Genomic DNA, 144179 nt, shown 5'->3' on the forward strand with positions numbered 1-144179 from the left:
CACTGCAGCATGATAGACAGCTTGACACTTCATGTGCTTAGAGTGATGCATCTCCAGGTAGCAGGCCACAAACATATACATGACAAAGAGCCAGGCATGATAAGAGCTAAAAGCATGTTCACCAATGCTACTTCACTTTCACTCTTATGGAAGCCTGGCCTTAACCTTCATCATCAAGATAAAGAAATTAAGGACTTGCCCCTACACATTCTATCCCACATCTGAGAGCACATCCTATGCAGCACAGCTGTGTTATTGTTGTGTACAACATACCCCTGCACTCATGCTGGAGACCCTTAGCTATCCTCACTAGATGTACCTGAACAGCAAGACCAGCGATAGGACCACCTGCAGCTACCCTAGTTCTCTTTGCAGCATGCTTAGAGGAATCCCCAGAATATGAGGGGGATCCTGATGAAGAGGATCCCAAACTTGCCCCCAAAGCAAACACATCTGCCAATGACTCAATGGAATGCTTGAAAATGAGAGGGCAGACATACTCCTGAACCTATTAAAAAGAAAAAACTGTACTGGATAGAAATTGACACAGTATAATAATGTATTGTAACAATAAAGATATTTTGCTACACAGTAAAAACAACTGACTAGTCACTGCAAAATTGTATCTGTGTTCAGTCTAGTATATACATAGAATCAGCACTTCTGATCACAAAAATAACTAGCATATAAAAATAATGACACATAAACCATACATACATGTACAACATAAATTATGATCCATAATAGTGAATAAAAGACCAGCTGGATATATATAAATGAGGCAGATGAAATGGATAAGGAGAAACAGAGGATCATGCAAAGTGTCAATGGACTGCTTAATGTCTGTGTATAACATATGAGAGTTCCTCTTAGTTTCATAGCACAAGCACTGGCTGCTTAAATAAATTCCTTCCAACACCAAAAGACTTTGGGCCTGATTCAGAGCCGCTCGTAAGCGGCCGCTCGTTCGTTCCGAGCGATGTTAGCCCAACTGCGCATGCGTACGGATCATTATACGCATGCGCTAACCAGTCAGTGCGGCCGAAATTCATGTGCTCGCAAAATAGCGAATGCCTGCTATTTTGAGTGACAGAAAGAGGCGTATGTGGGTGGTAACAGGGGAAGGTGCTTGAAAATGGGGAGTGGAAATCAGAACGCAGGCATGCTTAAAGGTCAAAACGGGCATTTTATGGGTGTGCATATTTAAAACAGCAGCGTCATGGACCACGTCACTGGGTTATTTTATAGTCAGAACTGCTCGCAAAATTGTGGTAGCAAACACCAACCCCAAGAATAGCGAGCAGTTCATACCCTTGTCGATGTACTCGATTAATCTAATAAATAGCGGACATGACGTAGGATGCGAGCGGCCAGGGGGCGTATTTTTCCAAAAAACGAACGCAAGTTTTGTTCGCTCGTTCAGACATAGAGGCGTGAACAGACCGCAAACAGCGAACGGTTCATTTGAATAGCCATCCCTAGTTTTAGAACGAACGACCGCAAATAGCGAGTGGCTCTGAATGAGGGCCTTTGTTAGTCATCCTGTGTTGTTGTAGCACTCTGCGGCAGCTCTCTGTGTTGGATCTGTCCCTGGCCTCAAATGATCTGTGGCTCACTCTCACCACTGGGTCCAACTGGCTTATAGTATTGGGACCAAGTGCTGTAGTAGTTAGCACTAGGGCATGCAGTGTGCCAGGATCAGCAAATACGCAGCGTATTAGTGAATTGCAAACCTTAATTCAGGGTGTTTGGTGGGAAGGAAAGCCTCTTGAGCTCAGACTGGATAAAATGAAGGTAAGCAAGGCAGCAACTAGTTTCCAACACTTTGGACTTTTTCAAGCTACTGTAGAAACTGCACCTCCCATAAGACTAGTGCAAGTTTCGATGGTGCATCCAATGGTGCACCGATGGTGTAAGACGCACCTAGTTGGATTTGCACCACCACAAGATGCTTTAAATAAATGTATCAGTAGTCTCAAAAACAGCCACAGAATTAACGTCTGTGTGCGACTAAGAATCAGTCCCTCTGTCTCCCACCCCAAACTAGTCCCAACAGTAACTCAATAGCAACCACAGTTAATAATTAGGCCTTCAGCAAAGTTCAACATTAAATTAACAGCATTTAAATTTAATAAAAAGGTTCCCAAATTAGCCTCAATTATATTCAGTAGCACCTATGTTTAATAAATAAGCCTCCTCCCCCCAAAACCAGCCTTGATATAAAATTGAAAAGCATTCAAAATTTTAGAAGATAGGCCTAAAGCCCTAACAATCATTTATTGCACATCCCGCTAATGACAGTGACTCAATATTGCATTCATATACTCTACATTATGTTAGTAGCCCACACTATCCCCACATTTCAATAATAGATTCATATTTAATAAATCACCACCTTATAACATTAATCCCCCCCATCACTCCTCAAATAACATTAATACTCCACCACATAATATTAATACCCACCATTGGCCTTCACATAACGTTAAAAGTAATACTTCCCCCACCAGTCCACTTCCACACTTACTGACTCTCCTGGAAATTCTGAGAAACTAAAATAATGAACGAAAATAATGGCCAATCTTCCAGACTCCCAAAAGTGTCTGGAAATCTCAATAATGTGAGTCTATAAATAGAAGCTTGGGCAGAAAACACTGCAATTTGCAGCATGACACCCATACACCATGGAGTAAAGGCATGATTTGTATCATTGTACTGCTTTCGTTTAGGTGGTATGAAACAAATTGTATCATCAAATGTCTCCTGATCCCAACTCCCCTGCATCTCCCAGAATTGAGCTCTGAAAAGTTGGTGAGTATGTATTGCGAATGACTTGTATTGGGGGAAACAGATTGCTGATCTCATGCACATCACAGGATCAGCAATCTGATCAAAACGTAGAGGCTAGATGAATCCTGCTCATTATATACTGCACAGTAAATATGAAGGTCTGAGCATTCAGGAAGTACAACAATGGTTGGATTAGTCCCCTTTGGGTCAGGGATGGCCTCAACAAGGAGAGCAGGGTATTTAGACCCCAAAAGCCTTTCACCAATCTATATGATCCCTGCATGAAGCATATTAAATGTTGCAGTCTCTGCACACTGGTTCATTAAAACCTTTTAATGAAATATTTAATATTTTTCAAAATACTTAGGGCCTCATTTACTAACGAGTTTTATCACCAAAACGAGTGATAAATTTCACTGTGTATGATAATGGTGCTCCAGCCAATCAACTCCCAACTGTCAACTGTTAGAAAAATGACAGTTGGGAGATGATTGGCTGGAGCACCATTTATCATACACAGTGACATTTATCACTCATTTTGGTGATAAAACTCGCTAGTAAATGGGGGACCCAATATTTAATATTTTTTTAAATACTTTCCTCCAATAAATATTAATTTATAGAATCCAGAAATTAAGAAAAGATAATATTCCATCCGATATATACGGTACATGATATATTAAATTGGACCATGCAAGTGGCCAGGATTGAAAAACCAGGATTTTCTCCAGGAACATATCTTTAAAATCAACAAAAACAAAATTAGATACAGTTGACAACTGTTAATAAGCAATGTTAAAAAAAAATTACAGATAAAAGTAGATGAGCAAACAATAACCAAACACTGCATATATAACATATATATTTATATTTTAAGAACGTTTTGCATGTGTTGCATAAAATGTTTTATTCCAGGTGATGTGACGTTACAGTGAACCTTTGCCTCCTGCACACGATCTCAATTTAATATTTATTCATAAGTGATCCGTGTCTGATATATTTGCTTTACCTTTTACTAATTTGTTCCTGTAACCACAGAGGCTGATTTTATGCCAAAGTAAACAGCATGGGGCTTAGTAACACCCTGATCTGAGCCAACACTTCCCCAGGGAAAACTCTACCTGCACATGGGGAATGGATAAATCAGCTACCGGCAGCATGTTTAGTCATACTACAGATGACATGGCAGGCAGGGAAGACAATAACAGTGTATAACTGTTTATCAAACATAAATATACTAATATAGAATAGGAAAGCTTTAACTCAAATGCAAATAGTTTCTAATACATAGAACAAGTATCCTCTGATCAGTAGAGCCATATTAGGGTAACAGTGGGCAATAGAGAAAAAATGCTCTCGTTAAAGAAAACATTATTTCCATTCAAACCTATAATACATCTTTTTTCATTTTTTTATTATCATTTTTTTCTATTTATTATGTTTGCAGTATTTGCAATTGAAGCCCAAGATCAGGCTTCCAGTACTGTGAGCAAATGTGAGCCAAGTCATGAGTGTGCAGAAGGACCCTGATTGGCTGGCAAGGAGGTAATTCTAGCCTTACCATTGCCTGGTTATATGAATAGGGATCTGAGCATTACTCAGTTGACCTGGTGACATTTTAATGATATCGGCAATATAAAATTACTTCTAACACTGCTTTTTGTTAAATAGACCCATTCCACCAGCCCTCCATTTGTATAACTACGGAGATCTCCGGCTATAGTTGTTGGGAAAGTTCTTGGATATTAGAAGGAGTTCTATACTCTGGGCATGCCTGCCACATATACTGCTAACTGAGGCAGCAGTTGACATAGGTCCTTTCTCACTCCATACACAAACTATTAACCAGGGTCTTTACTAGGTATATGTGAGCGGTTGCATTGCACAGGGCGCAGGGCCCTGCAGGCAGCACCATTGCTAACCCGTGGCACCTGCATGTGATTTGCATTGCGCCTCGATTGGCACACTGTAACCAGTAGAACTGCTGCAGAGGTGCCTGGAGTGTCCAAGGTATGCTGTGCACAGGCACCCTGCAGCTTGTAAAGCTGCCTGGAGTGTCCTAAGGATGCTTCGGGCAGTGCCCTGCATCATATAGCTGGCAGCCCTGGACCTATGTGTGATATCATGATGTCACAGGTTTAGGGGTAGGGCAGGCACAGGGCAGCATAGAGCAACGTTCTGGCCCTGTTACTAATGCAACTTAAAATAAAAATATTGCAAATTGTTTAATTGATTTAGCATTTGTTGATGAGCGAATTGTTTCTGCAACCCCCCTACTACTCCCCATTCCATCTCATTCCAACTCCCCACCTCCTCAACCCGTAATGAAATCATCACAAGGAGTGTGTTCATATTACTGGTGGTAAGTTGTGTGTGATGACATATTTATGGAATACTTACCATTTGCGGGGATAGTCCAAAAATGTCTGTTTTGGGGGGATTTCCTGCAAAATATCTATAATAAAGAAATATACCCCTTAATATGCCCTGGTATATTTTAACTAGGGGTGTGCACCAGCCACTTTTCGTGTTTTGTGTTTTGGTTTTGGATCTGGATCTTTCTTCGTGTTTTGGATCTGGATTGGTTTTGCCAAAACCACCCTTCCGTGTTTTGGGTTCTGGGTTTTGTGTTTTGGATCTGTATTTTTTTTTAAAAAAGCATAAAAACAGCTAAAATCACAGAATGTGTGGGTTTTTCTGCTCCTATGCTATTATTAACCTCAATAACCTAAATTTCCACTCATTTCCTGTCTATTCTGAACACCTCACAATAGTGTTTTTATGTCCAAAAGGTTGCACCGAGGTAGCTGGATGACTATGCTAAGCGACACGAGTGGGTGGCACAAACACGTGGCCCATCTAGGAGTGACACTGCAGTGGCAGACAGGATGGCAGTTTGAAAAACTAGGCCCCAGACAGTACATACTGCAAAGAAAAAAAAGAGGTGCAAGATCTAATTGTCCTTGGGCCCTCCCACCCACCCTTATGTTGTATAAATAGGACATGCACACTTTAACAAACCAATCATTTCAGCACCAGGGTCTGCCACATGACTGTGGCTGAAATGATTGGTTCGTTTGGGCCCCCACAAAACAAGCTGGCAATTAATCTGTCCCTGCACAAACTGGCTCTACGGAGGCAAGATGTCGTCCTCATCCTCCTCATCCTCCTCATCCACCGATTCCTCACCCTCTTCAGTGTTCATCCACCCTCATCCTCACAGAGTATTAATTCGTCCCCGCTGGAATCCACAACCACAGGTCCCTCTGTACGTTCAGGAGGCTGGTCTCCCTGGAAGAGTTGATAATTCATTTTATGAACATCATCTTCTCCACATTTTGTGGAAGCAACCTCCTACGCCTTTCGCTGACAAGGTTCACGGCTGCACTAAACACTCTTTCGGAGTACACACTAGAGGGGGGGCAACTCAGGTAAAATAGAGCCAGTTTGTACAGGGACCTCCAAATTGCTTCTTTTTCCTGCCAGTACAGGTACGGACTGTCTGACATGCCTACTTGGATGTTGTCACCGATGTAATCCTTTAACAGACAGACGCACGCTTGTCGCTGCTGCTTTAAGGATGCAGGTGCGGCTACAGCCCACACATTTCACAAAGACAGAAAAAAAAATAAGAATTTTTTTATTGTTTGTGGAGCGCACTTTGAGGGTTACACCACCCTTTAACAGACAGACGCACGCTTGTCACTGCTGCTTTGAGGATGCAGGTGGAATCTAGACTGGATTTGGAACCGGGGACACACTACCTCCATCAATTGTCTAAATCCCACTGCCCTAATGGCAGATACCGGACCCACGGCTAACACCAACATAGCAGTCAAGGCCTCAGTTATACGTTTTGCTTCAGGATGACTGCTGTCGTACTTCATCCTCATCGCTAGGGACTGTTGGAGGGTCAATTGTTTAGTAAAAGTAGTGGTGTTCCTACTTCCTCTCTGGGATGATGAACAACTCCCAGCAGCAGCAACAGCACTAGGAGGAAGTGGTTCTTGATCTTTCCCTATTTTATTTTTATCAGAGAAAGTTTGGTCCTCCATTTATGTTATATTGATATATACGTGCGGCTAAAGCGCACACAAACACAGAAAATATTTTTTTATTTTTGCTGGAGAGTAGTGCACTTTGTGGGTTACACCACCCTTTAAGAAATGAGCCAGCCGGCTCTTTACTTATGGGAGACAGGCGCACGCTTGGCGCTGCTCCTTTGTTGATGCACGTGCAGCCACAGTGCACACAATTCACAAACACAGAAAATATTTTTTTATTTGGTTTGGAGTGTACTTTGGGGGTTACAGCACCCTTTAACGGTCAAGCCAGCCGGCCCTTTACTTATGACACAGGCGCACGCTTGGCACTACTTTGTTGATGCACGTGCGGCTACTGCGCACACAATTCACAAACATAGAAAATATTTTTTTATTTGGTTTGGACTGGAGTGTACTTTGGGGGTTACAGCACTCTTTAACGGTCAAGCCAGCCGGCCCTTTACTTATGACACAGGCGCACGCTTGGCACTACGTTGTTGATGCACGTGCGGCTACTGCGCACACAATTCACAAACACAGAAAATATTTTTTTATTTGGTTTGGACTGGAGTGTACTTTGGGGGTTACAGCACCCTTTAACGGTCAAGCCAGCCGGCCCTTTACTTATGACACAGGCGCACGCTTGGCACTACTTTGTTGATGCACGTGCGGCTACTGCGCACACAATTCACAAACACAGAAAATATTTTTTTATTTGGTTTGGAGTGTACTTTGGGGGTTACAGCACCCTTTAACAGTCAAGCCAGCCGGCCCTTTACTTATGACACAGGCGCACGCTTGGCACTACTTTGTTGATGCACGTGCGGCTACTGCGCACACAATTCACAAACACAGAAAAAATATTATTATTTTTTTAGCACTTGGGGGGAGCACCCCTGACGGACAGAGCACCCCCTGGACAACACTACAGCACCCCTTTAGGACTGGGACACTGCACAGGACTTTGGAGTGGACACAGCCCCTATGGACAACTGACTGCACAACACAGTCCAGCCAGCCCCTATGGACTTTGAAGTAGTGGACACAGCCCCTATTGACAACAGCAGCACAGCACAACGCAGCCAGCCCCTATGGACTTTGAAGTAGCGGACACAGCCCCTATGGACAACAGCAGCACAGCGCAGCACAGCACAACACTACTCTGCACTACACTACACTACACAGCCCAGCCAGCCCTAACTCCCACCCTCCCTCTTCACTGTCCACAGCCGAGTGAGAAAATGGCGCCGACGCGGGTACCTTATATAGGATCCAAAACCCGCGAGACCCGGAAGGCGGGATGATGACGTTTTGCCTCGATTTCAGATCTGAGTCAGGCGGGAAAAGTCGAGCCTGACTCGGATCGGCCTCGGATCTGGGGGGCTCGGGGGGTTCGGATTTCAGAAATCCGAACCCGCTCACCCCTAATTTTAACAGCATTCTTATATTGACTAACAGATTATATTCCAGTCCTTTATACACTTGCAACACGGAAATTGTCATTTCTATAGTCATTGTTTAGTTTGCTGCTTCCTAGAACTCGCTATATGATACGATTGCCGCAGGCTGCCAAAAGATATATAGGAGAAGTTAATAATTACGTGTTAATGATGATCATTTCTTCACAGTGGAACATGATTCATATTCTCAGTGACAGAGCCGAAACTAGACTTTTTGGTGCCCTGTGCCTAAGAGAGCATTGGTGCCCCCTTCCCAATTTTTAACTAGGGACATAAGATAGTGCACCTAAAAAAGTGCCATGGTCTCATGGGGTAGGACCAGGAAAGAGATAGGGGAGGCCAGGAGATGCTGGGGATAAAAGAAGAGGAAGCTACTATAATAAACAGGAAAATTGACAGGCCCAAACAGCGCCCCCTGCCCTGCGGTGCCCTGTGCCATGGCAGAGATCACACTACCCTAGTTATGGCCCTGCTCAGAGACCTACTGTGCACACATTCATGCAATTGTAATTTCCCCTCTCAACTAAAAGCGGCACCTGAGATGAGAGCAGAGGCCAGTATGGGCAGCTACATTCTAGAAATATAAATATTCAAATGACTTAAGGTCTTATTAACCTGAGGATAGTAACTGAGGGCCTGATTCAGAGCCGGACGCTATTTGCGGACGCTCGTTCAGAAAAAGGGGCTGGCTATTTAAATTGAGCGCTCTCTCTTTGCGGTCTGTTGACACCTCTATGTCTGAGCGAGCGAACGAAACATGCGCTCGCTATTTTGTAAAGACGCCTCCTGGCCGCTCGCATCATACGTCATCTCCGCTATTTATTAGATTAATCGAGTACATCAAAAGGCGTTTTCCTACCGCAATCATGCAAGCAGTTCAGGCCATCGACCATGACAACCAAGTGACATGGTCGATGACGCTGCTTTGTTAATTATGCACACCCTTAAAACGCCCGTTTTGACCGTTTGGCACGCCTGCGTTTGGATCTCCACTCCCCATTTTCAAGCACCTTCCCCTGTTACCACCCACAAATGCCTCATTCTGTCACTCAAATTAGCAGGCATTCGCTATTTTGCGGGCACACGATTTACGACCGCACTGACTGGGTGGCGCATGCGCATTATGACCCATACGCATGCGCAGATGTGTGAACATCGCTCGGAGCGAACGAGCGGCCGCTTACGAGCGGCTCTGAATCAGGCCCTCAGCTCCTAACTGTCATCTCACAGGCTGTGTTTGAAAAATGACAGTGGGGAACTGAGACGTCATGGGCTTTTTTATTCGTAATTTTATATTTTTTGTTGGTGAAGTTGCTAATGGTGTTTGGTTTGAACTTTAGCTGAGAGGATTAATAGGTAGGAACCTTGGAAAAATGGTAGTGATTGTCCAAAAGGATGGTTAGAGGATGGGCTGAAGTTTAATCTGTGCAGTTGCAGTTATCCCACTCACCCATCCCTGGTGTTTTAATCATATGCAGAGGATGCATGTGGTGCAGGTGGTTGTTGCAGAGAACTAACTGGGGGTGTCTAGCGTCACAACACTAGAGGGAGGACCTAGCAAGAGATATTGGTGCTGTAGTGGCGCTATCTCTGGCTGCGGCTGAATGCTGTCATGTGAATGTGCAGCTGATAGATGGAAGCTTTTGTTACCATGTGCCCCATTACCGGCTGATTGGGCAGCACAACAATACCCTCCACCCGGTGGTAAATAAAGCCGTCATCAGCCTCCCCAGTGTATACAGATATTCAAGAACATCTATTTAGAATTTATCCAACACAATTTTCTTAAAATTTTTTTTTTTTTTAAACATAACATTAATATCGATTTTGTTAAATTACAGTTATCGACAAGCAATACATTGGAATATTGATCATCGGGGCATCACGTCATTGTGACTTTACATTTCAAAGGCAGCTGCAGAGAGGAGCAACTGCTGTTGATCGCGATGCCCTGATGATTCATAATTCTATATATTGCTGGTTGATAAATTTAATTTAAAAAATGTATATTACATATTTCAAAAAAATCGTGTTGGATAAGTTATAAATAGATGTTCTCCACCTAATTAATTTATATAAAGAAATCCAACAGTTGCTGAGCACTTTTTGGAAAAAATATTAATATTAAGTTAAGTGGTTATGACTAACATTCTGACTCCATGGATATTACAGCAGCTAGATTTGATAACTGCTGTTGCTGGCATCCTGTTCATGGGTACAGACCGTGGCATTTCTACTGTATGCAATGACACAGAGTTTACCTAGGAGGTGGAGTGAGAATCATGACGTTCTTGTTTGACCTTTTAACATCTCAAAAACAGATTCATTATTAATTAATTTTAAGATAAAAAATCTAGAAGAAAATTTTTTTTTTTTTTTGTATAAGCAGCAGAGTTATTGGGATGAGCGTTACAGACATCAGTGTACATATGTTAAATTTTGATACTGGGCAGAATGTCTGACTCAGTGGCGTATCTATAATGGGTGCAGTGTGTGCGGGGCACACGGGCCCCCGGGTCCAGGGGAGCCCCGCACCGCACACACTACACCCATATTTTTTTTAAACTTACCTGTCCGAGGTCCCTCGTCGGGTGTCACTGCTGCTCAGAACACCGGAAAAATGGCTCCCGCTGCCATTTTCCGTTGTTCTACGCATGTGCAGTAGTCTACTAATGCTGTCAGCTACCAAGGAGAGCGGAGGGGGCCCCGCACGAGGAGTGCACACTGGCCCCCTCCTCTCTTAAAATGCCCCTGGTCTGACTAGTAACCAGTGGCGGCTCCAGAGGTGGGGCTGCAGCTCAGTCCAAAATTCAAATAGGGGAGCCACACAAACTGTCATTCCAAAAGCTGCCAAACATAGCCGGCTGGGACTTACTGTCAAGTGGCCTGGTGTTACAAAGTTGCAGTCATGACTTGTCTCCCTCCAGAAGTTTACCTGTGCATGACGCTGTTGTTCCGGTCTCCTCAGGTGCTAGGCGATTGGCACACCTCAGAAGGTCACGTGCTATCCATAGCACAATCTGATTGGGTGATTGTACACACCGGACCTTTGCTGCCTTGCCGACTATAGAGTTCCTGTTGGTTATCACGGCTCAGCTGCACGAGCAGTGTCCTGTTTCATCTGCTGGATAGGAACTCTGGCCCTCATTCAGAGCCGCTCGCTAGCGGCAGTACGCTCGTTCCGAGCGATGTTCGCACATCTGCGCATGCGTACGGTTTTTAGTACGCATGCGCGAACCAGTCAGTGCGGCCGAAAATCGTTTGTACGCAATATAGCGAGTGCCTGCATTTTGAGTGACAGAATGAGGCGTATGTGGGTGGTAACAGGGGAAGGTGCTTGAAAACGGGGAGTGGAGATCAGAACACAGGCGTGCTTAAAGGTCAAAACGGGCGTTTTATGGGTGTGCATAATTAATATAGCAGCGTCAATGACCACGTCATTTGTTTTTTTTTAACTCAGAACTGCTCGCAAAATAGCGGTTGAAAAAACCAACCACAAGAATAGCGAACAGTTCATATCCTGTTCGATGTACTCGATTAATCTAATAAATAGCGGACATGACGTATGGTGCGAGCGGCCAGGGGGCGTTTTTAAGAAATAAAAGAGCGTATGTTTTGCTCGCTCGTTCAGACATAGAGGCGTGAACAGACCCCAAACAGCGAATGGTTCATTTGAATAGCCACCCCTTGTTTTAGAACGAACGACCGCAAATAGCGAGTGGCTCTGAATGAGGGCCTCTCTCTCCTTGGTGATATCTCCTGGCTGTCTCTGGTTCTTTATGCCTCTCCTATGGATCCCTAGCCACACCTAAAACTCCCGTGCTGTTCTCTGGCTTCCTAATCTCTGCAACCACTTTGTATCTGCACTGGCAGTGATGGCCCACCAAGCCGAATCAGCATACGCGGCAGGTCAGTGGACGCTAACTTGTACACTAATTTGTACACTAACTTGTACTCAAACCAATGTACTATTTGTCAGGACTTTGGCCCTCATTCAGAGCCGTACGCTCTGAGCAGAGCGCACGCTCTGAGCAGAGTGCACGCTCTGAATGAGGGCCGGGCTCCATTTTCATGGAGCGTCCTCCTGGACGCTCGTATAGCTGTGGGTCACCACCCACAGGCTATACGAGCGTGCATTTTGATGGCCGCTATGGTCGAGACCATCGCGACCATCGAAATTGCGAGCCGGAGCCTGCGGTTGAGGTTTTCAACCACAAGCTCCGGAGTGATTTTGGCTCTATCAGAGCCAAAATCACTCCCACTGACATCACTAGTGATGTCAGTGGGCCGGCTTCTGACGGGAGGCGGGAACGCCCCCGTCAGGGAGGCACGCCCCCGGCACGCCCACCAAAGGGGGCGTGCTGTCAATCAACATTGACAGCACGCCCCCTTTGATCGGACACAACGAGCGAAGGACTTTCCTTCGCTCGTCGCGTCTGACGCATGCGCACGACGGAGCTCCCTCCATCGTGCGCATGCTCAGTGCATAACATCGACCCACTTGCGAGCGGACAGCCGCTCGCGAGTGGGTCTGAATCAGGCCCTTTGTACGCAATTTAGTACACAAACTGGTACTACTGGTACTATGTACTACTTGTCAAGACTTTGGGCCTGATTCAGACCCACTCGCGAGCGGCTGTACGCTCGCAAGTGGGTCGATGGTCTGCACTGAGCATGCGCACGACGGAGGGAGCTCCGTCGTGCGCATGCGCCAGACACGACGAGCGAAGGAAAGTCCTTCGCTCGTTGTGTCCGATCAAAGGGGGCGTGCTGTCAATGTTGATTGACAGCACGCCCCCTTTGGTGGGCGTGCCGGGGGCGTGCCTCCCTGATGGGGGCGTTCCCACGGGAACGCCTCCCGTCAGAAGCCGGCCCACTGACATCACTAGTGATGTCAGTGGGAGTGATTTTGGCTCTGATAGAGCCAAAATCACTCCGGAGCTTGCGGTTGAAAACCTCAACCGCAGGCTCCGGCTCGCAATTTCGATGGTCGCGATGGTCACGACCATCGCGGCCATCAAAATGCACGCTCGTATAGCCTGTGGGTGGTGACCCACAGCTATACGAGCGTCCAGGAGGACGCTCCATGAAAAAGGAGCCCGGCCCTCATGCAGAGCGTGCGCTCTGCTCAGAGCGTACGGCTCTGAATGAGGGCCTTTGTACGCTAACTAGTACACAATCTGGTACACTAACTTGTACTCAAACCTATGAACTGTTTGTCAGGACTTGGCACACAAATTTGTACTCAAACTGGTACACTAACTAGTACTCAAATTTTTAAGGAATCCAAAACTGAACAAAAACTAAATCTGAACCAAAACACTTGAGGGTGGTTTTACCAAAACCATAACATGGTGATGAATTAGAACCAAAACCAAAACACGGGTCTGCACACATCTTTCTCTCCGTCTCTCTCTCTCTCTCTCTCTCTCTCTCTCTCTCTCTCTCTCTCTCTCTCTCTCTCTCTCTATATATATATACATATATGTAATTGCAAAACGTAAGGCCTTTTACATTTTCAGTATTCAAATAAATCGTACACAGGCCGAGCAGAGATATAAGATCCATATTATATGGGATCAGCACTGCTCACTCATGCATCCAGCATCCTAAACTTCAACTGCTGCATTGAAACTTAATGGTCAGGGAACATCTCTAATTATAATGTGTGAACATCATTATATAATCTTTAAATTATTAAACATTGGCATTAGCAGCAACTGCACTAGAGGGTAGTTTCACCAGTAGGTGTGTCATCAGGGGCGGATTGGGCTGCCAGGATGCCGGGCCAGTTTCTGCTGGGCCTCTCTCTATGGTGGCCACGGCCGCCCAGCCTGCCCTTCATTGATTGACCCCCCTCCCCCCGGACCTCCGATCCTCCATCCCACTGCCGCGATCAGAGCTCAGCTACGTAGAGATGGCTAGTGAGTGAATGTCTTGACACAATGACTCGATTCATTTAGATGTGTGAATGATTCAAGTCACTCAAAGTTTGATGTGCCAAGACACCCACCTCACTCAGTCACACAGTCAGAGGGAGCCGGGAGGCAGATGTTACTGTGTCAGTGTCAATAGTGACTGTAGTCTGCGATAGCTTCTTTAGTTAGGACTCAGAAGAGTCATCATTGAAGTGATCCTTAACATTACTACAGTCAGGGCCCAAGGTGCGTCAGAAGTGCAGGGCTGCAGGGGGCGGAGCTATGAGCTGCTCACTCTGAGCCTGTGAGTCTCGCCTCTACCTCCAGGTTTTGGGCTGTGAGCACTGACTTGGGAGAGTCAGTGCAGATGAATCATCAACAGTGCAGGGCTGCGGGGGGTGGAACTGTGAGAGGCTTACTCTGAGCTTGTGTGTCTCGCCTCTACCACCAGGTTCCGGCCCCAGGCTATAAGCACAGATTCAGATGAATCATCAACAGTGCGGGGCTGCGTGGGGGGCAGAGTTGTCAGCGACAGCAACTCCCTTGGAGTCGGAGGCGCTGCTGCTCACCTGCTGAATCTGTCTCGAGACAGTTTAATGAATCAGTCTGCCCATGCCTACAGCTCTGATTGGGCAGCTGCGCTGCTTCTGCTCAAGCAGCGCAGCTGCCCGATCAGAGCTGTAGGCATGGGCATAGCACTGTCAGTAGTGACCCTCCTGCTCTATTAGAGCAGGAAGTTCACTGGGGCTTGCGGTGGACGAGACCCTACCACAAGGGTTTCATCGCAAACCCGATGGTCACGATAATCGCGACCATCGCCAGGCCGCCCGCAGGTCACCCACAGCTATGCAAGCGGCCTGGAGGCAGATTTTTTTTAAAGAAAATCCGCCCTGATTCAGAGCGAGCGCTTGCAAATAGTGAGCACCTCTGAATCAGGACCTAAGTTGCACCTAACATGCGTCTCGATGGTGTTTGCACAGACTTGCAGTACAGATTTAGACGTACGCACCAAGAAGTGTATTAGAAATGTGTTGGGTGTTCCTAGGCGATTGCAGGGGGCTGGATAATCAAACACAGATATAGCGTAGTATGGGCAGGTTATTGGAGTGACATAGGCGCTGAATGCTCTCATTCGAGGCCATACTCAGACGTATGATTTGCACCTAGCATTGGGCAGGTGAAAGTTTCAATGGTATGACCGACGGTGGCATCTAAAGATGCACAAATCATGATTGCAGCATCTGTAGAAACTGACAGTGGGTGTCTCAGTCCTTGTACGCATGGATGTACGCCAGGGAAGGGCATTGTAGTGGTATTAGCATAAAGTTGCCAAAGCAACAGCAGCAAAAGATGCAAGGAAGGCCGCAACTGTGTCCAACTTAGAATCAGGCTCCTGAGCGATCCAGCCCCCTTCAACAGACCACACCCTCTCAACAGACTCCGCCCCCATTAGGACTGCTTCCATGAAATTTCCCCAGGCTGGTTTTCCATCCCAATCCGCCCCTGTGTGTCATAATAATGTTTATAATAATACACACATGTTTGAGCTATGCTCTATTTAATATTGATGTCAATGTACAGTAGAGCACAACCAAATGGGCATTACATGGAAATCAGGATGAAGCATACTTGTCTACTTTTAAAAACTAGTTTCAGGGAGATTATGGTTGGCAGTAAAATGCAGTTGAGGGGGCGTGTCATGCTCTGCCCAAACGGTGTCTAGCTCCACATATGGGTACACTTATTGCCACTCAGGGGTGTGTCCTACAGTGTCATTTCCCCCTGAGCCCCCACTCTCCATGTCTCTGCCTTCCCATCCCCCCACAGCAGTGTCATCTCCCCTTCAGTCCCCACTCTCCATGTCTCTTCCTACCCCTCCCCCAATAGCAGTGTTATCTCCCCTTCAGTCCCCACTCTCCATGTCTCTTCCTACCCCTCCCCCCATAGCAGTGTCATCTTCCCCTCAGCCCCCACTCTCCATGTCTCTGCCTTCCCCTCCCCCAACAGCTCTGTCATCTCCCCCTGAGCCCCCACTCTCCATGTCTCTTCCTACCCCTCCCCATAGCAGTGTCATCTCCCCCTCAGCCCCCACTCTCCATTTCTCTGCCTACCCTTCCCCCAATAGCTCTGTAATCTCTACCTCAGCCTCCACTCTCCATGTCTCTGCCTACCCCTCCTCCAATAGATCTGTCATCTCGCCCTAAGCCCCCAATCTCCATGTCTCTGCCTCCCCCTCCCACAATAGCTTTGTCATCTCCCCCTGAGCCCCACTCTCCATGTCTTTGGCTCCCCTCCCCCAGTAACAGTGTCGTCTCCTCATAAGCGCCCACTCTCTATGTCTCTTCCTCCCATTCCCCATACCAGTTACATCTCCCCCTAAGCCCCTACTCTCCATGTCTCTGCATCCACCTCTCCCCTTAGCAGCATAACCAGCCCCATGAACCCCCCGCTTTCCATGTCTCTGCATCCCCCTATAGCAGTGTCATCAGTTCCTGATCCTTCAGTCTCCATGTCTGTCTTTTCCTTTCCACCCATAGCAGTATTATCTCCCCCTAAGCCCTCCACCCTCATCCATCTCTTACATATTTGCTGTGTCCCATGCTGTAAGTGTGCGGCTGGGGCAGATTACCTGCTGCTGCTCCATGTGCTCTGTCTGGCTCTGGAAGCTCAGCCACAGGCAGGAAGTGAAATTAAACACACTTCCTGTGTGTTCTGAGTCTAAGAAAAACATACCGTACATGGTGCGGTGTGAGGCTGCCTCCATCCTGAACCTCCTCGGATTGCTCCTCCACTGCTTCCAGGTGATATCTTCTCATCCAGGCCCCATCCGTATCACTTCCATATTTGTGCATGTGCAGTCTGGATTCCAAATGGGGTAATAGGGAATTTGGGAGTTTTGTTTAAATTTGTTGGGCATTTGGAGACTCCACAGTGAAACGGGATGCAAAATGGTATTGCCGATATTGAAATGAACCTCTATATACCCCTGCCTGTACCTTATAAATTCCTACCTATAAACCTCTAAGGATAACGCCAATTTGCATACTCAGTCATACAGTAAATAAAAGACTCCAGACTTGGAATGTGTGGTTCCGAAGCACAAAGTATTATTCAAGTAAAAAGTACAGTCAGTTACACGCTATTGATCCAGACACAATTAGACGCAAAGGAATTATACAGACCCCAAGTACAGTATACATATGCAGCGCTTTCTGTTCCAGATGTAGGCATCAGCAAGAAACCCCGTCGTCATTCAGCATTCAGCCAGAAGACTAAAGACCCAGTGTTTGAGCACACATATTTATACCCCCCCAGAATAGACAAGACAATAGAGAAGTTTGTTGCTGATGCTATTGGTTCCCATGGAGGAAGCATCTGTTACAGAGCGTTTAACAGGCTGGTTCAAATAGACTCAACCCAGCCTCCAACAACTGGGGGTCTCTGCCCTCCTGCCCCATGCAATCATCCTAACAGTTGTTCATATAATATACATTTTGTTGCTTGAAGTCTCTACGGTCCATAAGTTGAGAATGCATGATGCGATCTCCACACCGATAATACCGGAATTCTGTTGAAAGAGTACGCATCAATACGAAACCAAGCATGGCTTTCTTAGCATGTATAAAACCTTAGTTATCAAATATCTTTATTTCACAGCATTTATACTAACTGACTCAACTTAAATCTTATACTTTAAAGCTTATTAAACCTTATGTGTGAATATGTAATGTGTGAGTATGCGGGGTGTGATGTAAAGACGCTAGTTAACTTGGGGCAGATGCGTGCACATGAAGCTAATAAAACAGTGTTTTCATACAGGATTTTATGCATTCCTTAATATGCAATTAGTTACCAGCGCGTATTAATGTGTGTATGAGGAATGGTGCACTTAAATCTCACTTACTAAGTGAACATCTAGCAGTGTGAAATGCTGAGCCTGATAGTTCCACATGCCCCCTCTGACAGCAGCCCCCCCCCACCTTTCCCAGGCTCAAAAGAAAAAGTCCTTGGTTTTTACAGACTCTTGTGTGGATGCAAATTAACCCAGCTACAAGACACAAACCTAAGATAACACTCTAGGCTTTGAAGTTATTTCATTGCAGGAAGCTTGCTAATGTAAGGTGTGTATTCTAGCCGGGCCACCTGGAGTGAGAGCAGACGTTATCCAGGAAGCTTATCTACACAAGCTAGTTGTCACTTGGCCATTTGCTCTGTTCAGCTAATGCAATCCAATTTTGACATACTGTAAAGCCATTTCTGAAATATATCCTTTATAATACGTAAAGTCATGAAATGGGCTTTTGGTGAATCGCCGTAACTTATGGCGATGGTCACAGATGCATTCGCATGATGCTAATAGTATTATCGCCACATGTACTAAAGTGTGAGTTTATCTAAAATGGCGCTTAGGCGGCCATTTCACAAAATGGCGTCTTGCGGCCAGTCGCAAGATGGTTTCGCTGCGATTCAATTTTAAACTGATCTTGTCTCAGCCAATAATCCAGTTTCGACAGTATTCAACTATGTGATGAAGCATGCATAAAATAATAAATAGGGTAACAAATATCTGTCTATTCTCCATCCAAGCAAAATGCATACAGTGTATGTTTTTTTCAGTTAGAGGAGAACTTAAGGTAGTTGCAAACATTGCTATACACAGGGAACCTCATTTTCCTTTTATCATACAATACTGCATGCTCAGTTAAGTTAAAAAGAAAAATAATGTATAGGCTAGAAAAAAAACAAGGCAAATAATTGTGTTAAGGCACTGACAAAAACAGGTATTACTAAAAGAGTATAACCAATGTAACTAAAATAACCACTTAATTTATTGAAAGTAAATGTACAATATAATAATTCTCGGGAGTCAAAACATATACTGTAAATAACACTATTAAACACCACAGTCTGGTGACATTTCGGTTTTGAGTCTGGATTCATCTATGTGTTTTGGTTTTGCAAAACCACCCTCAAGTGTTTTGGTTTTGGATCTGTTTTTTTTTTTTTTTAAACTAATAAAAATTTTTAAAAAACAGCTAAAATCATGTAATTTATGTAATCCAAAACCCAAAATTCGGATTTAAAAACTGAATTCCGAACTGCGAAAAGGCGAGAACAGCAACTCAGATTTATCCAGATCTCCTCAGGAGATCAGAATTGAGACATGGATTTACAGTATCCGGATTAATGAAATTCAGGTGGACACGGATTTCTGGAGAACCGCAAATCTCTAGTTATAATGGAGACATAGTAAAAACTTTATTCAACATATCAGAAAATATATTTAAAGAGAACCAAGAGTTTCCCTCTACTTTTAAGACGTTAAACAAAGAAAATGTGGTTACATAGAAACAACACATATAGTATTTAAATATACTCTGCATAAAGGAAGAATTGCTTTTCAGAAAGGTAATGGATCCCAATGGGGGCACCCTGCAGCTATAATATTTGGGAGCAAGGGGATTGGGACAGTGTTTTAAGGAAACTGCCGTTCTCTTTTAAGTTGCGCCTACTATGTGCATATAATCAAACATCTTTGTTGATCTTAGATAGGTTTGTTTGATCTACATGTGACACATTCTTCCTGATGTAAGACAGCATTCTCTTGTGTTTGTTATGCATATATGCATGCTTTATATTTGTATGAATTTCCACAATGTTTCTTGTGGCATGAGAAACTGTCTTGTTTGCCTAACATGAATAACTCTGTGGAATAAAACATTGGTTCAAATAACATAATTAGCTGTTTTATAGAAATATAATTACTGTTATGACATTGTCGGCATTGACCACATTAAAGTTCAATTCTGTAGTATACCAGTAAATGTCTGTACATTTGTTAGTGGATTGCATTTTTTTATGTATTTTCTTTATATTTGGTATACTATGAGCAGTCACGGCCATTACTAAACAAAATGTCATGAGATACGATATGTTACCAGCTATTAGATATATTTTTAATTTTACTATTATCTCTGTTATTCTTTGGCCTTTTTTTCTGGGCTGCTGAATTGGCCACATTTAGTTTGATGTATTAGTACTGGTGCTAGGTGTTTTAGTGTGATGGGTTTATATAATAATAATAATAATAATAATAATAATAATAATTTTATTTATGTAGTGCTTTTCTCCAAAAGGACTCAAAACACTTTATAGGAATCATGAATATAATACAGAGGTTAGATTAGCAGAAAATACAGAAACCGGAACATAATACAAACTTGAGATAGCCATTTTTGGCTAACAATTTCAAGGATTGTTTATCCTGCCCACAAAGGTACCAGATGAGATAGCCATCTTGGGTGCAGTACATTTTTACACTAGATGGAATAGGCAATGCCTGGATGAGCCCACATAATGGAAAAGCTACAGAATAATAAAGATAGATTCACGATCCTTAAAAATCATCAGATCCATGCATTGCTTACCCTAGAGTGCATGTATACAGGGCCATCTTAACAGCATTGTAGGCCCTGGGCAAAGCAATGCACTGGGACCTCTACCCACTCATTCACAGGAATAAAAATGTAAGCGTTCAATAAAATAAACCTTTACATTTATTGGTACTTTCAATAATATAAATGTTTAAACATAAAAAAACATGATGTAAAGAGAGGATTACAGGTTCCACATTACTCTTCTCCAGCTTGCAGTGCAATTCCTGCTCTTCACTGCAGCTGTGATTAAAGTATTGTGGGCCCCCTGAGAGAGAGGGGGTTTAGAGGGATGTGCCTTCTTCTTCTCCTTAATCCAGCTCTGTGGCTGCAGGCTGGGTGGATGGTAGTTAAAGATAGCTGCTTGGCTGCTCTGATGGTATGTAATTCACAATCAGCATCTTTCTCTGCCTGCCTTTTTGCTGGCTGCCCTTTACATCGAGCGAGCAGCCGCTCACTCCGTGTAGATGCCCCTGGCTCAGCCCACTCCTGCTCAAAGGCCCCTATAATTGTGGAGCTCTAGGCAACTGCTCAGTGTGCCTATAAGTTAAGATGGCCCTGGATGTATACATCGGAACTTTGCTTGTTACTTACTGTACTTCCTGTTTATTGAGTGTATCTGTGCTGTTCAAATAGTTGCATTATTGCTGCATTCTGTTGAAAAAAGAAAATCTTTGGTACATGACCTGTGACCCTGGAAAGCATCTGTGATGACATTAGTTCCTCATGAATCTGTAAGTTGCATTATTATGAATAACGGTTCAGCCAGCAAAATATCTGGATATGTTATGTATAGGTAACATATACTCTGTCATTGGTGCTTTTACAGTCCCTTCCAGATGGTTCATGGTTGAGACCCTCTCACATCTGCCTAATGATGTGATTCTATCAAGTATTACAACATTTCTTATATGTTAATGAAAGGAGAGCATAAGAGACTAATATGTTTTAATTATCAGATACATTCCTTTTGGACCTTTTGCTTTGACCTTTAGAAATAGAGATTACATTTACAGCATTACTCTGAAGTCTGCACACTTTCCAATGCATTAATTGCTTCTCTTCTTCCTATGACATCTCCTCACAAAAATGTTGAAGTTAATTGGAGTTGCACTTGGATTACAATTATATTCTTTCCATCTTGAGTGTAATTGTGACCAGAAAGCTATAAGGTATCCTATTGGCAACAAAACATTAACAATAATGATATAAAGACATAGCAGAGGAAGACAGAAGTAAGAAAAACCAATGGTCCTGATTCCTGCAACTCCATTAGTGTCTGAGATTCCATACATAGCGGTTCTGCTAAACTATGGTAATGATTTAGCTATGTTATGCTTAGAGACGCTCACCTCCAGCATCTCACATCCGCCGCTTGTGTGCAAACGATGAAACTTTGAAACATTGGTCGCACATCTGGGCAAATCCCATGCTGTCTCTGTTGCTCATCGTACCTAAGGGGCTGTGGCCTCTGCAGCTGCGTATAAATCAGCAGAAGTTTACTAGGGCACCCCTCAAAATAGTCCCGAAAAACCTGCATTTTTGCAGCCACCCCTGAAATGCTGACTACCAGTCACTCACTTTGCAAAAACATCCTCGGTGCAGCCACTGTCTCAAACCCATTGATGCGCTGGTGCAGTGCGGCTTTGGCACATGCACAGTAGTGAAAAATCGCTCCACTCTGTCCGACATTGACACTGCGTCCATATCTGAATCATGTCCAATGTACTTAGCAACAGTTGCAAAAAAGTTGCAATGAGTTAAAGCAACATGAAGGTGGAGTCCCATCACTCGAACAGTAGCTGGTACTTTCCTATTTAAAAACACACTCAGTTATTTTAAATTTGAAGGAATGTGAACTTTCAGCCTGGGAACAAGATGGCAAAACAATTAGAATCGCATCAAGGTGAAAATATGCGGCTTTCATTGTATGTCTGCTACCACAGTGGTTCTTATCCTCAACCCTCAAGTTTTCAGGTCATGTTTGAGGATTTCTGTCTGTGGAATCAGGTGGGATAATCACTGATTCAGCAAAACTGATTAACACCTGTACATGATTAAAGAAATCCACAAAATATGATCTGTATGTAGTCTTGAGGACTGAATTTAAGAACCACTTGAAACATTGTTCTGCTACCCCAGTGGTTCTCAAACTCAGGGGGAGATTCAACCCGGACACTAAGCCACGATCGCACGCTATGGCCAATAGTCGCCAGTCTGCACATGCATATGTGTCGCAGTGCGCGTGCGCAAGCCAGTCACAGCGATCGGGAATCGTGCGCTCGTAGCACAAAGACTGAGCGCTACTATGAGTGACAGATAGCGCCGTTTGTGGGTGGTAACAGGGGAAGGTGCTTGTGAATGGGGGAGTGGTGCTATGAATGCAGGCGTGTCTGGGCATCAAAACGGCGTTTAATGGGTTTCCATAATTAGCATGGAGGCGTCATTGTACACGTCACTTGGTTGTATTTCAGCCTGCAGTGATCGCAGTGCTTGCGGTGGGGTAGGGTCTACCTCAAGTGCTGCGTGCAGTTCCGATGGCTCTCGATGTTACTGATTAATCATACACTTCCTGGAGATGACCTGTGCTAAGAAAGAAATGTGGGCGTCTTTACACCGGCGTGCGCTCATCAGCTGTCGCTCTCTAAGGCATTGAGGGCGTCCTTACGCCAAACAGTGCGATCACGGAATTTGCATACCCGGCCCCTTTTGGATACCAGTGATTGTGGTTTAGTGTCTGGGTCTGAATTGGCCCCTCAGTCCTCAGGACCCCACACAGTTCACATTTTCCAGGTCTCCTGGCAGGTGCACAGGTGTATTTGTTTCTCACTGACACATTTTAAAAGATCGACAGGTGGTGCTAATTATTTCACTAGTGATTCTGTGAGGAGACCTGGAAAACATGCAGTGTTTGGGGTCCTGAGGGCCAAGTTTGAGAACCTGTGTGCTATCCTAATTGTCCGGAAATTTATGGATAGGACAGAAAACCTGCATAAAAAAGTATTCTCAGCTTCAAAAGAAGTATTTGCTTTAGTGATGGGTGTGGTACACAGAAATACTGTAAGTCTGAAACGCATATATTGACTAGTGGTGGGAGAGCTAGTTTACTTGTTATACATTAATGGAAAACTAATTACATATGAAGGAGTACAGCAGCAATTACACTATTTATGTATAGTAAGCTAATTTCTTTAGTTCAGGTCACATCTTCAGTGGGCAAATATTGATTTGTTCATGTAAGCCAGTTATTTCGGCTTGAATTACTATTGGTTGTATTAATGGCTACCGCTCACTTTAGCAATAGTTTTGCCTATTCAAGGAAACAAAACTCGTATTTCAGTTTAAGGGAGCAATTTTGGCATAGAAGTTATGTAAATGTGATGTTAGTATGTAGTTTGTTAAAATGAACTTATAAATGTTACTAATGTCTAGTTGAGAAGATACCAGAAAACCACCAGGGGGTATATTTACTAAAGTGCAGGTTTTTTAGAAGTGGAGATGTTGCCCATAGCAACCATTCAGATTCCACTTAACATTTATCTTGCACCTTCTAGTAGATAATAGCTAGAATCTGATTGGCTGCTATGGGCAACATTTCCACTTCTAAAAACCTGCACTTTAGTAAACATACCCCACGGAGGAGAAACAGTAAAGATACAATTTTGCCAAATTTATTTTATAAAAAGAGGGGGGCGGGGGGGGGGGGTACAGCGCTCAAGGTTAATCTGTCAGTGTCCTCAGCATACAGAGATATCCCTGCCTCTTTTTATACAAAATGATATGAGTGAACATAACATGGTGCACTCTGGGGCACTTAATGTTATCTGATGGTTTAACTATGTGAGGTATCTTTAATTCATTTATCAGTGTGTAAAGGTGTTAAGGTCCCATATACAGTATATCCACAAATTAACCGCATGAATTCCAGAAATTGTGTGTAGTACATAATTAGTCCTGAAATGTCCTCAAATTTCTGTAGATAGGGTCTTCATATAAAGTTCCAGAACAAACTGATGTCACTTTTGTCTTTGGTTCATGAGGTCTGTTGGAACGGTGTTCTAATTAAGTCTCAATCCTCTTCACCTTTCCCCTCCACCTCGTATGAGGATACAATTTTGCCAAATTTATTTGCCTAACTTTTTCTTGTACCTTCTATTGGATCAACTACCGAAGGATTTTGGAAGTTCAAGGGTAGAACTTGATGGACACTTGTTGTGTAAATAAATATTATCTAAGCAACGCAACTAAAATATAACATTTATCTTTGCCAACTGGAGGCTCAATAATTTTGTAGAAAATCCAGCATTAGTCCGTGCACACAAGCAGATCATATGCTCAATGTTTACTCAACTCAAGCACAAAGTTTAATTATCTATGAGTAGATTATGTAAATACAGGGGTGGCACATGAAGGCAAATTTAGGAATGCATCTGAACATCTGTTTTGTTCTAGTGTTATTATGTTTAAGCTTGTTGCTTTACTTGTTGCCTTTATTGTTGACCTTGTTATCCCAAAAAAATTCAACAGCAAGTTCAGTAAATAAGACTTAGTAGAAATCTTAATAATTCTGCATTGTTGGTTTAGTAATTTTTTTGAGGAATAAATTAGCCATTTGGGTTCCTTCTTTAAATGTGGTTATTAATGCTGAAACAAGCCCACTTCCAAAGGTGAAAGCAAACCATATATAGGGTATGATTCTAAGTTGCATGTGTATCTGAGCAGGGCCGTAACTAGGGTAGTGCGACCAGTGCCCTGGCACAGGGCTCCGGAGGGCAAGGGCCTATCAGTTTTCCTGTTTATTATCATTTTCACTTGTAGCTTCCTCTTCTTTTATCCCCAGCATCTCCTGGCCTCCCCTAGCTCTTCCCTGGCCCTTCTCCATGAGGCCATGGCCCTTTTTTAGGTGCACTATCTTATGTCCCTATTTTATAAAATGAGGAGTGGGGGTGCCAATGCTGTCTCTGGCACAGGGCACCAAAAAGTCTAGTTACGGCTCTGTATCTGAGTGTAACCCAGTATAGCGAGTTCTAGCAAACAATAGCATATATGTGCTGCAGCAAATATACGTGCGCATCTTTCCATATCTCCAGGTGATCCTGCATCGTAAGCATCTCGGACGGTTTTCTCCATCTGAAAAATCAGCTTTTCTTGGTGTCAAATTGGCATATGCACAGAAAAGAATAGTATTATGGGAATATCATGTTTAGCCAGTGTTGCTCCATAATAAGTTGTGCATATGCCGAGCTCACATTTCTTGCACCTAGCATGAGGTACGTGTAACTGCCAATAATAGTGATGATGGCAGCAGTAGCGGACAGAAATAGTGGGGAGGTGTGAACCTTACGCTTTACGTATAGTCGCATTAGCATTCCTTTTTTAATACATCTGCATTTAGAATGTGGCCACATTTGGACCAGCAATTGACTCAGATTCAGGCCCATAAATCAGACGTAAGGCCTTTTAGGACTAAGGGCTCTATTTACTAAGCCTAGTATGAAAGTAAAGTGAACGTGAATAAAGTACCAGCCAATCAGCTCCTAACTGCCATGTCACAGGCAGTGTTTGAAAAATGACAGTTAGGAGGTTGTTGGTTGGTACTTTATCTCTGTCCACTTTATCTCTATCCAAGGCTTAGTAAATAGACCCTGTTGGCAGATAAACTTCATGGCTTGGAATTTTTCTAGATTGGCAGTGGCATCAGAAGTTATGATCTGGTTATATTATGGTGTTCTATGGTCATTAAGGAGTTACATATTTAGGAGAAGGAGAAGTGTGAGCCAATGATTGTTTGAGATATAATGTATGGTGAGTGCCTGCTCAGGGCACTTCCATTTGCTTCCTGTGAGCGATCCTTTCAAGCCCACTCGTCTTTTCCTTTTGTGTTTTCTTTTGTGAGTAGTTGTTTGTTTGTCTGCAGAAAAGCATAATCGGATCCATGTGCCGCAAGAGTTAACCAAATATTTGGCAGAGGTTTGGTTTATGTCAAAACCCTAGTGGAAGGACCAACAAGTGGAGATATTGCATGCACAAGTCTGGCTGCGACATGTTTTGAGATCACTGGATGGTGCAGCTAACGGGAGAATGCTTTTGTTGTCACCTTATACTGATCATCTAAATTCCAATTATTTCAATAATTGGGACAAATTAATCGCCAAACATGACTCTCAGTGTCATTATTTTATTATTGTACTGTACTGTATATGTTAAATGTTACTGGTTTAGGTTGAATTAGTCTTAAGAGAAAAGCATTTTGCCAAGGTACAGAAATTCTCAGCCGATAGATGACTTATGAGAGTACAATATTTAGTAACATCGGGTATATGCAAGCCAAATACTGTAACTGGCTAAAAAGAACCCAATTGTTTTTTTCACAGGTGCATTTCTTGATTTTACACTAAGGGCTGTATTCAATTTGGAGCTAAAAGCCTCTTTCTGCAAAACTTCATTTTCGTCAATTCCATTTTTCCCCATATTCAATTTGGCCAACTTTTCGCCGGTGCGAAAAGTCAATGCATCAGACCCGTCGAAAAAGTATCACCTAGGAATAGGTGACGAGAAAAAGTGCAGAATTGTGGTTTTGGAGTACTAATGAAAAAAAAACACCCAGCACCCATGGGAAAGCCCTCCTAAGGATAATTGCATCAAAAAAATTTAAAAAAAGACTTCAGTACACCCCAAAAAAGTAATTTCGTTTTTGGGGCTAAAAAAAAAACAAAGTTGGGGGACAAACTTAAAAACTAGCGAAATAGACTCCACTTCTCAACTGGATGCAGGTAGTCCCAGCACCTGCCTACAGTAAATTAATGATGGTGAGCAATGGCCTGATCATACATGTCTACATTTCTTTTGTTCCACCCAGGAGGGTGATACAGATGGCCTCTGTGGGGAAGCAGAATGCCATGATGTCAAATGGAAGGGCAGGTCTGTGAAGACGCCTGACATTTTCCCGACGCCGGGAGACAGGCGCCCGGTATCCCGATCGAAGGGATGCCGGGCGCCGCGAGCAGACAGCCGCAGGGGGGAGGGTTAGGTTTAGGGCACCCGGGGGGACTTAGGGCTAGGCACCCCCTCGGGAGGGTTAGGGTTAGGCTAGGGGGAGGGAGGGTTAGGGTTAGGCACACCTGGGGGAGACTTAGGGTTAGGTAACCCCCCGGGGGATCTAGGATTAGGCAGCGGGGAAGGGGGGGTTAGGGTTAGGCACTTGGGGGGGAGGTTAGGGTTAGGCACCCCTAAGGAGGGTTAGGGTTAGGGGGTTAGGTTAGTTTAGTTTATACTTACCTTAGCGACGATCGGGATTTTCAGCGCTGTCGGGCTTCTGCTGCCGGGAACTCTCCTTTTGTCGGCCAGGCGCTGCCGGGAATCGGCCGGCGGTATTTCATACCGATTCTGTGAAGACAGTGTGAATTGCATCATCACGTGCACTGTCCAGCCCCTTCTCCTAGGAATTTGGTGGTATGCAGGAGTGCAAATTGTTCTCCCAGGTTGGGAAGTACTTTTACAGTAGTCATCTAGTTTCCATTCAGACTGTATGGAGTTGAAGACAATAATATGTATAAACAACCCGTGGCTTCCCTACCTCATGGTGCAGGGAGTATTGATGGGTGGGTTTGTAGTTCAGAGGAGCAGTGGATGTGGCCTCACAGAATGGGTGTGGCCTCTCAGAAGGGGTGTGGCCTCACGGTATGAACTCAGGTTTTGTCACACTGGGGTGTGCCGGAGGTTTGGGCTGTTTTCGGGGACCAGCCTGTCTGAAGTGCCGGCTCCTTCACTGTATCAGGAGCCGAGTGCCGCACGTAATTCTACAGTGCAGCACCCAGCTCCTGTCACTGAGGGGGAATCTGCACCTTGGTGTCACCCCTCGACGGGTGACACCCGGGTGTGACACCTCTGCAAGCAACTAGTTGCATGGTGCGCCTAATCCATACTATAGGAATACTTTCACTGTGACCAATTCTCCCCTCGACTCATGCAAACCTAAACTCCTCTGCAAATATTTCCATCTTGCTTCCTTAACCTATGTGCTTTGGTGGTAATCTGGGCAAACTTGCTCATATCAGTGCTCATGGTGGGTCCAAATCTGGCTTTCTGCTTTTGTAAATCACTTTTTCTTGTACTGTACTCATCTTGCCAAAACCAAAGATAACAAGACTCTTCAGTGCCACCATCTGATGTTACATAGAACTGTAGTAACTATACTATTTGAGCGGCATCTGTATATTAATAGCAGAAGGACAACTTTTAAAAGAGTGACATATTTCTATGATGCCTTTTCCTGAGCAGGGCACATATATCAAATTAAAGGTCTTGGTCCGTATATTTGCAGAAAAATATTGGCACTGTAAGTGGTTGCTTAATTTTGGAGTTCTGTGGCAAAACGTCTGCCCGCAATTTACAATGCATCACCATTGTGCTCTGGAAAATGTGACAGTTGGTGAACGCTCCCTGTGCACCTGCTGGGTGACCTGGAACATGTGACCTGCTGAGTGGTTTGGAAACTATGTCAATTACTGGACTCTCCTTGTGCACCTGCTGGGTGACCTGGAACATGTGACCTGAGCGGCGGCTTTTGATAGCTGCTACTCTGCCGCCTGTTTAACGTGGAAATTTCAAATGATATTAAAAGAAAAGCATACTGTGGTATTAGTACCATTTTAAATTTACGAGTTATATGTGCTGAGAGGCAGTGGATGACTAAAACCTCCACCACATCCCATACACTGTGTATAGCATAGAAAACAGATGATTCCTGAGCATACATAAGAAAAGTGATAACAGATGTAACACAGGAAAGCCCCTATATTTTTCCTGCCCCACTCCTATGTAGCCTCACAAAATTATAGACCTGTCGATGTTATATAATAGGGATACATTGTAACATGGGACTATAATGTAAACACAATTACCTACTGTAGTGGCATCGGAAAGACATAGAAATACAGTACCAGTGCCTCTTTTTGTCTGGCACCATCTAGAGAAACAATCTCTGCTATTTTCATATATTAAATAGCTTGATCCTGTGTGCTTTGGATTTATTATATAACATTAAGTCATTGGCACATGTCCATTGTTTGTACTGTGCAAAACACTGTCATATTAATTTGCTTGTTCATTGATCATTAGGATTTTAGAACAGTTATATATTTTAGACGTAAACTCTTCTCATCACCATCACTCTCTATTACTGTATTTGTGCCACTTTGTTAATGCAAGTTTACATGGTTATGTTGCTTATGCTCTCAGTTCTAAGGTTTCTGCAATATATAATCTATAGCAAAGCAAAATTGCAAGGGAAGAATCTATATATCTTTTTAGTTACAAAAGATTCCCCATTTTACTTAATATGTCTTTCGTAAGTTAATCAAACCAACTCCCAAAAGGCAAACATCCTTAGAGAGTTCCTCTGCCCTAATTATCCAGAATACAAAAGAACATCACATACATTGGCAGTGCCAGTATCTTCCCCGATAGCTCCACCCCTTCATTGTACATAGGAACCACTGCCCACCTCCCAAGCTTACTCTATAAAAGGGTCATATAAGAGTCTGAACATCTGTTCCTCCTATAATCCCCAGTTCGGTGTCCAGTAACCGAACTACAGACAATATGGGGACACGTAGGAGGCTATTGATATGTATTGGAAGCCTCCTGGTATTTCTTACCTGTATCCAGGCACAAGGTAAGTTGGACATTGTAAATAATGACCTGGATCCAGTTTATTAATACTGCATATGTGTGTCATTAACATGACATAATGTTAATGACACACTGACACAATGTCAACTGTATCACTTTCAGGGGTGCAGGGGATATTCGATTGGAAAAATATGGCTATGCACCTTACAGTAATTTGGTTGAATGCCTTTATGAGGCTTTTATGTGGATCAGCAAACCACATAATGTACAATTAATACGCCTAAACACAAATCGGAAATACACTGTTTTGTATTAATTTTGGTGTGCTTTTATTTTGAAAACATCAAGCACAAGGGAACATGAGAGCTTCTTAATTTTTCCGACATGTAGCATAATTTAATTCATGTTCGCACAATATAGTTTAGCTGAATAGTAGAATAGCAACGGTTTGCACAACCTGACAAAAAGGAAAAAAAATATTAAACTAGAAAGGTGCAGTAGTATTTTTAGTTAAGGCCATTTTCCGTGTAAAAATCAAACTAGTGGCGGATGTGGTTTGTGTAGGGATGCTATGGTACATTCATGGAACCCACTTAGAGATCTACAGTGATCTGATAAAGAAAACCATAGTTAACTTCTGGGCATCAATTACAATTTAAAAGTTCAGTGTGATTTACCTATCAAATTTATTTATCTATATATTTCAATTCTTATTTACGTGGTTGTGCAAGTGGTTTCAGAGTAAAGAATTCCTAGTTAAATTGCTGTAAACAAAATTCTTATTTATTGTGAGTTTGTCTGAAAAAAATTAAGGAAAGTTAAATTAAATTAAAAAAAACTATAATGATGTAAATTCTTAATAGAAATACCTTATTACAGGCAACAAAATCATTTTTTAAATCACCATAGTCCAACTAACAGAAGTAATCTTAAATATATGTTAAGCTCAATAGATAAACTTGGATAAATGTGTAGATTAATTATATTAATATTTCCTATGCATATTATACTAATTCTAAATTCATAATTTGCAATGGGTGAACCAGCTTGTAATAAACGCAGTCACTGTTTGACTGTGATCAACTGTAGACAAATATGAAAAGAGTGGGTCACTCTGGGTGAAAGAGTGCGGCATGTGAACAGCTAACCATGTCTCCCATCCAATCATGTGTCTCTCTTTTCTGTTTCCAAGCTTCTCCATTTACTGAGAAAGTGTTCATTTCCTAGATTAATACAGGGAAAAATACTGTCTAGGGCTAAAAATATGGTGAAAGAATTGTATGGCAGAATTAACTATGCTAGTCACATATTACAATATTGTTCATAAATCTAGTACAAATAATGAATGAAAGCAAATATCTGATTGGTAATTATGAGGTACAGCACAACTATGCTGTTTGAATCAATCTTTAATGACTTGCCTGGCATAGTTGATCCCCAGCAACCCCCCTCACCAGAGCCGTAACTAGACTTATTGGTGCCCTGTGCCAGAAAGAGCATTGGCACCCCGGCTCCCCCTTTTTCAAATAGGGACATAAGATCGTGCTCCCGAAAAAGGGCCATGGCTTCATGGGGAGGGGCCAGGGAAGAGATAGGGGAGGCCAGGAGATGCTGGGGATAAAAGAAGAGGAAGCTACAAGTGAGAATGATAATAAACAGGAAAATTGACAGACCCAAACAGCACCCCCTGCCCTCCGGTGCCCTGTGCCATGGCACAGGTCGCACTACCCTAGTTACCCTCACCCCTATTTACCCCCTCACACCCCCATAGTGTCTGCCATGCTGCTGATCACTTCTGATTGTGCAGCATGACAAAATATCATCTGATGGCTGCAGAGAGGAACAGCCACCGGGGAAATGTAAACAAACCAGCCCGGTGTATTCCCGGCAGCTGCGCAGAGGAGCAGCCTTCAGAGAAATGCAAAGTTGCAGTGACCCGATCATCACTGGTCTAATATATCGTTGACCTATATTTTAAAAAATCAATATTAATGTTTTAAAAAGCATAAAATTAATAAAATTGTGTTAGATAAGTTATACATAGATTTTCTTGAAGTAATTTAATCATAAAAAATAGTCACGACAATTTCTGAGCATTTTTGGAAAAAATATTAGCCAGTTAAGTTGTCTCGTATTCTGGGTTCACACTTAACAATGTGCCGTGCGGTGAGTCGCGACGGGGGTGCCGGCATCAGCAAGTGCGTAATGCTTGCCAACACTGGGAGTGACAGCGCTGCATTTGGCAGCATGGCCTCCGCTGAAGATATCGCCTGTCAGTCCTGCATGCAGGTCCGACGGGCGATGTCACTGACAACACGTGAGAGCGCTCATCATCGGCGACATAGCAGTGTACGATGTGGACGATATCATCTAGTGTGTACCCGCCTTAAGAGTTGTATAGTTGTTCCTACTGTCAACAAATGGTAAAATAGATAAAACAAAAGATTTCTTTTTATAACATAAAAGAGCTTAATATGCTCAACTCAGTGTAAAGGTTTCCATATGTGGGCAGATATGACAACTAGACCAGGGCTCTGAATGGCCAGATCAATATTTATGTAATCATCATTTGGTAATATTTTCCACCCTGATAATAATCTGTCATTTTGGGCACTCACAATGCAGATTTAAGTCAACTAGGTTTAAAGCAACTAAAATCAAACAACCTAAAAAATATTGGTAATCATAATGCAATCATATATGATGATGGGTTAAAGCATATTTACACTATTTGACTCATCTTATAAAATGATCCATTAAATGTATACAGACTGCGGGCCTGATTCAGACCCACTCGCAAGCGCACAGCGGGTCGATGGTCCCCCACTGCGCATGCGCCACCTCTGGTGCGCGCATACACGAGACCCGTCCTGCAACTGCAGCTCAGTCACTACGGGTCTCGCTACAAGATGGGGCGGCTGTCGATGGTGAGTGACAGCTCACCCCGTTTTGTAGGCGGGGAAGGGGGTGACTTAGGAACGCCTGGCATTTGTGGGCGGCCCTCCTGACATCACTCTATTAGAGCAGGAAGTCCACTTGGGCTTGCGTGAGCCGAGACCCTACTACAGGGTCTTGTCGCAAGCCCGATGGTCTCAATAATCGAGACGGACTCCAGGCCGCTCGCACAAGCTGTGGGTGGTCACCCACAGTTTTGCGAGCGGGCTGGAGAAAAAAAATACACGCCCTGATTCATATGTTGCAGGCATTAATCTATGAGCAGGGTTTTCAGCTAGTCCAAGCTCTGGGTAATTCCAGCGGATACATTTGTTTTAATTCTTAAATAAACATTGGCTCTTAACCCAGAATGGCAATCGGTGGATTGAACAGAGATGTTCCATAGTACTAAATAAATATGCTATGGCATTAAGCTGACAATAAAGCAAACAACTCATTCTAAGGTTTTAATCAGCAAACATATTATTTACTTAAATTTTAATCTATAACATTTTAAAGATAATAAATTATCCAGTCTATAATACATTCATCTAATTTCTTTGTCTGGTGTAACATTGTTGACTGAAAAACTAATTTGAAATGAAGAATACTGGAGACATCTTGAAGAACATACTGCTTTAGATATTTTTTCCTTTTACATTTTTAAAACTTTATTTAGATTTTCTAACCAGTATTTCCTCTAACTAGACTGATAATATGACAACACTGTAGAGTATTTTTACATTTCACATGCCTTACAGTATGTACATTTAGCAACTTAAATGAAGCTCATAGGTCAAAGACATTTCAGTGCCAGATACAGTGCATTGAGTTTGCAGTTCTCCAAATTGACCCCATCTGGGTTTATGAGAATTGTCTCCTGCTGACCCTAGTAACGAGGCCTGTCTAAGTTATGAGCATGGTACACGACAATGCAAGGGACTTCCAAAGCCCATACTATCCTCACTCCTGCTGGCAGAGTGTTGTCAATGAATACCAATCTTTCTGTATAAATAAAAGGCTGCCTTGGCCGTCTCTAGTCCATGGCAGACATGTAGAGAGACCTGACAGATTTGAAGGAACATCAGACTCTAGGTAAGAATTCTTCTACACTAAGATATGGACATTAGGGGTCCATTTACTAAGCCTTGGATTGAGATGAAGTAAACTGAGATAAAGTACCAACCAACCAGCTCCTAACTGCTATGTTGTGGGCTGCGTTTGAGAAATGACAGTTAGGAGCTGGTTGGCTGGTACTTTATCTCCATCCACTTTATCTCCACCCAAGGTTTAGTAAATAGACCCCTTAGTCACATAAATCCCCCCAACATCCCCCCAACATTCCAGTTTGGTTGGATATATTCTTCATCCTGTAATGCTGCTTTTTCTATATTATTATCCTATCAAGTGAATATATATTTGTATTATTTTTACAGCAGCAGGACAACAGCAGCAGCAGCAGACTACAGGTGAGACTGATTATTTTTCAGCTACTGAAGCACACACACTGCATGTGCCAGCCCTGGATGAGGCCATCGGCTTCTTATCGGGACACTCCCTGAGAGGGATCTGATCCCTCCCAGCTCTCCCCAAGGCATGCACATCCTTCTGTGCATGCACAGAAGGAATCCAGCAGGACTTCAGGGTCATAAAACCTGAAGTCCCCCTTTCGCAAAGCACAGTTTTTACCAGGAGAGCTGTTCTTTGTGATTTTCTAGGTACATACCGGCTGTACCCGATAATGGGTGGTATGTATGGCATTGCGGATGCAATGCTTAATACATCTCACCAAGAGCGAGGCAGAAAGAGAGAGAGAGTAAGAGAGAAGAAGAGAAGAAGAGGGGAGCGGGAATAAGAGGTGAGAAAACGGAGAGAGCACAAGAGGGAGATGGGGGTTTAGAAAAGAGATGAAAGAATATAGAAAGAAAGATGGAGAGAGGCAGAAGATAAGGTACATTATATAAAGTGCCTAATTCAAAAATAATGAGAAATGTATATAATAAAATGTTGCATTGGACTTAATCATGTTAATTCTAAAGAACAATCTATAACTCAAATATTTACCAGAACCTTAATGCTATATAATTTGGTCCTTATGTTTTTTTAGATGAGGATTGGGATTCTGTTCACCAAAATTATGAAGCATTCGATTTAAATAACATTGACACAGGTTTGTACAATTAAAGGAGACTTCAAATGTCCCAATTGAATGATTTACAATGTAAAAATTTTTATTATTGAGACTAGTGTCTATTTAATGGATAAACTTTCATTCTCTTATTATTATGCAGCATGTGTGGTTTAAATGTCCATGAGAAGCCTGCTTTCCTATGTAATTCACAATGATTATTCTGTCCTTTCAAAAGATGGGTTTTATTTTTATTTGTCTGCAGCCAATTAATCTAACAGCGTACCCTTGGAGTGTGGCAGGAAACCAGAGCACTGGAAACCCTACAGTAGCTAACATGAGTACATTCAAACTCTAAGCAAACAGATCTGGTTAGGATCAAATCCATAACCCCAGCAATACTAATCACTGTGCCACTGTCCTAAGACTACATGTTAGTCCAGTCATAAAACTATGTGCTATTGTAATTTGAAGTATAAAACCATATATTTTTCTTGCATTTTCATTGATTTAGCCAACTTTAATCAAGGTTTTCTTGACCACTGTGCTTTATATATAGCATTAATGTAGACTTGTATAAGATTGATGTTTTTTTGATTTGTGAGTATACAATCAATTACTAATCAACTAAACATTTAGCATTGACTTGATGACAGAGCCGGCCCTAACCAATTAGGTGCCCTAGGCAAGACTTTGGCTGGTGCCCGCAGCAGATAATCCCAGGTTCTCTCCTCACAGCACCCCTCTCCCCTTACAGCACACTGCTATAACTAAAGAAAAAGGGACAGGTGTTAGGGGAAATTTCCTTATACCCCCACTGGCATTCTATAGGGCACATTCTCCCCTCACTGCACAGCACCCGCCACCCAACACAGTACCTCTAACAGCACAGATTACAGCACAGCACCCCTCACCCATCTCAGCACCCTTTACCCAGCACAGTACCCCTCACAGTTCAGATTGCAGCACATCACCTGTCACCCAGCACAGTACCCCTCACAGTACAGATTACAGCACCCCTCGCCCAGCACCCATCTCAGTACCCCTCACAGCACCCATCACAGTACCCCTCACAGTGCAGAGTACAGCACCCCTCACCTGGCATAGCACTCGTCGCCCAGCACAGTACCCCCATAGTTCAGATTGCAGCACATCACCTGTCACCCAGCACAGTACCCCTTACAGAACAGATTACAGCACCCCTCACCCAGCACAGCATCTATCACCCATCACAGTACCCCTCACAGTACAGATTACAGCACCCCTCACCTGGCACAGCACCCATCAACCAGCAAAGTAAACACACTTCCTGCCTGTCTGAGACTGAGTTCCGGCTCTGTGTTCAGCTGCTGCAGCCTCCTGACTTCTCCTCCTGGCTGGCTCGGATCACTGAGATAGCAATCAGCACCCAAGTTAGCTCAAAGACAAAAAATTCTACCGTAGGCTCTAAGCTTGGGATGCCCCTAGGTATTCCAGGTGCACCTAGGTATTTTCTTGAAATGCCTATGCCTAGGGCCGGCCCTGCTTGGTGATACTTGATAGTTGCCAAGATGTTATGACCCACACAATAATAATACAGGAAGTAAGCTATCACTTAGCAAAGTCATTTCTTGTGATAATATATATTGCTGGAAACAAACCTGTAACAGTTACTCGAATATTGATGCCTGTTCATTTTGAAACTACTTGTTTATTGTCTATTTAATGTTTTGCATCTTTATATTTGTCTTCACAGAAGTACAGCAGGATACGGAAGAGTATGAAGAAGATGAAGAGCAACAGTCAGGTGAGAAGAAAATATATACACTACAGTAAGCTAAGGCACACAAATGATGGTGGTATGGTACTTTTCCATGAAAATTATTACACTGGGGCTTTTTTTGGAACAGGTAGAACAGGTACAGGAATAATGTTATATAAAAATGTTTCAACTTTATTAAGCTGCCCCTGTGGTTGGGTTAATAAACTTTTATTGACAAGCAGTGGAGGCTCCAGAGGTGGGGCTGCAGTGCAGTCCATAATTCAAATAGGGGAGCCACACCAACTGCCACCCCAAATGCTTCCAAACATCACCGGCCAGGGCTCACTGGCAGTTGGCGTAACTCCCCTATTTGAATATTGGACTGAGCTGCAGCCCCACCTTTGGAGCTGCCACTGTATTCAGATAATTACAGTATCTGAGGACTAAATAAATTGTTTTAGTAGCACACAAGCATCTGCTAATATGAATTTGGAATGGAACCATGTATGCATATGGAACCATTTTTGGCCCACAGTGGCAAACCAAGTAACTAGACATTGAAATATTTTTTTAATGGTGGTGGTGTGTACAGTATGTGTTTGTGTTTGGGGGTGTGGGAGTTAGATTTGCGTTCTATGACTCTACCTAAGTCTTTTTGGATTCAAAACTGTTTTTCTCACTCTTGAAAATGAAAGTGTAACTGTATGTTCAAATTACAGATGCAGGTTCTCCAAAAGTGAAAATAATCACAACACCTGCTCCTGTCTATAGAAGTAAGTACAGAGTGATGTAGACATAGGTATAATAAGAGTTCAGTTTGCTTGACTGTACTATTAGTTTATTTTGTCAAGCGGTGTACGTACAGAAGGAAAAGTGTGCAATGACACAGCTGGGCAGGGGGCATAGGCACAAATAGAGAAGGGGAAAGGACACAAAGGGCAGAGGAACAGATTTGGATGGGGTCAGAGACACAGCTGGGGAAAGTGTCAGGGGCACAGCTAATAAAAGATCAGACATGGGCATGGGGCAGAGGCACACACTGGGCGGCAGAGACACTAATAGGAAGGGTGGGTGCACAGAGGCACACAGATAAATGGTGTGTCTCTGGGAGGCACTCATAGAAATAGAGGCAGGCAGAGGCACAGCTGAGGAATGACTGAGCACCTTTATTACCATGGTACCAGGAGAAGTGTTTCTATTACAATGGAAGCAAGGAAATGAGAAGAAGAGTGGAGAGCTTGCAGAAACAATGATGTATAAGTGGTTAATATTTATGCCCCCAGAGAGAGGGGGATCTTAGGCACACAATCTCTATGAACCCATCTAAATCCAGCTCTGCCAGCATCGATAATCCCAGTCTGACAGAGGAGGTGTATCCTCTACCAATGATCTCGGCCACCCATTTCTAAGTAACAGTTTACAGTTGGCATCATCAGTCGGTGTGTGATTTGTATATTAGTTGCAATACAGTATAGCAGCAATATAAACAAACAAACCAGTCTAACTTCCCTATGCGCATGTGTGATCCAGGTTCTAACGTTTTTTATTTATCACAATCCAAAGATGGCAACAGTAGTCAGAGGACACTGGTGGTAAGAGTAATGCAACAGTCCTTGGGAAATTGGCATTATGCAAAGAGAAACTCGATGATACTTGGTGATAGCTGACACTGGCAATAACCTATGATAAATGGTTACAGGCCCTAATACCAGCAAAAACAGCCATTTTCACTGGAGTTACAGCTTTTCTGTGCATGATAAATAGGTCTGTGAAAACAACAAAACAAACTAAACAATCAATACAGTGTATTTTCTTATAAAATATGTTTGACTACCTGATTTGATAAAGGAACTTACAGCATAGAATAATTTCTATAAGAAGCAAGATTTAGCCAAAATAACCAAGCAATAGTAAGTGGGTAAATCGTCAACGCCATCCATAAGCCATGTATAGTAAAGTAAAGAGAGCAACTGTCAAAAAGAAAATAAATCATTTACAAACCTCTTCAATCCTGCAGGTCAGAATCCTTATCATAACTCAATGGTTTGCACCACCTTTGGCAACTCTCATTTCAAAACCTTCGATGGAGACATCTACCATTTCCCTGGACAATGTAACTATCACTTTGTACGTCACTGCAAGAGCAATTATGAGGACTTTAATATCCAAATTAGACGTGCTGTTAGGGAGACGCTTCCTGTCATCTCCGTCATCAGCATGAAAGTTGAAGGTGTTGACATTATTGTAGATGAAAAAAGTGTCACTGTGAACGATGAAAAGTAAGTTATAGTATCACAATTTTTATCATTTTGTCTCACAATGTAATAATTATTATTACTTATTCCTTCCATCTACTCAAAATCTGACATGATGCTTATATGTTATATATATATATATATATATATATATATATATATATATATATATATATAGTTCAATCCAAGCAGGCACACAACCAGACTAAATCACATTCGACTGATGCAGATTCAATTTGTATAGTAATAATGCAGACTCACCCCCTCCTTCCAGAGAAGATTCCAGGACTTGCACTCTACCACAATAAAATGGGTTTAATCCAATATAGAGGTTACACATATATACATATGTATATATATATATATATATATATATATATATATATATATATATACATAGTTGATCAGTAATAACATCACTGTATTTTTCTATAGGTGTTACATAGAATACAACACACACTTAATTCAATAAAATATCTTTGCCACACAGTTGCCTGTACAACACTCTCCTTAAGTATTCACCAACTACAATCTCTACTGCCACCATTAAACAGAGTACAGCAAGGGGGTGTGAAAGTTGTATCAACTGATGCAAATACACATAGTTGATAATTATGATACTAGCTAACTGCATCTGATTGCCTGAATGTACATTATTCTCTGAAACAGATAGAAGCGTTCTTCATTGCAAATGAATATATAAAATTTTCGGGATCATTCAGTGTTTAAACAATTCAGTATTTATATTTTTTTTCATACATCAGATGTACCTGCTGTATTCGAGAATTTATTTACATTTTAAATAAAACTAAGAGCACATATATATTTTGCAAGCAAAACACATGGTTAAAGACATGGAAGTATTGTAAGTGTAGGCAATGTCTGTCTGATGTTAACTTTTTGCGAATGTTACAGGTGCAGCTCTGCATATGTGAAAAAATATGCAATTTTTCTTTTTTTCTGTGTTTTTGTTTCTTTTGTGTTTTTTTTAGAATATATTATGGAACATATGTGCCCAAAACAGCATAAGGGCCAGTGTGTGTAACCATTGTTAAAGCTAAAATTATTTGAAATGTTTTTAACTTAGTTTGATTCTTTAGACTTGATAATTCTGAAAATGTTTAACAGTGTACTGTGACCAACATGGCAGCCACAGTCACATGGCACATGATGAAGTAAGCATAGAGACTTTGGAATGCCAATCTGAGCTCTGTATTCACAGTGACATCTTTCCCCCTCATTATCCCTTTATTAGCCTTTGTCTATGTAGCAAACTTATTGTGTCGGGCAGATACTGTATACTCAGTTTTCATCCAGAGAGAATTTAAAAAAGTAAAAAAAGATTTGCATGCTCAAAGGAACTTAAAATATATCTTCTATTTAAGATTGCTTCTGTAGCTTGCAGTTTTAGCAGCATTGTGTTGACAATTTGGACAAATTCACATAAAAAATGTTTTGATCTTTTTTAATGTAATCGTAAACATTTATAACCAGATTCACAAATGCTATCGTTTTGAGAATTTGGTGATAATAACTCCTTATTTATTTAACACTAATAATTTAAAGACTCATCTATTTCGCTGAACCCGCAAATTGCAGAGATAAATCTGGTGTTACTTTTAGCCATCCACAATTTTAAGATAATTTTGTGCTGCTTTTAAATAGAGATGTGTGGTCGGTTCTCCAGAAATCCGAATCCACCCGAATTTCGTGAATCTGGGCAGATGCGAGTTGCGGTTTTAATCTCTTAAAGTGATCAGGATAAACCCAACATGCGGTTCTGATCTTCCAGCAGTTCACAATTTGGATTTTAAATCTGAATTTTGTGTTTTGGATTGCAAATATTAAATGAATTTAGCTGTTTTTAAAAACATTTTAGCATTTGTAAAAAAAATCCAGATCCTAAACCAAAACACTTGAGGGTAATTTTGCAAAACCAAAACATGATGAATCCAGATCCAAAACTAAAACACGAGGGTCAGTGGACATTTCTACTTTTAAAGTATTACTCTCAAAAAAATGGGAGATTAATTAAACATTCTAAATTAATAGACTGTGCTAGAAGCTGATTGGATGCTTTTGGCAACTTCTCCATAACTTCCACAAAAAATCTTTAGATGTTTGTGCATACTGTACAGTAAATCTGTACCATACATGGTTTCCTTTCTTCTCATGACACAAGCAATTCAAACTGTTTTGTGTAAACTGTTTCACCAGTATTCACACTGTTCTTAATTTATACCTGAAACTGTCTTTAAAGAATGTTGATTTTTTTTTATTGATATACAGATATGGGCTTTGCTATCTGAAGAGCTTGGTACTTAGGGCCTGATTCAGACCTGGTTGCAAGGCTGCATTCGCACGTAGCCAGCCGATGTTTGCAATCTGCGCATGTGTACCAGGCACAGTGCGCGTACGCAAACCAGTCACTGCGATTGGGAAGCGATCGCAGCCAGTACACAGATACTTTGCAAGCATGAGTGACATGACCTGCCATTTGTGGGTGGTGACAGGGGGTGGTCGATGGTAACGGGGGTGTGGTAGTGTGAAGGCAGGCTTATCTGTGCTTTGGAACGCCATTTCAAGGGAGTGCATAATTAAGATGCATCATCAGCATACATGTCACATGGCTGAATTAAACACCGTAGCACTCGCAATGCTTGCGGCAGGGTATGGTCAACCACATGTGGTGCGTATGGTTCTGATGTCAGCCAATGTTACCGATTGTTTAATGCACTTCCTGGAGATGACGTATGTTACTAGGGGAAAGTGGGCGTCTTGTGTCTGGCTGGTGGGCATCTAATTTCATACCGCGATCGCATGGCAAAACATAATGGGCGTGCTAAAGTCTTGCTAGCGATTGCAGGATTTACATACTTTGACTGTGGACGGCTGCGTGCGAACGCAGCCTTGCGACCAGGTCTGAATCAGGCCCTTAGAGCTTTCTTAATGTTTTACCTACAAAATATGCAAAATTATATATAGTGACTATAGCAGAAAGTTCTAGCTGATTATATCCTTCTTAGGGTATTATAACCAAGCAACATTATTTCCCTTTGCAATTTTGGTATTGAAAATTTCTAGTTTCTAGATAAAATATTGCACATATATTTTAAATATGTAGAAAGTGTCAAATACATGTTTGAATGTATAGCTAAAATATTTCTAGATTGCTAATACATAAAATTTTCTCACAGCGTACAAAAATTGCCATTCAGTGTTGGTGGAATCCAAATTTCCAAGAGTGGTGGCTCTCTCAGAATTTATTCTAAAATTGGTCTTGAAATGATATGGAAAGATGACTCCATCCTGGTAAGTTAAAAACTGGTTTCACCAATGTTCCTACAGTATAATTCCTGTTTGCTATTGTATTCTATTGTTTATGTTTCAAAAATGCTTTTGACATTTTAAAGCAAAACAGTGTAATTTATCTCTGTTCATTGATATTTTAATTAGAGATTTTTTCAGAATCTTCCTTATTCACTAATCTGTTTTTAATATTTGTTTGTTATCATACAAGGTAACCATATTATACGTAATGTCTAGTACTTTGAACTATGGTAAATTAGTCTGTATTAGTTCCATCCTTATTTATACCTGTTTGTCTTTTTAAGTTGGAATTGAGTGAAAAATATGCCAACCAGACTTGTGGTCTCTGCGGTGACTACAATGGGATTCCAATTTACAACGAGTTTATTGTTAACAGTAAGCACAGATCAGTTTTGTTGTATACGAATATATTCCCATGAGTGCCCCTTGCTAAAGTTAACCCTTTTTCTTTTAAGATGTAACTACAATAATTTTAGTTTTTGAGATGAACCCTCAAGGGAATTATTTTTGTGGGAGATATAACTAAATACTGAAATATTATTTTAATAAATGAATAAATAAAATAAATATATCAATACATTTATGTATTAACAAAGTAGATAATTTGCTTTTTTTGAACCAATACAATTAATCCCACTGTGGATTGTGTGCATTTCTATGACAAGTTTTGATGTACTTAGTATAACCATCTAAAATTACATTATTTATCTAGATGCCCAATTAAGTAATATTCAGTTTGGAAATCTTCACAAAATCAATGGGCCAGAAGAAAGATGTGAGGACACTAAAGAGGAAGTAGACAAGAAATGTGATACAAACGTAAGTTTCTATAGTTACCAGTAAGTTGCAATTTTATAAAAAATATAGGAGCAAGTTCTATAATAATCTGCTAGAAAGTAATTATGCAATATATTTATAGCAACAAATCAGATTCAGATTTTGAGTAGTTTACATTTATTAAATCAGACTATATTTGATCAATCCCTCCTGTAGATTGTAAATTTGTAAGCAGGGCCCTCTTACCTCTTTGTCTGTCTTTTATTATCTACTTATTTTATTACTGTTTTGTTCCGAATTATAATGTGCAGCATAATATACTAGTGCTATTTAACTAAATGTTAATAAATAAATAAATAAAAATGTTATATTACTGCCCATTTAACATACCGTATCTTTTATTTAGATCTCAAAGATTTGTGGTTTAGGTACCAAGGGAAAATATATTAAAAAGAGGAACTGATGGGTGGAATGTTTAGTATCTCACTATTTATATTTTTATTGCAATATTATCTAATTTTTTAAATCACTTTCCACCAATACCTTGCTTCTCATTGCAATTATTTATTATTATTTTAGGTCAATCAGAAACAATTGTGTGCAAATGTTCTGAATGGTAATGGTCTAAAGGACTGCCATGGAGTTGTGGATGTTCAAAAATACATCGAACTTTGTGAGCAGGATTTCTGCAACTGCCAAGGAAATTTAACTGGGTTCTGTGTTTGCAACATCATTACTGAATATTCCAGACAGTGCACTCATGCTGGGGGAAAGCCAAAGAATTGGAGATCTGCTAGCATCTGCCGTGAGTCACAGTTTATTTAAATAGACATTGTAGGAATTCAAATAGAAAATGGACAGATAGAGACATTGTCATTTATCAATAAAGCAATAAAAATAAAGAGGATAATGCACCTTAATATAACACTTCAAGCTTAGTATTTGATATTATCCACTCCATGATTAGATTTAATTATTTTATTATATTAATAAAAAAATAACATGGATTTACCTTGTGTATATTCCATACTACATAATAAACTGGCACTATCTATCTATCTATCTATCTATCTATCTATCTATCTATCTATATATATACTGTATATATTGTGTATATATTTAATATATATATATATATATTACTGTACATACACACAGACTGTGCATAAAGCAGACTAATATAGAATATTCAAAGTACTGTAGATGATTTAAAGACAATTTCAATGCATTTAATTTTGGAGGATTGAGCATCTGCATTTTGGTTTATTTTATTTTACCTTGGTATATTCCTTTATTACCGCTCTCCCTTCCTGCTCCATTACATTAACAACCTTATTTATTGTGCCATTTATAATAAGCTGCTTTAGCAACTACCCCCTCCACAACATTTACCCCTGTACTTATTGATCATATGCACCCCTGGTTATCTATATTATCCCTTCTCATCCCACCTACCCACTCACCAGATACTTACCCAAATCTTAACTACCTTAGGTACATCTCACAATATGTTTTGCCCATCCTACCTCATTAATTCCTGGGATTGGGGTGTCTCGACCATAAATATATGATTTAGATCCCCCTTATCATCCAAAATGTGTTTAAAATTGCTGGTATTATAATTTTCTTTAGCATGAATTTTACGTCCACTGGCAATTTTTTCATTTTGCCAGATCAGGTTCCATACACTGCTATTCCGGTGTAAGCATGAAGTTGCATATCTTTAATGGGTGCAGGGTGTGCACACAGGTCCCTGATTCAAGTTGGACCAAACCACTCACTCGCACCGATTGACTATAGTTAAATTTTCACCACCACTGCAGAAATCATAGGGATGTGTCAGCGTGAAGAGAGGGGGGTGGCACATGTAGACTGTAACTGGGTCCCTCCTCTGATAAGGCAGCTATGGAAACATGTATTTTGTTTATGTATCATTAGTTGTATGCCTTCTAGATGTTGCATCTTTATGCAGGCTACATTTGTTGTACTTAGCTGCATCCGTATTTAGCAGATATACTGGAACCACACACAGCAGGGTGCCTATAAGAGAACTTAAGAATGGGGGGACATGGCAGCCCCTGATAAGTTGATAAGTACGCTTTAAAAAAACACAGACACAAGACGGAGGTGTCTACGTCTCCTGGACAGAGCCGACACTAGATTTACGGCTCTGGATGGGCTTGTCGCAAAGCAGTGACGGTTTGACCATTAGTGAATTGTGAACTCTCCACTGACTTTGCATCCTCAGCACCTCACTACCTCTCCTGAATGCTGGTAGTATCTCTCCCAATCCTGGGCCAAATATTTCATGCCAAATCTTATCCATCAGCAATTCTGTGAATCTTGTACACATCTCAACTTCTAAACTTCTAGAACCCTCTCTTTCCTATGCCGCTTTGAAATCCACACTATTAATTTAATCCATTTTCACGTTGCACTCAGATACAGTATTATCCATTATATCCTGTCTCCAAATGTATTGCTGTCTTTACTGTCTGGCATTCCCACTTATCATCTGACCATCTCTTCCTCATCCTGGGAGATCATTTCCCACCCATTGTAGCAGTAAATCCATGTTTCTCATCTCTTCCAATTTCAGTGCTTACTCTGAGTTTTCTAATGACTCTTCTTGCTGCTTTCTTCTATCTCTAATTGCCTCTTGCATACTGTATCTTCCACCATGTAAATTTAAATACACAAAGTGTTATCCAGATGTCCTTGGCCCTGACATCTTTTGTTCCTCACTTCTTTTTCCTATCACCATAATGTCCCAGTCTGTATATCTTTATTACTGCACACTCACCTCAGCCCCAGGTGCTCCAGCCACCATTCACAGAACCCAGTGACCTAAACTCTAACCATGACACCTTGAGCAGTGTCATTAGCTGTAAAAATTCTGCAGAGCTTCTGGAGGAAATTTTGCTCTAACGCTGATTCTTTTTACTTTTTTATACAGCTTTAAAATGTTCCTACAACCTCCAGTTTAAAGAGTGTGGCACTGCCTGCCCGGACACTTGTACTAACCCTGAACGATCACTGGTCTGTGATGAGCACTGTACAGATGGCTGCTTCTGCCCTGCAGGTAACTATAATACATACTGCAGATATCTTCATGAATATATATATATATATATATATAGTTATATACTGTATATATATATATATTTATATATGTATGTACATATATACTGGATCTTTCATATGTATCATATCTTTCATTCTCGTTCTTAAGGGACGGTGTTTGATGATATCACTAGAACTGGCTGTATTGCAAAGGAGAAATGTGCCTGCACATACAATGGAGATGTTTACCCAACAGGAACAGGATATTCTGAGAAATGTCAAGAATGGTAAATACTGTCACAGTTTTTTCTGAATGTTCGACATTAATACAGAAAACAAATCTCACCATTATATATTTTTACATATTTATTTATTTTACTTTGCTATTCTTGTGATTTTGTTATCATCATTACCCTGACTCAGGCCTGGGGTGATTCAGGCTATTGTGCAAAGTTTTCTAACTACGTTTCAGCATGAAGACCCCATAGCTAACAGCCAATAATTCCTCAAAGTTTGGGGCTTAATTCAGAGCCGCATGTAATGCCGATGTTCACGTAGTTAAGCGATTATTTGCAACTGTGCATGACAGTAAATTTCAGAAAAAGCCCTTATGACACGTGCGTTACACAGAGTGCTGTTGTGACTTGCAATCAATTCAGACAGTATCAGAAAGGTGATGGAAAAGTGATGCCCATTCCTGGGTGGTGACTGGGAGGCAGCTACCACCACTGTAGTGCACGGAATAAGAAGACTGCTCAGTGGGCGTGTCAAAGCAAGTGGCTGCATTCACAGATGCACAGGTGCAAACATAGGAGGTCGTGGTCAGACGGAGAATATCTGCAACTGCCATAGGACTAGTGCATATTTTGATGGTGCAACCGACTTTGGGGTATAAATATGCACCAATCGGTATTACAGCATGCATGGGATGTACTAGTGGGTGTCTCAGTCCTTGCACAATAGACCACATGTATGTACACCAGGGAAGGAGTCTGTAGGCCATTTGCATGAACTTGCAGAAAGACGAGCGCCAATAGATGATGCTGCTTGCGCTCTTGTCTGCTGCTCAGAATCAGCCCCTTGGTGTCCATTGAACTACTGTAACCCTGTATACAAAATTTAAATGAATAATATTGATTTGTTATAAATAAATATAATTATTTTGCCTCTAACAATAACATATCTCTTCAGCACCTGTCAAGGAGGGAAATGGGCCTGCGTTAAAAAGGCATGCTTTGGCACTTGTTCATTTGAGGGAGGTTCACACATCACAACCTTTGACCTTACCCGCTATAACTTCCATGGAGACTGTGTCTATACATTATCCAAGGTAAACAGAGAAAGACCTGCTCCCCATGAAAATCACTATTGCATGGGTGCTAGACCATCATTTCAGTAGGATCTAGTGACTTCGCTAAGGTGGGCTTAGTTAAACTAATGGCGTGCAAAATTAATATCGCATATCATGCAAATGTGAAGACTGAAAGTTATTATGGTAAAAAGTTTAACATGAAATACCTGATATTTGAATAAAATCAATGCTCCCCTTATGTGTACAGATTGTATAGAGTCAAATGAGCAATCAAACTTAGAAACCAATACAATGGTGGTTATATGGTAGTAGTACAAATAGGACACAGTTATACGGCAGTTAAAGAACTGTTTAGACGGACATGATAATGTGAACATCTACAGCACCATTCAAGACCTTATTTTTTTATCATAAACATATACATTATTGAATCCTCAAGTAGAATGGTTACAATCCAGTGCACTAATATCAACATCTCATTTCGAGGTATTGGCTCTAAGTTTGGAGCACAGTTGCGAATAGATGTTAGAGGAATTCACCACTTTACCGATCATCGCAAACAATAATTTACCCATGTTGTGAAGATATTTTACAGAAGTGTAGGTATCATGTTCTCATTGTATGAATGTAACTATACTCTCAATTCATCTGTTCTCTATTTAGTTATGTGACTCTAGCTTGTTCACTGTGTTGGCTGAAATTCATAAGTGTGGACATACAGACACAGAAACTTGCCTCAAGAGTATATCCCTCAGTTTGAATGGAGGAAGAGAGGTATGTACAGAAACAGAGGGTATATTAACTGATAACTATGTATAAAAAATAACAAAACTGTAAATAAAATTATTGCTATTCTACAAGATTTACATTTTTGTAGCTGTAGGAGAGCATATTGGAACCATTACTAAGTTATAGTATTTATATTATAGAAGTGTTTGTTATAACCTGATAACCAAGACTCTCCTCTCCACCACATTTGGGTTTATTTACAATGTTAATTATTTATATTTTATATTTCTCCAGTTTATCCTTGTGAAGAAATGTGGCAGCGTATATATAAATTCCATCTACACCCAGCTGCCAATGTCATCAGGTTAGTATAACACATGGACATGCTGACAAATCTAATATAAAATTATAAATATGACATGTTGGTTATTACTAGACTTGTCTAGTTCATTAGTTCCCATATGTCAAGTATAATATATGTTTCAATATGCAATTTACAATTGACTTAATAAATAGTTACTAAGTTCTAAAAGCAATATCTGTAGAAATCATAATTGGTAATAATAATATGTCTTATATACAGTAGCCCTAACATTTATATTTAAGTTCATGGTGCTTTGTCTTTGGCTATATATGAAGCTAGGGATGTGGTCCAACCTTACACCTATTACTGCTTAACAACCTACCTCTCAAATGTATTATGACAAATGCTCTGTTCAGTAATGTTAATATCCTTCTATCCACAGCCACCATCACCATGTATAAGCCTACATCCTTCTACATCATTTTACAGGCTGTATTTGGTCTACAGATTAAAATTCAGCTGGTGCCCACCATGCAAGTCTACGTTATAGTTGACCCAAAATTTATGAACCAAACTTGCGGTAAGAAATTTTTGTTATAATTCGCTTTGATGTTCAAATGATCCTGATCAAGAGCACAGCAACATGTCACATCTTATAATTAAAAAACAAAACAAAACATTTACAGAAAAACTGAGAGGTTGGAGTTGGCATAGCAATTAAGCTAAGCATTGTAGAATATATTTTTATGTTAGCTCGTTCGATTCTTAAGAGTCCTGTATTCTTGGGATCTTTATTCATGAATATATAAATATCAACAAAATTAACTTTACTCTGCATGTCCTATTTTATAGTATTACAGTCCCAGTTTATCCTACGTGTGGAGCTAATACTATATATTACATCACATGTTCCAATCTGAAGTATATACTTTATAAATAACTGACGTAAAATAACTGGGACTTTATTTAACATGGATTCATATGCTGCTCACATTTGTTTAAAATCTACTTTAAGCTGCTCAAATACAAAATGTTCTCTCCAGGTCTCTGTGGAAACTTCAACAATATCCAGGCTGATGACTTCAAATCTCCTTCTGGAGTAATAGAAGGCAGTGGCTCATCTTTTGGCAACTTGTGGAAAAATCAGCTTGACTGTCCCAATGTCAAAAACAACTTTGAAGATCCTTGTGCCATCATTGGTGAAACTGGTGAGCATTTTCTAATACATCTTCAGAATGGGATGTAGTAAAATATTGACAGCCGGGATGCCGTCTGTTGAAATCCCGGTGTCGGAATCACGACCCAGGATTTAACATAGGCAGCTAAATCCCGATGCCAGCTCACAGACCGACACTGGAATCCCAAAAGACATCCCGACTGCCGGGATTTCATACCCAACCCCTTTAGAATGGGTCAGCATCGTAATGAAAACAAGTATTGGCACATCCTAGGTGTGAGAGTAACAACACATATCTTTAGTGAGTTTTGGCTGCATTGCGTTTACATAGCATCTATATGAAAGAAATATGATAATTTTATTTACTTCCAAGGCTTTTTTGTTCACAAGACATGCAATACGCTTATGTTGTCTTGAGAAAGGGACTTTTGTAAAAAGCAATTGAAAGTGGTAGTAGTAAATGCAAAAAATTGCAATACACAGTTTGTTCACAATTTATAGTCCATGTCTGGACAGTGCTATCATTAATTAATATAGTCACATTTAACGTGTAAAATAAAAGTATAACAAGACACAAAGATAAAATGAAAGCACTATTAAGTTTAAATAGATGCACTCATCCGTTGTTATCTCCTTTAAAAGATCAAATAGAAATGTGGTTTATCATTGCAGCCCGGTTGCCAATATCACTGTAATAAGCAGAACAGATTGTGTACTAAAATGAGTGAGAGACTTTCAGGCACATACAGCTATTAGAAGCTGCCATCTATTGTCATCATCACCAGCGTGCTTATTTCACAATGGGCCTAAAACTAAATAATCCACGTTCAGGTGCATATGCATTGTACAGTCAGCATGCGGTGCACTAAAACACCTTGTCCATGTTACACACCCCCTCCAACCACACAGTTCCATCTCTCTAAGTTTAAGGACTCGCAAGCTCAAAATGCATTGTAGTTGCCATAGGGACTGATGTAGTGGAAGTTTTAGTGCGCAGTAAAAAGAAGAAAAAAAAAAAGAGCAATTTGCAGAATAATGCTCACACTGCTTTTGTGTCCAACATGACCCACATAATGAGTCATGTTTCTCCTTTTTACATTACAAGTTAGGGGAAAGCAGGGGATCTGAATCCATATGTAATGGTGATATGTCATTTTGATATGTTTTGTTTTTAGAAAAATATGCATCTCATTGGTGTGACATGATGTTGGCCTCTGATGGACCATTTGCCAGCTGTCATAAAACTGTTAACCCTGATGACTTCCATAAGGTAAAACTAAAATACAATGAATAAAAAGTCAATCAAACGTAAGATCTTGTAAAAGTAAATTATACATACAGCATACTTAGGTATTTACTGTCTAGTGGTCTATGTGACACTGTAAATACTGTATTAATGCAGTGGAAGATTTTCTATTTGCCTTTTAAGTCCACCACACTAGAAAGTTTTCCATTTTTATGGAACATTGACATCTATAAGGACTAATTATAAATGTTAATGATCATTGACCTTTTTTTTGCCCGTGAAGTACATATCCCATGTTCCTTACTCAACAAATTGCTTCATTACCTCAGATCACTAACAGTTGTCAGTATTATCTCTATGGAAAAATGGTGGATATCCATGTATTGAAATTGCTAGTAATTTATTTTGTGTCCCTGCAGAACTGTATGTTTGATTCTTGCAATTCTGAGAACAAAGAACACAGTATGTGTGCTGCGCTGTCATCATATGTTTACGCCTGCTCTAGAGATGGAGTTGACTTACGGGGATGGAGGACAAATGTTTGCCGTAAGTTTCACCAACTAACAATGGTTGAGAATTCAAGTCCTCCGATGGGTTTCTTGATGACAAGCACATAACCGTCACTGCCAAAATCAATCCTCTGTCTGAAAAATATTGGGTCAGCAAGGAAAAGAAAGGTCCACTCAAAGATGCTGTGCTATCCTTGCATCCTGCAACCCAGTTATTTTTCTATACAGTGTATATAGTTACCAATGCATGAAGGAGCGAGTGGAACAGTGACAGGTACAGTACAAGCAGGATGTCAGGGAACCTGGCAGATAGCCTAAACACAAATACCCAGATAAGTAGCCTGGTTTCACTTATAATGTACCACCAGAAGAATGAGTTTTCAGTTATGGGTGGAATTATAACTTAATTTTTACATTATGCCAAGCAAGGCCATTTAGGCCACCTTTAATGAAGACCATGGCAGGTTGTAGAATATAGTTGATTGATTAAATTTTTCTCATCCACTTGTAATATGTTGTTTGTATGTTTTATCCTTAGACTCATATACTACTACCTGCAGTCCCGGTTTTGTATACCGTTACACAGTCAATACTTGCCCACTCACCTGCAAATCCCTGAGCGAGTCGGATAAAATCTGTGGGATTGACTTTGCGCCCATTGATGGTTGCACTTGTGCAGATGGAACCTATTTAGATGAGAGTGGAAACTGTGTTCTCCCAGCTCTCTGCTCTTGTTATTACAAGGGAACCACAGTGTCACCCGGAGAAGTGATTCATGACAGTGGAACAATTTGGTAAGTTGTTCTACAAACTGTGCTTTCTCATTGCAACCAGAACAGTTTGATTTTTGACCAACAGTAGGCAAAATGTGAACCCTTCTATATTTGTGTGCATGCACCAATTTATCCACTAAGTGCAATTCAAGGTCTCCACCCACTTTCCAGTCTTTGGAAATGGCCCAATAAAGGGGTAATGTTCAAAGTTTTGTGGAATTACTGAGATATATGAAAATCTACACGGTGGTACAAGTTAAAACATAACTTCAAACCCAAAGAACCTACCATAATTTTACAGGCACTTTGTTAATTAATTTTAACAATTACATTTTTCTGCATATCCATGAACTTATTAGTAAACAAAAGGGCAGTATTTGCTGAAAGTAGGCACAAGACATCACAAATCAAGATAGGTCCTTAAAAATGAGAACATCTGTTTTTCCCATAGCCCTCTGATCCATCTACAACAGAAATTCTACCAAATATGTAAAACTTCTGTAACTGAAATATTAATTTTCCATGAACAATATACATAGATGTTTTTTCAAATATTCTAGCACCTGTACAAATGGAAGAATGGAATGTATTGGCGTAAATCCTGTGGAAGAAAAAGGTAACTATACATGCCGACCAAATCCATAATTCGACCAGATCACATAATCGCTCTGCCCCATAGAACATTTTGTGTGGGCTCTTTAAGGTCCCCGCATTGCTCTTCTGAGTATGCTTGGGAGGTGCAAAATATGTGGAGGGTCCCAATCGCTCTGCACCATAGCACAAATTTGTGTGGGCTCTTCAAGGTCCCCACTCTGCTCTTCTTAGTATGTTTGGGAGGCGTCACATATGTGGAGGTCTTGGACAAGCATTGCCAGACATCATATCAGCCACGTGGTATTCCGCCACTGGCCATAATTATCTGGAAGCTGTATCCAGTCTGTCTAAATTATGCTAATCTGAAGATAGCAAATACATACATGTTTTTAATAAAGAAATCCAAGACGTTACCTGGGTTCTGTACCTCATAATATTGTTCTTCCAACAGTATGTGAACAGCCAATGGTCTACTTTGATTGTGAAAGTGCCACTGCAGAGGCTAAACAAACTGTGTGTCAGAAAAGCTGTGCAACCATTGACACTGAATGTGTAAGAAAACATAATTCGTTATATTTGTATCCTATACTACAATGGTCTTTCTTTACTTAGCAAATTGTTCGGTGGAAAAAATATCATAAATATTTTTCAGCTGTCCCTGGTGATTAAATGGGTTTTATTGTTCAGGTGAGAAACATCTTTCACTAACTATAATCAGTAACTGTACACATTGAAACAGCAACACACTTTGATTTATGTAAATTCATACATTGTTGATTTACTATGATTTAGTAAGGGCGTTTAAGACATTTTAGCACAGTACTTAATGAAAACAGAATTGTAAACCTTAATTAGTTTATAATGAAGCATTTTAGCATTTGGTTTGTGCTCAGGGGTATATTAACTAGAAAAAAAACTCTACACAGCATCCATTTTGTGGTGACAGACATTTTTTTGTTGGGGGGGAGTAAACACCAGGGATGTGTGGTCAGGGTAGGCAGAGCCTCCCCTATCATACTCCCTCCCCTATCATACTACCTGTCATGCTTCGGAGTTTTGATATAAAAACTGTTTTTATACATGTGTGCCTCCCCAGCCATTGACCTCGCTGCATGTCACTGGTAAACACATTTGTTATTGTCACTCAAGAAAAACATATTTTACTTTACAATCTATCATTGAAATAAGTGAACTCCATGCAGAGTTTTGGGACATTATAAAATGAGAATGAGAATACTTCCTTCAGCGTTATAAAACAAATGAGTAAAGACAAAATGTGATCTTTTATTTAGATTTGACTTCCTGGGTTATTATAAAGTCTTTTTCCTAATTTTAATTTAAATGTATCTTACAGTACAGCTCACAATGTGTTTCTGGCTGTGTATGCCCCGACGGATTGGTGTATGATGATAGGAAGGAAGCATGTATTCCTGAAGAACAATGCCCTTGCACACTCAATGATGACATCTACTCAGCAGGAGAAACAGCTCAAGTCAAATGCAATACCTGGTAAGATGATGGGATTCATGATACCCAATAACTACCTTACATTGAGTGTCTCCTGTGGGGATTAGGTTACGGCGGATATACTTGTAAGATGACCTCTGTTTTCCCTCATTGTGTAGTACCTGTAAAAATAGAAAGTGGGAATGTACCACAAACACATGTCTGGGCACCTGTGCTACTTATGGAGATGGTCACTACCTCACCTTTGACAACAGAAGATACCGCTTCAATGGAAATTGTTGGTACACCTTGGCTCAGGTAAAAGTCATTTTCAAGTTCATTATAAATGTGTTTGCGACTTTCTTTGAGAAGGACTGTTTTCCTGTATACTGTAGCCTTTTTGTGTGGACTATTTACAGTAGGTCTAACAAGTAAACTTTAACATGTGTATAACAAGCTGAGTTAAATAGGCAAGTTGAATGGCAGTAATGATGAGAGGTCAGTTACCAATAAAATAGGTGGAAGCAGAAAGATAAAGATACTGGTATTTTTTTTTATGGAGATCAGTATGGGATTGAAGATGTAATTAAAAGATGCTTTTGGGAGTATTTAGCTCTGGTTTCTATTTATACTGTATTGTGCTGTGTGGTATCATGCCACCTAATTTTAAATGGTTCAAGATTAGTTACAATCATTTTGATTTGCTTTCAGTCTGAGTTTAATAATTTTATTAATTCAAAATATGAATAATATGTCCCCAAATGTTTACTTTGTCAATTCACTTCTTCTTTGATCCCTAGGATTATTGTACCGATGAGGCTACAGATAGTAAGCCTACAGATGGTAAGGCTACAAATGGGACATTCCGAATCGTCACAGAAAATGTACCCTGTGGTAGTAAAGGTGTTACCTGTTCCAAATCTATCAGACTCTACCTAGGGGTGAGTGTCTAATGTTAAGAAGTTCACCACAAATCTCAAATAATGTAATTTGCTATTTTGGTATTACTGTATCCGTCCAGGATCCCAAAAGGAAACATTGGGACAGGTAGTTCACTCACATCCACCCACTCCTTACCAGGCCCAATTTACCATGTCCCAATTTAGCTGTGGCCATGTTCCTAGTCTGTGTCCATTGAAATATGGAACCATAACAATGAGCAATGATATTCTGTAACCAGAGCAACCAATATTTAACATTATATTACTGCACATTACCTGTGCCCAATGCCAACAGGCCATGGATATTTTGTGAGTCTTTTGCAACCTATTTGTCTTTTCATCATTTACACCAAAAAAATTAGGGCAAATTTGTAAAGTCCCACCAAAGTGAATAGTTTTTCCTTGTGATTTCAGGTACACACAAATCAAATAATATTGCAAAGATAACATCATTTTGAATAAAGACAACTTCTTAATGCTGGATTTTAATGCAAATAGACTCTCAGTATATTTCTGTAATTTCTGCTGGTTTTCCACAGTTTTTTTATTCTCTTATTTTTCTAGAACTATGAGTTGATCCTTAAAGAGCAGAAGTTTGAAGTGATCAAGAAGGATTACGGACAATATGTTTTTTTCAAAGTTCGGCAGATGGGTCTCTATCTTGTGGTTGAAGCGGAAAATGGTTTGGCTTTAGTGTGGGATAAGAAAAACACTATACTCATGAAGCTGGATCCAAAATATGAGGTGAATTAACTTTGTATTCTGAATAATTACAAATATAAATGGCAAACAGTATAATATTGCCATATAATTGTATTACGTTTCTTCCTAGTACTGTAAATGGCAGCAAAATATCTTCAGTACCAAAATTACTTAGTAAAAAGCTTTCCGAAATCCAAACATGGATAATGAAGAGAATTAGATAAGATAGGCAGTTCGGGTGGGGAACGCCCGGCTTACCTACGTTCGGTATGTCGGGTATCGGGATAGGCGTCTGTATTTAGATGCCTATCTTTAGTCCCATGCCGGGCTTTCGGTGTCGGGATTCTGGTGGTTGGCATTCTGGCCGCCGGCATTATGACTACATATCTAAATGATAAGACTATACAACTACTGTTAGGATAATGACTTCCATGTTTTTTGGCGCACTTCCACAATAAGGAGTATTGAAAGACTAGAATAATAGGTGTCTCTTCAGCCTTCAGTTCAGACTGATAGATTTCACCCTCTAGGGGATTTTGAAACTTCACATTTTAACAATGCAAATGTGTTTTCTTTTTTAAAGAATTCAACTTTTTAGATTATAGGATTTTATCTGCTACTCAAAATAGTTAAGGAGTAACTATGAAGTGAACTGTACTTTGCCCTCTGTTTTATATTGTTTTCAATTTAAAATTGTCTATATGAAAATACAAACCTAAATTGTTGATATTTATAATTTAGTATGTGACTGTAGAGCAAGGACATTTTCTGCTGTACCAAAATTTGTATGATTGGTCTGATGCTATTTTTACTGGTATATCAATAAACAGGACAAATGTCAGCATTTTACAATTTTTCCTTGACTTAACACTATATAGTTTTCAATGACTGCTTTATGTAACAAGTTAACATGTCTAACAATCAATAAGCATTTTGTCAACAGCCCGCTGACTTTGCACTTTCGTAAAATATTTTCTTCTTGCATCCAAAAAGATTCTAAACATGGTTTTATTCCATTGCAGGGCAAAATCTGTGGTCTTTGTGGTAACTACGATGGCAACGCTGCCAATGATTATATCACCAGAAGTCAATCTGTGGTTGGAGATGTTCTTGAGTTTGGCAACAGTTGGAAACTTTCTCAGAGATGTCCAAATGCAGTGGACATACAGGATACCTGTGATTCCAATCCTTATAGAAAAGCATGGTCCCAAAAACAGTGTAGCCTTATCACTAGTGGTACATTTGCATCCTGTCATGCTCTGGTGAGAAAACAAGTGTTATTTAAATAAAATGAAAAATATTTGAGTTTATTTTATTTTTTTTCTGCTGTAGTTAAATACTGTACTATCCTCTTAAGAGACATCATGAATATAAAACAGACTTGTGAAGTTGTTTTTCATAATTACTGGTTACTTTTTACAAACAGGTGAATCCGGTTAAGTATTATGAAGCCTGTGTTAACGATGCCTGTGCTTGTGACACTGGTGGAGACTGTGACTGCCTTTGTACTGCTGTAGGCGCTTATGCTCAAGCCTGCAGTGAGGCTGGACAGTGTATAAGCTGGAGATCCCCAAATATCTGCCGTGAGTATGAGCGTATTGGAGCAGCAAATAAATATATATTAACCAACATTAATTGTAGATATCAAGTATAATTAACAGAAGTGTCAATTCAGCTACAATTTTTTGTACTTTGTACCTTGTAACAATCAATTTTTATGGCCACAACAATATATTTTGTACGATTTGATGAAACTTATTCACAAAACTATACTCCTAACATTAAATTGCCTTTTAGCATTAACTTATTGATGTGCTAAATAAACTGTGTGGTTCATAATTTACTATAAGAAACATTAACATTATTTTAACAGTTTGAAAATGTAAATAATTTCACCTATTTTGAAAAAGTTTCTCAAATTGCGATACTAACCATAAAGTGACTGTTCCTAAATGAAACAGACATAAGAATGCTATTTAGTAATATCTCCAGTAATCATGTTGTTAAAATGTACAGTACTGTACTTTCAAATGTGGAAAAAAATAGTATTTTAAAGCTGAAGACAACAATAACTATTAATGAAGAATTACAAGACACGGTTTAACTTTTTTGCCTGATTTTTCTCAACAGCTGTATTTTGTGATTTCTATAACCAACAAGGACATTGTGAGTGGCACTACAAAGCATGTGGAGCTCCCTGTATGAAGACCTGTATGAATCCTACTGGTGTGTGCTTGAACAACTTGATTGGTTTAGAAGGTAAGTGCATCTTTTTTTCAAAAACAAGAGTCATTGTCTCCATCCCTTACTGTAGGATGGTGTATATATTAGAAATGAGCAGTTTTGTTTTCCTGAAAACTGAACAAAACAGAACTTTTGGGTTCCGAGTCAAACTGAGACTCAGCTCAGATCAGTTTGGGGTTCCAAGTACCACCGAGTCCCAACTAGTATCTTCTTGCCATGTTGGAAACTCGAATCTAAAACCTGGATCTTGCATATTTTGGATTGCATATAAGTCCATCCCTCATGATTTAATTTGCTGTGAGGTGGTCAAAGTTGACTGGCAATGACTGGAAATAAATGGTATTGATGTTAATAATACTATAGGAACAAAAACCAAAGCAAGGGGGTCCATGCACATCTCTAGTATATGAGCATCATTTAACAATGAGACATAACCCCATTAGCATTTACTAAAGGGGTTATGTCCTCCTTTCAGTATTTGTAATCAACATTGCCAATGAGAAGATGGAAACATGTGTCTTAGTATAGTGCTGCCAAGATGAAGGCATACAGTATGCTTTTCAACATTTTGTTGTAGCAACACTTTAATTTCTTTACCCCAGGTTGCTACCCTAATTGTCCAGTAGACAGACCATACTTCGATGAGGAATCTATGCAGTGTGTTGCATCATGTAATTGTTATGATAAATATGGAGAGGAATATAAACCAGGAGAGAAGATGCCAAGTGAAAGCAGATGTTCTGTTTGGTAAGGAAATGATCACATATGTTTATAAAAGGTAGATTACACTGAAAGTTTCCCTGAGGGTTTATAAACACACAGAGCTTTAACTAGACTTTTTGCTGCCCTGAGCCAGAAAGAGCATTTGTGCCCCCCTCATTTTTCAAAGGGATATAATTCACCCTAAAAAGGGCCATGGCTTTATGGGGAAGGGCCAGGGAAGAGATAGGAGAGGCCAGGAGATGCTGGGGATGAAATAAGATGAAGCTACAAGCAAGAATGACAATAAACATAAATTTGACAGACCCAAACAGCGCCCCCTGACCTGTGGTGCCATGTGTGATGGCACCGGCCGCACTACCCTAGCTACGGCCCTGTAAACACACAATAGTTGTAGATGGAAGCAGGCAACAATAAAGAAACAGAAGAAGACAGCTCTGTCACATGATACAATAAGACAGATTAATAGCACAGAAAATGTAAAGAAAAGCAATGCGGTTGGTTAAAGTTGCAAATGCTGAAATTCACACCAGGAATTACTGTAAAGTCCCTTGTAGGTGAAACAGTCCTTTTAAAGAGCAGTCAGAAACACTAGGCAGAGTGAAAAATGAAGTATTGCACTTGTTGTTATATTGGAGAATACTTTGTTGACGTGGATTCAGTTTATTACAAATCATAGAAAAATTACTAACATCCATGCATTTTGTTAATACATTAGTAGTTATCTGAGCTATAATAATATATTGTTTTTAATTACTTCTAGTGAATGTAAGGAAAATGGCAAAGAATGCACTGAAGCAAAAGGTATGGCTTCAAATATAACATTGCTATAGGTTAATCATGCTGTACAGTATAGCATCATGCAAAATATACAGGATAAGTGATATATCACAGGCTTGTGAAGCTGCAGGAACTAATAAAAAAAATGGCAGCTTTTTAGGTATAATTAGCATAAAAATAGATTTATTAAATTTTAAAGTATAGTAGGGGAAATTCGGTAAGCAGAGATAAGTTAGAGAAAACAATGCACACGTTATTAAACAGAACTTAGTTATCAAATCTTTTGACTGTAAATACACTTACCTTTAATCTAATAAATGTTCAATATAGCTCTTTAGTTTGTAAAATTCTAAATTAATAATATGAAATTAAAGTTTTTGTTGTTAGGACTCCTGTTAAAGATACTCAAATGGCATCAGTGGCTCCTTTTTGATCTAAGTAATAATTTACCCAGCAATCTGTAATGGATTCTTTCTAATCAGCCAATTTCCTGAAATCACAGTGAATTATACTAAAGATGTTTATAGGATGAGATCAATGTAATGTTGATACCTTAGACTTATTTTGGTTGACCTTCTGCGCACTTAAGACTCTTGGAAATTTATGTCTAAAAAGGGAATCTGCTGACTAGTATAACAAAGAATAACAAAAGAACAGTATTAAAGTAAATGAAAACAAGGAGGCTTGAAAAGAAACATTTGACAGTAATACATTTAAGGACAAAAGTGGTGATTCAGCCCCAGACATAGGGTCTCATTCAGACCCGCTCGTAAGCGCCGATGTGCTCGCAAGCGGGTCGATGTAAAGGTCCTGCGCACGCGCAGCGGCCGCACTGCGCGTACGCAAGCCCCGGAGCGAGAGAGAAATTCTCTCGTTCCAGGGCTTACAACAAAAGGGGCGGCTGTCGATGTTGATCGACAGCTCCCACCGTTTTGTAGGCGGGGCGGGGGGGTGGCTTGCCAAACGGAGCGTTCCCGATGGAATGCCTGCCGTTTGGGGGCGGCCCCACTGACATCACTCGTGATAGAGCCGAAAGCTCCCTGGGGCTTTCGGTAGATGAGACCCTACCACAAGGGTCTCGTCGCAAGCCCCGATGGTCGCAATGGTCGAGATGGTCTTGACCATCAACCTGGCTGCTCGCTAAAGCTGTGGGTGGTCACCCACAGTCTAGCGAGCGGCCAGGAGGCCGGCTCAGAAAATAGATGCGGCTGCCCTCATTCAGAGCGACCGCTCGCATTTTGCGAGTGCCTCTGAATGAGGTCCATAGTCTGAATCGGTCACTATAGACTGATGTTTTCAGGACTGTACATACGCTGAAGCCGCAGTGTGCATGTGCCACAATGCTAATGCATCTCCAGTCGGAGTGTTGGGGAAACCGTAGCCTGATTGACAATGTGCAACCTTTTGGGGGTAGGGGAGGGTTTCAGAAAATGGAGGTGTTGTGTCGTCGGATGCATCGGTCCGATGGTCCGACCGATAATCGTTATGGGGATCCGATGCTGCATCTTCGGATGATGGCAGTGGATCTGAGAAGCTGGCAGTGGGCTTCTTGCGGCCACAGATCCACTGGGCAGTGGGCTTTTTTCGGCCGCAGATCCACTGCTGCTGAAGACGCAGTACCGATCACTCCTGTGTCCATCTCTGAATCAGGCCCAAAGTCTAAACATATTTACAATAATTTAGTAGGAAGTTAAAAAAGTGCATTTGAATGAAAAGGCATGCTGATGATTTGACAAAAATTAAAACTTTAAGTAAACTGGGAAAAGAACTGTAATATTTTAAAAACAAGAATAAAATAATAAATATGTAGAAAAGTGCCATTAATTGAATAATTATGATTGATTTGGCATAAAAATTAAGAAAATGAAAATTAAGAATTAGGCAACATGTCAAAGCAATAAAACTAGATTTAACATAAAAAAATGCCTTTGATTACAAGGAATAAAGATTCATATAACATTCTTTCCTAAACAGTGTGGGTCAAAAGATGTGACCTTCTACAATTTAGATGTTACAGAAAATATAAAAAATATGAAAGAGCAGTTATTTAATTAAAATTTCCAAATTTTTAACAATTATCTGTGATTTTACTAAATTATTTACATATTGTATGTGTTTTTCTATGTAACCTGAAGCATGCTGCCACTATGAAGGAAAAGAATTTCTACCAGGGGATATAGTCTACCACACAGCTGATGGAACAGGAGGCTGCATTTATGCCACTTGTTCAGATAATTCAACATTAGAAAGAAAGATTGACCATTGCCCAACAACTACTAGTCCACCCACAACATTTGATTTCACAACTCCACCACTCTCATCTGAATGGCATCCAGGAACTACAGTTTCAGTTGGTCCCTCAACATCCTCCACACCAACCAAAGCCACTTCCATTGATAGCTCAAGCTCAGAAAGACCAAGTAGTTCAACTTCTGGTACAGTTACTCCAGGTCCTTCCGTTGGTCATACAAGTACTCCAGCAGGTACTCCTACTGTTTATATTATGGCATTACTATGTTTGTGTTGTGCTGTTATCTTCCTTTTAATACTGTATATCAAAGGATTTTATTTACTTTTCCACTTGCTGTCTGGTACTGTGTGCTGCTATTCAACTTTCTGTCAAATACGATACCTAAATCCTTTTCAAGCTAAGCTTTCCCTAGTTGTATTCATTTTAAAATATAAGTAGCATAGCTATTACCATGTCCTGTAGTATTTATGTACCATACTCCCAACTGTTCTGATATAGGTGGCACAATCCTAATTTCTACCATCCCATCAAGACATACAGTAGCTATACCCCCTCTCCCAAATCACAGCTCATCAAAGTTGTGAAGTATGATGTACATTGAACTTCCTATTAAGTTCCACTTTGTCACTTGTCTAAATATTTAAGTAGCAAGTTACTGTAATGAACAATATATTTATTACCAAGATTGACAAGAACATGTACCAACACCAATTCTTATGGTATATCATTATTCAATTCAGCCCAGTCTGAATATTTTCATGTGTAACCACCGCTGGTCTTCCATTCTTCAACCAGTTCTCTACCCACATATATTTTTGTTCATGTAGGCCTTGTATTGTCATCTTTTCTGGTACAGTATGAAATACTTTATCAAATACCAATTATTTTGCATCATTTGCACTACTAAGTTTGATACCTGCAATTGAAAAAGAAAACCATTTTTGTTAGGTAAAAGCAGTCCAGCATGAAAAGTTGACAACACTGTTATTTCTCTTTTTTTCTAATATTTTGCAGAATTGTGTACCCTCAAATATTTTGCTAACAACAGAAGTCAAGCTCTAAGTCTAGAATGTTTTGCGCCAATTGTTTTTGTAACTAAGTCTGGCCTAGACCAGGTCAATCTCTCAGTTGTTATAAGACATAAATTCACCTCCTCCTGCCAAGTTAGATTTACAGATGTCAGCTGGCCTCTCCAGAAGCCATATTACACACCTTACTAACACTTTTGTGAACCTGTTTCAATTCTTTAGGTGTAAGGGGCCACAAGTTAGGACAAATTTTTGTAAGAGATGCAATTAGTAAGTCCACAAAGCTTGACATATGTATATGATGCTAATGATCTATTCTAATACACATTTAGCAGCTCTCCCCATTAATCTGGAATTCTGTATAGTTAAAATCACCCATCAGGATGGTAATTTTTTTTCTTTGCTATCCTTTCCATTAATAAAAATTTAAGTTCAGTACAATCACTTATGCTATATGTCTTATTTAAAAAAAAAAGATCAGTAATTTATTCTTTTTTTCTCAATGTACAATGACTCTACATTGTCAACATCATTTTCACAGAAATCCTCCTACTTGGTAGGTTTTACACAGGTTTTTCCATATACAAAACTCCCTACCTTCCTCTTTTCTATCCTTCATAAATATGCCACATTCTTCTAAATTCACTGCCCTTTTGTAATTTTTATTAGCCATGTCTCAGTTGTAGCCAATACAACAGAGTTTTCTCTAACCTTATTCATTGTAGTCCAGCCATTTTGTTTCAGATTCCTAATATTTGTTATTTTAACTGTTACTTTCAGTGGCGGCTTCAGAGGTAGGGCTACAGTGTTGTCTAGAATTTAAATAGAGGAGCCACACCAACTGCCAGTGAGTCTCGGCTGGCAATGAATGGCAGCATTTGAGTGGCAGTTGGTGTGGCTTCCATATTTGAATTTTGGAATGCACTGCAGCCACACCTCTGGAGCCGCCACTGGTCACTTTTCATTTTACACACTTCCTTTTCACCTGTTTCAAACATACTCCTTACTCCTGACATTTCATAATTTATATAGTTCTCCTGCATTCCCTAGTCTCTAGTTCTAAAACTGATCCAAATATGTTTTCCCCAGTCCAAAGGAGCCTCTTCAATGAGAGTCCTTTCTTTAGAGTCTGTAATTACTAAGTTCCTGCAGACTCAAAACTAAATCATATGGCACAAGTCCTTGCTGTAACTTAAGTTTTGGATATTCACCAAGCTAACTTCAACTTTTTCATTAGTATTAATATGTTCCGTGACTGTTTTGTCCTCCAGAGCCCTTCTCAACAATCCATTTTCCCAAACCATGATATGCAGAATCCAAAAATCTGGGAGACACAAAATTGTTTAGTATTAATGGCCTGGTAACATTGTGCCCTATGTGTTCTTCTAATAATTGAATTCCCTACCACTTGCATCAGTTTGACCTTTACTACTATGTTCCCATGTGTACTGAATCAGTTATTAACCTGATATCTAGTAGGGTAATATTGCTACAACTAACATACACAATATTTGGTCTCTTTATTAGAGTGAATCACATCAAGACTTCCCTCCCTCTTCCCTCTACTCCTTCTAGCTATGTTACATAAATATACTATTATATTGTTTGCCCCTCTACTGTCTCCTGGTTGTCATTTGCCAATATCTGTGTTTATATTCTTGCTACATTTTCCAAATACTAATATATAGATATTTTAATCATAATTACTTTATTATTTTTCAGTTTCACCAACAATTTGTGTTGAAGCTTATGATTGCACTTGGTCAGAATGGTATGATGTGAGCAGACCAGAAAATGGTGATGGTGATATGGAGCGGTTTGAGGATATTGAAGCCCAAGGTCACAAAGTATGCAAAAACCCTAAAGATGTGGAATGCAAAGCAAAAGAATATCCTTATCAATCTCTCAAAGATTTAGGACAAGATGTTACATGCAGCAGAAAAAGTGGCCTTGTTTGCCTAAATAGCAAGAACTCACCTATGTGTCACAATTATCAAATTAGAATTGAATGTTGTAACTACAGAGAATGCACAACCATTTCTTCAACAAGTGGTGAAGAATCAACTCCACCACCAGAAACAAGTTCTCCTGAAATTATAACACAGTCCCCTACATCTAAAGAACAACCATCATCTTTGCCTAGTCAGTCAACTTCAGAACCAGGAACTTCAAAATCCCCATCATCATCACCACCTTCTATAAGCACATCCCCCAACACATCTTCCCCACCTGGCATTGTGACAGAAAGCAGCGGTAAAACCCCAGCATCATCTGAAGATATACCTAAAACTACTCCAGCCTCCCCAACAACAACCTGTGTGTATAAGATGGAATGTCGTTGGACACCATGGTATGATAACAATAAACCTGATACAAAAAGTGATGGAGGAGAAAGTGAAAGTGTTAAAGACATTACATCTAAAGGATATGATGTTTGCAGAGGCCAAGAAGTTGAAAACAAAATTGAATGTGAAGCTGTAGATGATAAAGGCATAACTATTGCTGATAACAGTCAAAAAGTTAGTTGTGATTTAAATGATGGATTGAATTGCAGAAATAGAGAACAAATTAACAAGGAAAAATGTTACAATTATAGAATAAGGATTGAATGCTGTGCACAGCGTTGTGAACCTATACCAACACCCAACATACACACAACAGAAACCACTAAACAATCAACCACAAGTGGTGAATTTACAACAAAGGGAACAACAACTGGTTCACCATCAGAATCATTACAACCAGATTCTACAAAATCTCCATCATCAACTCCCTCAACTAGCACATTATCTACTAAAAGTCCTGTACCTGATACATCCATCCCCTCAATATCATCTGAGGTTACACCTTCACAAACAACAGTGTGCGTGAATAAGATGAAATGTCGATGGACACCTTGGTATGACAATAATGAGCCAAGTTTAAAAAGTGATGGAGGAGACACTGAAAATGTTGGAGACATAAAATCAATGGGTACTGAGGTTTGTACAGATCGGGAAGTTGAAGACAAAATAGAATGTGAAGCAATTAATGACAAAGGAGAAAGTATTGATGATAACAATCAAAAGGTTAGTTGTGACGTGAAAAATGGATTGAGTTGTAAAAACAGAGACCAAAGCAACAAGGAGAAATGCTACAATTATAAGATAAGAATTTTATGTTGTGAAGAGTATTGTGAACCTCTACCAACATCCAAAATAACAACTACTGAAACCTCCGAGCCAAAAACCACTGTTGGTGAAACCACATTAACCACATCAACACCAGAAACAGGGCCCACAAAACATCCTTCTACAGGTATACAAACAACTAAAACACCTGGCCCTGAAACATCTTATCCATCTGAAAACACATCCCCACCATCAACATCATCATCATCATCTGAAGTTACAACTTCTGTTTCACCAACAACATGTGTACATAAAATGGAATGCCGTTGGACTCCCTGGTATGATATTAACAGGCCAACACTGCAAAATGATGGTGGAGACAGTGAGAGTCCAGAAGATATCAAATCAAAAGGCTATGAAATATGCACAGATCGAGAAGTTGAACACAAAATAGAATGTGAAGCAATTGATCAAGAAGGAGCAACAATAGCAAATAACCAACAAATTCTTACTTGTGTGCTGGGGAATGGATTGACATGCAGGAACAGAGATCAGAAGAAACAAGAAAACTGTCATAATTATAGAATAAGGGTTGAATGTTGTGCATCATACTGTGCACCAGAATTGACCACACCTACTACTCTTCCTACTCAATCATCAGTACCTTCATCAGCCTTTACAGTACCTACAACATCCTCAGTTACAGAACCCAGCTCAACGTCTGAAGACTGTGAGAAAGTTAGAGCATCAGAATGTCACTGGACTGAATGGTTTAATGAAAATAAACCAACTGAAGATATAGATGGTGAAGACAATGAGAATTCAGATAATTTGAGAGCTAAAGGAATAGAGGTTTGCAAGCAGGGTGAAATTGAAAACCAAATTCAGTGTAAAGCTGAACAATATTCAGAATTGACTTCTGAAAATACTGCACAAAAAGCCACATGTAATGTAAAGGAAGGATTGATTTGTAAAAATAAGGATCAGCCAGAAGAAAAATGTCATGACTACAGTGTAAGAATTGAGTGCTGTTCTGAAAAGTTTGTAAAATTCTGTGGCAAACCCACCACACCTTCATCTAGTGAAATGACAAGTATCACAACAACAACATCTATTACAAAACCTTCATCGCCAGAATCTGAGACACCTCCACAATCCACCCTCACTACTGGCACTAAAACTCCTGGTGTAGCAACTGAAAGCACTTCAGGCACTGAAACTCCACGTACATCTTCACCATCAAGTAAATCCTCAACTGAAATTACATCAGCACCAGCAACAGTGTGTGAAAAGAAGATGGCATGTCATTGGACTCCATGGTATGATAATAATACTCCTAATCCAAAAAGTAATGGTGGAGACATTGAAAAATATGAAGATATAACATCTAAAGGAATTGCAGTATGTAAAGATGGAGAAGTTGAAAATAATATTGAGTGTGAAGCCATTGATAAAAATGGTGTAACAATATCAGATAATCATCAAAAAATGACCTGTGATTTGAAAAATGGATTGACTTGCTTCAACAAGGAACAGAAGAATAAAGAAAAATGTTACAATTATAGAATACGGTTTGAATGTTGTGCAGAACACTGTGAGAAATTAGAAACAGACACTACAGTTGGTACATCTACAACTGCATCAACAACCACTTTAAGTGAACATACATCAACGGGAAAGCCTCAGACATCAACTTCCTTACCAACTTCTACACAAAGCTCAACTACAACCTCAGTAACTGAGCCTGGATCTCCAACTCCTGAAGATTGTGATAATTTTAGAAAAGCAGAGTGTTACTGGACAGACTGGTTTAATAAAGAAACACCTACCTCTGATATTAATGGAGGAGACAGTGAAAATACTTCTAAACTAAAAGCTGCTGGAATAGAAGTTTGTATAAATGATCAAATTGAAAATCAAATTGAGTGTAAAGCTGAAAAATATTCTGATTTAGCATATGGAAATATAGACCAAAAATTTACATGTAATGTAAAAGAAGGTTTGATTTGCAAAAATAAAGATCAGCCAGGAGAAAAATGCAATGACTACAGTATAAGAATTGAGTGCTGTTCAAAAAAGTTTGTTAAATTCTGTGGAGAGTCTACCACACCTTCTGCTATATCCTCAAGTACTGAAGTCACCAGCATCCCAACAACAACAAGTGTGTCATCAACAGGGTCATCAACTCCTGGCAGGCCATCATCTTCTACTGATGAAACATATACAAAAACACCCACACATACTAGCAGTATCACATCCTTTCCAACTTCTACATCTTCCACAACAAAGACTGAAAGTACTTCCTCCCCACATTCTACTACAACAAGTTGTGAGAAATTCAGACAAAATGAATGTCGCTGGACAGAGTGGCTTAACACACAAACACCTTCATCAGATATAAATGGTGAAGACAAAGAAAACTTACATGAACTGAAATCTAAGGGCATAGAAATTTGTAAAAATGAGGAAGTTGAAAATGAAATTGAGTGCAAAGCTGACAAATATTCAGATTTATCCTATAAAGATACTAACCAAGTAGTAACATGCAATTTGATAGATGGATTAATTTGTAAGAACAAAGAGCAAAAAGATGAACCTAAACAGTGTCTTGACTATGAAGTCAGAATTGAATGTTGTTCTAAAAGATTTATTGAATCCTGTGCAAAATCAACCCCATCTCCTACTTCACCTTCATCTAGTGAAGTGACAAAAAGCCCCATGACATTATCAGTATCAGAACCATCCACACCAGGTTCAACATCTATGACTGATGAAAACTCTACTCCTGGTACACAAACAAGTGGAGAAACATCAATCCCTAGTAAATCAACAAGTGGTGGAACTTCTACTCCAGGTAGTCCAACAGGTGGTGAAACCCCCACCCCTGGTAGAACAACTAGTAGTGAAACCTCTACACCATCTTCCACTGGTAGACAAACAAGTGGTGAAACATCAACCCCTGGTGAAACCACTACATCTGGTAGTCCACAAACTAGCAAAACACCTTCACCAATTGGAAAATCATCTACAGAGTCTCCCAGCAGCCCATCAACTGGTGAATCATCTATCCCTGACACACAAACAAGTGGTGAAACCTCTACCCCAGGTATACAAACAAGTGGTGAAACCTCTACCACTGGTACACCAACAAGTGGTGGAACATCTACTCCTGGAAGACCAACAGGTGGTGAAAACTCTACCCCTGAAAGCACAAGAAGTGGTGAAACTTCTACCCCTGGTAGACCAACAGGTGGTGAAACATCTACACCCTCAACCTCCGGTAGACCAACAAGTGCTGAAACCTCTACCCCAGGTAAACAAACAAGTGGTGAAAACTCTACCCCTGGTATACAAACAAGTAGTGAAACATCAACCACTGGTAGCCCAACAAGTGGTGCAACTTCTACTCCTGGTGGACCAACAGGTGGTGAAACATCTACCTCTGGAAGACCAACAAGTGGTGAAACTTCTACCCCTGGTAGACAAACAAATGGTGAAACATCTACCACTGGTAGACCAACAAGTGGTGGAACATCTACTCCCGGAAGACCAACAGGTGGAGAAAATTCTACCCCTGAAAGCACAACAAGTGGTGAAACTTCTACCCCTGGTAGACCAACAGGAGGTGAAACCTCTACACCCTCAACCTCCGGTAGACCAACAAGTGCTGAAACCTCTACCCCTGGTAAACAAACAAGCAGTGAAAACTCTACCCCTGGTATACAAACAAGTGGTGAAACATCAACCACTGGTAGCCCAACAAGTGGTGAAACTTCTACTCCTGGTGGACCAACAGGTGGTGAAACATCTACCTCTGAAAGACCAACAAGTGGTGAAACTTCAAACCCTGGTAGACAAACAAATGGTGAAACATCTACCACTGGTAGACCAACAAGTGGTGGAACATCTACTCCCGGAAGACCAACAGGTGGAGAAAATTCTACCCCTGAAAGCACAACAAGTGGTGAAACTTCTACCCCTGGTAGACCAACAGGTGGTGAAACCTCTACACCCTCAACCTCCAGTAAACCAACAAGTGCTGAAATCTCTACCCCTGGTAAACAAACAAGCAGTGAAAACTCTACCCCTGGTATACAAACAAGTGGTGAAACATCAACCACTGGTAGACCAACAAGTGGTGAAACTTCTACTCCTGGTGGACCAACAGGTGGTGAAACATCTACCTCTGAAAGACCAACAAGTGGTGAAACTTCAACCCCTGGTAGACAAACAAGTGGTGAAACCTCTACCACTGGTAGACCAACAAGTGGTGGAACATCTACTCCCGGAAGACCAACAGGTGGAGAAAACTCTACCCCTGAAAGCACAAGAGGTGAAACTTCTACCCCTGGTAGACCGACAGGTGGTGAAACCTCTACACCCTCAACCTCCAGTAAACCAACAAGTGCTGAAATCTCTACCCCTGGTAGACAAACAAGTGGTGAAAACTCTACCCCTGGTATACAAACAAGTGGTGAAACATCAACCACTGGTAGACCAACAAGTGGTGTCACTTCTACTCCTGGTGGACCAACAGGTGGTGAAACATCTACCTCTGGAAGACCAACAAGTGGTGAAACGTCTACCCCTAGTAGACAAACAAGTGGTGAAACCTCTACCCCTGGTAGACCAACAAGTGGAGAAAACTCTACCCCTGGTATACAAACAAGTGGTGAAACATCTACCACTGGTAGACCAACAAGTGGTGGAACATCTACTCCCGGAAGACCAACAGGTGGTGAAAACTCTACCCCTGAAAGCAAAACAAGTGGTGAAACTTCTACCCCTGGTAGACCAACAGGTGGTGAAACCTCTACACCCTCAACGTCCGGTAGACCAACAAGTGCTGAAACCTCTACCCCTGGTAAACAAACAAGTGGTGACAACTCTACACCTGGTATACAAACAAGTGGTGAAACATCAACCACTGGTAGACCAACAAGTGGTGTAACTTCTACTCCTGGTGGACCAACAGGTGGTGAAACATCTACCTCTGGAAGACCAACAAGTGGTGAATCTTCTACCCCTGGTAGACAAACAAGTGGAGAAAACTCTACCCCTGGTATACAAACAAGTGGTGAAACATCTACCACTGGTAGACCAACAAGTGGTGGAACATCTACTCCCGGAAGACCAACAGGTGGTGAAAACTCTACCCCGGAAAGTAAAACAAGTGGTGAAACTTCTACCCCTGGTAGACCAACAGGTGGTGAAACCTCTACACCCTCAACCTCCGGTAGACCAACAAGTGCTGAAACCTCTACCCCTGGTAAACAAACAAGTGGTGAAAACTCTACCCCTGGTATACAAACAAGTGGTGAAACATCAACCACTGGTAGACCAACAAGTGGTGTAACTACTACTCCTGGTGGACCAACAGGTGGTGAAACATCTACCTCTGGAAGACCAACAAGTGGTGAAACTTCTACCCCTGGAAGACAAACAAGTGGTGAAACCTCTACCCCTGGTAAACTAACAACTGGTGAAAACTCTACCCCTGGTATTAAAACAAGTGGTGAAACATCTACCACTGGTAGACCAACAAGTGGTGGAACATCTACTCCCGGAAGACCAACAGGTGGAGAAAACTCTACACCTGAAAGCACAAGAAGTGGTGAAACTTCTACCCCTGGTAGACCAACAGGTGGTGAAACCTCTACACCCTCAACCTCCGGTAGACCAACAAGTGCTGAAACCTCTACCCCTGGTAAACAAACAAGTGGTGAAAACTCTACCCCTGGTATACAAACAAGTGGTGAAACATCAACCACTGGTAGACCAACAAGTGATGTAACTTCTACTCCTGGTGGACCAACAGGTGGTGAAACATCTACCTCTGGAAGACCAACAAGTGGTGAAACTTCTACCCCTGGTAGACAAACAATTGGTGAAACCTCTACCCCTGGTAGACTAACAAGTGGAGAAAACTCTACCCCTGGTATACAAACAAGTGGTGAAACATCTACCACTGGTAGACCAACAAGTGGTGGAACATCTACTCCCGGAAGACCAACAGGTGGTGACAACTCTACTCCTGAAAGAACAACAAGTGGTGAAACTTCTACCCCTGGTAGACCAACAGGTGGTGAAACCTCTACACCCTCAAACTCCGATAGACCAACAAGTGCTGAAACCTCTACCCCTGGTAAACAAACAAGTGGTGAAACAACCACTGGTAGACCAACAAGTGGTGTAACTTCTACTCCTGGTGGACCAACAGGTGGTGAAACATCTACCTCTGGAAGACCAACGAGTGGTGAAACTTCTACCCCTGGTAGACAAACAAGTGGTGAAATCTCTACCCCTGGTAGACCAACAAGTGGTGAAACCTCTACCCCTGGGAGACAAACAAGTGGTGAAACCTCTACCACTGGTAGACCAACAAGTGGTGGAACTTCTACTCCTAGTGGACCAACAGGAGGTGAAACATCTACCTCTGGAAGACCAACAAGTGGTGAAACTTCTACCCCTGGTAAACCAACAGGTGGTGAAAACTCTACCCCTGGCATACAAACAAGTGGTGAAACCTCTACCCCTGGTAGACAAACAGGTGGTGAAACCTCTACACCCTCAACCTCTGGTAGACCAACAAGTGGTGAAACCTCTACATCTGGTAGACCAACAAGTGGTGAAACCTTTACCACTGGTATACCAACAAGTGGTGAAACTTCTTCTCCAGGTGGACCAACAGGTGGTGAATCATCTACCACTGGAAGACCAACAAGTGGTGAAACTTCTACCACTGGCAGACCAACAGGTGGTGAAACCTCTACCCCTGGTAGACAAACAAGTGGTGAAACATCTACCACTGGTAGACCAACAAGTGGTGAAACTTCAACCCCTGGTAGACAAACAGGTGGTGAAACCTCTACACCCTCAACCTCTGGTAGACCAACAAGTGGTGAAACCTCTACCCCTGGTACACAAACAAGTGGTGAAACCTCTACCCCTGGTAGACAAACGAGTGGTGAAACCTCTACCACTGGTAGACCAACAAGTGCTGGAACTTCTACTCCTGGTGGACCAACAAGTGGTGAAACATCTACCTCTGGAAGACCAACAAGTGGTGAAACTTCTACCCCTGGTAAACCAACAGGTGGTGAAACTTCTACACCATCAACCTCCGGTAGACCAACCAGTGGTGAAACCTCTACCCCTGGTAGACAAACAAATGGTGAATACTCTACCCCTGGTCTACAAACAAGTGGTGAAACATCTACCACTGGTAGACCAACAAGTGGTGAAACATCTACCCCTGGTAGACAAACAGGTGGTGAAACCTCTACACCCTCAACCTCTGGTAGACCAACAAGTGGTGAAACCTCTACCCCTGGTAGACAAACAAGTGGTGAAACCTCTACCCCTGGTAAACAAACAAGTGGTGAAACCTCTACCACTGGTAGACCAACAAGTGGTGGAACTTCTACTCCTGGTGGACCAACAGGTGATGAAACATCTACCTCTGGAAGACCAACAAGTGGTGAAATTTCTACTCCTGGTAAACCAACAGGTGGTGAAACCTCTACACCCTCAACCTCCGGTAGTCCAACAAGTGGTGAAACCTCTACCCCTGGTAGACAAACAAGTGGTGAAACATATACCACTGGTAGACCAACAAGTGGTGAAACTTCTACCCCTGGTAGGCAAACAGGTGGTGAAACCTCTACACCCTCAACCTCTGGTAGACCAACAAGTGGTGAAACCTCTACCCCTGGTAGACAAACAAGTGGTGAAACCTCTACAACTGGTAGACCAACAAGTGGTGGAACTTCTACTCCTGGTGGACCAACAGGTGGTGAAACATCTACCTCTGGAAGACCAACAAGTGGTGAAACTTCTATCCCTGGTAAACCAACAGGTGGTGAAACCTCTACACCATCAACCTCTGGGAGACCAACAAGTGGTGAAACCTCTACTCCTGGTAGACAAACAAGTGGTGAAACCTCTACCTCAGGAAGACCAACAAGTGGTGAAACTTCTACACCTGGTAAACCAACAGGTGGTGAAACTTCTACACCGTCAACCTCCGGTAGACAAACAAGTGGTGAAACCTCTACCACTGGTAGACCGACAAGTGGTGGAACTTCTACACCTAGTGGACCAACATTTGGTGAAACATCTACCTCTGGAAGACCAACAAGTGGTGAAACTTCTACCCCTGGTAGACCAACAGGTGGTGAAAACTCTACCCCAGGTAGACAAACAAGTGGTGAAACATCTACCACTGGTAGACCAACAAGTGGTGAAACATCTACCACCGGTAGACCAACAAGTGGTGAAACTTCTACCCCTGGTAGACCAACAGGTGGTGAAACCTCTACACCCTCAACCTCTGGTAGACCAACAAGTGGTGAAACATCTACCCCTAATAGACAAACAAGTGGAGAAACCTCAACTACTGGTAGACCAACAAATGGTGAAACTTCTACTCCTGGTGGACTAACAGGTGGTGAAACATCTACCTCTGGAAAACCAACAAGTGGCGAAACTTCTACCCCTGGTAGACCAACAGGTGGTGAAACCTCTACACCCTCAACCTCTGGTAGACCAACAAGTGGTGAAACATCTACCCCTAATAGACAAACAAGTGGAGAAACCTCAACTACTGGTAGACCAACAAATGGTGAAACTTCTACTCCTGGTGGACTAACAGGTGGTGAAACATCTACCTCTGGAAAACCAACAAGTGGCGAAACTTCTACCCCTGGTAAACCAACAACTGGTGAAAACTCTACCCCTGATAGACAAACAAGTGGTGAAACCTCTACCACTGGTAGACCTGCAAGTGGTGGAACTCCTACCCCTGGTGGACCAACAGATGGTGAAACATCTACCTCTGGAAGACCAACAAGTGGTGAAACTTCTACCCCTGATAGAACAACAGGTGGTGAAACTTCTACCCCTGGTACACCAACAAGTGGTGAAACCTCTACTCCTGGACAATCAACAAGTGGTGAAAATTCTACCCCTGGTAGACCAACAGGTGGTGAAACCTCTACACCATCAATCTCTGGTAGACCAACAAGTGGTGAAACCTCTACCCCTGGTAGAACAACAAGTGGTGAAACCTCTACCATTGGTACACCAACAAATGGTGAAGAAACTACATCATCAACCTCTGGCAGTTCAGTACCTACCCAATCTCCTGGTAGTCCATCAATTAGTGAAATCTCAACACCCATTACCCACTCATCTGGTGAAACATCTACCACTGTTAGTCCATCATCTTCTACATCTTCTAGCTGTAAAATATTGAGAGAAAGTGAATGTCATTGGACAATATGGCATAACACAAATAAACCTTCCTCAGATATCAATGGTGAAGAAAAGGAAAATTCAGGTCAACTGAGATCTAGTGGAATAGAAGTTTGTAAAAATGAGGAAGTAGAAAATGAAATTGAGTGCAAAGCTGAGAAATATTCAGATATATCTTATAAAGATGCTGACCAAATAGTAACATGCAATGTAAAAGATGGATTGATTTGTAAGAACAAAGAACAAACAGTTGAACCCAAACAGTGTCTTGACTATACCATAAGAATTGAATGTTGTACTAAACGATTTATTGAATCCTGTGGTGAATTAAGTACATCTACTACATCAACCTCATCTTCAGAGGTGACTCCTGGATCCACACCAGCTGAAATATCTCCTGGAGTGACAACTGGAACTACTGGATCTCCCCCTCTTATAACCTCATCTTCTATTTCGGGTACCACCACACACACTGTAACTGTGACCTCAACATCTGGTACAACAGCTTCACCAATAAATTCTTCTACTCACACCACATCTTCCACATCAGTTACAAGTAGCACTGCAATACTAGCAACAACCAGTGGACCTGAAACAGCTACACCATCACCTTCTCAATCTCCAACAGTACCTCCATCTGCCATCACAGTATCTTGTTTCTGCAAAGTAAAAGATGAAATATATTCTCCAGGTAAGAGTCAATGTACTCTTTTTTATTTTTCTTATAGTTCCCATGTAGTTTAATAAATATTTGTAGTAAATTAAATATTCTGTACATGCATTGCTTTAAAGGCAAGTTCTATACTTTAAATCTGCATTATAGAACTTTGATGTAGGGTTAGCTCTGTTTATTGGTGTTAGAATCCTAAATATTATGACAACTTACATTTTAATTTTGATAACCCCTCCATTGATAAATCTGAGGAAGGCTAAAACAGGTAAGTTACATAATCATTTTGAGCTCAAAAATCAGCTTTTTTTCTAGTGCTTCAGTAACAAATGTGTTATCATACCATACTGTACCATAGTGGAGATACAACCTATATTCCATTTGCATTTTTATAACAGTCACACCTCTTCATTGTGGCATTTTTAATACTAGAAAAAAAATATTTGATTCAATTTTTTGTAGCCCTTTCAAGTTACTTCATATTCTGTGCAGGTTGCTTTTGCAAATTCATGTTGTCATACCGTGACTTATTGTACCACATAGTGCACAGGGAGGTGAATTTCCTCCTTTTCTGAATTTACATGATCAGCAAATACCTGGGGGGGAAGAGTTATCGCGCCATCTAAAAAGGACACATGGAGGTGTCACGACAACCAATTAGATTCTAGCTATCATGTAATAGACTGTACTAGATAAATGATAGCTACAATCAAGTTGGTTGCTATGGGAAACTCCTCCACTTGTCCTCTTTATGAGGTTTGCTAAATATTCCCCTTGATGAAAAAACATCTGGTTATATGGCCCACCAAAAAGTTGGTTATTACCCCTTTTCTTCCCCCCCCCCAAAGAAAAAAACTGATTCATTGTATAATATGCACAGTGCAACTGAAAGGTGACTGCTATCTGCCTGTGTGTGTGGACATCTCCCATGAGGTCCAATCAGTGGCGGATTTTACCTAGGGGCTGCAGGACTGCAGCCCCCAGTAAAAACTGCTACTTCAGTGAGCCAGTTGCAGTCCTTGACTATACTGGCTTGTCTGTGACTGGAGGTGGCTTCCCATTGGAAGTGCCACCTGCCAGTCATGCAAAGAACAGGCAGCCCCAAGGGAAGGTGTATCCTCCCCCCGGGGACTGCCAGTCCAGGCTGCGATTAGCAGAGAGTGGCTTCCAGTGGAAGCTGTTGCTCTGCCTTTCTGGCAGCCCTACATTGCTTCTGCATCCCCCAGAAGCCAGTGTTATGCGCATGTGTGGCGCCACTGCCAATTATGCACATGTGCCGGTCCCGGCGCTTGCCAGATTCATTGCACAGGCATCAGGACCCAACTGGCCACAGCCAGACCAGCAGCAGCTGCAGCTCCCCTCATGTAAGAGGGCAGGAACCACTGCTGGGTCCAATGCAAATTACTTGAACTGCCTGAGTGTAGAGATACCAGATCTGTCATATTGGGAAAGAAACAAGGAACCTCCATATTCATGCAGCACTCAGACTGAGCAACTAGATTAACTCTGGGGAATCAGACATATCCTCTAAAATTGCCATAATGTCATCTGATAATAATTTCTTGTTTAAATGTTGTATGCATTTTTTTAAATTAATTTCTCTAAAAAGGCTATGTACTGTAATTAATAATTACTTTCTATTTCACCCAAATCAGGTGATATTATCTACCACAAAGAAGACAAAGATGGGTGTGTTTTTTACGCCATTTGTAGCAAAAAATGTGAAATAGAACGGCATGTAGGAGAATGTTCAACACCCGGAACTACACCAGAAGTAACAACTCTTACCAGTACAGAGCTTACCTACATACTGGATGTTACCAGTGGTAAACCAACATTGAACAGACCAAGCAAAAGACCTCCAACCAAACCTGGTACAGGTACAACTGGTGAACCCGATACAGGTACATCTGGTGAACCCGGAACCTCAACAGAACCCAGTAAGTATAAATAACTATGCATCTAAGTGTTTTTTTATTTTATTTTATTTTATCAAATGGTATTTACAGGGTATCAATGCAAATGCACATGTCATATTAATTCAAGCTTTTCATTCATGAAAATAATTATTTAATCAATACGGAAAGATATGAGCACACCTGCTGATATTTTTAATTATTTGATTCTTTATAATTATGGCATAATTAGGCAGCTCAAGCTTTGGTCATGATTTAGGTCATTACCATTTATTTATTTTGGTACAAAAAGATAAATTAAGTAAATAAAAATATCCATTTGTGTTCTACAGTATCTTTCTCCTGTGGTCTGCCTGCAGACATAGTAATCAATTTAAAAAAAATGTATTTCAGGTAAGCTTAATGCTGAGTCAATGTATGTAAGCACATAACATGTGATACTGTCTCAGTAGACCGTGAAGCACTACAATTTACAGCATGTCATGTTTACTTTACAGAACTTGATTTTTTCTGAATGCGGTTTCTAAAAACAAAAGTGGAATAAGGACTTTTCATGCATTTCAGTTAAAGCTAAAAAAATTACTGAAATCTGATTGGCAGTTACTGTCCTCTGTAAGACTTGGGGACCTTCCATCCTCTCCTGAGGGCTTTCACAATCTCCCTTTAGTTACTTTCCATTAAATCCCCTTCCACCACTGCTACCCACTCTTCTAAAAACCTGATGAGCTTTCTATATTATAGGAACAACACACCTGTTTCCTGTTCCATCATCATCATTAATCACATCACCAAGGCTCAAGGAGGATCTCAGGGTAACGCTAAGATATACCCCAAACAGTATTGGGTCACACTAAGCTTTGCTGCTACTGCAATAAGTAGTGGAAGTGAAAAACTAAGTATATGCACTACTTGTGTAGTAGAGAGGCACATCAAATAAATATTGGATAACAGGCATTCCTTCCAGGGATGAGTATGGAAGGTCCACTGATACAGAGGAACCCTTACTCTACTGATCACAAAGTATAATAATACAGTTGGTGGATGGAGCAGTATGTAAAAATAAAAGAAACATTTTTTAAAATAAAAGTTATGCACACATTGATGAGCAGGATAATGGAATAATATCCATTAATATCCACTATATTTCCTTATGCATGGTCTCCTAACATACTCCTCTATCACTTAACACCTTTCCAGTTCCCTGGAACACTTTCCAATGACTGCATCTTTTATCTAAACTGACAACTTTTCACCTGAGGTCCTCTTCTATGTCTGCTTGTCACTTCCACCATGTCCTCTCCCTTGTTTAAAATGAATAAAAAAAACCCATAAACATTAAATACAGTATTTGTGTCAGTTATGTATGCTTTATTCTTTCATTGCCATTGAAAAACAGCAATTTTCTGCCTATTTAAAAAATAAACAGAAATAAAATACAGTAAACCTTAAACCAAAGTTATAATAAACATTATTTATTGTTCATACTTATCAAGTATTTACTTACAAGGACTAGAGAATAGTAACAGTTTTTAAGAATAATTACTAACATGTAGACAAAGAACATTTTATTGTGCAGTTGGTCAATACTGACATATAGGAACATATGCAGGGACAAAAAATGGCCAATGGCTAATTTTTAAAACTGGAAACTGTCCTTGGAAATGAGGACCTCATTCAGAGCCGCTCGCAAAATGCGAGCGCTCGCTCTGAATGAGGGCGACCGATTCTATGTTCAGAGCCGGCCTCCTGGCCGCTCGCTAGGCTGTGGGTGACCACCCACAACTTTAGCGAGCTGCCAGTGGTCGCGATGGTCAAGGCTATCGCGACCATCGGGGCTTGCGACGAGACCCTTGTGGTAGGGTCTCGTCTACCGCAAGCCACAGTTAGCTTTCGGCTCTATTAGAGCCGGAAGCTCACCACTGACATCACGGGTGATGTCAATGGGTCCGCCCCCAAACGGCAGGCATTCCGTCGGGAACACCTCCGTTTGGCCAGCCACCGCCCCCACCCCGCCTACAAAACAGTGCGAGCTGTCGATCACCATCGACAGCCACCCCTTTTGTAGTGAGCCCCGGAGCGAGAGAATTTCTCTCTCGCTCCAAAGCTTGCGTACACGCAGTGCCCCACCATCGACCCACTTGCGAGTGCATAGGCGCTTGCGAGCGGGTCTGAATGAGACCCTGAGAGTGTGGTATTGTATGTGTGTGATCTGAAGCCAAAACATAATTACAAATAATTGAAATGTACAGTACCTGTATGGCTTACTCTGAGATGTGGGTCAGATACGAAGCTACTGTAATTCTGACCACAGTGATATCACAATAGAAAATGCTTTACTTATGAACTATGCTTTTAGTCTGGAGCAAGAACTCTTTTACGGCATATTCACCTCACTTTTTCTACTAATAATTTGATTACTCAGATATTAACATATATCTAGAGATCTGCAGAACACTGCTGTAATCCATCTTGACAAATACATCTGGGATAATGTACTTCTAACTATTAATACAAGGTTTTGCATAGACGTGTTTGCACGTTAACATCTCTTGTGCACTTTTTATTGGTTTAGTCAGAGTAAATTATAAGGATATTAACAGTCACCAAAGTGTATAGAATTCCGAGTTAACTTTTAGAAATCATGTTTCTTTGCAAAGTTAATTAGGGAAAAAAAAAAATTTCAGGTTGAATGATATTACATCACTACTTCACATGTAACATGGCATTGGGGCATGTTTAAAACTGCCACATATTGTGATGTTTTACTATCATGTCTTATGTAATTATATAGCAGATTCTGCAGATCTGCACAATGGGTTTGTAGACAAAATGCCACTTGACCACCAGCCGAAACAAGATGTGCTGAGATCATACAATCTAGAGGGATTAGGGGGCATACATGAAATAGAAGGTCATTTGGAAGATGAAGATACTAGGATTACTCCCCACTATGATACCTGCATTTCTGGTGCTTTCTAACAAACTGCAGGCACATCTGGGTGGTGGTATAGTGTTCTGTACTACTCTGGCAGATTAGCATATAAGTAGCAAGTCATGGTATCTCAACATTCCACAGGAAATGTGCATGGCGGATGGGGCCAACCATATAGTGAGTGCATATAGGGTTGTCAAAGAAAACAGAGAACTAAGATAATCACTAGATGTGATCTATGGGCCTGATTCAGAGCTGAACGCTCTGACCAGAGCGCTCGCTCTGAATCAGGGCCCTCCTACCTTAAAATGGAGCGGCCTCCTGGCCGCTCGCATAGCTGTGGGTGACCGCCCACAGCATATGCGAGCGGCCAAAAAGATGGTCGCGATGGTCTTGACCATCGCGACCATCGGACTTGCGACGGAGACCCTGCGGTAGGGTCTCCCTGCCACAAGTCCTGGAGTAATTTTGGCTCTATCAGAGCCAAAATCACTCCCATTGACATCACTAGTGATGTCAGTGGGGCCGGCTTCAGACGGTAGGCGTTCCCATGGGAACGCCTCCGTCTGGCCGGCACACCCCCTGCAAGCCCACCAAAGGGGGCGTGCTGTCAATCAACATCGACAGCACGTCCCCTTTGGTGCGAGACCCCGAGCTATGGAAAACCCATCGCTCGCCGGGTCTCGCGCATGCGCACGACGGAGCTCCCTCCGTCGTGCGCATGCGCAGTGGGGAACATCGACCCGCTTGCGAGCGTACTGCCGCTTGTGAGCGGGTCTGAATGACCCCCTATGAGCGATCGTAGTTGCCATACTATATCAGCTAGGCAGGGCTCTCCATACCGAAAAAAGCTATTTGGTCACAAAAGGTGATTATATTCTTTAATAACTGTTGATTTTAAAATAACATGTGTACTAATCAGATAAACTATATACTGTAGTAGTCTTTATGCATTTTTAAGCTTATATATTCACTATTTTGTAGACTGTGGACCTTGCGAGTGTTTGATGCCAACCTGTGGAACAGGATATCGTGTAGTTTCCCATATGCCTCCTGGTGCCTGCTGCGCTAAAGTCACATGTGGTATGTCCATTGGCTAATTACATCTTTTTTACATCCAAATATTTCTTTAACTAATGGTGGTCTCTTTGCTTTTTGTGAAATAGCTACTTTGTCACAATGTTCAGATGAAAAATAATGAGGGGGGAAAAGATTAAAAATGATCTTCAGGCAACAGTGATAAGTGTGCAATTAGTTGATAAATAAGAACTTTCTCATACTTGCATACTCCCCCCAAAACAGGTGGGAGGCTCTGGAAAATTAGGTAGCACTCCCAGCTGCCTGGCAGAGTGGGCAGGTCTCCTAGAGCTGGCTGCCACCTGCCCACAGCCACCCCCTTATCGAATGAAAGTGGTGGGGTCTGGGCGACCAATGACACGTTTTTCGCTAAATTGCATCATTGTTGCCCAGCTCCCGCTTCACAATGTCAGTGATTGCGGCATTGTCTAAGTATTATTTGTATTGCCCAGCAAGTGTCTTTACCGTTTTATCTTTTTTTTTGCATCTTTTGGATGATTGGAATTGGACTTCCTTATCTTGCCTCATCTGTCCTTTTGAGGTAGCTGATATAGGAGGTGTACCTTAGATGTTAAAATATAAATAGAAAGTATAAGAAACCCTCAATAGATTTTGTGTAGATAAACAGAATCATCTAGATAAATAGATTTAGAATGAATAACTAGATCTCCATTTTTACATGTCCAATCACACTTTGTGGGCCAACTGAAAATGATCATGAACTTTTCTTGTCCATAGGGCTAATATGACTGGTTTCAGTTTTTTGCACTATTATATACAAGTTACTTGAGGTAAATCGGTCAATGCATTAGCCTCTAGAGGAAGAGGGCCCAATTCCTCAAATTCTTTTGACAGGATGAAATACAAGTATATATTTAGGGACAAACATATCGTAATCTTCTAGGATGTAACATACATGAATTAACGGGTGTAGTAGGTATTACCGCTGGCCATATGGCCGGTGGTTCAAAACCCGACAACGGCAGCCCAGCAAGAGTGAAGATCCCGATTGTCCGTAAGGTAAGTATTGCTAACCTATTCTACCCCCTGACCCTAACCCTCCCTTAGGGTTGCCTAACCCTAATCCCCCTTCAAAGTGCCTAGACCTAATCCCCCCTTCCCCGCTGCCTAAACCTAAGTCCCCCAGGGGGCTGCCTAACCCTAACCTTCCCCCAGGGGTGCCTAACCCTAACCCCCCTTCCCCTAGCCTAAACCTAACCCTCCCGGGGGAGGGTACCTGACTCTAAGTCCCCCCGGGAACCCTAAAACTAACCCTCCCCTCCCCGCGGCTGTCCGCACCCGGCTTACCTTCATTCAGTATGCCGGGCGTCAGCCTTTGGGCGTATGGTCAATGATAGGGGGCGAGTTTTTGATGCCTGTCATTAGTACTGTACCACGTCAGGATTAGAGAGTCTGGAAGCCGGCAGTCGGCATTTAGACCGTCAGCTTCCAGACTACATCCCAAATTAACCTCTAGCAGGGTCTTAAAGTCTGTATTTAATAACCAGTCGAAATCTGATGGAGAGTTTAATGTTCTCAAACATTTTTTTTTCTTAACAGTACCCGACTCTGTCTGTGTTGTGGACAACACCATATACCAGGTAAATACAATATTTTAGTAGTTTAATAGTAACACCAAATCAGGGTAGATAAAACATACCCTGTTATGTATAATGGTTAATGATTGTTGCTTTACTTTTTCCCCAGAGTGGATCTACCATCCCACAACCTAAGGGTGTATGTCAGAATTGCGAGTGCTCTAAGGATGAACAGGATGAATCGGGTTTCTATGCAGTAAAATGCCAACAGCTTCAGTGTGATAAGACATGTGAAGAGGTTAGGAAAACATTCCCTATTTACTTATTAGATAAAAAGCATTTTCTAAAATCATAGGGGATGATCTTGTATTCATGCACTAGTTAGACAAGTGCTAAATATCTATTATCCAGTGACTGATAAAAAAAATTACTCTTCAGTTTTATGCAAGGTTGGTGAACATACTTTGGGAAGAACCTTACCGTATATCCAGAAGTTCAAATAGATCAGATAGATCTCATCAAATGAGCAAGACACAAAAAGTCAAGGACATTGGTTAACTCACATAAGGGTCATCAAATGCTGCTTCAATAATGTCCCTTATCCTAGTGAATTGAGTTGCATTCTTAAAAGTTCAATAGCTGCTACCACTGTGTTCAGAACCTACATTGATTAATTTAGTGCCCTAGGCTATATTTTATCTGGTACCCCCCAGTTCACAGGAGAGTGTCAAAAGTGTGCTTGCTGGGCACCCCTTCACCTGGACTATTGGCACCCTAAATAGCTGCCTATGCCAAGAGTCAGCTCTGTTTGTACGTAGATCATATTTTGAATTTACACCTCATTACATATAATGTTCTCAAATTGTTTTTTATTTGTGTTTTAAATTGGAGATTGACTTGTTTCTTAGTGTGACAGTTCTCTGTTCCATTGGTTTTCCCTCTAGGGCTATGCATATGCTGAGAAAGAAGGAGAATGCTGTGGTGAATGTGTACCCAAGCAATGTATCATCAAAGGAGAGAAAGGAGAAAAGGGAGAACAAGGAGAGGACAATAAACCAGTTAAGATCAAGGTAAATGCAAATGCATTAGTTTTAATTGACACTTCTCAACTGAAATTAAAATTGTGTAGATCATTATTCTTCAGTGTGTTAGACACAGTGGGGCTTGGATACAGTTGCCCCAAATCTCAGATGTAAAATGTGTTCACTATTAAAGTGCAAAAATTGAACATCTAAAAAGTGCTATTTTCTCTACTAAGTTGCAATTATCACAATGTTTGATTTGCTTGCAACTCTCCATCTTGTATATGAAAACATAAATCAATTGCTAAGACACACACACAGAAACGTAATGGGGGGCGATTCAGAGTTGTATGCAACTTACTGTATCAGCAATTGCAATCACATTGCGTCCACAGAACTACATGCAGATATTCTCTGGTATGAAGAGTTGCATGAAACTATGTGGCTGCACTGCAGCTATCAATGCACTTATTTAAATCATATCTGCATAAAAAACGGTTTGGACTGGAGCCTAAGGGGTCTATGTACCAAGCAATGAAAAGTGTGGAGAAATGAACCAGTGTAGAAGTTGCCCATCGCATCCAATCAGCTTTGAAGTAGCATTTATCAAGTACAGTCTATAAAATAATAATAAGTAGGAGCTGATTGGTTGCTATGGGCAACTTCTCCACTGGTCCACTTCTCCACTCTTTTCACTGCTTGATACATAAACCCCTATGCGTCTATGTGTCTATAAGCCCAACCTTGCGATACTCGCCTTACACTAGTCCGCCCCTATCCACCCTCATCCTATCTCTCCAGATGCAAACTGGTGTAAGTGTCTGCAAGTCTGCAAACTATTTTCTAAATATAGGAGGGTGATTTTATGTATTTTACATAGAGATGAGCATTTTGTTTTGTTTTTTGCTAAAAACCTAACATACCCAAACGTCTAACAACTGGATTTTGCATATTTTGGATTGCCTTCAAGTCCCTACCTTGTGATTTCAGGTGCTGTGAGGTGGTCACAATTGACTGGAAATGACTGGAAATTAATGTTATTAAAGCTAATAATACATAGGAACAAAAACAGGTCCAAATGACATGATTTTTATTGTTTGTATCAATTTTTAAAGACATCCAAAACCAAAACGGTAACAGAACCAAAACACTTGCACATCTCTAATGTGCATGCAATCTGTGCTATGCAATCTGGCCCCTAGTACTCACTCTATGGGGTATATTTACTAAAGTGCAGGTTATTAGAAGTGGAGTTGTTGCCCATAGCAACCAATCAGATTCTACTAAGCATTTATTTAGCACCTCCTAGAAGATAAAAGCTAGAATCTGATTGGTTGCTATGGGCAACATCTCCACTTCTAAACACCTGCACTTTAGTAAATATAATCCTAGGTCAGCCTTAATATAAAACTCAGCAAAGCAGTTCATTAAACATCACTTTAGTCAGGGACAGCTGAGCTAGCAGTAAGCTATGGAGGAGGTCCTAATGGAGACCAACTGATATTACCAGACATTTTTTAATTAGACAACTGAAATATACCTAATTTACTACCAATCAATTCCTGTGCCTGTCTCATCTGAAAGCTTCACCCTTTGCCGATTTATAGATTGGAGACTCTTATCATCCTGAGGGCAGCACTTGCAGCTACTATGAATGTGATGAGGAAGATGACAAACCCATGTTGACCAAGGTGAAGAAGGTTTGCCAAGAATTGGACATCTCCAAATGCGAAGAGGTACATTTTTACTTAATTCACATTAACTTATGTTCTCTTTAACCTGGGACTGTTCTGGCTTTGGATTGGTGTGGCCAGTCCAACTTTCTGTCAATGAATTCATTTTTATTGCATTCTATGCATCTATGCCAATTGCTTACAATTAATACAATTATTACATACAGTGTCTAAAAAAAACAGCCTGTTTGTTATATTCTTAGAGCTGCAACATAAGTAAAATATTTTTATTATTCTATTCTGATTGTGAATTATGGTCGAACCAAAGACAAAGAGCATATATTTCTCCTTCAAAAATACGTTGCTTTTCATGGAATTGCTTTGGATTTACAGTATTATGCACTCTAGTAAATTTCCATGTATATTTACTAAGCTGAAAAAAGTAAAGGCTATACTACACTGTAGATGTCTTGTAAAACACTATTAATAAACGTAATCAATTTCTTCCTTTAAGGATACAGTTAAATATGATGAAGATGGCTGCTGTCAGACGTGCACTCTAAAGACAGGTAAGTGCAAATACAAATACTCACTTCAGTCATTAAGGAAAAATATATCTTACTAGTATTTTGGCCCTGACATACGCTGGGTCATCTCAGCCCTTCCTCCATACTGCTGCTATACGTCACCTTTGCCAGCACTGCAGGGTTCTCCCTGGCCACAAACTTGTCTGGTCCCCATTGTGGTGTAGTGGAAGATGTGGGAGGTGGAGGATGTGGTGCTGCTGGCTCCCATTATGCATGTGTGAGATGGAACAGACATTTTAAGATTATTATATAGATTTATAAACAACCTTTTTTCTCACATGGATCAGAAAAACATCCATTTATAGAGTAATATATACTTTGTGAGACATGTTGGGCTATAAAAGTAATAACCGTGACCAGGGTACTATGGGCCTGATTCATCAATGATCGCTATTGCGATCGCAGCTCCGTAATCACACGCAGGTCTGCTGTGAAAATATGCTAATGATTGCTATTGCAATGCCATCGCACTGCTAGCATAGAGACACCCACTGCCTCCCACTACTGCTATCTCACATCCGTAATACCTTGCAATATTCCATAAACATCAGTAACATTGGGTACTATCGCTCCCTCACACAGAATTACAGCAGCCCTGACCTTACTTAAAAATTGCTAACTTCGTTGCATGCAGTGATAGCTCAAGCTGCATATGTAATCACAATGGCTAATTTATGCATGCCCACGCAGCGGCGTTCAAATGGACAGACACGCCTACGTTTCTCCAACCACTCCTTCGTCACCACCCCCCAATGCTCACTACCCGTCAATCTCTCTGCGATGGCTCTGCATGGCCACCGTGATCGCAGTGCGTTTCCAGTGTTGCTTTCGCGCATGCACACTGCGATACATGCGCAGTGCGCAATAATCGCCCACCTGCGTGCATAATCACAATAGCGAACTGTAATGAATCAGATCCTATGTCTGTTATAGCGCTACCTGTTTGCAGTATTGTCAGTGAAGGTCAGGAAAAACAAGACGTGACATTCCTTTCTCTCCATAGACAGCACTAGATAAATAAAACAAAAAAGAAGTAAGGTTAATGTAAAACAGTTGTATGCTGTCCTTGGAGCAAACTAATTTGTCAGTAAAATAAATGAAGGCATAGTTAGAGCTGCACCCCAAAACCAATGGCTGGAGAGCTTCCCACAGCTTCACCTCTCAAAGCCCATTGATACAAGTATGTTATTGATTGACAAGGTGGTCAGTGAACTAAGTTATGGGGCTTGCGGTACAGAATTTTCTAATGAATAAAAGAGATTTATGTTAAGAAGTGACCAGTATGGCATATTATTGAAATAGAGATGCAAGAAGTTTGATAAAAACTTCAGTAGAAGTTGAACACAATCCAAGGCCAGTGATAGCTGTACAATATAGAAAGATACTAGCTATTATAGTAGCTAGTATACTCGCCTAATACTCATAATGTCTGCAAGACCCCAAAATTTTGGGGAATTCTTCAGGCTCCCGAGAGAGTTGACCATCCTCCAGGATCTGTTATCTTCCTCAAAGAATTGGCTACCTTAAAGGCAGCACTGTACAGTGGGGTTTCGATGATGCAAGTCAGTGCGCCCCACACCTCCCATCTGGGTTTTCCCATCATCTCAGGGGCAAAGTGGGCAAATAAGAATTAAAGTAAATTAGTTTTTACAAGGCTTGTTTTGTCATCCATAATCAAATTGAAAATAACAATATATTTTCGTTTGCAGAGGTAAAAGTTATAGAGAAACCAGTTCTTGAAAACTGCAACTCTCACAAGAACCTGACCGTTCTTGAAGAGGGTGACTGCAAGATTGAGGTCGAGGTCACATACTGCCGAGGCCCCTGCATGGGAAATTCCACGTAAGTCATATGTTTCATGAATTTATAGTTACCAGCTATTAGAAGCTGAAACCATAGGAAATTATTATATACCAGCAGTATTTTTATGAAATGACATAATGAATGAAGTCAATAGCAGTAGGGCTCCTCCCATATCCCGTAGGGTTGAGTATGGGATAACAGTGTGAACAAATAGATCAATTACAAGTATATCTTATGTTCAAATTAATTAAATTATAACATAATTTACTATTCTCAAAATCAACATTTTAACCATCAGGCAATCTGTTAAGGGCAATGACTACATTATTTTAATTTTGTTCTTTGTGTCTCATCTTAGATACTCCATGGAATCTCAGGGTATGGATCACAAGTGTAGTTGCTGCACAGAGCTGGAAGTAGCAGAAAGACAAGTGGAGATGTTGTGCGCCAATGGTCAACGTAGGGTCCATCATTACAAAGATGTAATTAGATGCGGCTGTTCTGTAGCTACCTGCGAACCACTCACCTCTGCTGAGATTCAGCAGCCAGATCAGCAGCAGAAAACCCAAACTGCCTCTAAATTTAGAAGGAGATAGATGAGAACATAGAGAGCAAGGCAGTAATATATAGTCATCTTGTGTAAATGTTCCCAATGTTTTGTCTTCTAATGTCTACTTATACTGCTACCCCATAGTCTGATATAGATGCTGGATTAAAAGAGGCATGTAAATGTTTTAAAGATCATGTAAAGGTTTAGTTAATTAATAAACATAAACTGTAAGGCTTATTCTGTATTTGCCAACTCAGAGTTTCCAGTGTAGCTGTTAATGCCTCTGTTATATGATTCATGTGGATGCCAGCATAATTTGGGAAAGCTTTATGTTGTTACTAGCTTTTTTTGAAACCATGTCTTTCCTTTTATGTATATGTCATTAAAATATAAAACTCAGAGCACAATAGTTTGAGTGGTCTACTTCTCTTATCTGTAATCATATGGGCAAATGGGCTGGCTAAATATTTGTTTTTGTATGAAAAACTGAAACGTGATCACTCCTAAGAGCTTCTTTTATCAACCACATTAGTAATATACATTGAGATACTGTATATGCATAGTACAGATCTCAGAAACATTTTGTACATAATGTAAAGAAAATTGGTACAATCCACAGGTATCATAAACCATTTTGGACACTAGTGTTTACTGCCAATTGGTGGCAACTGTAGCATGAAAGCTAAAGGTTAACTACAATATGTGTCCAATAATGAGTGCACCTCTATACTACTGCTCAGCAAACTTTATCAGCATTTCTTAAAAGAGATGTACAGGATATTCACCCACTGCAATAAAGGGAATAACAATGTACTTGTGGCACATAACTCTACTCAACCGGCTGCATGTGACCAGTATATCATGCCTACAAAACGTCAGTTTTACTCAGCGGGTATTGTAGCTGTGGATGGCATTTTGTTTTGTAAAGAGGGCAGATAATACCACAGTGGTGTTATGTTGTACTTGGGAAACATAGTGTTGGTGCCACAAACTTCTAATATTTATAGGCCTTCCTGCAAGCAAAAACAAAAGCAATAGTACCATAGGCACTGAAGGCACATTAAATATATTCAGTAGAATTACCAAATGTGCACAGAGTTTGTGTCCCGAGAAGAACAACCTGGGATGAGCACAAATGTCCTACACAAGTGTAGCCCACTCAGTGCTGTTTTAATGAGTATAGTCCTACAGTACCTGTGCTTTGGTGACTCCCCAGATCCTCCCTATGCTGGCCATACACGCTACAATTATCGGGGCGATCCGCCTGATATCCGCAGATCGCCCCAATAATTGTAGTGTGTGTGGGGGTGACCGAAGGTTAAATATCGCTCAGTCGGGAATGCTGGATTGTCCAGCATGTCCGTCCAATGCGATATTTATGAGTTAAACTGTCGGCTGCATCGGGCAGTGTATGCCCAGCCGCGGTCGACAGATAGACATTTCCTGTGTTCCTTACCATGGAACCAACAGGAAAATGTCTTCTCCCCCCGGGGGCGGAGCGCAGATGTCGGGCTAATACACTGTGAGAAATCTCACAGTGTATGCCGCGAACAACTCAGGCTGGCAGGCTGCCAGATAAAATGTCTGTCGGTCTGACATTTTATCTGGCTATGTATGCCCAGCTTTAGTAACTGTGCAAAGACAAATATTTGCAATATACATCCTGCTTTATTTTTATGAGCTAGAGTAGGGAAGAGAATAGCTAATTAATCAGTATCAGATTATATTACAAATCACTTACACCAACAGGAATCAATGAATCAAGTTTCACATCTTTTACATGAAATAATCTATGGAACTCTTAGATTAAAGTGCTAATTGCTGATCATCTATATGTCTATGCAGAGCCATTTAATGAAGAAAGCTTGAAGATGTGTTTTATAAGTAACAAGTCATTTTATTCAGTGTAGCACTTTTTTATTTTGACAAATTGATGGATAAACTAAAGCTGACCACACATCTAAAGATTATCTGTCCAACCAGTCAACTGACCAACCACCCAACTTGTCTGTCCAACTAAATCGCTTCCCCACACATCTAACCAACTTTTCATCCAACCAGGCAACCTGCCAACTTTTTCAACAGACCAGCCAACTTCTGTCCAACTTGTGATGTCACAGAAGTAGGCGGATACTGCCTGCCTACTTCTGCATGTTTTGAATAAATATATTGAACACACACACAAATATTATATATATGTATATATATATATATATATATATATACATACATACACACATACACACACACATATGTCTGTGCGTGTTTAACTATATATATATATATATATATATATATTTACACACACACATAAAATATATATATGTGTGACATTGGACAGTGCCGAATGAGGGGAGGAGAGTTGGGATGGATCGACGGATACGGAGCCGTGATGGTTGGGGGGAGGGTGGCCGGATGCAGTAGTCAGATGGTCATAAAATATATAGGTGCCTATTTATCATTCAATATTTGCGCTGTATTCCCCGAAAACCATTTTCGGGGGATAGCCGCAAATATTAAGTATTCTTCGATATCTGTTGCTATCTGTTGCTATCCCTCCATTTCCGTCGGCAACGCAACCCCCATTAGTTTCTATACGGGATGCAATGCTGATTTATTAAGTTCCAGAATGCGAAACATTCCGAAACCTTGATGCGTGCAGCATAAGCCATCTGAAGATGGCGTAAGGCGCTGTAGCCTATGGTCTACACATCTCAAATCTGTCCATGAGAGGGTTCTATAGGAACCCTCACTTGGCAATTGCCGCAGCGCATGCATGATCTGCAGATCACACATGCGCAGGATCCAAGCACAGGAGTGAAGTGACCACTGTCTCTAAAGGTGGAACTTCATACATCCAGGCAGTATGATCACATCCTGCAATGCGATCAGGGGCGCTTATATGGTGCCCAGATCACATTGCAAATGCGATCATTACTAAATGGGCCACACACACACACACACACACACACACACACACACACACACACACACACACACACACACACACACACACATATATATCACACACAGGGATATAATTATGAGACCGGCGGCCTCAATTCCAACTGCGGAATCCCGGCAGGAGATTTAACATAGGCGGCGAATTTCCGACGCCTATGTTAATCCCAACTCCGGACCGTTCGCCCTCCTGCCAGTTAAGCACAATACTTAGCCCAGGGATGGGGGGTTAGGTTTAGGAACCACCGGGGGGGACTTAAGGTGCTTACACACTAGGCGATGTGGTCACGATCTGATATCATGTCCGATTTCCCTTGAACTTTCCCCGGCACTCCAGGACATTATGTGCAGCAAAAGCTGCATGATGTGTCACAAGATCTATCGTGCACGATCTAAAGATTTGTCGATCTTTAGATCGTGCAGGATAGCAAACAGATGCTTGCACAGATAAGGGAACAGTGAGACCCGTCTGTGCTGCTGTTTAAAAAAATGAAGACCTGTGTAAAAAAAAAAATGGCGTGACCCTCCTCCCCCAAAAGAGCAACCAGCCCCCGGGCTTTAGTGATCCAGTGCTGGTTGCGCAAAATATTGTGGACAAACGACGTAGGGGTCCCGTATTCTGTGCAACCAGCACTGGTCTCTGATCCGGTCCTGGTTCTTGAAATACAGGGGGAAAAATGAGTAGGGTCCCCTTGTATTATCCAGAACCAGCACCGGACTTTTTCTAGCAGGGGACTAATGCCACAGCCAGGGGAGCCCTTTCACGGGCCACCCTGCCGAAGCATTAACCCTGACCGCTAGTCAGCCCAGGCCAGGGATCCCTGGGGAGCTGGGGACACCCCCAATAAAGGGGTCCCCCTCTCCAGGGCACCCCAGGCACAGGCTGATAGCCCGGGGCTATCCCCAGCACCCCTGGGCGGTGGGTGCCGGGTTGATTGTGTATAGTGTGTGTAAAAAATAGATGAACTAATATTGTCTTTTGCTGTGGAACTGCAGGTCCCAGCAAGCCTCCTCGGCATTCTGGTACTTGGAGAACCACAAGTACCAGCATTCGGATCATTACCGGCCCCGCTCGTACCTGTAGTTCCACTGCAAAAGCAATATTAAAATAAACACAGGACACACACTGTACAAAGTATAAGTTTATTAAACATATATGCACTCACATGTACACACACATGTACTCATACTCACCTATGTATCCCTATAGCATCGGTCCACTTGTCCAGTAGAGTATCCATAGGGGACCTGTTAAAAAAAACACACTCACCATCTCCTATGCGAAGTTCGGTCCTCTTCGTTCCAAAGTAGGCATTCCAGAAATCACGGAGCCACAAACTAAAGTACCGTTCTTTAGGAACGGTACCTCCCGAATAAGAGCTTAGCGGCGGGATTTCACCATGGAAACCCCGATGCTGAGCGTTCATTGGCTGAGACGCGAGCCCTCCGCCTCTCAGCCAATGAACGGCTCTCACCATTGAAGTCAATGGTGAGAACCGCAAAGGTAACTCAAGGTTAGGGTTAGGCACCCCCCCCCCCGGGCAAGATTAGGGTTAGGAACCCCCCCCCGGGAGGGATAGGGTGCAGGGAGGGGGGGTTAGGTTTATGCACCCATGTGGGGGAGGTTAGGGTTAGGCACTAGGGGGGAGATCAGGGTTAGGCACCCGTAAGGGAGAGTTAGAGGGAGGAGAGGGGAGGGTTAGTATACTTACCTACCCCAGTCGGGATCTCCTCCATCAGGCATCTGCTGTCGGGATTTCAGCTGCTGGCATTTCAATTCCATTCCGATCCATATATTATATATATCTATATATACAGATATATATAATATACACACACACACAATATGGTACCAACGAGCAGCAGGTACAACCTGAAGATGGAGGACATCCACAGCACCCCAGTGGCTGTACTACAGGGATCGTAAGTTGGTCAGGCAGCACCTCGGCAAGTGTCACAGAAGTGGCAGGAGGAAAGTCCGACGTGCACTGGCTTCATCCATGCATCGAAGATTGAGGCGGTGAGGTACCAGGAGCAGTGGTGCCGCCTCTAGGGGAAGTCAGGGATCAGTGCCACTTGTACTAAGGGGAGGGTCAGGGGTCAGTGCCACTTGTACTAAGGGGAGGGTTAGGGGTCAGTGCCACTTGTACTGGGCAGGGTCGGTGGTCAGTATCACTTGTACTGAGGGGGACGGGGGAGTGTGATCGCGGGGGAGTTGATAACGGGCTGGCATGGGAGACTGAAGGTGCTGCGGAGAGGTGTGCTACCCACCTGGATCCACCGCTGCCGCTACATTTTCCAGCCGGCTCCTGCACCTCCTGACAAGTCCGGTGCTGAAAACACGGGATCCGCTGCTGAGGACTGAGGACCCACTGCTGCCGGCGCTAGACACACAGGACCCGGCGCTGATGACAGAGGACCCTACGCAGCTGAAGACAAGACCTTGTTCTGCTATAAGGTGAGTGTGACAAAAGTAGGCGGACACTGCCGGCCAGTGTCCGCCTACTTATCGTTCAGTCGGGGGAACTTTCCGCCTACACTAGAACAATAGTTGGTGAAAATCAAACATGTTATGGCGGGCATTCACTGTCAGGATTTTGGCGGTCGGCATTTCGACCGCCGGCATCCTGACTACATCCCTATATATATATATATATATATATATATATATATAGACATATACATATACACACACACTCACACACACATAGAAGTCCAATGGTCCAGCACTACTGTCAAAATGTTGAATAGCCCTCGTGCCCTCCGTTATTGATGAATAGTCAGCAAAAGAGAAATGTACGGCAGCACTGAGGGTCTTTAGTAAATGCAATAAATTTCTTTAATCCAACATTTCAAGGCTGGATTTTATTACCTTGACAAAAGGGCGATCCAGCCCTGAAACGTTGGATTAAAGAAATTTATTGCATTTACTAAAGACCCTCAGTGCCGCCGTACTTTTCTCTTTTGCTGACTATATATACACACACATACATATATATATTTACACACACTTATACATACATACATAAAAATGGGGGGGGAACTTGTGCAGGGGAAGGGGTGCACCTATGATGGAGACCTGTGATCGAGGGGGGGAGGGGAGAACACCGGCAGGGGGCAGACCTGTGATTGTGGGGGAGGGAAGAACACTCGTGGGGGGGGGCAGACCTGTGATTGCGGGGGGGGGGGGGAGTGCGGGCATCGGACAGCGAAGGTGCAACTGCGGGTGGTGATCGCGGAGGGGGGCGTTGCACACGTGGGGAGGGGGTGAGGGCAGTGCACATTGAAGCTGCAATAGTGGGTGGTGATGTGGGGACGGCAGTGGAGACCAGTGCTGTTGTCAGGGGCGGGGGGCTACGTACTAACTGGAGACTGGTGATAGACTGTAGTGCAGCAGCTGCAACAGCTCCACCAGTCCTCTCCTACGCTGCACCTGTCCCATCCCCTATACAAACAGGGTCACACAGACATACATGGAGGAGAGGACAGACATATACACATACATACACACACTGGCAAGCAGGGTCATACATAGACACATACATACAGACAAGGAGGGTCACACATATACACGTACAGGCAGGGTGGTTCACACATAGGCACATACATACATACAGGCAGGGTGGTTCACACATACATACATACATACATACAGGCAAGGAGGCTCACACAGACACATACATACGGACAGGGAGGGACGATCACAAATACATACAGGCAGACATGGAGGTTCACACAGACACATACATACAGTCATACATACATACATACAGGGAGGATCATACATACATACATACAGGCAGGCAGCTCACACAGACACATACATACAGGGAGGATCACACATACATACATACATACATACATACAGGCAGCTCACACAGACACATACATACAGGGAGGTAGGATCACACATACATACATACAGGCAGGCAAGGAGGCACACACAGACACATACATACAGGGAGGTAGGATCACACATACATACATACAGGCAGGCAAGGAGGCACACACAGACACATACATACAGGAAGGCTCACACATACATACAGGGAGGTAGGATCATACATACATACAGGCAGGCAAGGAGGCACACACAGACACATACATACAGGGAGGATCACACATACATACATACATACATACATCATACTTGCCTACTTCTGAAATCTAGTTTCAGGGAGATTACAGACTTTAGTAGAATACGCAGAGCAAGGGGGGGGCATCGAGGGGGCGTGGCCAGCTCCAACCAAAGGGCGTGTCTAAGGGGGCTGTACTGCAGTGGCAGGTGTGACCTGCTTGTGAGAGAGCTCACAATTTAATGGGAAACAGAACTGGCACAAGAGAAGTGTAACTTTTGCTGCACTATGGGGACAGTAACAAGGGTGCACCAGTGTCAGTATAGGTGGGAGTAGACTGTTGTAAAAGGGTGGGCTAGTGAATGTGAGAGAGTTCAGTGTGAGGCTGGGGCTGTCTGTACTAACTGAATTGCGTTATCTTACAGGGATATGGGCCCTCATTCAGAGCCGTACGCTCTGAGCAGAGCGCACGCTCTGCATGAGGGCCGGGCTCCTTTTTCATGGAGTGTCCTCCTGGACGCTCGTATAGCTGTGGGTCACCACCCACAGGCTATACGAGCGTGCATTTTGATGGCCGCGATGGTCGTGACCATCGCGACCATCGAAATTGCGAGCCGGAGCCTGCGGTTGAGGTTTTCAACCGCAAGCTCCGGAGTGATTTTGGCTCTATCAGAGCCAAAATCACTCCCACTGACATCACTAGTGATGTCAGTGGGCCGGCTTCTGACGGGAGGCGTTCCCGTGGGAACGCCCCCGTCAGGGAGGCACGCCCCCGGCACGCCCACCAAAGGGGGCGTGCTGTCAATCAACATTGACAGCACGCCCCCTTTGATCGGACACAACGAGCGAAGGAAAGTCCTTCGCTCGTCGTGTCTGGCGCATGCGCACGACGGAGCTCCCTCCGTCGTGCGCATGCTCAGTGCAGACCATCGACCCACTTGCGAGCGTACAGCCGCTCGCGAGTGGGTCTGAATCAGGCCCATGATCTCATTAGACAGCTCTCTGGATTGTCAGGCAGTCTGCCCTCCCAGTGGGGACTTGCAGAGTGCAGACTGCCTGTCATTCCAGAGAACTGTCCACAGAGATCACAACCTTGCAATATAAAGTAATCCCAACCTTATCTTATCCCTCGATCCTTCCACCCACAACCATGTGCGCAGAGCAAAGCATGTAAACAAAGCTGCTTAGTGAAGCTCTGTCATATAATAAACACAAGTCCCGAGTCCCTGGCTCCCTGCTACTCACAGTTACCTTTTTCTAAAACAGCAGTTTAGAGCTACCGTACCAGGGGATGAATCAACTGCTGCTGCCTGCAGTCACTGCCATGAGACTCCGGGTGGGAAGTCACTGCAGAGAGTCTGCCTGATTATGAGCTAGGCAGCCACCGCTGCGCTGCTCACAAACCCTGCGGTGGCCAGCCTGTAGCACTGCAGCAACAAAGACATGCTGTTACATCCTCCAGCCCCGGCCCCGTCCCATCCGGACTCGCGCATGCGCAGTCCGGATTTTCAACTACACAGTGAGGAAACCGGGAAGTTCTCATCACTGTCCGGGGTAGCGGGATTTCCCATCATAAAACGGGAGGCTCCCGCGGAAATCGGGAGGGTAGGCAAGTCTGATATACATACGCACAGACAGGGAGGATCACAGATAAATACGTATGACGGCTGTCAGGTGCCTTCTACTGGAATGGGTTGGCACCGGCTGTGAAGTCCACCGCGAAATGGTTCCTGTGAGGAGGTCTCTGTTACCAGAGGTGCTGAGGAGGATTCCCTTGCGGAGCAGTCCTGTGCCGAGGGTCACCGCAGTGTACGCTGGCAGTTGCTGGAGTCCCTGTAACAGTGGGGAGAGCTGGAATCCCTGCAATGTGCGCCGCAGGGAGAACTGGAGTTCCTGCAGTGTGCGCTGGGGGTAGAGCTGGAGTCCCTGCACTGTTCGCCGGGGGGAGAGCTGGAGTCCCTGCAGTGTGCGAGCGTGGGGAGAGCTGGAGTCCCTGCACTGTGCACCGGGGGGAGAGCTGGAGTCCCTGCAGTGTGCGCGCGGGGGTAGCTTGGTCCGTGCAGTGTGCGGAGTCCCTGCAGGGTGCACCTTGTGTCAGAGGACACTGTGATTCTCTGCTGTCCTGGTGTGTAAAAAGTAGGCGGACACTAGCGGCCAGTGCCCGCCTACTTATCATTCAGTTGGGGGGAAGTTTACCCCTACACTAGAACGATAGTTGGGGAAAATCAAACATGATTGATTTTCCCCAACTGGTTGGAACGACCGTTTTTTGGCATTTTTCAGCGTGTGGGAGCAAACGGCTGACAATCGTTTGCTCCCACACACTAGACGATTATCATTCCAACCATCCAACTAGTTGGCTGGTTGGAACGATATTGTTCTGATGTGTGGGGGCCTTATGACCCTATTTTTGTCATTTGGAAACCCTGGCATTATTCATTTAGTATTACTACTGTATACCCCAAGTATAATAATAATAATGCACACTAAGGATATTTTATAGTGTTTATGTAGTGAACGGGTGTTTTATGTAAATGAACACCCTAGGGTTGGAATGTAATTTACAGCTATATATCTATATCAGGTGAGACACAAGAGACAGGGCTCAGCCGGCCAGCTGTCTCTCACACAGAGATAACTTCATTAACCACTTAACTGACTAATTATTTTTCCAAAAACCGCTCCGAAATTGTCGTTTTTTTTTTATGATTGAATTAGGTCAAGAACAGCTTTGTAAAACTATTCCAATACAATGTAAAAAAAAAAAAAAAAAATGTAAATGCTGTATACCATAAAAATGGCAATTTTTATGGTGTATAGTAGTGATGGCAATTGATAGAAACATCAATTGAGACCACAGCATCGGTTGGGGGGCTGCCATCTATATACGTGTGTGTGTGTGTGTATATATATATATATAATATATATGCACACATACACACATGTATACAAACACATATATATATATATATATATATATATACACACACACACAGACATATATGCAAACATACAGATGCGCCCAGTTTGTTGCAGATCAAAGCACAAACTTGCCTGTGAATTGCGTTATGCGCCACGCTACGCCATGGCCCGTCCCCGTTTGCGGGAGTGCGTCTCAGTAGGATTGAACGGAGACGCTATTGCGCGTCCCAGTCATCTCGCACCAATGCATAGCATAACTCGTTATATAATAGGCAACGATGTGGCTGGGCAAATCTGTACGCACGTGTAAAATATGTGTGTGTGTGTGTGTGTATATATATATATATATATATATATATATACACACATACACACACATATACATACACATATATATTACACACACATATACATACATAAATATAATACACACACATATACTATATATATATATTATACTCACGCATACATATATATGTACAGTATATATTTGACGGCAGGGTATAACTCGAGGGGTGGAGCTTGCTCCTGTTCCACCGGGCTCTAGCAGGGCTTGGGGAGGGAGAGGATGACAGCGCCATCAGCGCGCTGTGCAGTACATTTTCAGCTGCGGTGTGTGGGTCCCGCAGGGCTGCCACTTACAGGGGGAAGAGGGAGGAGACTACAGCGTGTACAGCACTGGCTGTTATATTCCCGGCGGCTGCCGGATGTGGGACCCACAGGGCTGCCGCTTACAGGGGGGGAGAGGGAGGAGACTACTGCGTGGACAGCACTGGCTGTTATATTCCCGGCGGCTGCCGGATGTGGGACCCACAGGGCTGCCGCTTACAGGGGGGGAGAGGGAGGAGACTACAGCGTGGACAGCACTGGCTGTTATATTCCCGACGGCTGCCGGATGTGGGACCCACAGGGCTGCCGCTTACAGGGGGGAAGAGGGAGGAGACTAGGTCCCTCTGAGATAGGCGGCTGCTAGAAGATCATCTTCAAACAGCCGCCCACTTTTTACTGGTCGTATCAGATATGACCATGTCAGGGAAATCCCAGTCTGGTATGGTCGTATCTGATACGACTGTGCCAGGCAAGTGGTTAAATCTAAATCTGCAGCTCTTGGATATATAGTTGAAACCTGACATGCTCATTAGACAGTAACCCAGTATCTAATGGGAATTACTCATTTTAATTCCCAGGGGTCTGTGTAAATCATATACAGGATCATCTATGACCATCTTCTTGCCAATGTTAGTGCTAACTAGAACATATTTCCCCTCACTTGCCCAGATAATGTATGTTTTCTGGTTAATGGTTCATAGTCTTCATTTTGTAGTCAATTGCAGGAGCATTTAATCATAACATGTTACAGTACTCAATTCATCTAGGCTAGATATCTCTCAGCTTTCTCCTATGGGGTTATTATAAGTATCTTAGTCGATTTAACTTTCAAGAAGTCTTATGTAATAAGATTCTACATTTCCCTGCACTACTATAACACAGATTTGAGTCTAAGTAGATATATATATATATATATATATATATATATATATATATTTAAACTGTTATGAGACTCTGTGGGGTCAACTCAATTAGGAACTAGTTGGGTCCTTTGAGCTGTTTTCACGTTGAATTCGCACTTGCATTTGCAATTCAATAACAAACTCACATTGCAATTTCTTAGCAAATTGACATTTTTCTGTGTGCACCCAAAGGTAGGGAAAGGCACACAGGCCCTGATTCAGAGCCGGACGCTCTTTGCGAGCACTCACTCTGAATCAGGGCGGCCTGTTTTTTTTTCAATCCGGCCTCCTGTCCGCTCGCAGCTTTTGCGAGCGACCAGGTGATGGTCGCGACCATACTGCTTGCGATGAGACCCTTGTGGTAGGGTCTCATTCCAGCAAGCCCCAGTGAGCTTCCTGCTCTAATAGAGCTTTTCTAATGGGGGAATGCGTTGTCACAATTTATGCAAGTTTCATGATGCAAGTTCACTTTTGCAATCTTGCATCTAATTGAATTGACCCATATGTTTCTAATTTACCCAAACATGCAATGGGGAATGTCTCTAGAGTCTACATATTCCTTTACTATACAAGTTTGTATAATTTATCTCTGAGTTTTTATTACATTAGTAGATGTTATCACATGCTTTTAGAAAGCTCAGCTTTGCACCTTGGCAAAATCATATTGCACTGCAGCGGTTGCATAATTAACATGTGTGACACCTGTTGAGAAAGAGGCAGCCCGTGTTGCCTAAGGGGATCCTAGTTATACCCAACCCTAGTGTCAATAGCACTCACTATCCTTCCATCCCCGTGTAGGGTGGAGTATGGGATAATAGTGTGAAAAAATAGATACATTAAAATTTATCTTTAGCGAACAAAAAGTACCAGCATGACCATATGGTGTTTAATCATTATTTTGGGTACTCCTGTAATGTAATTTATCTATTTTGTCATATTATTACCCTGTACCCATGGCAGGTGAGCCATAGTGCTATTTAATTTACTGTGTGTGTGTTTATTTCTTTTGCAGGTGAACTACAGGTACCAGCGGGCCCTTAATGCCCTGCATGCTGGTACTTGTGGTTCTCCAAGTATCAGCATGCGGGGTATGCTTGATGGGACCAGTAGTTCTCCAGCAAAAGATAATATTAGTTAATCTATTTTGTACACTACACTTTTACACAATCAACCCTGCACCCACCGGCCAGGGGTGCAGGGGATAGCCCCAGGCTATCAGCCCAGGCCTGTGGTGCCCTGAAGAGGGGGACACAGTGAAAGGGTTCCCCTGGCTGTGGCATTACCCCGCTAGAAAGAGTCAAGTGCTGGTTATGGAAAATACAGGGGACCTCTACTCATTTTGTCCCCTGAATTTCCACAACCAGGACTAGCTCAGAAGAGCCCAGTGCTGGTTCTTAAAATACTGGGGACCCCTACACATTTTCCCCCCTGTATTTTAAGAACCAGGGCAGGCTCAGCAGAGCCCAGGGCTGGTTATGCTTCTGGGGCGGAGGCACGTAATTTTTTTCTATTAAACTGTGTTTTTTAACACACAGAAACATCTCATGGATATGTGCATGTTTCTGTGTTATTGGCACCTGCTCAGGCTAAACTCACCTATCTGAGCCTGGTCTATTTTTGGTAAGGTTGCGGGTACGAATTTCAAACTCGCAACCTATTTCTATCTTGTGAATGGGAAAACATCTGAATGCGCAATTGTTTCTTTGCGAGTTATAGCTAAGCGCTAAACTCGCTTTTTTTTTTACAATATCGCATCCTATTACATTTGGCCCATGATGAGTTTATCATCCATTATGAAATTTTACTCCTAACACCTATAAGTGACACTCTAGCAACAATACTTTTCTCTGCAAAATGAGAAAACAACTAGAAAACTATTTTTGTTTATTATAAGTAGTGCAATATGAGGTAGAATGCACCTCTCATCCTCTTTGAGGATCCTCACATATAATACGAAAATGTGTCCCCCAATTTCATGAATGTAACAGAAAAAAAATATAGCTTAAAATTGCTAAAAATGTACTCAAAACATTAAAATACACATGAGGGCATTTTTTGCATACACTAAATGCCTACCAGTAAGCACAACTTACATAACATCAAAAGAATTTATATTTCCACAGTAGAAAAAAACACAGTCCCGTTGGCTTAGTAGCCTACCAGGTGCTAGGTGAGTTTAGGGGACATAGATGAGTAAGGAAATGGAAACACTCCTCTTTTTCCCACTGCAGTCCTCTCACTGGTGGTGTGTAAGCCCACAGTCAATATGGGTCCTGCCTGTGTACAATTTGTAGCAGATTGTCTGGTTTAGATAAAGAGTATAATGTGTTTGTGGAAACAAACCCCATCAATGGAAAATATGAGAAGACAGGCGTATGTTTTGTCATGCCTTTACAGAGCTGTGTATTTGTCCTATAGAGAAGGGCTGGCTCTGATATTTCCTTTCAGAAAAATCAAACCTCAAAAGTAAATAAATATCTATAAACTATTTCTTTAACTGTACTGAACTGATACTGAAGTATTAAGTTCTGCATTTGTGACATATAGCAGCATAGAATTTGATATGAGAGAAGATCATCTAGGGACTGAGATGCATGCAATTCCGATTTGCAGATAGATCTTACAGTTCTAGCAGCTGCAAATGGTCTAAGTCACCATACATAACTTTGAGTAACTACAGGTCTCTGAAAGGGTATACGTTTAGTATCCCAGAACAGGGGATGCCGGTGCTAAGCATACCGTGGCGGAATCCTGCCAACTGTCAGAATCCCGGTGCCTGCATCCCATTTGCCAGCATCCCGAGGGTACAGTAAGTAGCGGGGTTGGAGGGAGGGTTGGGGGTTAGGGTTAGGCACTAGGGGGATGGTTAGGGTTATACACTAGGAGGGAGGGTTAGGTTTAGGGTACGGGGAGTGGGAGGTTGTGTTTAGGCACAAGGGGGGTTATGGTCAGGCATCGGGGAAGTAAGGCTGGGGTTAGGGTAGGGAGAGGGGATACCTACCGAAAGGTGTCAATAGCCTAACCCTATCGCGATGCTGGCATCTGGATTCTGACCGCCGGGATCCCGAGTGCCGGCATCCTGTATCTATCCCTCTGAAAATCCACATATTTGCATGTCTTGCCCACATCTCCACTTGCATCTATTTGGCTGTAACTGAGCCACAATGGTGTGCCTGAATGTAAGATAAGTGTCATGGGCATTTAGCAATAAGGGCAGGCTATTCAGAGTTGGGCATATGTAGACATCTGTCTGATTTTAACTGATTTCTTGTTCAAGGATGGGGTTGGTATTGGTACATGTGCAAATGGATTATGATGATGGCCACTTTCACAGGTGTATAAATGTGGCACAGGCACAAAGATGCAGAAAAATCTGAATACAGGTGAAAATCCACATCTATTTTATAGCAGATTTAATAAAGGCTTATTTTTATCCCACATACAGTATGCTTAAATTCCCTCACCATCACCAGCATATTTAGCAAGACCTTTGTACCTGTCCCCCTCCTCGGTCTTCCTGTCTACGGTATCTGTAAAATATTTCTAATGAAAGCCAACCTACCCTTCAGTTTCAGTACATGTTCCAGTTCCTTATTAATCTTTATTATCCGTGGAATGCTTTCCTTCAGCTATACATATCTAGGAGCTTTAGCTATTTCTGGTAGGTTTCATGATGAAGGCTGTACACCATTTTACAGTAGTAACCACGTATGGCACGAGTTGCGTATCCATGACCAGGTACGCATGCTGCATTTACACCCGTGATCCATAGGATTGCATGGTACGAATGCTGCCACCGCCTGCTGTCCCGTGGCGCACGTGTGTATGGCAAGTCTCATGGCGCGATGCATTCGCACGTTTGCCGTCAAAATGGCAAAGATGGAAAAGAACACATCTGTAAGAAGATAATCACTCTTCAGTGGCAAAGATACAGTGGCTGTGGGCCCAGAGGTGAGGTGGGGCTTGTAGCTGCATCACTCTCAGAATAGGTGGTAAATCTGCCATTACCAGCACCCATTGTCAACTGAGAGCAAGTGCAGTGGAGATGAAACAGGGCATCACTGTGCACTTACAAGCCTGGGATCTGGTCACATGTTGACACCTCAATGTACACTCTAGAATGTTGACTGTTCACAATGATGATATATGAAATATTGCCATGTGAAATGTCAACATCCTCTGAATTCCAATGGTTAGGGTTATAATGGTGAAGACTGCACTCTCTAGGATGAAGGGAGGGAGTATTTCAGGGACTGCAGACCCAATAGGAAAGGTCCTTCTCCTAGATTAATCCATACAAAAAAGTATGAGGGATACGCTCACTAAAACCTTCTAGATATGGTGATGGTATGCAATGGGAATATGTTGTAGGTGCTGGTAGCTAAACTTAGGATGTGTACCACCGATGTAACAAGAATGTGTTAGTTTATTAATAATGGTCTGGTGTTAACCTACAGATAAGGAAACGCAGGTAGTAAAGCATAACCACTAATGTGTATATGTATGATGTCCCCAATCGCCTTCTTACAGTGGGGAATAAGACAATATTTATCGCATGGTTTGATCAAGTCGGTAACCATACTGCCCCACTGATTAAATAGTTGCTGTGCAACCTGCTATTACTTCATTAAGGTTAAAGATAGCACATTCTACAATCAAGAGCTTACCACTCATAAATCCTCCTTTGATTTAGTAAGGGACACAATTTTTTTAGCATTAGTAACAGTCAGAGCTGGGACCTCTAGTACAGTTTAATGTGATAACCACATTAGACAGATTTGGTTTGAGAGGATCAATAAGTAAGGCCGCTATACCTTGCGATGCGACGGCCAATCCCATGGCCGATATCAGGTGGTCCCCACACATGGTGGCCGACCACCCAATATGCCGGCACCCCACCTCCCCCACCCGCATAGTGTTGCATGGGATCGTACATCGCTCCTCTAGATCAACTGAACATACAGAAAGATCTGGAGGAGCAACGTATGATCCCAAGGGAGCGCGCACTGGCCGACATCATACCCACACATGGAACGATATAGGAGCGATATGGTTCAAATCCGTCTAATCAGCTACTACATTGCATCAAGTATGGGGGCCTTAACAGATCTTGATCAAATCCAACCAGATTTATTTAAATGTATCAGAGTTTGATCATTTAGGATGTAGCCAGACAAGTTTATCTAGCTGCAGAAAACAGAAATCCTGAGATTATAAATAGGTGGTTGTGAGAGGCAAGATAGCTCAAACAGTAGGATTTCTTGCCAGTCTGAAATGTAAAAATAAAGTAAGTGAAAAATATCCCTCCCTCCCTTTCTGTTACAGCCCACTGTACTCAACATCGTGAGCAAGATCATTTAAGGGTGGCTTGAACAAATGATCGGACATACAGTACTTGTACTTGAAGTGCCACAGGAGCAGCCACTGAAGTAATGACCCCAACATATAAATATGAAGCTCCCTTTTAGGGATTTGTGGCCTTTTTTTAATTGCCTATGGTCTTTCTGTAATAATGCCATTTGCTTTTCTCATTTTAGATAGGATGTTATAACGGTAAAATGCAGTCAAAACGCTGAAAACTGCAGTTTTTGAAGGTTTGACCGCATTCCCCATATGTATCAAACTCCAGAAAGGGTAGCTTATAGAAGCCTATGGGCTTCTGTTCATGTAAATCCCCAAGTTGGATCCAACAGGATCCCAATCCCTCCCAGTATCCCCACGTCTGGCGCATGCACAGAAGGACTCTCGAGTCATAAACCTGGAAATCCTCATATCGCAATGGACAGATCTTATCAAAAGAGCTGTCTGTTGCATAGATAAAAGCAAATGTTCATCCATCCAGCATTATTAAACACAGCTATACATGCAATCAGTGGCAGGATTTAACGCATTCAAACTGTGGTGCTTGATACATCCACCAATTGGTCTTTCCTTGAAGAACTCCCATGTGCTATTCTCTTACAGTGACCACTTCTCCCTCCAGCACACTCAGAGGCCTCAGCTGCTCTGTCCTTTGTCTCAGATTGCCTTTGCTTGTTGAGTCAGCATTCCCATTAATGGTCAAGCCTTCCCACACTCACAATATAATTTCTTGCTCCACAAGCATGTTAAGATATGTAGCGTCAAGTGTGTGTGTAAGCCCTCCATTGTCACTAAGGTGCTGTATCCCAGGTCCAGGATTTACAAACATATTCAGTACAACAAATTGACACATTTTTTTTTTCATAGCAACTTATTGGTCTTCCTAATTCCGTGAATCTATAAATGTGACACACAGTAGCTACTGGGCAGATATCAATAATATGATTACTTTTTCTGGATTATAAAACAGAGCAATATGCCCAAATTATGAACAACTCTGTACTGTCAGAATTATAATATACAGTACTTACTTTTTACTAAAGACTTGACAAATAGTATTCTCCCCACAGAGTTGGTATTATACAGATTCTGGAGTTTGCACTACAGTAGCCTGAGGAAGTACAGAAGAGTGACGTTACTATAACTAAGTAAATGGAAAGGTTTTACAATTCGTGCCTAGAGGATGACTGTTTATGGAAAGATTTGTCTTGGATGCATTTCAGCAGTATTACAGTAGTGGGAAACAGAAAGTAATATGCCTCTTCCCATAGGGGTCATCTCAGCATCTCTAGAGAAAAACCACAAGAATTCAGCAAATATTGCATGACTGGGAGATAGCTACTGGGAATGTAGAATATATAGGTTGAGTCTCCCATATCCAAAAAGCTTGGGACCAGAAGTATTTTGGATATCGGATTTTTCTAAATTTTGGAATTTATGCATACTATAATGAGATATTTGGGGATGGGAAACAAGTATAAACACAGAATGAATTTATGTTTCATATACACCTTATATACAAAGTCTGAATGAGAGCAGAGCTGGTTGCAGGACCTTTGCTTTATGGTTGTATCTATCTATTTATCTATCTATCTATCTAAAATTGTTCATTTGTGTGTATGTTAACAATAACTCGAGAACTACTGAACCGATTGAATTGGGTTTTCATTGAAATGTTCCTTGAGCTCCTCCGAGTAACATAGGCTATACATACACCAATCATTTCTTCTAATTAGGAAGCCTTTACAGGATAACTTAATGGGCTTCTTCCAGCAGCAGCTCCTCGTGTTATCTGGGGGGTGGCTTGGACTGACAGGCTCCAGTGCTGGAGAGGACTGAAGCAGAGGGAAGGGGTGGCCACCACTCTGCTGATATCACTGACAACCAGGTGAGAGAGTCCCCATCTGCATAACCACATAATACTTCAATCGTGGATTCAGTATGATTGAATACAATTAATAATCACTTTCAACGATAGGTAGGCACTGCTAGTATATATATATATATGATTTAAGCTTCAGACTGGGATGCTGGTGGTTCACATGTTTGTGCTATTGTCATAATCAATTACATTACACCTTACCTAGTTTGGATTTATTACAACATAATTCTGAATTTGTACCCCTGATGAAGTCCAAAGGGATGAAATGCATTGGATATTAGATTTTTGGTTAATAGATTCATGTGTTAACAGGGAGGCACCTGCTGAACAACTTGTATACCCTGAAGGGTGAACAACAGGGTACAGCCATCTTGCCCCCAATCTGTGACAATGGAATGTGGAATAAAATTGATGTAAGAAAAAAAAATGTATCTTGTGAAAATTATTTGATAATTAGCATTTATATATATATTTTTTAATAAAAATACATTTTCAAAAGAAAATGTATCTAATGATTGGCCTTTGGGCCCCTTTTGGGTGCTTTCTTTGGTGAGAGGGTCTTTTTTAGTATTATTTGGAACAATCCAGTATTAACATCAAAATGAACAGAGGATCCGGAGAGAAAAATATCAAGTTCGCTACAGAAGTTATATTAAGGACTCTGGCTCTATTGGCTTTAAACATTGGTGTAAATTGCCCGGACTGTTAAGGTTTCCTTCAACATTGACCCTTATAGGGTTTCATACTAAATTGCACCCTTGAAGTATTTTTTTGTAGGTTTTGTGTTTGATTCTTACTAACAGGGAATCTACTGTAAGGTACAGCATTTGGCATTTGTATTGTAGCGCAAGATAAGGGTATTTTTGTATATATATATATATATATATATATATATATATATATATTCAAGCACTCACAGTTTTGTGGAAGAAATTTCAGGAATGCTTGTCCCATTTGTTTGCAGGCTTCAGCCCCAGTCCTACCAGCCATATTCATGTACTGTAGTTGAAAAGAGGCACTAACCAGACTTTTTTTTTACAAGAAAGTGGAGAGATATTAAGTACCAACCAATCAGTTCTGTCATTTTAAAGGCTGAGCTAGAAAAATGACAGTTAGAAGCTGATTGGTTGGTACTACTGTATATCTCTCTGCAAGACTTGATAAATCTCCCCCAATATTTGAAAAACAGCTACCATTGTGAAGCCTTTTTTCTATACAGGGCAGACTTCTCGCCAGTACCATTTGATGAACATGGCAGACAGTCTGTCTCTTCTTGCCTTCTTTTCAATAAAATGTTTGATTAAAGCAAACAAATATTGCAGCTTGCACTCAACTGTCCAGTGTCCACTACCACAGTGGTGTTTACTAAAATCCATCGGATAACTGCACTTACTAGACACATTGAGGGAACCAATAGCTTGTCTCTTGAATAGTGGATTTTGTCAACCAACACCTTGTCCAGATTCATTCATAGGTCAGGCAATAAATGAGCCAAGACATTCTGGCCTTAAATAGATCAATGTAATCAACAATTTTCTGTTTAAGCACTAAGGGACCTATTTATCAATCCTATTTGCCTCAGTGATAATGTGAAAACAGCAGTTTGATTACCACAAAATAAAGTAAAGAGGCTATTAATTATGTCTCTAATGAAGGAGATATCGCAGATATCTCCTGCCTTCTGGAAACTAACGGAGCACACCACAGTCCCTGCTAAATGTATGGGGACATTGCAGCTTTCTAATTATATAGCTCTGAATACTGACATTTGTCTGAGTTTGCATGTGGAGTTACTCTGCCAGAATGGAACTCGTCAATGTAAACTGCTACTATTAATGGTGAAAGCATTAGTGTTAGTCTTCCCTGAGACAGCTGCTTCTCAGCTGTTGTGCTGGCAAGAGGGTCATGATAATGTTCCTATCTTGCCACAATTTTAAACATTAAGGACATTTATTATTAAACTGATAAATAGGTCCCCAAGTGCAGTCATTATTTCTACAAACCTGTCCCTGTACTTCTGAGTTTGTTGGAACAACTGTAAGCATAGGATGGTCCAGAATCTTCCTGGAATCTGGTAATACAACAGTCCAAACACTGGACTCTCAGCTCAAGACCTTCATTGCCAGTATACTTTTGGAATAGAGGTGTCAATGGGATAACTTTAGAGAGATATTGTACATGCCACCTATCCACTAGCAAAGTGTTTCTGGAACCTGTATTCAGGTAATGGACAGTGGACATGTGGAAAGGCAGAGCCATAACTAGACTTTTTGGTGCCCTGTGCCAGAAAGAGCATTGGCGCCCCCCTCATTTTTCAAAGGGACATAATTCACCCAAAAAAGGGCCATGGCTTCATGGGGAAAGGCCAGGGAAGAGATAGGAGAGGCCAGGAGATGCTGGGGATGAAATAAGAGGAAGCTACAAGCAAGAATGATAATAAACAGAAATTTGACAGGCCCAAACAGTGCCCCCTGACCTGTGGTGCCCTGTGCGATGGCACCGGCACCACTACCCTAGCTACGGCCCTGTTGAAAGGCTACACTATATAAGTGCAATAGGGCATATAAATAGTCCTAGGTCTCAAAATAACATATGACAAGCTTAGAAAAAAAATACTACTTTACTTTGAACCATGTTCTTAAAGTGCTGTGTAACTGTGAGAGTTTAAATATATTTACATCAATTAAGCGACTGTAAATCAGACTAGACAAACAGCATTGCTTTTATAAACAAACTCTGTACACACAAGGGGCTAATGGAGAGCTGAACACATTTGCATCATAAAAAGCAGATGTGAAATGCGTTGGTAGAAAAGCATGCAATTATGACTATGGGGTCTAGTTACTAAGCAGTGTTAGGAGACAGAGTAAAAAGTGATCAGAAAGTGATAATGTGCCAGCCAATCAGCTGCCAACTGTCATCTCACAGCCTGTGTTTGAAAAATGACAGATGGGAGCTGATTGGCTGGCACCTTATCCCTTTCTTATCACTTTTCACTCTTTCTCCTAACACTGCTTAGTAAATAGACCCCTAAATGTGGAGTCACATAGCTCTTAGAATCCATTTTAATCATCATCATCTATACAACATTGCATGTGTATGCCAAGCATGAAGATAAGCGATTAAGTGTATCAAGTGTATCAACAAGCTGCTGAGATTCCAGTCATCATCATCATCATCTTGCTGATGATGATGACCAGTGTTTTAATGTAGTTTATAAAAATATATGTAAATCGTTTTTAAAATAAGATGTGCTATTCCCTCCCTTTACCCCAACAAAAAGTGTTCCCAGCATTAGTACATATTCTTGACTTGTACAGTTTAAATCAAGAGTATGGACACCATGGGTTTCCCCCCAAATGCTCAATACTACACTATGGCAGACTGGACTGCTGACACTACAACAAGGAAACTTGCAGCGTGGGGTTCCACTACCATAATATCACTTAGCACTAGCCTGTATAGCATGAGACTGAACTCCATAGGTTAATTGAGTCCACAAATTCTCTAGCAAAAAAACACCTTGTGCTGAAAGCATTTGGGCTCCTCTAAACACATGTTCAAGGAGTTTTAGGGCAATAAATTGGTACAAGATAGTGCACTTGAAGTGCCACGCAGCCCTGGGCGCACTAAGCAATTGAAGTAATCTGGCGCTTTTACAACTGTGTCCTCCAGCATACTGTATTCTTGATTACTAGAGAATGCTGGTACTTGGAGAACTTGCACCAGCATGTCTGGCATCCAGGGGCACTTGCAGCAAAAATACTGTAAAATAAACACACGGGTCCTGTGAAAGTAACACTTTTTAAAAAGAAAAATATAAACCACCATTGTTAATAACTCATCTAAATCCATTAGGGATTCTCTTCTTTCTCAGAGCTTTAAATACAAATGGGGAAAAAATTAAATAAACAAATGTTCAATTATTATGGCTTCTAATTAATACAGAGTAAATCCAGACTTATTGGTCAGAGGATAGGAAAGTCTTCTATATTGGGTAATAGTGCTAACTATTGGTGTGGGATATAACCAAAATCAATTGTATTCCACTCCCATCCAGGAAGTCGGTGGGCAGAGCCATTAAATGCTTGACACTGAATACAGCAGATAGAAGGGGAAGAGAAGTGGAGGTAGGAAAGATGGAAAAGATAATAAAACAAGTGAAAGGAATGAAGAATAAACAGAATAAAAGACAGCCAGAAAATAGAGAGTATCAGGATTAGTAATAAAGGAAATTTGAGGAGAAATAAAAGGAATACAGTCATATCTGAAACAGCAAACAGGAGAGTAAATACTGTAAATTGCTTCCCCATTTGGATACTTGAAATCAAAGTGACCTCTGATTGGCTGGTGGGGCATGAGAATTTCAGAAGAGTAGCGTCTTCTGTCATTTCGCATATTATAGGTATATATGATAACACATATACCTATACTTCTCTGAGCTGGAACGGGACACTCGTTTTTTTGTTTTGCCAAGACCCAATGGATGTTACTGAAGAAGAGGACAGAATCTATGCCAGGAGGTAGGTGAGTATTGAATTTTATTTTTACAGGAAACCCATTGGATTTCTACATACAGAAGGGGACCGAACATCTGGCAGTAGATAAGTATGTGTGAGTGTGGTGGGTGTGTAATAAAATCAAAAAATCTACAGTGTGTGTGTCTTTTTTTTAAAACTAATTTTAACTAGAGATGAGCGAGTTTGGATTTCAGAGATCCGAACCCACCCGAATTTAGCAGATCCGAGTCGGATCCAAGCAGGCTCGGGGTTTCCCGCCTGACTCGGATCTCAAAACCATGACAAAACCATCGAGCCGAAAATCTCGCGGCTCACAAGCTTACGTCTCTATGATCAATGTAGTATATAGGGACCACGTGGCGGATGCCATTTCACTCCGGCTGTGGAGACTGAACAGGGAGGGTGGGTAGTGTAGGGCTGGGAGAGTTGTTGGTGTTGTTTGGTGTTGTGCTGTCTGCTGTGTCCTGGGCTGGTGCATTGCTGATCCATTCTGGGCTGGTGCTGTCTGCTGTGTCCTGGGCTGGTGGTGCTGTGCTGTCTACTGTGTCCTGGGCTGGTGCTGCTGATCCATTCTGGGCTGTGCTGTCTGCTGTGTCCATCTGTGCTGGTGCAGAATACATATGGGCTCTGCTGCGTCCATCTGGGCCCAAGTTCTGGACTAAAAAAAAAAAAATATAAAAACAATAAAAGTGTCTTTTTATGTAATATTTTTCTGTGTGTGCGTGTTAGGTTTAACTGCACAAGTTCCAGCCAGCAATGCAAGTTGCAACCTAGTGCTGCCCGACTCCAGTCGTGATCAATCGTTGCTCTGGCATCAAAGTTCTAGAGCTTAAAAAAATCAAAATCAATTGTCTTTTTTTGATCTTTTACTGTATGTGTATGCGTGCGTGTTAGGCTTAACCGCACAAGGGACCTCATTCAGAGTCTCTCGCTAGGGCACGCTCGCTCGCTGGGAGCGATATTCGCACATCTGCGCATTCATATAATTCGCAGTGTGCGTGCGCAAGTCATTCATTGCGATCTGATTTTGGTAGCTCGCAAGCCACTTTCAGGTCGCTGCTTTGAGTGACTGATAGTGCAGTTTGTGGGTGGTAACAGGGGAAGGTGTTTGTAAATGGGGGAGTGGATGTGCGAAAGCAGGCGTGTCAGGCCACCAAAACGCCGTTTAAAGGCCGTGCATAATTTACAAAGTAGCGTCATGGTACACATCACCAGAATGTATTTCAGGCAGCACTGATTGCAGTGCTTGCGACAGGCTAAGATAACCCCAAGGGCTACGAGCAGCTCCGATGGCTCTCGATGGTCCCGATTAATCCTTCATTTCCCGGAGATGATGTCTGTTGCGAGTGGCAAGAGGGCGTCTTTATACACTTGCGAGCACACTTTGCCGTAGCTCATTAAAACATAGTGGGCGTCCTTACGAGACGCAGTGCAAGCACTTCATTACAATATCCGGCTCCTTTTTGCCAGCGAGCGATCGCATCTTGCGAGAGACTCTGAATGAGGTCCAAGATCCAGCCAGCAACACAAGTTGCAACCTAGTGCTGCCCGACTCGAGTCGTGATCAATCTGTGCTCTGGGCCCAAGTTCTGGAGCTGAAAAAAAACGAAAAATATATTGTCTTTTTTTTGTCAAATTATTTTTTGTGTGCGTGTCAGCCACACCTGGCTGTCACTGTCATCGGCGTAGCTGCGCAGGGGTGCTGTGCTCCTGTCTGTCGAGAGGCTTCTCCCCAAAATAATAAATAAACAATTTTTATTGTGTGCTTGTCAGCCACATCTGGCTGTCACTGTCATCGGCGTAGGTGCACAGGGGTGCTGTGCTCCTGTCTGTTGAGGGGCTGCTGCCCAAAATAATAAATAAATAATTTTTATTGTGTGCATGTTAGCCACACCTGTCATTGGCATAGCTGCGCAGGGGTGCTTGCTCCTATCTGTCGAGGGGCTTCTGCCCAAAATAATAAATAACAATTTTTTATTGCGTCCGTGGCAGCCACTATTGGCTGTCACTGTCATTGTCGTAGGTGCGCAGGGGTGCTGTGCTCCTGTCTGTCGCGGGCTGCTGCCCAAAATAATAAATAAATTATTTTTATTGTGTGCGTGTCAGCCACACCTGGCTGTCACTGTCATTGGTGTAGGTGCGCAGGGGTGCTGAGCTCCTGTCTGTCAAGGGGCTGCTGTCCAAAATAATAAATAAACAATTTTTATTGTGTGCGTGTCAGCCACACCTGGCTGTCACTGTCATCAGCGTAGGTGCACAGGAGTGCTATGCTCCTGTCTGTCAAGGGGCTGCTGTCCAAAATAATAAATAAACAATTTTTATTGTGTGCATGTCAGCCACATCTGGCTGTCACTGTTGTCGGCGTAGGTGTGCAGGGGTGCTGTGCTCCTTTATGTCGAGGGGCGGCTGCCCAAAATAATAAATAAATAATTTTTATTGAGTGCATGTTAGCCACACCTGTCATCGGCGTAGCCGCGCAGGGGTGCTGTGCTGCTCTCTGTCAAGGGGCTGCATGAATATTGCAATGAAAATGTTTTCTTTAAGTTATTGGGTTACAAAAAGTTGTTTTTTTGATCTTAAACATAGCAGAAATGTTAACATGACACCTTATAAAGTTATATGCTCTAAAAAACTAAAGCCTATATTTATTTAGAAACCTATATAGAGTAGACATCCTAAATTCTAAAACTGTTATATTCAAAAATGTAAACAAAAGCAAAGATTATAAGTCTAGTGTGTTATAGTGTGTTATTAGAACAAGTGGAACAGAGCATTAAATGCAATATTTAATTGCAAGGTTTAAGTTTTACATTGTGTCTGGAGATCATTTAGAAAGCAGAAAAAGAGCTCCACCACTAGTGGCAGATGACTAAACTCACACACAAAGGTTTAATAGAAATAGATACAACACCTGATCAGATGTTTACACTGGAGGACCTGTCTGATACATCATGGTGCCCCCAAGACCAAGATTGTACAAATTCTGCCAAAAGAGAGACTGACACCACGGCTAAATATAAGAGTCACCTTCTGGATGTAAATTGTCTCATTTGCATGGGGAAAACCCAACCCTCAAATGAGATGGATCTCAGCCAGTGGACAACATTGAAATCACAGTCAGGAGAGGCCTCAGAGAACATGAAAAAAGATGCTCTAGGTGCTGAACTTCAAGGGATTTCTCCATCATGTTCTGCAGTGTGGAAAGGTTTCATTCACATGTTTTCTATAAAGCAGTTCAAAGTTACAGCCTTCAAAGTGTCTGGCTATAACACCCACCTTTGCCAGGAATTACCAAAGATTATTGCAAGCAAAGGATTCATCTGTCCAGAATCTGTCTGGGAATTCATGGATTGTATTTGGCCTGAATGCAATAAGACATCCAGTGATTCTGTCACTGTGTTCTGTAGCTGACTTTATTCCTACCTGAATCACAAACTGAAATACGGAATAGTAAGTACAGACAATATGGAGGCCTTTGTTATTCCGCTGCCTGCATGCCAACCAATACCTACCAGACTACACCCACTGGGGGGGACAAGGTCTTGATAATGACCATCCCCATCTGTACCATCCCCATCTGTTGCTAGGCCTTCTTCTTCCAAACCATCCATCCTGGACTACCTGTCCAAAAAGGGTGAGCATGGTACAGAAAAATGAGCTAGATGTCCCCAATGACAAGAGCTTCAGATGTTGGAACAGAAGCTCCCACCTATTTGGCTTCCCTCCAGAGAACAGAGCTCTGTTCCTCAGGAAGTGTCTATGCCTGAGCTGATAGGTAGTCTCTGTCTGTTTGCAAACACCCTTCAGGAGATGGCAACCCAAAATAACAACAACTGTAATAATAATAATGTGTCCACTGATAATGATAACCAGCCTGATCCCTCAACAGCAACATATCCCATATGACCAACTCATAACTTGACACCCAGTGCAGCTCCCTCTTCCATATGACACTAATCCAGTTGCCATGGTTGATCAATCAGCCATGTGTGGTCCACCCAATTTTTGGCCTTCTACATTCTAGCATATTCACATATCTTAGAAGTGGACAGTGGGAACAATAGCAATTTGAAGGCCACTAACTAACTCTGTTTTTTTAATGTCCCTGTACAGGTTGGGAAATGCCTTTACGGAATAGAAGGTTTGCAAAGGATTATTTAAGTCAATTGTTTATTTATTTTTGGAAAGCACGCTTCCTGGTCCCCTTCTGGGATGAAAAAAATCCACTCCCAGCAAGCAGGCATGATGCTCAAGAAAGAATTCCCAAGAAAGACACAACATAAGACTTAAACCTTAATCTGAAATGCTGCATTTAATGCTCTGTTCCGCTTGTTCACATACAGTATCTCATATGGTTAAGTGGACAGTGGGAACAACGGCAGTTTGAAGGCCACTAACTAAATCTGTTTTTTTTTTAATGTCCCAATACATGTTGGAAAATGTCTTTACAGAACAGAAAGTTTGCAAAGGATTATTTAAGTCAATTGTTTTTTAGAAGCACTCTTCATGGTCCCCTTCTGGGATGAAAGTCCACTCCTACAGTAGCCGCAGAGGCAGACACAGGATTCTCAAGAAAGACACAACGTAAGACCTTAAATCAGGGGTAGCCAACCTTGGTCCTCAAGAGCTCAAGTTTTCCAGATGACCGAGCTGGTGTACAGGTGTATTCATTACTCACCAAAACATTTAGAAAGATCCACAGGTGGAGTTAATTATTATAGTTTTGATTCTGTGAGGAGACCTGGAAAACATGCACTGTTGGTAGCTCTCGAGGACCAGGGTTGGCTACCCCTGCCCTTAAATCATAGATCTTACACATATCCACATATCTGTGCTGGTTAAGTGGCACTTTGAGGCCACTAACTAACTATGTTTTTTTTATGTCCCTGTACAGGTTGGGAATTGCCTTTATAGAAGTTTTGCAAAGCATTATTTAAGTCAATTGTTTATTTTTTTTGGAAAGCACTCTTCCTGGTCCCTTTCTGGGATGAGAAAATCAAATCCCAGCAGCAGCAGCCATGCTCAAGGATTCTTCTGTGGCAACGACTGATGTAAATGTACTGTATCACATTTTTTTTGTAAATGCCTCCTCCGCTCCCCTTCTCCCTCATAAATTTTCTTTTGAATCAAAAAATTAAATTAAATTTACTACCAATAAACCCTTCCCGTCCCTGCCCTACCTTCAACTACATACATACTCCAACTCCCTCAGGCCTCTCTTGAATAATAAAAGTGTTTCTTGATTTGCCATGTTTGAAGTTGAACTTCTATGTGTTTGTGCCGCCCACTGCTACAGCTTAGCTTAGTCAGCCAGCTACCTTGGTGCAAATTTTGGGCCTAAACAAGATGAACAAATCAATATTGTGAGCTGTGAGGTGGTCAAAATTGACTGGAAATGTGTGGAAATAAATGATATTGAGGTTATTAATACTGTAGGAACAAAAAAAGACCAATTTTATGTGATTTAGCTGTTTTTTTGATTTTTTAAGAAAAAAATCCAGATCCAAAACCAAAACACAAAAACAAAACATGGAGGTGAGGTTTTGGCAAAACCAATCCAGATCCAAAACCAGGGGAGATCCAGATCCAAAATCAAAACCAAAACATGGGGGTCGGTGCACATCTCTAATTTTAACTATTTTTTTTTTACAGTGGGAGTATGGGTGCCAGCCACCTGCTAGCAATTGTAGTTCCACAAGTGCCAAAGAGGCTTGGCACTCTGGCACCTGTAGTTCCACTATAAAAAACAATTGTTTTAATCAATTTTCAACACTATTACCCCTGCACCCACCACCCTGGGGTGCAGGGAAGAGCCCCTGGCTTCAGCTTAAACCTAGGGTGCTCAGGAGAGGGGGATCCCTTTATTGGGGGGTCGCCACCTCCCCTGAGATCCCCGGCTTGGGCTCACCAGCTTCAGGTGATATTGCTTTGGCCAGGGTCACCCGGTGAAAGGGTCCCCTGGCTGTGGTATTACACCCAGGCCAGATTTGAGTCCGGTGCTGATTTTAAAAGTAAGGGGAACCCTATGAAATATTTTTCCCCCTAAAATATGGGGGAATTCTACACGTTTTATTCCCCATATTTTAAGAACCAGGGCTGGGTCAGGAGCCTGGGGCTGGTTATACTTTTGGGGGGGAACCCCATGTATTTAAAAAAAAAAAAACATTTGAGCATTTCATTCCAAATAACAAAGCAGAAACATACACAGATCTCACTGATTTGTATATGTTTCTGCTAGACATATTACTCAGGAGGGGGTCTATTTGAAACTTCTATTTGGACATCAAGTTTGCTAATATTACACCCATGATTATAATCATGATTTTTGGTAAATTACTGTGTCGTATTCCTGTCTAGGAAAAGTACTGCTGTGTTTACACGATGGTGTATTCATTCTATATGTATTTTCGGCTGCATTTTAACTGTGATTTCACCCGTAATCAACTCTAAAGTAAATTCCTGTGTTTGAAAAAATGACTCAACACTCTATTACAGCCACATTCAGACCAACACGATTCTTAGTAAGTTTAAATATGTTTATATCAATCAAGCTGTCACGAACTAAACAAACAGCATTTCTGTTAACAGGAAAGGGATGTATGCACATATTTCTAGATGTTGTGTTGGACACATTTTCATAAAATGCAGGCATACAATGTGTTCCCACAAATCACACAATTGTACATAGATGCTGAAGCACACACATCTTAAGTTTGATGAGAAAAGGCACATGCAATTGTAATGTAAAGTATGATGATAAGATATTAAGGGGGGGTGAGCTTCTGTTGTGACAGTGTAGAATCACCAGCAGTGGCACCACAACTTGCCACCCTTGCGGCCTCTCGACATGCGGATATTTGTACGTAGCCCTTTGGGGCTGCAGAAAAAAATTAGCAAGTCCGGAGGTACTATGGGGGTCATTCAGACCCGGTCGTTAGCGCCGATGCGCTCGGACCGGGTCGATGGCCCCCCACAGAGCATGCGCGCGACGGCGTCCACGCCGTCGTGCGCATGCGTGAGACCTGCTACGACCGACAGCGCCGGTCGTAGCGGGTCTCGATCCAAAGGGGGTGAGCAGTCGATGTTGATTGACAGCTCGCCCCATTTGGAAGGTGGGCCGGGGGGATGGCAGCCCAAACGGAGGCGTTCCCATGGAAATGCCTACCTTTTGGGGGCGGCCCCACTGACATCACTAGTGATGTCAGTGGAGAGCTTCCAGCTCTGACAGAACTAGAAGCTCTCCGGGGCTTACGACAAGTGAGACCCTACCCTAGGGTCTCGTCCTAAGGCCCGATGGTCGCGATGGTCTCTGACCATTGCGACCATCACCGGAGTGGTCGTTAGAGCTGTGGGTGTTAACCCACAGCCTAACAACTGCAACAGAGGCGGGCGGTTAGGATGCAAGTGGCCGCCCAGTTTCTGAGCGACCACTTGCATCCTCCGACTGCCTCTGAATGAGGCCCAATATGTGCTGCATAATAGGACTGACCCTGTGAGGGTGCTTGTGGCTCATAGGACTGACCCCTAAGTGTATAATTACACTGCTAAGACAACAGCCGTCATCATTATCATCACCCACCAAGAAAGTTGTCCAGGTCTACTGTATATGTACTACATTGGTGAAAAAAATAAGACTCTTCGCTGGGGGCACTCTTATCAGAAAGTGAAGGATTCTGAAGTATATTAAAATTTAACTTTTAATCTCATACCTTAAAATAAGGGGTATCACAAATCATATGACGTACACACAAAAAATACACAAAATATACAAATATATAACACAAACCAACACTGCATAAGTGAGTATGCAGACTCGTATTATGAGTGAAAAATTCAATTAAATCAACAAAGAAAGAAGATAAATTAATTCCTTGTTCCTTGTTAGTCATAGGAGGAAAGATGTCCTCTCTGTGTGAGCAATAATGATTATTCTCGGCGAATTATATGGATACTTAGAAAATGATGCACCCTTATGTTTCAAGTCCTATTGGTATAGGTACCAAGAAAGACACAATTAATAATTTTCATGGGTGCTAAACATCCTTAACCCTATGTCGTCCACACCGTATCACATTTCCCATGCAATATCCGAACAGCGTCCTGTATGAATCCAGGAGTGTCCAAGTTAGTTGGAGTATACAAATATTCAACAATCAACGAAAAAAAGTATTGCAAGAACAGGTATGTGGTATTGCCAGTGCACTAATGCAAGTTCAAAAGAGATGGGTATATAAATGATAAGCACATTCTTAATCCTCTAGTAGATTGATTGTAACATACTGTATATTAAACAGGTTTCACCCTTCTGTGATGGGGATATTGTCAAATGTTTACCATATGCTGTTGCAGGATATAATTGGTGTATTTTAAATAGGAGACAGCTGGATAATATATATCATAGTAATTGTAACTAAAAACCATATGTTCACTACTGTATATGTAGTCTGTCCCTAAGCACAGATATTAGACATTGGGTTTGCACGGCATGAGCTGATATTGTCTCTTCCACAGGGTATCCACTTGTCCTGGATCAGTGTGCTTCCACTTTGTGTACCTTGTCATTTCATGGCCCCCTATGATTCGTTCCCCAGTGGCCCTTCATGCCCCATTCCGAAACTGGTTACACCCTTCCAGTTGATGACCACACCTACCCAATGGCTTGTCACACCCCTGCAGTGGGCCCCTGCCTTTGGCATTCTTCTGGTGAGCCCTTCTTCTGGTGAGCCCTTCATGCCTTAGTACGATGCTCTGCTTAGACTACAATTCCATGTACAAAGTCCGCTACTACCCAGCTAGCTTCTGACGTTTATCTAACACAGTCTTTGAAATGACATTTAGAAGCTGATTGGTTGCTTTGGGCAACTTCTCGATTTTATCTCTCTTCAATGTGTGATACATCTCCCCCAGAGAGAGACACAGACAAATCCCTTATAATGGTCTTTAGTGATTTTTGCCCACTTTTTTCAGCCACGGTTAAAGATTATTGTAAAATTTGTTGTATCTTCCTGAAAGATCAAAACCTAATTATGACACAGAAGTTAGCAGCTGTCAGGGTGGTGATTCATAAAGTAGATTATAAACATAATGGGGCAGATGTCATAGCGACACAACACAGATGGGTTGTTGTAGAGATTAAAGTTGTTTGCAGTACCTTGCGTGTTTTCACAGTGTGCATGCTCCAAAGTACACACAAGTACAGGAGACGCAGGTTCATATGTATTTTATCCCCATTGTAGTGGGTATTCTCACATAGGCAAAGTTCATTGAGAGCATGTTGACACAACTGCAGAGTTGAACAATTTACCCATAGCCTTAACTAATTACTCACTATACAGGACTTGTAAGCAAAACAAAGAATATAACCTCTCTACCAATCTTCAAATGGGCTCACTTCTTCATCAAAGCCTTCCATCTCTAATCCTAACCGCCTAATACATGCTCCTTCCTCACTGTCTCTCTCCTCTGTGTCACCCCTTGTCTGTCTGCTCCACCCCTTTAGAATGTAAGCTCTCATGAGCAGGGTCCTCTTCCCTCATGTGCTTCTCCTTCCGTTATTTATACTATCCTTTACTCCTAACTTCCCGCAATGGCACCTGACACTTGGTTGCTGGCACCCTGCTGCTTATTTAGTGTTATGATCGCTAATGCAGCAATGTTAATAAACTATGTCCTTGTCAGCATTGTTTTGCACTGTTATTAATTGTTTTCTTGTATGCTCATTTATTTATGTACTTTTGTAAGGCGCTGCTGAACCCTTGTGAATGATGCCATATAAATAATAATAATAATAACAATAATAAAAACAACACATTTTACATTAACAATGGGAGTTTATGCGTTTTTCCCACATGCCCCCGTTTAGTTTGAATAAACTCTTTTTATAAGATTTTAACATCGATGTTTATTACAAAGTGTTGAAGTTTCATACCACAGCGGTTGTAACCATTTACATAATGAGACATGCACAGTTTAGGTCAATAGATGTACTGTACTATTCAGTTCATTAACTTTGGGAAAGTAAACAATGATCTGAATTGACTGAAATCCAACCTTATTAAGGGGCTTTCCAGTGATGTGTAATACAGTATACCTGGACAATTTACTGCAATCTTGCATAAAAACATATCAACATTTAAAAATAGTCTTTTATACTCCCGGGAGATATTAGTTGATTGTCTTATATTGCTGTTTTGCCGATTGCTATGTCTAATAAATTAACATATTTTTGAAAGTATTGGTGTATCAAAGTATATATGTTCTAAGCGCCACTGCATAACATTTGCTTTAACATATTTTGTCTTTTCACAATAAATGCACTCTTTTTCCCAAATATTAATCTGGATTGTTTTGTTTTTGTTTTTTGTTGCATGCAAAAAAAGATTGTATTTGAAGCAATAGTTGTGTTTCTTTTAAACAGGATTCAAAGTGTGATTTTAAATATTTATTTCCAAGGCATCTTATTAGTAGAAGTTACAAAGTCAAAAATTGCACTTGTCACATAAAAAGACCTTGTTGGAATATTTTTACAAATGGGACAAAAGTTATGTTTTGTGAAAAACACATGACATGATTTATTGAATTGTTGTTTAGGTTTGGATTCCCGGAGAAATGTATTAATATTTTATATTCCCTCTATACAGGAGCAACAACGCAAATAGTCTGTGGAGGGTATATTACAGAGGTGTTTTCAATATCTAGAGGTGCTAGGTAAGGATGCCCGCTTTTACCCTTCTTTGTTCTCTGGCCCTGGAGCCCATAGCCATTGCTTTCCGTAGAAACAAATTGTTTGCTGGTATAATCTTAGCAAATTAGCACTTTATGCAGACGACATGTTGTTGTTTGTTTCTAAACTTGTAACATCGCTACCATTCATTGTTAATTTGATTGGTAGATTTGGTTCATTTACAGAATATAGGGTTAATTTGGATAAATCCGAAGTGATGCCTATGTTGGCCCATAAAATTCTTTATAATAACCCTTCCTAAGTTCAGCCATTCACAATAACTTTTAAATCTCTTAAATAGCTCGGTATCAATATTCCTTTTGTTCTTGGGAACCTTTATAAATTACATTTTCCTATTATATTTGAAAAAAAATCACAAAATTATTAGATACCTGGACATATTTACCCTTATATTTGTTGGGACAGGTCGATCTAATAAAAAGTGTGATATTTCCTAAAAATGTCATATACTATTCAGAAGTTACCAATCACTCTATATAAGATAGATTACAAAGCCTATGATAAATGATTTACTAAGTTTTTATGGAAAGGGAAATAACCCAGAATTGCTCCTACTACATTACGCTTACCAAGACAGCAGGGTGGCCTAGGGGCTTTAGACCTTCAAGTTATTGCAAATTGTGTTTTTTTTTTCAATATATATTAGACTGATTCTGGAATAGTAGCATATATACCATTTATTTACTTGAATTGATGCTTTTTTTCCCCTTATTCACCTGCAGCTTAACTGAATCTTCATTTATCTTCCATTCTGCCAGAAATACGTGCAAACATTATGTTTATAGATTTATATTACTCCTGGCTGGGGATAAATAAAGGATAGAAAATATATTTTCTATCAATACAATTCATCACTTTTTGGGTAAATCCACTATTTACTCTTGGCCCAGAAAGTAACATTTTAAGCCTGGAGGGCCAAGGGATTTTAGTTATACGAGATGTGTTCAATCCGGGGAGTATATTTCTGAGTTTTACGTTATTACGAGATAAGTATCTTCTCCCGCAGTCACATTTATGTCATGTATTTACAAGCCAGACATTACACCCAGTCACTTTCTGTTGTTGTCCCCAGGGCCGTCTCTGCCATTGGGCTTTTAGGGCAGTTGCCCAAGGGCCCAAAGCTTCAAGAAACCCTCCAGCCCCCTGCAGCCGCTGCCTGTTAGTAATTTATTTATTTTTTTAAAGCACTAGTCTGTGACCTTTCCCCCACCTCCGTGACGAGTGGGGAACTACAACTGGGGCCACTATTTAAAGGGCACTGCATAAGGGGTAATACTATTGGGCACACTGCATGGAGGTCTACTGCTGGGGGCACTATATAAGGGGCATTGTATATGGGGTACCACTACTGGGGAAACTGCATTGGGGGACTACTACAGGGGGCACTATATGAGGGGCTTACTACTGGGGGCACAATGGGTGGGTAGGGGCACCAGTGCATTGCTTTGCCCAGGGCCCACACTGCTGTTAAGACAGCCCTGATTTAATATACTATTTACATATGTGACCCTATAAAACTCATTACTTGACTGCAAATTTGACATGTAGTATAGCTGAGAAAGTTTAGGGAAAACTCATTTTAAGATGGCAAAAGGACTTAGGTCCCGAAATAAAGTCCAAACATCTAATTACACTCTATGATAAAAATGATGGATATTCTCCATTTGCCAATGCTCCAAGAAGTACATTTTATAACTTTACAGAGAGCATATATAATACTGTATATCTCAGGGGCAGAGATTGAAACTGAATCTGGATCATGTCTGAAATGTAAACAACCTAAGGGAAGTTTTTTCCACCAATTTTGGGAATGTCGTAAAGTCAGAAAATGTCGGGATAAAGTATTGGTATTTATTTTTTCTGTTCTTCATATACCTTTACAGCGGGATTCTTTAGCAATGCTTTGCACTCCATTATTTGGAACTGTACCATCATGTGCTGTGCTCTTAAGTTCATAACTTACTTAAGACACTAGGAAATTAAAACGGAGTTAAAATCTTTTATAGAGCCTCCATCCTGGGTGGTATAGGACAAATGCCTCTATTGTTTATTAAAATGGTTCCCTATTCAGGTTATTTAGGCAGATCAGCTACAATATCATCTAACACACCACAACAATCAAAGCAAAAATGTTATTTATCATGCACGCCACTGTTAAAGGGGTTTGGTACAGGATGCCAGCGCTCAGGATCCTGGCACTCAGAATCCCAATGCTGTCATCCCGACTGGGTTACAATGCCGACACATACCAGTAAGCAGGCTAACCCTACCCCTAAATCTAACCCTCCCTGCCCACAGCCCTAACCTAACCCTCCCTCTGCAGCCTAAACCTAACCCTCCCCACCCCCGCAGCCTAACAATAAGCCTCCCCTAGAGGCTAACCCTAACTCCCAACCCTAATACTTACCATCGGGATGTCAGCGGATGGGATGCTGGTGCCGGATTTCTGACTGGTGTTGGGAAACCGGCACCAGCATTCTGGGCACTGGGATCCTGACCACCCGGATGTGAACCACATCCCTTGTTAAAGGCATATTTATTCAAATTTTTATTTGACCTTTTTTATTCTTTAATGTAGATGTTAAGTAATAAATCCATAATAATGTTCATGTTACAGGGTTTCAAGGTTTTATAAAGTCATCTTGCAATTTATGTAGCCAAGTCTTTGTCTAAAATTCTATTAGTTTTATTATTCATGTATTGTATGATTATTACTTCACAATAAAAAAACACGGGGGTATGGCCCCACATAACTTGAGATAGTATGACTAGTGTTATGAAAAGAATTACAAAGGAGTAACCCAAACTCATGAGGCAGGTCACACGAATGGATTAAGTCAGCAAAGTTTGCAATTTTATTTCTAAATTTCTAATCAGCGATCTATATCCCATCCATTGTGAAAGATGAAAATCTGACTGAGATTGGAAATTACTGATGCATTTTGTGTGATGTTTTCCGCTGTGATTAACCTCTCTGCATGTGTCCAGTTTAATGCTGGTCACACTTGCTATGATGTTGTAGTGCCATGTCACTTGATAATGATTCTACTGGGTAAATACTGGCCGAGGTTAAACATTGTAACAGGCAGTGATGCAAACCCCATACTAGGTGATCCGTCGTAACAGGCCTTCCTTCCTTGTACTCACATGGAGCAATATTTTCACAATCATTTTTATAAAAGTTTAAGAAAGCAGATTATATGGGGGTACAGAAAAAATAAAATGGGATAAAAAAATGGGGGGGTACACATAATGGTCCGAGGCCCTATATCATATTACACAACATAGCAGGTCAACAAAATAGCAAAGCTCACATCTATGAAAGGTGTACTGTAAAGAGAGGAACTGCCCTCCTTCTCCCTCTATTCGCTTAATTTTAACCATTTCCTATGGGGAGATAAGGAAACAATTGAGTATTTACAGTCTGCAGTTTAAAAATCACAATGCTTTTGGATCTTATTTTCTATAGCCAATACGTTGGGCACCAAAGCTGTCTTCCACAGCTGCGCAATAGAGGCCTTAGCAGCAATTTATATATGTCCTAAAAAGATATTTATCCCCAAGCTACAAGTCATCTAGAAAAAAGTACAAGAAGGCTGTTACTTGGTCCATAGAAATCAAGATCCCCATCATTTTATGGAGGATATTGCCAACACAGTCACAACTTCTCCAACAGTATTTGGAGGCTAAGGGCCAGATTTATGTTGTCTGTCAGAGGTAAAATAAGCTCTGTGTATCAAGTTGAAGAACATTTCTGAGTGATTAATACAACTCGGCACCTGAAAACAAGAATAAAATATATAAACGCCCAGTCCTTGTTGGATAATGACTATGACCTATCCCATTTCACTTGACAAGTCAATTTCCCCTTCTTGGCCTCCAGAACTAGAATATGATACCACCAAGAGATTTCACCTTTATGATTGGAAGACTGGAGTTAGGGCCGAATATATGCCAGAAAAGCTGGTTTCCTCAATGGGGCCAGTAGATTACACTGAAGCCAATGCCTTAGTTGCAAATACTTATAAAAATCCCTCCTGGGGACATAATAATGTTGTTGAAGATACAAAAAGGTAACCAGCCCATCATCAGAGAAAACATCGCCCCTGAAAGAAGACTGATTCTAAGCCAAGACTCAACATGTAAATCTGGGATTCAATTGGCTATTCCAACTAGTGGTAAAGCAGGAGAAGGTAGTGACAACTCATCAATCAGGGTAATCAGTTTATACCAGGCCACCATGGTGGCATAAACTGTCTGGAAAAGACTAGACCCTAGTCACAGAGCTAGGGAGCCAAAGTAAATCAGGAAGGGCAAAAGGGGTTATGGCCATCTACTCCAAGTCTGCTCAAGGTTTAGATGAGAAATCATCAAACCAGTCCCTAGCCTCATTCAACAGACATGCATACTGGTATTTCTCAAGAGAGAGAAATGTCATTCCCCCTCCATTTTAGGTAATGAGAGAGCACCTCTCACAATTATTAACTTACAGTCTTTCCTGGTGTAATTAGTTATTTACTTTATAAAATGTGTTACATGTAGATAATGGAAGTATCCTAGGATATACCAGCTTAGGCAATAAAACCATTTTGGCTGCAGAAACTCTGCCCAGCCAGGATACTTCATGAAGCATCCAATCCTTTGTAAGATCTATAAATATTTAATGTGTTATAGTTACAATCAATAATGTTGCCTTATCTAGCCAGACGTAACCCCAGATAGGTCAGTGAGTGCAACTGCCAATCATATTCAGCCTTTAATCTGCTCCATGTGTTGGGAGGGATATTAAACAGAAGGGCCTCAGTGTTCATGGCATTTAATTTATATAGGGAAATATTTGAATATGAGGTAAAAAAAGACTGTAAGGCAGGTAAGGCTTACTCTGGTTTAATCAAACACAACAAAATGTCATCAGCAAATAGCATAATCTTATGCGAAACATCTCCCGAATGAGTGCCTTGAATGGCGTCACATCTCCCGATCTTCTCAGCAAAGGGGTTTGAGTGGTAATATTGAAACTCGAGGAAAGACAACCGTTAGCATAAATTCTAGCTAAGGGTAAAGAGTAAAGGGCTAAGATAGAGTCCAGCACTCTTCCTATAAACCCCAAATGACCTAAAACAGCCTAAAGGTAGCCCCAAATGCCTTTTTGGCATCATGAGAAAGCACTAACAGTGGTTCCTTACAAAACTCGTAGCATTCTATGATGTTAAATACACAATGCATATTATCTGAAGCCTGTCGCCCCATGACAAATCCCACCTAGTCTGGTTTAATCAAAAAAGGGAGTAAAGGAGATAGCCTGTTAGCCACCAATTTGACATAGAGCTTAACATCTGTGTTCAGTAATGCTATAGGGTGGTAGTTTTATACTGATGTGGTTGCCTTACCAGGCTTAGGGAGAGCAACAATTTGTGCTTCCAATATCTCTTTTGGAAACCAACCTTTCCTAGATGTCTCATTGAACATGGATCGCAGAACCAATGCCAAAACCTCTTTAAACGTTTTATAAAAATTCAATGGATAGGCATTGGGACTGGAGCTTGTCTGATGGCAAGGAATCAATTGTGCCCTTCACTTCCTCAAAAAAAACCAAGTAGTTCCCAGGGACAGACAGGCCCCAGGATCAATAGAAGGCAAAAATAAGCCTCCCAAAAAATCATTGATACCATCACTAGGCGGCTGATCGGTATGGGGGTCACACATGGAGCTTTTTGATACACAACCACAACCCTCCCACAAATCAGGGAGGGTTGCAATCACATTGTTTCTACCCCGTTTCCACCATAAAACGTCCAATTTCATGGAGAGACAGACAGATCCAGCCAAGTTCTGTCCGACTCAGAATAGGACGGACATACACAAAGATGTGTAAATTCACATCTGCACATGTGCTGTATGTAAAAACTCACTATTTGAATCCATGCACAGAGATTCATCTGACTCAGAATCAACTCCACTTTCAACAACTATGAGAGTTGTATGCATCTAGCAAATTTGCGCTTGCAGCAAAATGGCATTTTCATGTAGGCTAAATGTGGCAAGGGGTGTAATTTCGGAATTGGTATGAAATACTGCCAGCCGCATGGCCGGCGGTTCGATGCCTAGCCGACAACAGCTGAGTTCCCGGCAGCGGAAGCCCGACAGCACTGGAAATCCCGATAGTGGAAAGGTAAGTATTTTCAAACCTAACCTAAACCCCTAACCCTAACCCTCCTTAGGGGTGCCTAACCCTAACCTCCCCCCCAAATGCCTAACCCTAATCCCCCCTCTAATTGCCTAACCCTAACCTCCCCCTTCCCCGCTGCCTAAACCTAAGTCCCCCTGGGGGGTGCCTAACCCTAAGTCCCCCCGCAGGTACCCTAAACCTAACCCTCCCCCCCGCGCTGTCCGCTCGCGGCGCCCGGCATCCCTTCGATCGGGGCGCCGGTCTCCCGGCGTCGGGGAAATGTCAGGCGTCTACATCTAGACGCCCAGCATTTCATCCCTCGCAGGGATATGACGGTCGGGAAGCCGGCTGCCGGTATTAAGGCAGCCGGCTTCCCGATTGTATACCGTCATTTCAATGTACACAGAATTTCCTGCTATTCATAGGTAAGTGTACACAAAGATTTGATTTTTAAACAGATCTCTTGCACCAAAGATAGAACCAGTGCAAATGAATGTTGATAGTGATAATGCAACTTTCACAAACGGATGTATAGGGGCTGCTAATACGGCCGAATAGATGCAGAGAATTAATATGAATACAGACTGTGGTCCACACTTTGGGCCTGATTCAGAGCCGGATGCTATTTGCGCTCGCTCGTTCAGAAAAAAGGGGTGGCTATTCAAATTAACCGTTCGCTCTTTGCCTCTAGGTCTGAAAGAGCGAACCAAACATGCGGACGTTTTTTGGAAAACTACGCCCCCTGGCCACTCGCATCCTACGTCATGTCCGCTATTTATTAGATTAATCGAGTACATCGACCAGTGTATGAACTGCTCGCTATTCTTGTGGTTGGTTTTTCCTACCGCATTCTTGCGAGCAGTTCTGACTATAAAATAACCCAGTGACGTGGTCAATGACGCTGCTGTCTTAATTATGCACACCCATAAAACGCCTGTTTTGACCTTTAAGCACGCCTGCATTCTGATTTCCACTTCCCGTTTTCAAGCACCTTCCCCTGTTACCACCCACATACGCCTCCTCCTATCACTCAAAATAGCAGGCATTCGCTATTTAGCGAACAAGCGATTTTCGGCCGCACTGACTGGTTCGCGCATGCGTATTACGATCCGTACGCATGCGCAGTTGTGCAAACATCGCTCGGAACGAACGAGCGGCCGCTTACGAGCGGCTCTGAATCAGGCCCTTAGTCACAAGCATGCACAGCAGCCACACTGTGGTTGGCTTGTGCACGACCTCTAATCATCACCACTGTGTTTTCTACCAAGTTGGTATATCAGAGCTTATAATCTCCCTTTGACACTCTATTAGGTTCCTGGATATAAGAGAATCCTTTGTTCATCTTCTTGGTGCCTGAATACATACAGTCAGGTGCATAAATATTGGGACATTGACAGAAATTTCATATTTTGGCCTATATACACCACCACAATGGCTTTGAAGTGAAACAAACAAGATGTGCTTTAACTGCAGACTTTCAGATTTAATTTTAGGGTAATTACATCCAAATCAGGTGAACAGTGTAGGAATTACAATGGTTTCTATATGTGCCTCCCACTTTTTAAGGGGCCAAAAGTAATGGGACAAACTAAACAATCCTAAATCTAACTGTAGCTTGTACATTTATTTGATAATGATAAATTAGACTATGACTACATACAATGGAACATTTAATCTGGCCAAACCACCAAGTTTAAGGTAATTAAAAGTAGAAATGTGCAGGTCCGGTTCTCAGAGAACCAACAACTGAATTTAGGGGTTTTGAGTTGAACCGAGTCCCAGTTCAGAATCACTTTGGGGTACCATGGCGAACCAAGCCCCAGTTCGGGTCTTCCTGCGGTCCAGAACTCGGGTTTTGGATTGCATGCTAAATACAGATACAAACCAAAACACCTGAGGGTGGTTATGCAAAACCAAAACCAAGACCAAAACATGAAGGTGAATCTGGATCCAAAACCAAAACATGGGGGTCGGCGCACATCTCTAATTATAAGTAACAAACTAATATGGCTACTAATCACACAGATATCTACCTGATCTCATTCTTATAGCATTGGCTCATTTCAAAACATTCTTTCTCTGACCCAGATCAGTCCTTTCAAGTCTATTTAAAAAAAAACTTTTGTAATTTGCTCATAGTAAACTAAACAGAGTCTGCTAATTTGTTATGCCTGTCTAATATGATGTAGTTGACACATTGTCACCTCCAAGACTTTCCTTGTGAAAGTAAATTTCATCCATCCACCAAAGAGCAAACATCCTGGGTCATGGTCAAAAGAGTCTGAGAAAGGAGCTTACTCAGCTTGGTCCCAACCAACATCTTCCCACAATGCATTTCACGTCTTCTGTGATGTAACTGTGACCATGGTTTAAGTTCTTTTTTTCTCTATAAAAAGGCTCAGCTGAGGGAAAAAAGAGCTGCACCTCCTCTGGACATATCTAGGTTCAGTACATGTAGAGGTGACTGAGCCAAAAACATGGGAAGTCAGAGGGGCATGTGGTTAGCGTTATGCTCCCTTACAACTGTGCTAACCTATTTTAGTGCACAAGGTGAGTGCAGTGTTTCCACTCTGACTGAGACCAATGTCAATTAAGAGAGAAAGAAATGCATATGATATAAAGAAAAATAGGAAATAAAAAAAGAAAGAAAACTATATAGATGTCTATACCATTAGAGAGCTATGCAGATATGAGAGAAAAGAGTGATAGATAGATAGATAGATAGATAGATAGATAGATAGATAGATAGATAGATAGAGGCAGAGATAGACAGATAGATAGATAGATAGATAGATAGATAGATAGATAGATAGATAGATAGATAGATAGATAGATAGATAGATAGATAGATACACACAGATAGAGGCAGGGATAGATAACTAGATAGCTAGACAGATAGCTAGATAGATAGATAGATAGATAGATAGATAGATAGATAGATAGATAGATAGATAGATAGATAGATAGACATTACTGTTCAATGATTTGTATTCATAACTACAAACACATTTCTTTCTAATTTAGTACAGTGATTCCCATTACATGTCCTACTTTATATAAATTAGCCACACTTCATCATTTTAATACTTCTGCTGGGCAAGTATAGAAAATGTACATTTTTGAAAAATGATTCAATGTCAAAAAATAATTGAAAATGTGACAATAACTGTTTATAGGTCTTTGGGTTTCTTTTCTGACAGTTACTCATAACTCGTGGTAAAGAATATCTTTTTTCTCCTGCACACTTTTTGTTTGTTCAACTGTAAATTATTCTTTGTTGTTGTTTCAACAGGTCAAATGTTACCTAGCTATTCAGTACAGCAGACAACTGGTAAGGGCCTGTAGTCACCAATATCATGTGTTGCAAGGCAGAAATCAGTGTAGACATTTTATAAAATGTCCATGAAACATACAAAAACATTGTTAATTGATAAATATGGCATTAAATGAACATTTGAACAATAGCTATATATACTGTATACATGTATATAATTATATATATATATATATATTAGGGATGTGCAGGCTCGGATAGGTTCGAGTTTGCACGTGGAGTTCGGATTTTTCCCTCCAAAAAAACGGAACTCAGAACGAGGCAAAACGTCATCTTACATGGACGAACATCATCATTCCTGGTCTTTTGTCCAGGAATGATGATGTTCGTCCATGTAAGATGACGTTTTGCCTCGTTCTGAGTTCCGTTTTTTTGGAGGGAAAAATCCGAACTCCACGTGCAAACTCGAACCTATCCGAGCCTGCACATCCCTAATATATATATATATATATATATATATATATAGTGTGTGATTTTATGAATTACTAGACAAGAGACATGTACGGTATTACAATGCAAAAAGTAATGCTCAGTACAAGGAGAAGGTATTTTACACATGGGTGTCAAAGGACAAAGGGCCTCATTTATGAATGAGTTTTATCACTGAAAACGAGTGATAAAACTCGCTGTGTATGATAAATGGTGCTCCAGCCAATCAGCTCTCAACCGTCATTTTTCAAACAGATGACAGTGGAGAGCTGATTGGCTGGAGCACCATTATCATACACAGCACGTTTTATCACTCGTTTTCAATTATAAAACTCATTGATAAATAAGGACCAATGTATATTAAAAGTGTAGATAGTAGTTTGGCCTCCCTTATAACAGATAACACAGATCTTCCCTTTAGTATAGTGCAACTATGGCTTACTAAGTACTTCATAGAACTCAATTATATTGTACTAAGCATTAAATTATGTGGATACTGCACAGAATGTCAATATTGATACGCTTGTGAACAGGCTTATTATTTTTTGTATTATGATATTAGCACGTAATAATAACTACAGTATGATATTGTTTGATTTTTTTTATGTTACAAATGCAATATATTTGGTTGAAGTGTAGCTTGCCGATTGTGTGCTAGTTCTTCAGGAAATCTTTCCAATTTACTGTAGGTTATATTTCATTTTGGATAAGACAAAGTACAGTGTGGTTCTACATAAGCCATACCGGTTCTTCCGGAGTATATTCCTAACAAAAGCAAATATTTGTATTTTTTTACATTTGCCTTTTAGATCACCACTGCAAATACATAACATACAAATTTACAAATAACATATACATTTGGTAAAAATGCTACAATTTTACAGGAACCAGTACTGTACCTTAAATATAATTACCTATCATACTATAATTCAAATTCACTTCAGAGCGCATAAACGTTCCAATTACCTTTCCAATATGTATTGTCAGACTGTGTAGTGTTCAGGGCTAATATTTACTTTGTAAGTTAAACAGTATTGATTCAATATAATATTATTCTACTAGTATACAGAGATTTTATGTTCATACAGTACTATTAGTTATCTACAATGGAATTAACACATGGTTTATTGATATAGTATTTTTCACTGTATATTATGATGTATTGCAAGTGTTTATGAATCAGATAATTGAAGGCTAATTTACTTATTATTTTTCATTGAAAGAGGAGCCTAAAATATTATTTGGCTCTTTCATTTGTAAAGGGGGTGGAGTAGGAGATGCCTATTTAAAATGTAAAGTAATACACATTAGTGCAAACATTTCTAGTAAAAGAGCATTGTATTGTCTATTCTAAGATGTTAGTGTCTCAGAACAACTATTGCAGTACAAACAGTCATTTTCTTCTCATAGCTGAGTGGTATGACAATGAAAGTGTTAAGTAAGTAAGCTAGTATATTTTTTAACACTTTGCAGCCTATAGATAATGAAATAATAGCCAACCTTGTTGAAAATGTGTTTTGTTTGAGCTTTGGGTGCACTGAATGCATGTGTGGTGCATGTAGAATTACAGTAGGACTTATTGAATAGGACATAAAAACTAGGCTTATAACCACCGTCTGCTGTGTTGTAACTGTTACCATAAAGACATTTCCAAGCAATATCTGACTTTGTGCATTTAATGTCTGTAAACATGCATGCTGAAATAATGATTTCCTTCAAATATGCTCTTATGCAGAAAATCCTTCACTGGTGAACTTCATTGGAACTTTAGCTCCAGTTATGAAAAGTAAGTTCATACCAGCCAATAATATATATATATATATATATATATAAAAAAAAACAGTCACTAGCGTCTGCACTCACTCCATTATATTCAGTTAGCTGGGGTGCTACATCACGGCCCAATTATCTAGGGATTAATATAGTTTCCAGAAAGAAGTGCACTCACCAGTCTTGAAGTAAATAATGTCTTCTTTTAATGTAATAAGATCAAGCACAGTCAGCCATTATATATATATAATGTTGAAAGAAATGGGCACGCCAATGACCACCATTTAGATTAGGGTGCCAGGATACAAAAATATAAATGCAGAAAAACGGGATTACTTTTATACACCAGAGTGTTTATTAAAAATACAGCGTACATCGGCGTTTCAGGGGGCGACTGTGTGCCCTTTCTCAAGCTTGAGTGCCGTTTTTCTATATTTATATATGTGCATATATATATATATATATATATATCTCCAAACTGGAATCCAGCACTCACTAGATCTGACTACTTCTTACCCCGTTGCCTTCCGAACCAACAGCACATCGAGTGTGCCACATTTAACCAGCAAAGACGGCGGCACTCAGGGAAAAAAGACAGCAAACAAATAGTATTCAGTCTAGTCGACGTTTCAATACAGAAGTATTTTCATCAGGACACGTGTCCTGATGAAAATACTTCTGTATTGAAATGTCGACTAGACTGAATACTATTTGTTTGCTGTCTTTTTTCCAAAATCCCTGAGTGCCGCCGTCTTTGCTTATATATATCTTGAAATCATTTAGAACACCAATGTCAAAAGGAGTTGTCTTGTAAACTTTATGTCAATTACGCTAGTGAAGAAAGTAGCTTAGTATCATAGAAGGTGACCGTGTTTCCATAGATAAACTCCTGAACTGGAATTGATAATGATAACTGCAAGAGGCTAGGATAAGAAAGCCAAGCTAAGGCAATGCTAGGGTGAAGAAGAATATCTATATCCTCTGCTCTCACCTTTGGCAGTTTATTAGTGAACACTTCAGGGTAAAGCTTGGTACACACTATTAGATATATAGCATGATATATCATTCCAACATTTCAAGCCGTCGGCTGGGTACACATTGCATAGTGTGTACCCAGCTTAAATGTATTAGCCTGAGAATTGAAGACACCCACAAGTTTTTGTGATTTAGGTGCTAGATTTAAATGGGGCAATAATATAAAGGGCAAAACCATGTTGATTAGGAATAAATACTGTACATTGAGTATTATTTTCATCAGTTCTGCTTCCCTTGAATCACTCATTGTGGCAGCAGTCACCAGCATATACTATATTTTATACATTCAATACTAAAATTCCATTGTATTCTCAATAGGTATTTTTTCTGCTCACAATGGACAAGTTTGCAGCACGTGGGGTAATCATCACTTTAAGACCTTCGATGGTGATGTGTTCCACTTCCCAGGAACATGCAACTATCTGTATGCATCAAACTGCAAGAGCAACTTTGAAGATTTCAACATCCAGATCCGACGTTCCATTGTAAAACAACTGCCAACTATCAGCCACATTGCCTTAAAGATCGATGGCATTTACATTGAATTACAAAATGGCATGGTATTATTCAATAGCCAGCCGTGAGTTATTCATTACTTTTATTTCACTCATACTAGAGTGCATTCCACCATAATTATTTTCTAGTTTTAAAATGTATCACACACATATTAATCACACTGACAAGATATTACACTGCATAATATACAGTATTCCTTTAACAAAAAAAAGGGACCAGTAACAAACAGGCCAGCCAATGATCAACAACAGGGTACATCAGGTCAGTGGCTATTTCATAGTCGGTGCCCCTTACTTTGCAGTGAGAACAGCGTAATTTGACCTCTTGCACATGTGGTTAGTATTTGATAAATTAAACATCAGTTTACTGCAGTTATTAATTTTGTCCTCAGTTCATTCCTTCGTGGACATTAAGAAAATATTTTTAATTTATTTATTTTTCAAAACATCCACTTTAAAATGTCTGTTTTTTCAAAGTCACTAACATTCAAACAATATTCTTAGAACAGGTAATGCCATCACCAAACCTGATTGTTTCAAGTCAAAACCAAAAAGAGGGCGATCGTACTTGAAACACATCAGTGACTCCTATTGTAATCCATTGTACACACATTATGCCAGTGGTTCCCAAACTTGGTCCTCAAAGCACCGTAATAGTCCAGGTTTTAAGGCTATCCATGGTTGAGTACAGACGTCAATCAAATTAAAGTACTAATTAAGTCACATGTGCTCAAGCATGGATATCCATAAAACCTGGACTGTTAGGGTCCCTTGAGGACTGAGTTTGGAAACCACTGCATTATGCCATACAATAACATTACAAGTAAATACTTAATGAATTTACATTGCAGTTTGTACATATCGGACCTCATTTACATTGTTAATTGCATCTCATGTCTTTTACAGGGTGAACCTACCATACAGTTATTCTGGAATTCAGATCGGTAGGACTGGCTTATACATTAAGATCATTGCTCGATTGGGTCTACAATTAATGTGGAATGAAGATGATGCTGTTTTGGTAATTTAAAATTACATAGAGTTTTTATATTATGTAGGTCTATAAAACAGCTAAAACATAGTTTCTTAGCTGCCATAGCATTCAGAATGTATGACCTATCAGGATGTATGACCTATCAGAATGTATGACCTATCAGGATGTATGACCTATCAGAATGTATGACCTATCAGGATGTATGACCTATCAGGATGTATGACCTATCAGAATGTGTGGCCTATCAGGATGTATGACCTATCAGGATATTTGACCTATCAGAATGCGTGACCTATTAGAATATATGACCTATCAGGAAGTATGACCTATCAGAATATTTGCAGCATAATGTCGGCATTGAGAATATCAACCTCCACAATGTCGAAATGTTAACAATCAACATGTTGACACTGATATACTGTAATGTCAACATTGTCGAAATGTCGATACAGGAATTTAGGGTTAGGATTAAGATGCTATTAGGGTTAGGGGTACATGAGGATGATTCTTAGGTTTAGGATTAGAGTAAAGATTAGGGTTAGTGGTTCCCAAACTTTTGACAACATAACATCCACTCATGAGTAAGAAATGGTTCATACACTTTTTCTGATCAGCTAATATCCTCCTATCATACTACTTTATTATATTATTCAATTGCAACAAATAAAAAATAAACCAAAAAAGAAAACTCACCAAACTGAAACTGATACCTAATTTTTCTGGCTGCCATATTGTCATGCAGCAATAAAGATAATGATATCTGGTATGTTTCCCATACTGCACAGCACCTTTTATGACTAGGCTGGGTGCTCAGCAACCACATACCCCAATCATTTACTCAACACCAATTTTGTCAGATTTGTCCAGGTCTGCATAATCCCGGAACGTAGTGGATATTATGTACTAAGCCCCGAAATGCAATACTCTCTATAGATGGCACAGGCTAATAGAAGCCTATGGGCTTCTCTTCTCAATGTTCACTGAGAGGGATCCAATTAGATCCCTCCGGGTGTCCCCGTGTTGGCCACACATGTGCAGATAGGACTCCTGGGCTTTTTTTGGAAGAGCTGTTCTTTGCGATTGTAATTGCACTACTAGGTACATACCGGCATAATGGGATGCATAGTACAATACATTCAACCCACACTCTGCAGGAGTTTCTGGAAATGAAATCCAAAATCTAAAGTTTAAAATGTAAATAAATCAATGTAAATTAAATTTCTTATTTTTTGCAGTTGGAACTGGATCGAAAATTTGCCAACCAGACATGCGGGCTTTGTGGAGACTACAATGGGATTCCAATATACAATGAGTTTATTACAAACAGTAAGTGAAAATAAGTACCAACCATTCAGCTCCTAACTTCCATTTCACAGGCTGCGTTTGAAAAATGACAGTTAGGAGCAGGTTGGCTGGTACTTTATCTCCGTCCACTTTATCTCCATCCAAGGCTTAGTAAATAGACCCCATTATTCTTTACTGAAGTTATAGTAATTGTGTCACCCAAATGTCTAGTTCATGTAAAATATGATTTTGCAGATGTTCAAGTGACCAACATGCAGTATGGAAACATGCAGAAGATAAACGGGCCTAGAGAATCTTGTCTGGACATAACAGAGACTCTGCAGAGCAACTGCACAGGCACTGTAAGTTAAAAAGTATTTTAGAAAATTTGAATAAAAATCTGTGAACTGCATTGTGCAAGCAACCTGAGTACATAGACTGATTTACCATTATAATTTTGAACTCTTAGACGCAGCATCATAATTTAGACTGCTAGATGTTGAACTTATAATTAAATATATAGTCACCTCAAGCTTTAAGCATCTTAAATTGAATGTTAAACTCCTCTGACAGGCAGTTTTCAATATCATTACAGCAAAAATAAGCCAACTTTAACTGGTTGAGTGTTTTTAAAACATAATTAATTAGAAAAAGAAGATCCACATTATCAAAATCCCAGGTTGAAGAAAGCTATTAACAATATCCCATATTTGCAGTAAGAGTTAAGACATTCCTACTAACTCAAGCATGGAAGTGAGAATGCCACCCAGATGAAGACCATTTGGCTAATTCTATGTTGGGAGCAAAGAAAAAAAGAAAGGAGTAACTTTGCTATTGGGCAAACCATGTCGCAATACAACAGATGCAAATACATTCATTTTTAATTTTTTTATGCATGTAGCCAACAAAAGTAGTAAAGCTTTATTTTTTTCAGTACTATTTAGATTTGAGCTAGGATATGCCTCTCCCAAATATAAACCTTGTTGCACATTTTAAATCTGCCCATCTGTAGTGCAATATGGTTTTACCAATTTCGCAGAGCCAGTTGGAGACCTCAAATCAGTTTCTTGAATAGTTTCTTGCCTAGGGATCCATGGAGTCTTAGGGCCTGATTCAGAGGTTGACACAATGTCATGGTTTGCGCAGTTGAGCAATTATTTGCTGCTGTGCAGGGCCGTAACTAGAGGTGTGCGAGTGGTGCTGCCTTTAACAGCATCCTGTAGCCAGAATCTCTGCAGCAGTGCCGCCTGAAGCATCCTTAGGACGCTCCAGACCGTCATATTGCTGCCCTTACAGCACCCTGGAGCATCCTGAGGATGCTCCGGGCATTTCTGTAATCACCCGACGCCGGGTGCAGGCCATGGCCCCTCCACGTGATGTCATACGGGCACTGGGAGCACGAGCTACGGTACTGCTGCTGTGCATGTTCAAAATACTTAAAAAATGCCAATGGTGCATGCCTTCACATGCGTGTACCCAGAGATGAGCTGTTGTATACAAGATCACTGGCAATAGAACTGGTGGTGCAAGATTCTGTGCCTTCCTGGTAGGTGGCCTAAAGTATACACAAAAAAGACTGCCTCATGTGCAAGTTATGGAAGTGTCAGTGACCACGGCTGCATTACCAAAACCAAGGCCGCAGTTACAGGTTCAGATTCCATGCTTTGAGCAATTTCAGATGGAGACACTGCTCCACCCATAGGCTGGTGCAAAGGTCGATGGTGGACGTGATGGTGTGCCGATAGTGTAGTGTTCATTATCAACGGCAGTTACACTGTCCACAGGCAATGAAAGTGGGTGTCTCAGGGCTTGCACAGTCTGGCGAATGAACTCAAGGGAAAGACTGAAATTAGCATTTGCAAAAAAAATGCAGCTGCAATAGCATCCATCTCTGAATAAGGCCCTTAATATGTTACTGCACCTTCCTCCCTCACCGCCGATTTCTTTGTCACCTACTTCAAACTCATTTGTCAAAATATCTCCCGCACACCACTCACTCCCCAATCTACCCTAATTTCATTCTCCCCAGTAATTGAGAATGAAATGCCTACACTCATCTCATCATCTCACCCTAAAACCTCCCTCTCAGGGAATGGGTATGTAATGCCGGCTATCGAGATGCCTCCTGTCACAATACCGACAATGGCATCCCGGTGGTTGGTATCCCGACAGGGGTTGGGTAAGTATACTTACCCTCCCCCCCTAACCCAAACCCTCCCTTCTTGTAGCCTAGCCCTAACCCTCCCCACCCCACACCCTAACACTCCCCGTTAGCTCCTGAACCTAACCCTCCCCTTAGTGCCTAAACCTACCCCCCCAGTGGTGCCTGACACTAACCCTCCCCCTAGGGGTGCCTAACCTCCCCCTCCAAAACCTAATGCTAACCCCGCTAACTGCCCTAAACCTAACCCTCCCCCCCACCCCCCGCGGCTAACAGGATGGGTGCCCAGGACTTACCTCGTTCGGGCACACATCCTCCTGGATTCCAGTGTCGGTATTTCAGCATCGGCCGCTGGTCTCTTGACTACATCCCCACTCAGTCCTATTCGCTTCTAACTCATCTGCACTCTTTCCCCCATGCATGCCTACCTACATTTCCACACTCAACTTGTGTCTTTATGATGGCAAATTTCCATCAGTTTTAAACATGCGTTTAGCTCACCAATCTCAAAGAACACATCTACTGACACAGCCTCACTCACTGGGGGGAATTCAATTGTTCTGCTGGCGGCTTTTTTTTTAACGATGCGCGACAGAGCTGTTCAATTGTTTCTCTGTCAGGGCGCGATAGCCGCCGGTGCCGGCATTTCTGCACGCACTCAGGAGGGTGCGAGCAGAAATGTGTCTGAAACACCCTGGTTAACCAGAAATTAAGATTAAAATTAAGGTTTAGCCGTTTTAGATGGCTAAATCTCGTCTTATAGGCGGCGAAGAGCGTGATAATTAATGAGCGCCCAAAACAAATGAATATCAAACTGGGCGCTCATTAATTGTCAAGCCCAAAAAAACATTTGAATCGCCCCCACTGACTGCTATTTTCTCTCATGCCTTTTGCTTTCACAACACCGAAACTATTATTTCTGTACAATCATCTACTTTATCTTACTTTTGTTTCCCTCAATCACTTCTTGACTCACTGCAGTCGTGATCTGTCCCAACATTCCACAATTACTGCCATATCCAAAGCCATCAATTATCTACTTACAAGAAAGTTTAATGGTCAATTCTTCATACTCATTGTTCTCAACGTCTTGACTGTCTTTGATACTGTTGATCATCCTCTTCTTCTGTGTATTAGTTACTCTATTGTCCTTCATGACACAGTCCTTTCCTAGATCACTTCCTATGAATCTTACCATTCATTCAGTGTCTCTGTCACTGGCATATCATACCATTCACTCCCACTCTGTTGAGACCCAATTGTTAAGTTAATTGTAAAGTTGTATACAGCTAACATTAATTGCACACGTCTGTACAATCTTCTTCCTGCAATGCACTTTTGATGCTTCCATTATTCTCAGCAGAGGAAAATATGTGAGGACGTACTGACAGGCACAGCATTTTCCCAATGTAACTCCCTGGTGAATCCACATCAGTACATTGATGCCTGTGTCCAAGACCTGTGTATATGTGGACAAGATGCAAGTGGATTTTGCTTCTGTAATACCTTTTCTGAGTATTCCCGCCAATGTACCCATGCCGGTGGAATTCCAAACACCTGGAGAACAGATCAACTCTGTCGTAAGTACCAAGAAATCCTGACTTTAGGCAATAAATTCATAAGGGAAACATGGGAAACTGTTAATTTCCATTAACCATTAACATCCTTAACCGTCCCTGCATCTCACCTCTCTGTGCTCATTGCAGCCGCATTGATTCACTCACAACCTCTAAAAACTCATATGCTTACTTTTCATCATACATTGACTATTACAACCTTATTGTGTTACTATACAAAAATTTGATAAACCTCCCACAACTATATATACTTCTCTATCCTGCTGCTTTTATTAGCTGGTGACATATCACCAAATCCAGGCCACACACACACACGCACACACATACAGCGGATTTAGTTTGCAATAAATATTCTGCAAACCTCACTTGTCTCCCATCACCCTCCAAATCAATAAATGTGCCTTATGGAATCCACACTCGATCACAACTTATCATTATTTTACTTCTGAACATCTCTTTACAACAACAACTATCACCAATTTCCACATTTACCTGTGACTGCTGGTTCACACCTTACCCAGCTACCCATCAAACGTCACGTAAACTGAAATAATAACCATGGCTTTCCACAGACACCTACAATAAATTGCTGTCACGTAATGTAGAATGTCAGTGGTGTAAATCTTACTCCAAATGACTTCCTCACATACTGTAAAATAGGAATCCACCCATCTGTCATCCTAACCCTCTGTCCCATGCTTATTGTCTACCCCATCTGTCTCTCCCCTGTTTGTCTGCCCCTCCCCTTTAGAATGTAAGCTCTCATGAGCAGGGCCCTCATCCCTCATGTGTTTTTCCTTCCTTTACTCATATTTTTATCTGCTCTATACTCCAATGTTTATATACCATGTACTTGTCCTGAAATGTCTTGTACTGTATGTCACTGTTTTCTTGTTCTGTTCAACTGTTTATGTACTGTTTCTGTACTTTGTAAGGAGCTGCGGAACCCTTGTGGCGCCATATAAATAAAGGATAATAATAATTTAGTAATCAGCTTTTTTCATGAATAACAACATACAAAAATACAAAGTATAATTTGAAGTAGATATTTATTTGTAACAATAAATTTTGTTCAGTCTGTACTAGTAATAGTCTTGTTTGTCCACAGCAATGTCATGTAATAATAACTTGGAGTACAGGGAATGTGGAAGCCAATGCCCTAACACTTGCTCCAACCCGGACAGCTCACTAGTCTGTGACAGTCACTGCATCGACGGATGCTACTGCCCTGCAGGTAAATTCATCTGTGAAATTGTACTTGCACTTCAGACTACGGGTCAATCACATTTGGTTGTACTTTATTATGTTACCTGATTTAATGGCAGGAATACGGTTTGCCAGCAGTGGCATTTTTTTTTAAAGCAATTATGTTGCTTTATTTCATTGCTCTATTCTACTACAATCCTATCAAAGCAGCCTAGCACCAATGACTAGTTCATTCTTAGTAAAACAACATTCAACTGATACTGATGGGATGACAAATTGCTTAGTTCGGAATCTATAGAATAAAAGGAATCATAGAATTGGGCGGTAATAATG

General features: G+C 41.3%; 1 protein-coding gene and 1 pseudogene across 1 annotated transcript; both read left to right on the forward strand.

The window, feature by feature from the left end:
• The first annotated feature begins 30248 nt into the window (after positions 1-30248).
• On the forward strand, positions 30249-89441 carry LOC148525210 (uncharacterized). Its single transcript, XM_088471022.1, has 43 exons — positions 30249-30321; positions 35320-35382; positions 37076-37126; positions 37801-37854; positions 39099-39360; positions 42534-42648; positions 42951-43041; positions 43379-43485; positions 44032-44248; positions 46400-46525; positions 46676-46793; positions 47698-47836; positions 48482-48592; positions 48842-48911; positions 49294-49431; positions 49895-50059; positions 51204-51298; positions 51694-51820; positions 52322-52577; positions 53117-53172; positions 53602-53702; positions 54505-54659; positions 54776-54914; positions 55397-55537; positions 56102-56281; positions 57262-57501; positions 57666-57822; positions 58370-58498; positions 59086-59230; positions 59967-60007; positions 62119-62466; positions 64985-68029; positions 68549-71314; positions 71348-76318; positions 77953-78237; positions 82130-82228; positions 83783-83823; positions 83930-84058; positions 84705-84830; positions 86390-86518; positions 86970-87024; positions 88752-88884; positions 89204-89441. The coding sequence occupies exons 1-43, from the start codon at positions 30249-30251 to the stop codon at positions 89439-89441; spliced, it is 16227 nt and encodes a 5408-aa protein (XP_088327148.1).
• A 15269-nt stretch (positions 89442-104710) lies between these two features.
• Positions 104711-116652, forward strand: LOC148525211 (SPOC domain-containing protein 1-like; annotated as a pseudogene).
• Positions 116653-144179: the final 27527 nt, after the last annotated feature.

This window comes from Taudactylus pleione, unplaced genomic scaffold (assembly GCF_031769625.1).
Source record: "Taudactylus pleione unplaced genomic scaffold, aTauple2 ptg000109l, whole genome shotgun sequence".
Classification (NCBI taxonomy): Eukaryota; Metazoa; Chordata; class Amphibia; order Anura; family Myobatrachidae; genus Taudactylus; species Taudactylus pleione.

Excerpts from the sequence above, each read along its gene's own strand:
- LOC148525210 (XM_088471022.1), top strand. The coding sequence starts at position 30,249 with ATGGGGACACGTAGGAGGCTATTGATATGTATTGGAAGCCTCCTGGTA. Across the intron at positions 53,703-54,504 it reads CAACCATTGACACTGAATGT|TACAGCTCACAATGTGTTTC; the intron begins GTAAGAAAACAT and ends TGTATCTTACAG. Across the intron at positions 56,282-57,261 it reads AGCTGGATCCAAAATATGAG|GGCAAAATCTGTGGTCTTTG; the intron begins GTGAATTAACTT and ends ATTCCATTGCAG.